The sequence below is a fragment of the Marmota monax genome, unplaced genomic scaffold (assembly GCF_021218885.2).
Source record: "Marmota monax isolate L192 unplaced genomic scaffold, Marmota_monax_Labrador192_F-V1.1 WCK01_AAM20220418_F8-fsc00237, whole genome shotgun sequence".
NCBI classification, from domain to species: Eukaryota; Metazoa; Chordata; class Mammalia; order Rodentia; family Sciuridae; genus Marmota; species Marmota monax.
The window spans coordinates 239,862-350,237 of NW_026694627.1; the positions used below are offsets into that span (position 1 = coordinate 239,862).

General features: G+C 60.9%; 1 protein-coding gene across 8 annotated transcripts; it reads right to left on the reverse strand.

Annotated features, from left to right (window-relative positions):
• Positions 1-3,298: 3,298 nt before the first annotated feature.
• Positions 3,299-84,612, reverse strand: Gtf2ird1 (GTF2I repeat domain containing 1). 8 transcript variants are annotated; one of them, XM_046422805.2, is made up of 27 exons: positions 84,595-84,612; positions 52,308-52,436; positions 51,301-51,442; positions 48,883-49,038; positions 46,955-47,138; positions 46,023-46,333; positions 44,510-44,599; positions 42,682-42,765; positions 39,440-39,623; positions 34,867-34,892; positions 33,993-34,101; positions 33,353-33,390; positions 32,847-32,927; positions 32,276-32,365; positions 28,573-28,644; positions 27,773-27,838; positions 27,329-27,512; positions 25,017-25,066; positions 24,783-24,839; positions 23,466-23,549; positions 20,523-20,706; positions 20,084-20,112; positions 7,751-7,828; positions 7,371-7,563; positions 6,518-6,555; positions 4,592-4,725; positions 3,299-3,528 (listed from the first exon to the last, which is right to left on the reverse strand). In XM_046422805.2, exons 2-27 carry the CDS (start codon positions 52,428-52,430, stop codon positions 3,460-3,462), a joined length of 2,856 nt encoding a protein of 951 aa, XP_046278761.1. In that variant the 5' UTR covers positions 52,431-52,436; positions 84,595-84,612; the 3' UTR covers positions 3,299-3,459. The 8 variants fall into 8 exon arrangements, with proteins under 8 accessions (XP_046278761.1, XP_046278760.1, XP_058428201.1 ...); XM_046422804.2 differs by lacking the exon at positions 84,595-84,612 and adding an exon at positions 83,498-83,624; XM_058572218.1 differs by lacking the exon at positions 84,595-84,612 and adding an exon at positions 83,278-83,294.
• Positions 84,613-110,376: the final 25,764 nt, after the last annotated feature.

Sequence of the window (110,376 nt, forward strand, 5' to 3'; positions counted from 1 at the left end):
CTCCCCTTCTCCACCTGAGACCTGCCCCCTAGCCCTATACCATTAATCAGCTTTTGGAGGGGAGAAGGGAGTATTGGGGATTGAACCTGGGAGCACTCAACCACCGAGCTACATCCCCACCCCTTTTAATATTTTTATTTAGGGACAGGATCTTGCTGAGTTGCTTAGGTCCCCGCTAAATTGCTGAGTCTGGCCTTGAACCCTTGGTACTCCTGCCTCAGCCTCCCGAGCCACTGGGATTCCAGGTGTGTGCCCCTCACCCAGCACCATTAATAAAGCTTTAATTCCCTAAAGGATGAGACCTGGCAGGGTTGTTGGGAAGCTCACCTTCCTGGCTGAGCCCCCAGGGAGCCACCTGGGCCAGGAGGGAGGTGCCTGAGGGAGGGGGTGAGGCTGAGCCCAGATCCCCTTCTTCCCTCCCCTGCCTCCGCCTTTGTCTCTGGGCTGATGATTGCTTTATTACTGTTTTCAGTCTGATATAATTCCAGCATTTTCTATAATCTTGATCTTTTCATTGATACCAGATTTTTATACAAAGAATCTGTATATAAAATGATTGCGCGCCCCGCAGACTGCGTCCCGGCAATTAGGCCGTTGCAGATGCAGCTCGTCTATTACTTTTGAAAGTGTTTTGTGGGTTTTCTTTTTTGTCGGGGGGATGTGTTTACAAATCCAATAACAATTCTCATTCAGAGTTGCAAAACACGGAGCCATTTTGAGCGGCGACAGATGGCGGTAAATGAAGTTTAATTAAAGACTGAGAGCTCGGAATCAAGTCCCTGCGAAGAGCCCGGTGCGGGGCGCGGGGGGCTGCAGCGGCAGCAGCTGCGCGCGGGCCGGGGACCGGGCTGTGCCGCCCGCCGATGCCCGCGCCGCCTCGGCCGGGTCCACCTCCCAGCGCGCAGGGCCGGGGACCGAGAAGGCCCCGCGGGTGGCCTCGGCGGGCGGGGAGGGTGGTCTTCGCGGCTTCCCCGTCCCTGGATCCCGCGCTGTTGGCCGCTCCGACCCGCTTCATCGGCGGAGCCTGCCCGGGGGCGCGACCCGGAGCCCAGCGAGGCCTTGCCGCCTGCGGCCCGCGCACCGCGCTGCCCAGCTGGGGCCGCACCGCCGCGCCCTCCGCCCAGGCCCGGCAGGAGCCGTTTCTGGCGCGGGCTGCAAATCTGAGCGCGCCGGGCTGGGCGGGCGGTGTAGACGGCCCAGCGGCGCCAGCGGTGGCGGGGGCGCCAAGTGGCCGCCCGGGCTCCAGCCTGGGGGTGGCGCAAGAGACCGGGAGGGGCCGCCCGGGAAGGGGAGGCCCCGGCGGCTCGTCTTTGTCCCTGGCGGTGCTGGGAAGCCGCCGCAGTGGGTTTGGTTTCTTGAATCCGGAGTCCCGGGAACTGTCGCAGGGGAGGGGCGGAGGCCAGGTGGCTGGGGCCAGCCTGTCTGCGGGGTTTCACAGGCAGGGAGAGTGCGGCCCGGAGGGAGGCCACCAGCATCCTGGAGAGGAAAGGAGGCCAGGCGCGGGCAGGAGTGGAGGTCCGGGGCTCCTCCGCCCTGTCTGGAGAGGAGGAGGCCTGCTGGCAGCTGACTGGCTGGGGTGGCACCAGCAGAGAGGGACAGTCTGGCCCGGCTGGGCCCCGGGCGGTGTTTCAAGTCTTTCCAGGAGGAATCCCAGGCCAGAAGCTGGGCCCAGGAGACCCACAGGGTGGCAGGGGCGCCTGGGCCAACTTGAGCCGAGGGCCACTCGGCCCACTGTTGGAGCCAGACCCCAGGGTCACCTTGAGCCCTGCTCTCCAGTCGCCCCACCCCACGCCTCCCTAAAGGCTGCTGCCCCCCCCCCCCCTTCTTAAGTCTCTCCCTGAGAGGACCAGTGTGGGGCCTCCCAGTGCCCTTCGCCTCACACCCCACCACTGCTGCTTTCTCCAGACACACGCTCCCAAACGGCAGCCCCCCCCCCCATCTTCTCTCTGGAAGTCGCCTTGCACAGGCACACTGGGGCTGCAGGGAGAGGGCCTGCAGTGCACTGCCCAAGAGGTACCCAGTTCAGCCCGTGCAGGCGACCCTAGTCCCCACCCAGCCCTTCATGCCACCTCCAGCCACAGCGTCTTGCTCCTGCAGCCCCTCCTTATTCCTGGACAGTGCAGATGTCCCCACCTGTGCACTGGGCCTCCTCCCAAGCCTCAGCTTGGAGTGTCCTGACTTCGCTCAAGATGAGGTCACCCTGCTTTGTGCCCCAGGGCCCTCTGCCCCAGGGCCTGTCCTCTCCACCTGTGATGGGAGTGGAGGATCCTGTGCTACAGGCTCTGTGACCCCTCTTCCTGCCCCCAGTCCTGTCCTCTCCCTAACTTTTCACCTTCTACCAAAATGCTGTGAGAGGCAGCTGAGACCCTAGAGATCTCCCAGTCGGGCTGGGGATGGAGCTCAGTTGGTGGAGCACCCGCCTCAGGCACAAGGCCCTGGGCTCAATCCCCAGCACACCCCCCAAAAATAAAAAAGATCCCCCCCTGCCTCATGGTCCACCCAAAAGCCTTGCCCAAGAGGTCTCCATCCCGCCAGGGTGACCTACTGGACGTGTACTTAACACAAGGATCATCTAATCAGCACCTTTCCCCCCTGAGCTTGTGCTCTACCTGAGCCACTTCCCCAGCACCTTTTTCCCCAGAGACAGGTTTTTTTTTTTTTTTTTTTGTACCAGGGATTGAACTCAGGGGCACTCAACCACTGAGCCACCTCCCCAGCCCTATTTTGTATTTTAGAGACAGGGTCTCACTGAGTTGCTTAGCGCCTCGCTTTTTGCTGAGGCTGGCTTTGAACTTGCAGTCCTCCTGTCTCAGCCTCCAGAGCCCCATCACACCAGGCCTCCGAGACAGGGTCTTGCTGTGTCGTCCAGGCTGGCCTTGAACCTCTGAGTAGCTGGGATTATGGGCTCATGCCTCGACACCCAGACTTCACCTAGGTCCTGGGCCCAGGGGGTCCCTGCTGTCACTCCTGCCTGTGCCAGCTCAGCCCCAAGCAGGAAGGATGAGGGACCCCCCCCAGGTCCCAGCTCACAGGCAGGCTGTAGGGTGGGGAGGTGGCTTCATGTAACTGGCAGAAGACCCAAGACTTGTGGCTCAGGCCACTGCCTGGTGGAGTCCTGTCGGTGGCTCTTCTGTCTCCTGTGGCTTCTTGTCCTCAGGTCCCATGCCCCTGGTGGCAAAGAAACGAATGATGTCTGTCCCTAGACAGTGGGGCCTGAACTGGGCCTCCTCTGCCTGTCCCCAGCGGCAGTCACAATCAGAAGAGAACACACACAGTGAAGAGCAAAGCCAACTTTTTTTTTTTTTTTTTACTTATTTAAAAAGGCCTTCGCGGCAGGAATATAGTGTAAAAATCATTGGAAAAACTAAAAGGCATCGATACATATCCGAATATACACTTTGTACATAAATTACATTTCCTTTAGTCTTTCTGAGTGAGGTCCTGGGTCAGCTCTGAGGTCTAGTAATTAAGAGGTCCCGGAAGCTGCGTGTTGAGGCCGGCATAGTCCACCATGTACATTGGCCATTGCTAGAGAGAGGGGACAAATGTACCGGGTTAGGACTCCAGGTGATGCAGAGAGGACACCAGACGCTGAGCTCTGCTCCGTCAAGGGCTTCCTATGCCCAATTTATTTTGGGGCCATTGAAGCCCAGAGAGGGGATGTGACCTCTCCAAGGTCACACAGTTCAGCAGTAGCTGAGAAGGTGGGCTGGGGGTCTATGACTTCCCACCTGTGTCCCAGAGACTCCTTGTGTGGACAGTCAGGGGCACGGTGGCAGGGGGCTGAGGAAGCTGTCCTGTCCCTGGGCTGTGTGTGGAGGTGGGAATCCTCTATGGGCATCCAGACATTCAGGCAGGGACAAGGTCAAAGTCTGGACTTCAGGGGCTCCAGTGAAGGGTTGGGGGAGACAGTGTGGTCACGGAACCAAGAAGCCCTAAGGTCATTTTCAAATGTGCTCAAATATCCCCCCCATTAGGACTCAAGATTTATTTTTTCCCCCTGGAACTGGGGATTGAACCCAGGGTGCTCTACCCCTGAGCTGCATCCCAGCCCTTTTGATTTTGTGTTTTGAGGGTCTTGCCAAGTTGAAGAGGCTGGCCTCAAACTTGTGATCCTCCTGCCTCAGCCTCCTGAGTCTCTGGGACTACAGGCCTTCGCCACCGTGCCTGGCTGGACTCAGGGTTGCTAAGCCAGGTGTGTCCCTAATGGGGTTTTCCCTTGGACAGGAGAGACAGATGCGCGTAACACAGTGGCACTGATGGAATTCTGGAGCTGGGCTCTCCATCCAGCATGGGTTGGTCCACCCTTGAATCCTGTTGTCTTCTTCTACACAGCGGGGTGACACCCCCACCTCGAGGAGCCTGCTGAGGCTCGGACAGACCCTGGGTCCTGTCTGTGAGCACTGGCAGGAGGGGCTGTCTCATGGGGGGACAGGCTGAGGCAGCTGCACCGGGAGGCAGGAGGGCCTGCTCAGAGCCCAGAGCCTCCCCGAGGAGCCCCCACCCCACCTCCTGGAGCAGGCAGCCCCGCCCGAGCGAGGGGCAGAGGCCAGAGAGAAGCTTGGCGGAGTCCAGGTCTGTGCAACTTTACCACGAGTGAGATCTGGTTGGTGGGGGCCACAGACTCCGGGTTGGAGGACGAGGAGGAGGACGAGGAGGAGGAGGAGACGGAGTTGCCTTCGGAGACCCGCTTTCTCTTGCGCTTGGGGACGTTGCTGTCTTTGGCTGGGGGGAGAAAGGCTGCTGAGGGGGGATGGTGCGGGTAGGGGGCTTCTCTCAGCCTGGGAGCTCCCTGCAGGAGGCCGGGCTTTCAGGGTCAGGGTCAGCACTGCAGACATCAGCCCGCCCCGTGGTCAAGACTATGCTCCTCTGCAGACCCACCCAGGGCCACTGGCTCCCGCTCTGGCTCCGGCTCCCACCACCTGCCTGCCTGGCTCACCCTGCATCAGCGGCTTCCAGGTCGACCTCCCCAGAGGCTCAGTGCGGGCCCTGGTTCCCCCTCCGGCTCCCCAGAATGCCCAGCTCCCTTCCTGGGGCCAGTACCCGTCCTGCCCGCAGCCTTGGGAGTGCGGTATGAATAGGTCTTGCAGGCAGCTGGGCCTGGTGGCACATGCCTAGAGTCCCAGCTGTTTGGGAGGCTGAGGCAGGAGGATTGCTTGAGCCCAGGAGTTCAGGGCCAGTCTGCATCTTGCGGCGAGACCCATGAGATACTGCACAAAGCTCTCCCCCACCGCCTGTTTTTTGTTGTTGTTGTTGTTATTATTGGGGACTGAACCCAGGGCACTCTCTCCCACTGAGCCACATCCCATCTTTTTTCTTTTTATTTTTTTGGTACCAGGGATTGAATTCAGGGACACTTGACCTCTGAGCCCTATCCCCAGCTCTTTTCTGTATTTTATTAGACAGGGTCTCAATGAGTTGCTTAGCGCCTTGCTAAGTTGCTGAGGCTGGCTTTGAACTCGTGATCCTCTTGCCTCAGCCTCCTGAGCAGCTGTGATCACAGGTGTGTGCCATGGTGCCTGGCTTGTGCACGGCTCTTGGCACAGTGTCTGGCACCCAGCCAATGCTCAGAGACTGGGGACAGGTCCTAATTGTGTGACTACTGAGCTGAAAGCTCCTCTGCACAACAGGTGCACCCCAGTAGAAAGAATCTCTGGGGCACAGAAGCCTAATGTATCAACTTCTCTGAGTCAAAATGGGGGACTTAGCACACAAGGCTAGCACACAGTAGGACTCTAGGTATTTCGTTGCTGCTGGGTAAGTGGATATGCACGTATGAGACTCACAGCAAAGCTTTGTACCTATGTGCTATTGGAGTCTTTTATCTTCCTTTCTTTCTTTTCTTTTCTTTTTTTTTTTTTTAAAGAGAGAGAATTTTTTTAATGTTTATTTTTTAGTTTTCGGCGGACACAACATCTTTGTTTGTATGTGGTGCTGAGGATCGAACCCGGGCCGCACGCATGCCAGGCGAGCGCGCTACCGCTTGAGCCACATCCCCAGCCCTTATCTTCCTTTCTTTTATTGCCAGGCTGAGGATTGAGGCTGGCCTTGAGCGGTGGGACAGGGCTGTACCCCTGAGCACGGTCCTGTGCGCTACAGAATTCGTGTTTGGGGCTTAACCGCATGGGAACCTAAAGGCTGCAGGGGGGATGGGACCCAGGTGCTCTTAATCACCGAGCCACGTCCTCAGCCCTTTTTATGTTTTGAGACAGGGCCTGGCTGAACCGCTGAGGACGGCTTTGAATTTGTGATCCGCCTGCCTCAGCCTCAGGATACAGTCACTGGGATTATGGAGATGGAAAAATATCAGGTGCCACCATGGGTCTCTCGGTGTAGTGGCACCGGTGGCCTAAAGATCCCTCCCCAGGCCACCACATCCTCCTGAGGCACTGCCTCTGCCTGAGAGCAGCTCCCCTATCACTAGATACTGCCACCTGTGTCTGCTGGCAGACAACTAAGTTCTCTGGACTCTGGTCCCCCTGAGGCAGAAGGGTGGCCGCCTCAGCCTCCAACTCACCTGGCACCTTGGCATCGTTGCAGAGTTCTGCAAAAGGCCTGGAAAAGAAAGGGATGAGGTGGGGTCAGAAATGAGGCGCCCCCTCCTCACCTGCTCCCTGAACATGAGCTACAGCCTCTGCGGTCCTCACACTCGAGCCTGCTGGGATGTCATGTGCTGCCACAGGCCCAAAGCAACAGGACCAAGTGACCAGGCACCGCAATCTCTAAAACCCTGAGCCAGCTGGGTGCACTGGCGCATGCCTGTCATCCCAGAGGTCTTGGGAGGCAGGAGGATCCCAAGTTCAAGGCCAGCCTCAGCAACTTAGCAAGGCTGTGTCTCAAAATTATAAAAACAACAATAAAAAACAGCTGGGATGTAGCTCAGCAGCAGAACACCCCAACATTCAATCCTCAGTACCACAAAAACACCAAAACCCAAATATGCTCACCCCAAAAATGTACCACAGTGTTGCCCGTGCTAGGAAAACTGTAGGTCTCTGTTTCCTTGTTCTAATTCTCAACTTGGCCACCTGTGCGGGCAGGTATTTATTTTTGGCACTGGGGATCTACCCTTGAGCCATGCCCCCAGCCTCTTACATTTCTAATTTTGAGACAGGGTCTCACTAAGTTTCTTAGGCCTCGCTAAGTTGCTGAGGCTGGCCTTGAACTTGCGATCCTCCTGCCTCAGCCTCTGGGGTCACTGGCATTACAGGTGTGCGCCACTGTACCTGGTGGCATGTACTGCTTTTAAATCTGAAAACTGTCAAATAAATGATTTTTGGCTTCTGGCCTTTTGATCAGGGACCCCCAACCCTGGTGGGGCTGGTCTCCACGAGTCCCCTCTCCCACGGCCCCTGGTGCCGATCACTCACTGGAGCTGGTTGATGATGACCATGCGCACATGTTCCCGGGCCTTCAGGATCTTCTCCAGCCGGTGGATGTCATAGGTGTTGGGGTTCCGGAAAGGGATGTCATCGGGCAGGCCCGTGACCTCCACAGCGTCTGGGCTGTCTCGGATCAGCTTGTAAGGAACCAGCACCGGGCGGTTCAGGCCCAGGGCCTCCCCTGGAGGGTGAGGGGGACAGTGGTCTCTGGTCACATCTCTAGGGGGAGGGCTCAGCTGCCATCTCACCCCAGGAAGGTGTCACAGTCAATAAACTCGCAGGGCCAATGAGGGCAGATCTGTCTGGGTGGGCTGTAGGGGGTGCCCAGGGCTGGCCTGCAGACCCGCATGGCCGCAGGGGACACTGACCGTACTTTTCGTTGAAGAGCTCCTTCACCTGCTCCCGGAGGATCACCTTCTCCCCGAGCCTGTTGGCGTCATCCTCATCTGCCGAGGAAGACGGGGGGCTTGAGGGTCCCCACAGGCCTCTCCTGCGAGGGGCCCCTGGCCTGTGTCTCTGGGCTCCCCCCGTGCACCCCACACTTCCCAAGCAGCACCCTCAGATCAGAGGAGGCACAGCCCAGGGTGACGCCAGGGGTGTCACTAGTCACAGCCTCTCCAGGTGCAACAGAGACTCTTAGGATGTGACATAGGAAGGGAATTGGGGTGACCGCCCCTTCTGCAGGTCTGAGGTGGCCCCCAGGACTATCAGGATGGGTGGGGAGAGGCTGAAGGGTGACCCTGACCTGGAGTGGCCCACGGGGAGGTGCCCGATAGCCCAGCCTGGGCCAGCGCCTGGTGACACCTGTGAACGTCCTGGAGGAGACGGGCATGGGCACCCCGGCCACCTTGCCCAGGCCTGAGTGGGAGCCACCTCTGGGGTCTCCACAAGGTCCTTGCGCAGCCCCTCCTGGCTGCCTGGACGTGCCCTTCCTGTGCTCCTTGACCTAGAGGAGTCCCTGGTGTTGGGCCAGGGCCCTGGCCATGGGGACAGAGGGACAGGCGGGCCTCTGCAGGGAGACAACTCCTGCTCTGACCTTGGGGACCCAGTTCTGTTGAGGAGCTGACCCAGGCTGCGGGTCCCAGGCCGGGCTCCACCTGCCCGTCAGACCCGCCTGGGGGCCTGGTCTGTCCACATGCACTCCCCCATGGGGGGCTTAACGCATGGCGCTGGGCATTGGCTCGGCCTGACCCCCCTTCCCAGAGTCCCCTCAACGGCTGCTGAGTCCCCGACGCCTACTGTAAGTGTCAGTTGTCCCAGACAACCCCTCCCCATGTCCCCACCTCAGAGGACTATGTCCTCCTCAGATGCACCAAGACCCCTGGCTCAGCACCCCAGGCCCCCCTCCCAATGGCCTTCAGGACCCCGATATGGTAAGAACCAGCCTGATCCTTCCCCAGACCCAGGCAGGGACCAGATGGGCTCTGGGTGAAGGGCCTGCAGCAGAGTCTTTCCTCCTGTCCCCTGCCACCGAGGATCCCTGTGGTGGCAGACATGGCAGCACCCACACAGGACAGGGAAAGATGGCCGGGACTGCAAACCCATGTGTGCCAAGCCTATCACAGCCGAGGAAACGGGCTCAGTGAGGTTGACTGGCCCAAGGTCACCCAGCTACAAAGTGACAGTGCCAGTCCATCTGCCTGACCTCGGAGCCCTGGTCTTTCCACTCCCTCACAAGCCTTGGGTCCCAGGAGTCTGCTCCCCCATGGAGAGGCGTGGTCTGTGGGGTGTCCTGTGACCCCTGCCCACCACCCACAGCTCGACCTCGAAAGGAAATGGGCGGGACCCCCAAGACAGGGCCCTCTGAGCCGAGGCCTCTGTGGTCACCAAGCAAGGACAGGGGTGGCTGCCTTGTGCACACAGGGTGCAGCAGACCTGACCTGGCCCTGTGGCCCGAGGGCGGTGTGGACAGAGAGGCTAAGATGGAGTCCTGAGATGGAGACCTGAGCCGCACTGTCCTGGGCTGGACACCCAGCTGTGGAGGGCCAGGACTCAGTCAGAGCTGGCCCATGTCATTCCCCAGGGATGTTTCTACAGCGCCATTCAAGCTGGACAGGGTGCTGTCCCTGGGGACCTAGCAGGGGACGTGGTGTGAGGTGACCCCAAAGCTTCTGTGTGAGACAGTACAAGAAAGTTCAGAGGCGAGCCACTGGGTGGTGACATCCTTGGCCCCTCAGCGTGTCAAGCCTGTGGGGGATTAGCTGGGTGGTGACTGCAGACGGGGGTGTGGCCAGAGGAGCCCTGTCCCTCTGCTTCCTGATGCCACGTCCCCAGCTGCTCCCCTCTGCCACCCTCTTCTGCCACAATGTTCCTTCTGACCTCGAGGCCAGTGCGCTGGGGCCAGTGCTGTGTGCGGACGGAGTATTCTGTCCAGCACCAGTGAATCCGATCGTACCCATTTGGAAGATATTTCCGTACCGTACATTCCCCTGCTTGTTCCCAAAGTGCTCAGAAATAAAGCTTTTTCTTTGCTCTTTAGCTTAGGGCAACTTCAACATCGGACACCGTGAGCCCCGAGTGAACTTTTCCTCCTCCAAAATTGTCCTCGTCAGGCCTTTTGGTCCTGGCGATAGAAAAGCTGACCCCAACTGCCCACACCCAGCCCTGCCCTTGCGTGCTGTGGGACACCTAGTTGCCTTAGGAGATGGCAGTCGGGTCTGCCAACTGCCACTAGGTGGCCGACAGGAGCAAGTGGCAGGGGCCTGACCCAGCTGGGGGCCAGAGATGGGTTCTCAGAGGTGACAGCCACAAGGGACCCGAGGAACTGGGCTGCAGCCTCACCGCACGCTGAGACTCCTCACTGGGACTTCGGAAGCGGGTGTGAGGCATAAGAGGCACCAGGAGCCCTGGGGTCCTGTGGATGCTTGGCTCAAGATGCCCCAGAGGAAGCCTCCCCTGCTTCCTGGGGGGCCTGGCCCTGGGCTGGGATGAGCACTTGCTCAGCACGCAGGGGCCCCCGCTGGCCGTGAACCTGGGAGCCTCCTGTCTCAGCCTCCCAAGGAGCTGGGATCACAGGTGGGGCCACTGAGCCCAGCAAGATTTTTCTTAAGGGGTGAGTTTTGGAGCGAAATGGGGCAGGGAAGGCTGGAGAGGGGGAGGAGACCCTGCCCTCTGGGAACTCGAGGCCACTCCTTGGGCAGTGCGGGCAAAGGAGGGAGCAGCTCTGGGAGGAACCCTGACCACAGATGGGCACCCTCTCCAGCCCCGGGACCCGCCCTCCCTGCTGAACAGGGGGAAGGGCAACTTGGGGAAGGGAGGTGCCCAGCAGCGTGGCCTTTCCTGATGTGAACTGTGGCCACTGCCTGTGACGGAGGTGGCTTGCCCCCATGCCTTGGTCAGCCTGCGGGAGGAGCCGAGATCCCTGCAGATCCAGATGGCCCAGCCAGTGGGTTCTGTGGCCGGGAGTGGCCCTTCCCCACAACCAGGCCGTGGCACACCCATTGTCTGGACTGTGGCTATCACCAGGAAGCCTGGGGCTGTTGTGGGCAGCAGTAGCCAGGACTGGGCAGGCTGTGCCTCTGGGTCTGCTCACAGGCAAGACAAAGATCAGGGAACCCAGGACCTGCCGGGGACACCGCAGGGTGGCCACAGCCCGAGGACCTCCGAGACTCTGGCTGCCCAGGTTCAAATCCCGCCTCTGTCCTCAGCTGTGACCCTGGGCAAGTCCCTCTCACAGTCTTGTCTGTAGCAGTGACAGCAGCAGGGCCTGTGAGCAGGCACAGAAACGCCCAGCCGGCAGGTCAGGGCAGCGGTGGCCGCTCTTCCAGGCACGTTAGCAGGCCTAGGCCACAGGGGAGGTGAAGGGTGTGTCCTGCCTGAAGGGGGTCTTCAGGGCCAGCGATGAGGAGGGTCCCTGGCCCAGGACAGACAGCAAGACGACCCTGAGTCTAACCCTAATGTTGAGTGGGACTTGGAAGGTCACTCAACCTCTCTGGGCCTCAGTGTCCATATCTTCCAGGGGGAATCCTGGCCCGTTGCAGGATCTAGTATCACATGCAGAAGAGCACTACGAAAGTTTCAGATCCCTGCCACCAGTCAGGATGTCCCTGCTGTCCTTAGTTCCAGGCCTCAATCCTCCTATAGTCCCAGGAAGGTAAATTTCACAAATGAAAATTTTCTAGGCCTCTGAAGTTCGCTCTCAAGCTCCCTGGGGCTGTAAGGAAAGACGTCAAGATGCACCGCACGCCCCCTGCTCACGGTGCACTGGTGTGGAGGGGTTCTCAGACCTGCTCCTGAGAGCCTTCACCAAGTCCCTTGAAACTGTCCCTTCTCTGGGTCCCCAGGGCTCTTCTCAACCCCTCAGGGCCCAGACACACCAGAGCTATCAAGTCCCCGAGTCCAAGACTGTAGTGGGGGGCTGCTGGGGTGGCACTCATGCCGCCCTTTCACAGAGCACTTAGAAGCCTGTGGGTGGGACGGGCTCAGAGCCAGGACAGGCAGGAGCGGGCCCTGGTGCCCCCCATGCCCACGTGCAGCCCACACTCTCCCGGGGCCTTCCTGCCTGGGGCTGGGGTGCCAGTTAGATGAGGCACCAGAGGGTGGCTCAGCCCTGGGCCCCACCTCTCCTCGGGTGGGGCTCAGGACAATCGGAGGCCACATGGGAGACATCTGCCCCCCACCTCCGTCATGGTCGCCTGGTGGTGCCCACCGCCAAACAGCAACCTGGGGAAGCTGCAAGCGCCCTGTCACCTGGCCTGCAGCCTCTGCCCACAGGAGTGAGGCCAGCCAGCCTGGGAGGACCGGGGTCTGCTCTGGTTTTCTGAGCTGTTGCTTCATGTGCGGTGGGGACAGGAGAGGGCACAGATCCCAGGACAGGGGCTGCTGCACACTGGCCCTGGCACTTGGGATGTGGCTCACGACCACCCGCTGGGCCTCGCTGTCCTTTGGACACCAGGGGATCTGCCAGTTCTGACTCCACGCTGGGTGGTGCAGACAGGATCAGGAGCACCACCAGGGGGTGCTGTTGTCCCCAGCCCCTGGGGAGTCCAGGGCCTGAAGACCCCATTATGGTCCCCATGCCCAAGTGACCTGGTCATGATAGCAAATCAGGGTTACACAACACGCCTTCAGACTCCTGACCACCCATAAGGATGGGCCACCTGCCCCAATGGACAGATGGTGACAGGCGTGCACCGCGGTCCCGGCTTATTCAGCCTTAGAGAACCTTCTACGTGTGAGGCCTCTGCTAAGTCCAAAGGGAACTTGGGGTGTGGTGTCCAGCTGGGAGACGGGTCAGCAGACTGACACTCACCCTTCAGCAGGACACAGGCACTGAGGTGGAGCCTGGGCAGGCTTTGGGGGGTGACGGGTGAGGTCCTGGGCTCGGGTGGACTGGAAGCCAGCATCGCGGCTATTCTGCTGGGACCCCGGGCCCAGGGAGCAGGTGTGTGCACAGGGTGGCCGTCTAGGTGTGCGCTGGGCACCCACAAGCAGGTGCACTGGTGAGCCCCGCGCGGAGCGTGAGTGATGGGTAGCCCTGCTCGGGCTAAGCGTCTCTGTGCACACGCACACAGCCAGCCTGTGACAGGACCCTGCACACCTCCTTCCTCCCTGCGCCTCTCCTGGGTCCCTGCTCCTGCTCTCACCGGTCACTCCAGAGACCTCAGCTGGAAGAGTTTGGAGGGAGCTACTTCTAAGATGGAGGCCAGAAGGAGGAGGTCTCTAAAGCTGGACAAGGAAAGGACATGGACCCCCAGCCCCATCCACCAGGAGGAGGCAGCCCAGCCTGACTTCAGCCTCCTGAGACTAGCGCTGGACTTCTGGCCTCTGAACCAGAAGGTAGCACACAGATGTCTTAAGCCACTAAGTCCAGTTGGCCACCACAATGGGCCACTTTCACAGAGAAACGTCCTGAAGGTCCAGCCTACAGCCCAGCCTCCCTGTGCCTACCACCTGCCAAACAGCTCTCGGTGCATCCACCCGGCTCGGCGTCCCCTTGCTGAAGTCCACTGAGGGCCCCGATATTTAGGGGACAAAGCTCACTGCCCCCCGCCAAACAGGGCCTCGCTGAGGGACCAGTTTCCCACTCTCCTCCCTGAAGCGGGGTCTCCCTGTGCTGCCCAGGCCGGCCCTGATGCCCGGCTCAAGCCACCCCCCTGCCTCAGCCTCCTGAAGAACTGGGCTCGAAGGCGCGGAGCCCCACACCTGGCCAAGGCGTCCCCATGCTGCCTGCCAAATTCCTTCTGGCCTTCCCTGTCCCATCCCAGGTCCCCGCAGAAAGGTCACGGAAAACTCAGCTTCACGGGGCCAATAACAGGGACTTGGGGTGCCCTGACTTCACGGGTCACAGCGGGTATCTCTGTTCCCTCTCCACTCTGTGTGGCAGCGGCAGCCCTAGGCAGGGGACTGTGTCTTCTGTCACCAAGGAGCAGCACCCACCGACCTGTAGGACACTAACCAGCCTCTGGGTGCCGGGCCCTACATACTCCATCACGGTTTAGATGTGCGGTGGCCCCAGAAGCTCCTGTGGGACAGTGGAGTCATAACTGGGTGGTGACTGGAGCAGGTGGGGTGTGGCTGGAAGAGGTGGCCCCTAGGGGTGGCCTTGCCCTGCCTCACCCTGGGCCCAGACAATGGACCTGGCTGTACATGGACTGAGCCCCCCCAAAACGTCCTTTCCTCTAATTGTTCTTGTTGTGTCTTTCAGTCACAGTGTGAAAGAGCTGACTGGGACATTCCCGGGTGACCTCACTGTCCCAGGGCTTTAAACACCAGGTCCGAGCTCGGGAATCTAGTTACGCCTCTGGCTGTGGCTGCTCCCCTGGACCCCAGCTTCTGCCCTGAGAGCTCCTCCTCCGGCCAGAAGCGTGCTGGCCCTGGCTGCCCCCACAGCCCGCATCAGCAAATTCTTTGGGCTTTAGCTACAAAAGACACCCAGAGTCAGGGACTGCCCGACAGCAACTGCTCTTAGCCCTGCCTGTCCTGGGCCCCACAGCCAGGGGGCTCCTCTCAACCCTGAGTGGGGGAGCCTGCCCGCGCCCCCTGCCCAGAGCTGCACTGGCTCGCAAGTCGCAAGTCCCAAGCCGGCCCTTCCTCGGCTCACACACCATCTTCCCTCCTGTTCTTGCCTCATCTCTGGCAATTTCCCCTGATCTTTCTTCAACACTTGGCAGGTGACCCCAGGGCCTTTGCAGAGGGGCCTTCTCCGCCTGCAATGCTTTTCCCTGCTCCCTGGTCAGCGCTGCTTCCTTCAGGCTTCTACTCTGGGGCGACTCCTGGGCCACCACCTGCCTAGGCCTGGGGTTCAGCGCCGTGTAGAACACATGTGTGAGGCCCCGGGTTCGACCCAGCGCTGCCGGGAGACGGAGCGCCTCAAGCCCCGCCCTCACCAGAGCATGTCCACAGCACTTCCGGCTTTGCAGATTGTCCCTTTATGTCCCCATCAGGAGGTGAGCCCCATGACGCAGGTTTTTACTTTTGTTTCTTTCTTTCTTTTTTAAAATCAGTGTCAATCAAGAGGCCAGCCCCGGACACCAGGACCTGGCCCGGTGTCTCTGTTGCTCACAGACAGTGTGACTGTGCCTGTGCTGGCCCCCTGCTGGCCAGTCCCCATGGCACTTACAGAGATTGGGCTGTGTCCCCATCCCTACCTTCTGTTCTGCCACCTGAGTGTCCCCCACCCCACCCTGTGGGCTTCCACCATTTGACAAGACCTGCATGGGCCAGGTGCCTGGTGACCGCAGCACCACGCGCTGACCTCAGTACAGCCCAGCCCAGGTGGAAGGACCAGGCTGTTCCGGTGGCCTGGACCACCCTCACTGCCTGTCCTAGCTGAGCACCCTCCCCGCGTCCCTGGGATCCACCTACGGCGCCCACTCTATGCAGGGCAGGGCGTGTCTGCCCACAGAGGCCTCTCAGCCCCGCCCAGCAGATGCCAGCTTTCCCTGGGAAGGCAGAAGGGGATCATTACCGGGGCCTAATTAACAAAGCACAGCAGAGATAATTAAGTAGAGAAACAGGCTGGCGCTGGAGCCGGGTATCTTTAGAAACCCGAGGAAGGACATCTTTAGAAATCCGAGGAAGGACGGTTTTATTTTGAGCTCTCAAGATGACAGAGTTGCAAGGGTGGAGAGGGGTGGGGACGTCGGGGAAGGGAGGCAGGCCCTGAGGGGTGAGTGCCCGAGTGACTAGGGACATGGAAAGGACTCGGGTCTCCAACAACAGGAGAGAGGTGGGAGGAATCACAGAGGGTGTTCCTGTTCCAGGGGACCCTGAGGAAATGGAGGCCCAGTGGAATTAACTTATCCAAGATCAGAGACAGTAAGTTAACTTATCCAAGATCATAGCTAGAAAGTTAACTTATCCATATTCACAGGCAGTAAGTCAACTTATCCAAGATCATACAGGTCGGAAATGGTAGAAAAAAGTCCTGAGGGGGTAAAAGTGACCTGTTCCTGCTGCTGACACTGTCCAACCCCTCTCTATGCACACAGCACCTGCGGATGACAGGAGACCCCACAGAGAGAGGCCTAGCAGCAGCTCTGGGGCCCTGTCCACCTGGGTCCCAGGACCACAGCCCTCGCTGGGTAGGCCTTTCGCCACAGCTGAGCTGCTCCAGCCGGGCCCCAGAGCATGCTGGAGGCCTGAGCTGCGCAGAGTGAAGTGGCCATCTTAGCAGCTCGTGATCCGACCCTGCCTTCAACTGAAACTTAGTGGGACGTTCCGAGTGAACCACAGGGACATCCTCAATCAAGCTGGGGCCCGCGGGCTGCTCAGGCTCGGGGAGCTGCGGGGACGTCAGCGCAAGAGCTTGCCAAGGCCGGGTCTGCAGGGTCCAGTCCACGCTGCAAAGCCGGGCCTTCCAGGCCCTCCACGCTCAGCCTGGCCGCCTCTCGCCTCCCACCTGCTGAGCGCCACTGCCCCTCCCCCTCTGGCCGTGATGGGAGCCCAGGGAGGCCCTGGGGTGGGCACGGGGTTCCCGCAGTGTCCCCCACTGTCTGACGAGGTCGCAGAGGCTCAGGCAGGCAAACTGACTTGCCGGAGTCACACAGCAAGTCGGCAGCTCTGCTCTGCCTCTGAGGTCCCCGTGCTCTGGGAGGGGCTTCCCGAGACTGTCACTCAGGCTAGCAGGTTCCCAAACAGGGAGAGGAGCAGCCTGCCACTGCAGGGGGAGTGGGTCCCACCCCAGCCCTTCCCCCAGACTGGCCCCGAGGAGAGCCACCATGGGTAGGGACCTCAGGCTCAGACACAGGCAGGAAGAGCCCTTCTGTCCCCACCTGCAGGGAGCCCTGTCGGAAATGGCCTCCCTAGTGAGTGCCTGCCCCAGCTTGGCTTAAATGCCTCGAGTGACGGGGAGCTTACTATCTTTCATGGCTTTTAAAAAAGTTTTTTTTTTTTTAAATAAAAAAAAAAAATTGTTTTTGATACTGGTGATGAGACCCAGGGTGCTCTACCGCTGAGCCACATCCCAGGCCTCTCTGCATCTTCTTTAGCTGAGCTGCTGAGGCTGCCTTTGACCTCGCAGTCCTCCTGCCTTGGCTTCCCCAGCCGCAAGGATCACAGATGAGCGCCCCCTGCGCCTGGCTACCCCCATGTTCTTGGCTCGGTTCCCCTGACCCACAAACTCTGCGCTGGCTCTGTTCCTCAGGGTGGCCACTGCCCCCACCCCATGGCCACCCTGACTGCGTCAACCACCACTCGGACCCCACCAGCTGCACCCATGTCCCCAGGTGTCTCCCAGGCCTGCAGACCCTGCCTTGAGGACCAGTACCACCTTCACCCTTCTGGAAGTTTCCACCCTCCTCCCGTCTGGCTTCCCCTCACCAGAGACCTACTGCCCACTGCCGCTGCCCACCACCCTCCCTTGGCTCCAGTGCCCAGATCTTCCTTCTCTAGCCTACCACGGTAACCGCAAGACCATGAAAACCTCCTGATGTCATGTGGGTGGCTGAAAAACCCCTCAATGCCACAAAATCAAGCCTGTTGTCAGCCTGGCCGGCCTGGCCTTCCGGTCAAGGCCCCGTGTGATTCTGGCCGCAGCTCTGCTAACTCTGCCCCCTGCTGCCCCACGTCCCCAGCGCCCAGGCTCAGGCCACGGAGACTCTGCCTCGCTGTGGCTTGGTTTGCTCAGCTACAGATGGGACCCTTGACAGCACCTCCCCCCCTCCCAGGGGCAGCTGGAGTCTGGGGGAGGCTGGCAGCCCCAGGCCTGGCACCCAGGCACCCGGCAAGTGTGGGGCAGCCAGGGAGGGAGCTTTCCCTGCCAGGATGTGGGTGGCTGGCCCTGGGAGGTGACAGCCCAGACCCTTCCCTGGCCCCAGTGCAGGGGAGAGGGCTGGTCTCTGCAGCAGGCGGCCTCACCCTGGCGTGGAGACCAACCTGCTCCGGCCCCTTCCGGGGACTTCAGCTGCAGACAGACAGGCCTGGGCAGCCCAGACCCCTCCTTGCCTCTCGGTGACCAGCGGTCAAACTTCCCAGGCCCTTTTCTTCTTTCTAGCCCTCATTCCACGGTCTGGTGGCCCTTCCTGGGAAAGATGGCAGTCCCCCGCCCCCGCCCCCGCCCCTAGTGGGCGGCTCCTCCTGCCACCCCCAGCCTCCCCACTATCCCTAGGGGCCATCGCTCCCTCCCGGCCCTGGCTAAAGGCCCTCTGCAGCTCGGTGGCTCCTCTCCCACCCCCACCCGCAGGACACTGCCGCACAGTGACCCAGGCCTCCCCCACCTGTGAGCTGCCCCCTCCATGGTCCCAGGCGTCATGGCCTCCCCTGTGGCGGCATCCCCCTGGGCTTCAGGCCTATGAGGTCCCCTCTCTCCACACCCAGGCGCTGGAGGTCCCGGGGCGCAGGCTTGAACCATGGCTCACACACCCACCGTCAACCAGGTTCATGAGCCAAGTTCACTCGCTATGATGGCTGCCAGCCACGTGTCTCGGGCGGACGGTCCCTGGTTTGCAGGCCTCACTGCCTGCCACTCAGATCTGCTCCTCGTTGTCCCCACCACATGGGGACTTTGTTCCTCTAGTGCTCAGGATGTCTTTCTTCAGCACTGGGGACTGAACCCAGGGTCTCTACCACTGAGCCACACCCACCCTTTTTATTTTTTTATTTAGAGACACGGTCTCACTGAGGTGCTGAGGGCCTCTCTAAGTTGCTGGGGCTTTGAACTCAGGATCCTCCTGCCTCAGCCTCCTGAGTTGTCGGGATTATAGGGCCACTGCACCTGGCTCCTGGGCCATTCTTAATAGTGTCCTCCTACCACCCAAGGGGAAGTCCCCGTTCCCCACACCTCACCCTAGCACCCTGCCCAGCACACCCCCGGCCCCCTGGCTCCACCCTCCTGCCCTGCCCTGGACCTTCAGAGGGCTCCCTGGGCACAGAGGGACCTAGAGGCCAGACGAGGGGCTGTCAGGAGCCCTCCCCCGGCTACTCCCCAAAGCCTGCTGGTCACTCCAAGGGGCTTCTCTGAATGAGCTGCTGCCCACACTCCCGGTGCCTTCCCACAGGAAGGCAGGAGAGAGGCTTCAGGACATGCGTGCGGGGTGAGGGCTCTCAGGCTTCCTCTGCCCCATAGAACAGGGCCGAGGGCTGAACCTGCCCCCGGGGCGAGCATGACCCTTCCTTTCCTGTTGCCAAACCCACTTAAAAATGGGCATAGCCCAGGGCTCTCCTCCTGCAAAAGGGAGCAGACTGGCCGGTGGCGCCTCACTCCCCGCTCTCGCCTGCAGAGGGAGGCCTGGCCATCCTCCCAGGCTGCCCGCGCAGCAGGACCAACGCCAACGGGGCTGAGTCCCACAAGGCGACACCCTGCAGGGGCCGGCCAGCGCTGGGCCGCGATGCGAGCCCCAAGTTAGGAGGACAGAGAGCACAGAGATCTCGCGGTCCCCGGCAGGGCGGTCCCCGGGAAGCCCTGGGAGGCATGTCCAGGACCCTGGCTGGTGCACAGGAGGCTCTGCAAGTGCACCCCGTGATGCCGTCATGATCCTGTGACGGTCACTTCCCGGCCCTGTCCTGCTGTCCCCATCCTGCTTCCTGGGGAAACGCTCATTTCCGCTGTGGCGGCCTGACGGCCTCGGGCTCTGCTCTGGCCTGCCCAGGCCTCAGCAGGCTGGCGCAGGCACAGCCCCGCTGTGACAGGGGACTGGCTGCGACTGAGAGCCCAGTCTCCCCTCCGCAGTCTGAGGGGTCCTGGAGAGGCCTCCTCTCTGCCCGCCCTGGTCACTCCAATCCCAGAACATGGCCCGGCCCTCCAAGTCCTCCAAAGAGGTATAAAGGTGCCCATGGTAAATGTCCGGGTGGGCCAGCGCCAGGGAGCTCTGGACCTCAGGCACTCGGGCCACAGCTGCTACTCAAGCCGCCCATCCACTGCCACCTTCCTGAACCTCTCCATCCGAGGGCTCCGGAGACACAGCCGGGCTCTGGGGAGCCCCTGGAGCGGCTCAGCCTCCCCGTGCCCTCTCCGCCAGGACTCCCCTCTCCCTTGCCCCTCGTTGGGGTCCCTGCGCTGACAGGAGCTGTCACATCACTACCCGTCCACCTGCGGAGGGCATGGTGTACTGAAGGGGTCAGCAGGGGCCTCGTCATCCAGGCAGCTGGCTCCCCCATCTCACCACCAAGCTCGAGTCCCCATAGTCAGTTGAGGCAGGACTGCAGCCCGGCTCTGGTCCAGAGCCCAGAACCCATGTCCCACAGTGGACTCGGCTCCAACCTCTAGGCCCAGGACAGGGCCAGCCCCCCATGCCCAGCGCCCCTCCCGGCAGGCCTCTTACCAGGCTTGGGGATGAGTCCTTGAAAGGGCCTGGAAGAGAAAGAGAGGGGGCTCAGGGTGGGGGCGGGTGGACAGCAGGGAGCCACTGGGACACAGAGGCACTGGCCACGTCTGTGTGGGCTAGGAACTCTGGGGCCACCTCAGACCTCCTGTGGCACAGCCTGCATCTCATCAAGGACCCCAGGTGACTGTGTGCGTGGGATGAAGGCCTCTCTTGGAGCTAGGGAGCAAGGATGGGTGCCACTGGGCGGCGCTGAGCAGAAGGTGCTCAGAGGCCACCCCTGCTTTGGAGTGGTAGTGGGGTGGCCAGTTTAGGGAAAGCCAGTGGTCCATCTCCAGTGCCCCAGGATGGAGCGGGGAAGGCCCCCAACCAGCGGCGAGGCAGGATCCGGGGAAAGGCTCCACCCTGGCCAACCCTGCGTCCCCCCCTCCCCCGGCACCTGGTGACGGTGAACTTGATCTTGTCAGCCACAGCAAGGATCCTCTCCAGGTTCTGGGAACCGAAGGTGCAGGGTTTCCGGAACGGGATTCCCGGGGGCAGCCCCTCAATGATCACCGAGCCAGGGTTGCTCTTGATGCGCTTGTAGGGCACCTGGACGGGATACTTGATGCCCAGGGCCTCCCCTGTGGGCGAGAGGGACAGTCCTGACCATCAGGAAGGAGATGGTGCAGGTGTGCAGAGGGTGGAGAGGGCCCTTGGGTGACAGGAGGGGAGCCGGGGGCTTTCTCAGCCTCAGAGCCAAGATCTGTGAGCCCCACTGGGGGATGCGTGCCTATGGCCCGGCTGCCTATGACAGGGACACGGCTTGGCCTGCCCTGGTTCTAGCAGGCACATTCCATCTGGGGGCGGGAGCACCAGGCCCAGCCAGCCAGGGTGCTGCCAGCACTCGGGCTGTCCCTAGTTTTTCGTCACTAACACTCTGGGGAGGGCTGCAGCTCTCCACTCCAGCCAGCCTTTCCTCACAGCTGGACTGGTGCCTCCCAGGTTGGCGTGTCCCCAACCCACTGGGGGCCGTGGTGCTGGCTGCCGGGGGGCAGGTGTGGGTTCTCAGCCCTGGACACCCCACAGCTGACCTGAACATCCAGGGCTCAGCTGCACCTGGCCACCTCAGGAATCCCCTCCCCGAGGGCAGGAGCTAACTGAAAGTACCACCCCCAGCACTGCAGGACAGGGCTGGGCCGATGGGGCCAGGGACAATGGGGATGGGACAGATGAGATTTTTGGTGCGATGAGCTAATTTTCATCTCATGGACACTGGGAACTGCAGACCCTGTGTCCCTTTTTGCTCTGGCCTCCAAGAAGCTCAGAGCCCAAGGTGTGCGCTGCACCTGGCGAGCACGAATCCTGTCTTTGTGCATCCTGGGTACCTGCCACTTCCCAGCTGCAGGGTCCTGTGATTGGGGTGTAGCTGGTGAGCCACAAAATCCGCCATTTTAAGGTGGATCCTCCAGTGGTTTATCAGTCACCACGTTCGAGACTATTTCTACCATATCTCAATCTAGAACATTCTGTCTCCAAAGGGCAGGGCTGTGCCCCTCGGCAGCCCCTTCCCTTCCCCACAGCCTCCGTGGCCTCCAGCCTGTTCCGAGCTCCGTATCTGCCTGTGGCCGGCTGGTCCCTAGGCCATTACACACAGGCCCTTTTTGAGATGAAAATACACAACACGATAGATAAACAGATAAGTGTGATGGCCGATGGCCTCCACGTTGGCCGAGCCAGGGGACACTTGTGGTTCTTTGAGCAAGTGTGGCCATGCTCCCCCTCAAAGTCTCTCCCTGCTTCTACCCTCCTCCTCTTTCTTTTCTGCTGCTGGGGACGGAACCCAGGGGCTGGATGCAGCCTTTTTTATTTTTTAATTGAGACAGGGCCTTGCTAAGTTGCTGAGGCTGGCCTTGAACTTGCGACCCTCCTGCTTCAGACTCCCGAGCTGCTGGGGTTCCAGGTGTGCCTGTCTTCTTTTCTTGGTGATGGGGACTGAACCCACGTGAGCTAAGACGCGGCGCCCCACCCAGCCCCGCCTTCTCCTTCATCCTTTTTTTTAAACAAAGACTATTATTTTACAGCAGTTTTAGATTCACAGTAAAACGGAGAGCAGGGAACAGAGAGCCCCACTACCCTGACCCCATGCAGAGCATCCCCAAGGAAGGGCTTCTGTGTCACAGCGGCTCATCTGTGACGAATGATGGATGGACCTACATGGACACATCATGACCACTCGGGGCTGGCCCGGCCTGTGGGAGGCCCTGGGCTCCCCAGCACCACATTAAGTTAAAAAACAAACAAACAACAACAACAACAAAAAAGAAAAGTCCCCATATTTCTATCACCACAGGTCCTCAGTCCCCAGGTGCTGTTGGCATCACAGATTCCAAGGGTTGGAACGTGTGAGGTACCTACAGCAAATGTGAGCATGTGGCAGCACTGCAGTGTCACACAGAGGGCTTCACTGCCCATGGGTGGCTCCTAGGCCGTCCCAGAGGCCGATTTTCGACAGCAGACTCCTTCGTCACCTGCCCGAGCGCGCCTCGCCCTTCAATCTCCTCCCCTAAGGGGAGCCCGTCACCTGTGTCCCGACTTCCCTCCTTGGTGGGGCTCGGCCCCTTCTCCCTGGCTAACAGCTGGAGTGTCCACACCATCTGCCTTCCCCCTTGCCACAATGACAGGTCAGGTAACCTGTGCCTGAGCCAAGGGGCGCTGACCATGCCCCTGAAGCAGGGATTGGGTAAGGAACAGACATGTGACTCAAAAAGGACCAATGAGAAACAAGGAGAGGGCTTTCAGGGAATTCTAGGAAATAAATGAACTGGCTCCCTGAGAATCTCAAGGAAGACCCAGCCCTCTCCTTCCCAAGCATGCAGAAGAGATGCCTGGAGCTGCTGCAGCCATTCTGCCGGCCTGAGGCTATGTCCACACCACAGAAACAGACAGCTAGGGCATGCCTGAGCTGCTGAATCCAGCTGATCCTGAAGGCTACCCTCCCACTGTACTTCCTATGTCATGACCCATGGCCAGCTGTACTGTCCACAGACAGCTTCACCAATACTTCTCCCACGTCACAGGCTCCTCTTAATGTTGCACTGATACTTCTCCATGCAGAACTGGAGCCTGTGGCCTTCCACTTGAACTTGGGTGGGCCCGTGTGTGTGCGTGAATGCGTGAGTTTCCGCATGTGCGAGGTGCTGGGAGTCAAACCCAGGCCCAGGCCTTGTGCACATGGTGAGTGCTCGCCCCTGAGCTGCGCCCCTTTCACGAGCTGTACCCCAGCCTAAGGTGAGCGCCCGTTCTCTTGAGCAGCCTGCTTTTTCTGCAGAGCTCCTGAGGTCCCTCACTGTCTGCCCTCTCTTACACACAGCCCTGGTGGAGGCGGGGCTGGGGCGCTCACCATACTTCTTGTTGAACAGGTCCTGCACTTGCTCCCGCAGCGTGTTGGCGATGTCGATCCGCGAGAGCCTGGCGTCGAAATTTTCTGCAAAGTGAAGACAATTATGGATTGAGGCTGCTGGAGGGAAGGCACTTGGCGGCGTTTAAGGAATGCGATTTTCTAATTAGGGGCGCTGCTTCCAGGGCCATTAGCAGGTCCTCGGAGCGCCCGGGAGCCCTTGGCATTAGCGCCTTGGCGGCGACGCGAGTGCTTCGAGGACGCAGGCTGTTGGGGCAACAGCAGCGAAGCCGGAGATTAGCTAATTGTTGACATTTGAAAAACCAAACACATAAACATGCCAGAGGTGGGCTCCAGGGCGGGCAGCCGGGGTCTTCTCTCCCGGGCACAGACGGGAGGGGACACGAGCTTAGCTGACTCAAGACTCCTGAGTGGTGTGGGACGGGGCCCAAGAGGCAGGAGGCCGCCTGGTGACCCTGGTGACCCTGCACGCCCTGCAGTGTCCCTGGAGGACCTTCCTATGCCAGCAGGTGCAGTGTGGCGGGGTGTAGGGAGGACAAAGAAGGGACCTCTGTGCTTCGGGGGACCCTGGCTAGGTTCAGTGTGGGGCCAAGGGGTGAGGCAAGAACACGAGATCCCCTCGTCACAGAATGTCCCAGATGCCCTGGTAGGACAGTGACCAGGGCAATAAGCAGCATCCCTGTGATCTGGGCCTCCCTGGCTCCCCCACTCCCAGGACTGAACCCGCTGACCACTCGCTGCTCAGAGGCATGGAGACCACACAAAGTCATCTGGGGACACCCACCCCTGGGGACTCACAGCCACACTGCTAGTTCCTTGGAGTTGCCTGGACACAGGGATGTGGACAGTGATTTCCAGTCATTGCCACCATGGCACGGATGGGCCCCCCTCAGGCTGGGCCTCCCTGGGTCACGGCCTATCTCCCCAGGACCCTGGCCCCTTCCGGCTCCCATGGCCCTACCCGAGCCTTTGTGCCAGTGCCCCGGCCACCCTGGCCCTCCTTCCTCATGCCGAGGCCCAGCCCTCCTCCTCCAGGGGGGCCTCCCTGCCTTGGAACCTTTGCCTACTTCAAAGCCTGGAGGACATGGTGACTGCTGGGGACAGGGCAGTGGCTCGGGCCCAGCCAGGGGTGGACACCACGCACCCTGTGCCTGGCCTTCCCCAGACCTGCCTGCGGAATCTAGCTGGAGCTGGCAGGTGACAGTCTGGCCCAGAGGCCAGCCCGGCTGGCTTGGTCCCCCAGCCTAGCCCCCGACCTGGTCAAGGTCACGGTGCCTGGCCAGCTGACCTCAACCTTACCTTGAAAGCCCTGTCTCTTCAGGCTCTCGTCCACAAGGGGGTCCCCGGGGTCCCTCTCTGGGGGCGGGGGAGAGAAGCCAGGGTGAGAAGGCTCTGGGACCTGAGGTGGCACTGCCAGCAGGGCAAGCCCCATGGGGGGTCCCGGGAAGGAGGATGGGACAGAGGAAGCAGGAGGTGGCCTGGCAGAGGCCTGGCGCCCGCCCACACTGCCCGCGCCTCGCCCAGGACGGGTACCTTGGCTGTCCACCACGGGCTCCTTGACACCCTCCGTGAGCAGCTCAGGCCTGGAAGACACAAGCACAGCTGTCACCTGGGCCCCTCGCACCCAGGCCCTCCTCGCACTCAGGGCAGCCCACCCTCCCTGGGCCTCGGTCTCCACATCAGCACTGGGTCCTGCTGACCTACGGGTAATCTGGGGGCCACGCCAGGCACTGAGGAGCCAGTGGGGGACAAGACCCTCTAGGGTCCTGCCCTGGTGGGTGACACCCTCACCTGGGGGATCCAGGACGTCACTTAATTGCCACAGCCAAGGGCTGGAGCAAGCAGCTGGGGCGGGGGGTTCTGATGCCCAATGCGGGAGTCCAGCACAGCCTGGGTCCAGCCTGGCTGGCCTGCATGGAGGGTGGGCTTCGGGCACTGAGGAGTTGCGGGCAGGGCTGGGGACGGGGCCTGGTTGTGCAGGGATGTATCAGGATAGGACCTGCCTGCTCTCTGCCACAGGGGTGCCCAGGAGTGAGGATTTGGCACCCTCTGGCCGTGGGCACCTCCTGGGCACCAGCCAGTGTCCAGTGCACACCTGGGCTCTCGGGGCCAGGGCTGGTAGGAATGAGGACTGCAGCCTCGGGAGCTGGAGAGGGCCCTACACTTGGGCCTCTGCTCTTCAGGGGGAGACTGATGGCTCCGGGGGCCTCAGGGAGCTGGTAGCTGGCCAGGGCTCCCAGGCCAGGGCCACTTGGGTCCCCATTGAGCAGCTGAGCAACCTGCCAGAGGCCCCAAGGACTGAGGGCGGCCTTAACCCCAGAAGGCTACCTCTCCAGCCTGCACAGCCACCAGCTAAGCGGCCTCCCTTTCCAAACAGAGGGCGGGGAGGCCACGGGGATCTTTGTTTTCTAGTTTTTGCAGCGAGGGGGACCCCTAAGGCCTCAGGCAGGTTACTCAAGCTCCACCGCTGAGCTCCATCCCAGCCCTTGTATTCTGAGAGAGGCTGCTAAGCTGTTATCCTCCCGCCTCAGCCTCCTGAGCCACTGGAATCCAGGCTTGCGCCACCTCCCCAGTCAGGATTTTTCTTCTTAATTTTTTCCTGTTTATTTTTATTCTGTGTAGCACTGGGGACTGAAGCCAGGGCGCTGCACCACCGAGTGGCACCCACAACCTCTTCTGCCTGCCTCTGGCCTGCGAGTCCGTTCCCTAGCTGCCTTCCCTCCCCGAAGGCCCCCACCCCTCCAGCAACAAGTCAGGTCTCTGCCCCAGGGTGCCTCCCTGGACGGTTCCCAGGTCCCTCTGCCTCCCACCCTGAGCCACACACCCTTCCCAGCATTCAGCTCTGCCTGGCACTATGCTAGGGGTTTTTTGGGGTACTGGGGATTGAACCCAGGGTCACTCAGCCACTGAGAAACATATATTATATATTATATTTTATGCAGAGACAGGGCCTCACTGAGTTGCTTAGGGCCTCCTTTTGCTGAGGTTTTGCTTAGGCCTCAGCCTCCCGAGCTGCTGGGATTATAGGCGTGTGCTACTGCGCCAGGCTTAGGCCGTGGTTTGGCAGTGGATAGTCCACTGGCTGGCAGGAGTTGGTGGCTGTCCCTGCTGGGTTGTGGCCAGCACCTGTGGGTGCTCAGGACTTTGGCTGAAGGTCAGGACCCCGTGTCTACTGTTTGCATCTTCTGAAGCGCCCCGCTGGGTGGACCCCAGGTCCCGCAGGACCCTGCCCAGGGCCCCCAGCCTGCCACTTGGCGTGAATGAGGCCGAGGCTCCCGGCCAGGGCCCTGCTGCCCGCAAACTCGGCCTCCCCTTACCACTCTGCCAAACCAGCCTGAACAAAACCCAGGAGGGACAGGGACAAAACAGGAGACCCTGCCCCCCCCCCCACCACTCACTCTGTAGCAGCCACTGCCCCTTCCAGAGGGACACTGACCCCTGCAGGGACACAGGACGAATTGGTGGGTGCTGCAGGGATCTTTGCAGACAAAAATGGAGTGCCCAAGGCACAGGACCCAGAAGACACCGCCAGACTCTCCAACCCTGACACACAGCAATGCCCCCTTGTCCCAGAGGGCGGGTAAGCCAGCAGGCACATTCCCGTCCCCAGCTGGGCCACCTGGGACTGCCTGCCTGAGGCTGGGACAGGGGTCGGTCTGGCCGCAGCAACAGGATGGGCGGGGGGACCTGGTGCCTGCCCAACGATGGCTGGACCCCTTTAACACTTTTAATGACCACTTGTTTGAAAACGAAGGGGGGTCTTTGCCAATCTGTAGAGGGAGGTGCTTGGTACTGCTGCTGGGTGCTGGGTGCCGGGTGGTGTCCCTGGGCACAGGTGGCCTTACCTCTTGATGACGAACTGGATGCTGTTGCTGGCCTCCAGAATCTTGCGGAGCTTGGCGATCCCGAAGCAGTTGGGCCTGCGGAGGGAGATGCCTTCAGGCAGCCCCACCACAAACAGCTCCTCGGGGTGCATCAGGAACTTGGAGTAGGGCACCTTGACGGGCTCCGAGATGCCAATGGCTTTGGCTGCAGAGACACGGCTGCTGTAGGGGCACCCAGGGCTGCAGGGTCACGAGCCTCAGCCCATCCCCCATGCCTGTGCGGGGCGCCAGCGGCCAGAGCCCTTTAGTCCAGCGCTCAGTGACCCTGTGGACCTGCCCAGGGAAGGAGCAGGGGCCAGCCACCAGGCCAATGGGCAGCATGGCAGAGGGTGGGATACCTGGAGATGGGGACATGGCGGGTGGCCCCTCTCGGTGGCAGGTCCCAGCCTGGCCACCCTTGCTCACCATATCGAGAGTTGAAGAGCAGCTCCACCTGCTTCCGCAGCGGCCGGATGACGTCCCCGGGGCTGTCTGCAGGGGGGAGAGGAGCTTTGTGAGCCTCACTGCCTCTGCCCCAGCTCTGCAGTCACCAGGCGCCACCCTGCGGGGACCCCGGAGCGGGGAAGTGGGGGTGGGGCGGGCAATCTATGTGCTCAGAAGTGGTTGCTCCTGGGCAGGCGGGTCCACTCCTGAGCTTGCCCACCTGATGGCGAAATCAGCCCGAGTGGACTAGGAACAGCACTGGGCCTCTCTAGGGAGGCAGCGCTGTGTGGAGTAAGTGACCAGCTGGGCACTGTATGGAGTAAGCCTGCAATTTGAGCCCACCGCCACCAGGTGGCAGTGGGCCTCTGTGGCTACTTCAGGGCTCCCCGGCCAGGCTGGGTTTGCGGACTGAGGCTTCTGTCACTCACCCACTCCAGGGGCAGGCACCCCAGAGATAAAACAGATCCCTCTCCCTGCGGCCTCCCTCCTGTCCTGCCCCCTTCTCAGATGCCTTCCCTCAATGCCTACAGGCCTCAGAGCTAAGCCGGTGATTTCAGGCCTGAATCCCACTCCCTCTGCCCAGCCTCAGGGCAGTGTGTGGAGCAACTCAGGAAAGAACACCATGATCATGACCCTGACTGCCCTTATAGGGAGGAGCGGTGGGCTCTGAGCAGGTCTAAGAGCTCAGCCCACCAGCACCCCCAAAGGGGGATGTCTGAGAGACGGGGTGCAGAGCAGAGCCAGGGACAAGGGAAGGGGAGGGGTCGCGTGGGGACGGGTACCGTGGGAGGTGAACAGGGCCTCACCCTCCACGGGCCTCTCTTCTGGCCGTGGGTCCTCGCTGGGGCCTTTCTCTAGAAGAGAACAGAGAGACAAATAAAATAATAATACTAAAAAATCAGACAAAAGAGAAAAAAATATCAGAGAGGACATGGGGAGCCGTGCCTGTCACCTCCTGGTCCCTGCACGGCCAAAGGCAGGTCACGATACCCCCAGAGGGGACCAGTGCCCCGCTCCACTCAGGGAGCCTTAGAAGGGAGTCGGGGACTGCTGGACGTGCGTCCCCAGGGGCCACCCCTGAGCCACTGTGTCCCAGGGGCGAGCATATACAGGAAAAAACGTCCCATCCTCCTGGTGTGCCAGAGACAGCATGAGACAGGACAATGAGGGGCAGGTGGGGCCCAGGGGCCTGACAAGGCGGCCCTGCAGCTGCTGGGGCTCAGGAACTGACCCAGGAAGCCAGTGCCTGTCCCGCTGGGCACCCTGGACCCAAGGTCTCTGTCCCTGTCCCTCCAGTTCCTCTCTCCTGCAGTGCGGGGCAGGGCTTCCTCGGAACATCCCTGCTGACTCCTCAGAGGACCCTCTGGGGCCTCTCCCCATCTCACCCAACAGGACGGGTCAGCCCGCAGGAGAGGATGGCACAGGGAGCGGGAGGGCCGCAGGCTGTCCCTTGTGCCTTGGCCCACTCCCTTCTTCTCCAGACGCACAGCCCATCTCCCGGTCCCTCTGAAGAGGGCGGCTTTCTCCTGTTCCCCGTCTGTCATTTTGCTTTAGGACCTGCCATCGCCGCACCCTCAGGGCAGAAGGAAAGTCCCCTTTACCCCTATGCAGCAAGGGACCCACCTCGTCCCCAGACGCTGCCCATCATCAGTGAGGGCCGGAGGTGAGCGCCATGTTGGCATGGGTGAGGGTCCCCTGCTGGCCCTGGGGGGCTGGGAAGGGAGGTTTCCTGAGGGAGGGGACCTGGGTGGACCAGTGTGCAGAGGGGGAGCAGCCCAGAGGACAAGCTGGGAGACTGGGCTCCTGGCCTCCTCTCCAGGGCTGATCTGGGGGCCAGAGGGGCTGTCATCATGTGGGGGATGGCGTGGCCGGTGGTGCACAAGCTGCTCCCACCCTCAGGGGCCCGTGGCAGCCACCACTGCACCTGAGCTGGGGGGTGGGCCAGGCTGGGCCAGGCCGGGGAACTCGGGGATGCGCAGCCTCAGGACTCCTGGCCGGGAGGATGCCCCTTGGGAAGGAGGAGGAGGATCCCGGGAGAGCTGGCAGGTCAAGACCTGCTCCCCACTGACCAAGGGGGCTGAGCCGACTCTGGCTGCAGGAGACGACACCCTGGGAAGTGCTCTCAGGGACAGTGTCCTGGCTCCCACCTGCTCAGCTGCTCTCACCCTGAGGCCCATGACACCCACAGTCCCAAGTCTACCCAAGCTCGGCTGTGGCCCTGGGGCCCCCAGGACACACAAGTGACCCAGGGTCTTGGCGACTAAGCTAAATCCTCAGCTCCTTCATGATTTTTATTTTAAGACAGGGTCTCTATAAGTTGCCCAGGCTGGCCGTGAACTCACGATCCTCACGAGTAGCCGGGAGCCTGGGCGTGCACAACCACCCTGGCAATATCACATACTTGTTAATGGTGATGGAAAGTAGACCGTCACGGTCAGTTTTGAAGGGGCACCTTGGAATGAGCTCTGGAAATGGAGGGGCTGCAAACCTGGGTTCCAGTCCAGGGCTAAGGCTCGGGGATGTGGTGGGGGAGCTGATCAGCCTCGCTGACGCCGTGTCTGCCCTGCCAAGCTGAAGGGGGGTTTTGCCTTGGGAAAGGCACTGAGTGTTTTTATGGGGGCCGCAGGCATCGGGCTGTGCCCGACGGAGCTCCCATGGGCTTCTGTGGTCTCAGCCAGGTGTCCTGTGACCCCTCAGCGGCGAGGCCACCCTGGCAGCTTGCTCTGTCTCAGGGTCCACTGATGTCCCCACATGGCTCCACCTCGGGCAGCTGTCAAGTCTGGTCATGCCCAACCTGCACCTGGACAAGTCCTGTTGCCTCCATTCCCAAGGTACTCAAATGTCCCAGCGGTCAGGAGAGGTGCAGGGGAGCCCTGGACTCGGGGTGGTCTGGTTCCAGTACCTCTTGTTCCTTCCTGGGTGGGGATGCCTGAGCGACCCACGAGGAAAACCCACCGCGGCCCTTCCTCTCCCTCCACGGGCACTGAGTGGGCTCCCGGGGCTGCTCATAGTGGCCATGTCAGTGTCCACCAGGGGGATTGTTAATGGTCCTCTGACAGCTGGACAGGCTTTTCCTCATACGTCACTGTCACCATCAACACTGCCACTGTCACCTTTGTGTGAAAACACTACCCATGGCTGCAGATGTCACTTCCTGGACTGGATTCCTGGAGCCACTAGAGGGTGCTCATTTTTATGGCTCTTCAAGGTGATGAGTTTCCTCCAAAACCATCTTGCGGAATTCGCCTCCTCCCGTCCCCAGGTGCTCGGATGCCAGTGTCCCCACGAGCGCCCATCCCCCTGCGGTGCCTCCTCTCGGGTGCCCGTTTGTGGCGTCTCTCCTTTGCTGTGGCATCTTACTCTGGCCATGGTGGAACTTCAGAACCACCGTCCAGATCCCTGAGCAAGGAAGCGCTCGTCCCCAGCCACAGGGAGGGACCTCTGCAGAGGTCACGCCCTCCCAGAGCAGCCCTTCCCTGTGGACTGAGGTGGGACAGAACGGCCAGGACCCCTCAGTCCTCCTCAGCATGACTCCAGGGACCCAGAGCTCCTGAAGGGGACGGCCGCTGGGGCTGCTTCCTGGCTTGGCTTCTCCCGGGCCTCTGTGGCCACAGGGGTCAAGGTCAAGGGCAGCCCCTAATGTGTACCCACGGTAGAGCGGCTATCCCAGGACACGCCCAGACAGCTTGTTGCGTGTTCTGGAACAAGACCCTGGTGCACAACCAGGCCCTGGAGGAACCCGCACTGTGGGCCTCAGCACCCTCTCCAGGGAAGGCCAGGTCCCGGCCTCTGGGAGGCTGTGGGAGCCTCTCCGGGGAGCTGTGGTCCACCAGCCGCTGGCTTCCCTAGCTGTGCTGGAGTCCACTAACTCCCCTGGTGACACCACTTGACTCCTAATCCAAAAGCTCCAAATCCCCAAACCTTGCACCCCGCAGGATGCCACGGGGGAGACTCCACACTATGAAACTGCTTCATCCACAGAATTATTTAAAATATAAACACAGTGTTAACATACTTTATATACAACCAGAGATAATGGAAAATTGTGCTGCATACATGTAGTAAGAATTGTAATGCATTCTGCTGTCATTTATTTTTTAAAAAAATCAATAAAAAAATAAATAAAACAGTTTTGGGTGGCTAAAATATATATATAAAGATATGCTGTCCATCTACAACTACAAAAAAAAAAAAAAAAGTGCTCAGGGTGTAGTTCAGAGAGCAGCCCCGGGTCCCGTTCCCAGAACCACAGAAAACAAACAAATAAAGACAAAAACCGTCAAAACCGCCTCTGGCTTTGTGTAAGGTCAGCTCTGTCCTCAGGCTCAGGTTCAAGGTCTCACCATTATGTCAAATATTTCAAAATTGAACGTATACATCTGTCACGCCTGGTCTGAGCGTCTCAGCCTGACTGGGTGGCCTCTAAAGGCGCCCGGCACCGGGAGCGCCTCCCTCGGGTGCGCCCACTGGCCACCGTCCACTTACCGATCAGCATCTCCATCCCATAACCAGAGTCCTCCGAGGGCAGGTGCCCGGGCATGGAGTCCGTCATTTCTTCAGAGGTGGGTGAAGGGTCTGCAGAGAGAATCCCAAACAACAAGGGCGCTTTCCGCCTGCTCTGCCTGTCAGGGTTCCTCAGGGTCCCCGTGGGCCCAGCAGGCCCACAGACCAGGACACGTGGAGGAAGCCGTGCCCTAGAGTGCAAGGACCAGCGGTGCCGGGCTGGGCAGGTCCAGTGGCTGGCCCCATGCCACCCCTGGAGGCCACGCACACCCTGCCTCACAGAAAGGGGGTGAGGCTCAGACTGCCCCCACCTTCTTCCTCCTTGTCCAGCCTCCCAAGTGCCAGGAGCCAGGCCAGCCTGGCGAAGGTCAGGGTGACTTTCAGGAGAGTCCAAGGAGGGAGCAATAGCTCCCTCCATGGCCGGGGGCTGGCCAAGCTTCCCTGACACCCTGACGGCCATCAGGATGGACGCGGGAGAGTGGCCTGGGGACTGTGACGCCAGCAGCTTGGCTTGGCAGGTCCAGCAGGCACAGCACTGACCTCAGGGCCTCACCTGGGACAGTGACCTGAATGATGTCCAGATCCTCGGGCTCAATCTTGATGGGCCTCAGGATGCCTAGCTCCCCGGAGGTTCCTGAAAGGAGAAAATGGGGGACCGGTCAGGTCTGGGTATGAGCCCGGCAGGCAGGGAGGGTAGTTCCAGAACCTTCTTACATCTGACTTGCTAGTAAGCCCTGAGGAATGTTCTGCCCGTGCCCTGGCTCCTGCCCAAGACCAGGAATGGAGGGCGGGCAGGCCTCAGGCCTGACTGGCGTCCCCAGGTCTCAGACCTGGCAATGAGGTCCGGAGACGGAGCTGCCTGTCCATGGACACAGGGGGCAGGACCCCGGTCTCCAGCCCTCCCTGGACTTCCCAGCATGCCCTCTCCCTCAGGGTGGGCAAAGCGCATCCCAGCTGCCTGGGCTCATCTGGACTGCTCTCCCCAGGGCTGCCCGCTGGGGCTGTGCCACCCCCCATGCCCGCAGGCCCAGGACCCACCCGGGGCCCTGCCCTTCTCACCTGGCCCACAGTCTTCTGAGACGCTGCCTTTGTCTGACCTGGGGATAAAGCCAGGAAATGACCAGGTGTTGGCCTTGGACAGGACCCTCCTGCCTGTCAGGAGCCCACAGTGGACACCGCTTCAAAGCAGCCCCAGCCGCGTCACCGTGGCGCTCCCCACCCCATGACAGCCAGGCTCCCCGCATCGTGCTCCGGCCACAGTCCTGCTGAGCTCTGCTCCCCTCCCACCAGAGGAAGCTCCAGGTCCAGGGACCAGGACCGACCAGGCTGGAGGCCTCAGGCCCAGCTGTACAGGGCTGGAAGGCCGGCGGTGACCCGGGCTGGAGCTCAGGGCCGGGGCCTGGGGGTGAGGACCAGGCCGTGCAGAGTGCAGACTGGCCTTGGCATTCAGGACAGGTGGCCGCCCCAGGGTGGGTATTCAGGGGAGGTGGCTGAGACGGTGACACCCGGCTCGTCCTCAGGGATGTGCAGTCTCCAGTGGGGAGCAGGGGGTCCATCTCCTCGGCCCCCCATGGACCCTCCCTGGCCTGCGGAGGGTGTGTGCGGGGTCTGTGGCCTGAGGTGACCTGCAGGCCTGCTGGGGGACGTCGGCTGGTGGAGCCTCCCCGGGCCCAGCCCAGAGCTAGGGGGGGGGCCTCACCGAGCAGTCGCAGCCAGGTCGAGCATGGTGGCCCTGGGGACCTCTGCCGAGGTGTCCTCTGGTGGGCTGGCAGGCTCCAGCTTCGTGGGGTCTTTGGTAAACTTGTTCCCTGGAGGGAAAGGCTGGGGTCACCTGGCAGCCTCTGTTCGAAGGTCCTGAGGGAACCCCTGATGTGGGGGGGGTCTGGCCTCTGTCCCTCCTCGTGGTCTTTGTGTCCAGTCAACAGCCTACAAGGGGTCCTAGGGAGAGGAATCTCCCCTGGGAGCAGGAACAGTGGCCCAGTGCCAGGACAGGTCAGAGGGCAGAGGAGACAGAGGTCCAGCTCAGGTGCCCGTCCCTTTCTGGAGGCTCTATGACCCAGAGAACTTGTTCATCGGGAGCCCTGGAGAAGGGGGGGCTCCCCAGGCTGCGCCCAGGACCACGCCGTCCCTTCAGCTATGCCGGGAAGGAGGGAGGGGGTTCTCTCATCATCCCTCCGGGTAAAACGGAGGTCACAAGCTGGTTGGGGGGCTGCATCCCGACACCTGTGTGGCTGGGCAGAGGCTGTCCCTCTTCCCAAGAGGCGTCTGGGCTCTGAGCCGCTGAGCCGCATGAGAGCCAGGCCCCTCTACCTGGCTGGGCTCAGTCCCTTCCTCCATTCGTGGGACAACAGCGAGGCCACCTCCCGGGACGGCTGGCAGCTATTAGTGCCCAGCAAGCACCACCTGGCTCCACCGGGCCCCACCACAGGGGTTCCAGACGGTTGGCACCTGAGAGCCCGGGGCCCACGGTGGTCCCAGGACGCAGAAGCCACAGCCCAAGAGAACGGGATGCAGAATAAGCTCAGCTCGGGTCAACTCAGGGGCTCTAGAAGGGTCCAGAGAGTGTCCCTTACCTGTGAAGATTCGTTCATCAAACATCCTGGGGAGAGAGGAGAGATGGGTGAGGGGGATCGTCGAGGGCTCTCCGGGGCTCAGAGGGTGCCAGGGGATGGCCACTGGGTCCCACCTGCACCTCCCCAGACCTCAAACACCTTCCACTGTTTCTGCACGGCCAGGGACACCTGGGCCAGCCCCTGGTGCCCCTGGAGGGCTCATGGGTGCCAGGGCCTCCGCCAGCCCCCAGCTCTCCTTGGCCACAGTGAATGATTCCAAAGTCCCTTTCTTTCTTTCTTTTTTTGGTAGCAGGGATTGAACTCAGGGGCACTCAACCATGAGCCACACCCCAGCCCTGTTTTGTATTTTATTAGAGACAGGGTCTCACTGAGCTGCTTGGGGCCTCACTGTTGCTGAGGCTGGCTTTGAACTCGTGATCCTCCTGCCTCAGCCTCCTGAGCCACTGGGATGTGCCACTGTGCCTGGCTCCAAAGTCCCTTTCCCAGGGACCCTCCATTACAAACCCTTTGTTCGCTTATCCTACGAGCTTCTGACACCACCTGCCTCTCAGGGACCCCACCAGGCCTGGGGAGGGACCGTGGTAACGTGGAGTGACCTGCAGGGCCTCAGCTGTGTCTCAGAAGCCAAGGGGACCCAAGCAGGGGGCGGCTGACCGGTACCCGAGGAAGGGCCTGAGCTTGGGTGAGAGGGTGAGGCCGGAGGGCAGGGCAGGACGCAGGGTAGGACCCAGGCTAGGCCTCCCCCTTGGGGACACCGGACCCCAGGGCCCCACAGGGTCAGACACAAGTGGACGGGTTGCAGAGGACCAGCCAGGGGCGGCTCGGTCAGCAGATAAGACGCCCGAAGCTCAGCCAAGTGGAGTAAAGGCCGGCAGGGGTGGGGCTCGTCACCTGCGCACACCTGTGCTCCCACTGTCCTATCCTGGGCCCTCACTGGGGTGGTGGGGCTGGCGGGAGGGAGGCCTGCAGCAGAGCCTCCCTTGGTCACTCAGGCTCCAGGTGACACGCAACAAGTGAAGGATGTCCAAGCTCAGCACTGGTCTGTGTCCCCAGGAGGGCCCAGCAGGATATTAACAGAGGTGAAAATAAGTCAGCCCTGGAGGCCCAGCCAGGGAGGCCATGTGGAGTCCAGGTGCGGCCTCCTGCTTTCCTGAGAGGTGGAGGCCAGGCTGGCTCCCTGGGGCTCCTGGGACACACCCGTCTGCACCCACAGGCCCCATGGCAGTCACTCAGGGCCCCCTTCCTGAGGCCGCCTCAGCCCCACCTAGGGGGAGCGGCCACAGCACCCACCAGCAGGCCCAGGGGCTTCGTCATCTGAGGGGTTATTTATTAATCAGGGAGCGCAGGGCGGGGGCAGTGGGGCGGGGACGGCAGAGCAGGGCCCGCAGCTCCCTGGTCAGAGCCCTCCTGGGCGGCTGGACGGCCAGGCCCGCTCAGAGGACATGGGCTGAGGGGTGCTGCAGCCCTGAGTTCTGGAATCTTCTCCCACGTCTGCCTCGGGGAGCACGTCCGGCCCGATCTGGGTGCTCGCTCTGGGTCAGAAACACGGTCCTGGGCATCGGGCTGGGGTCCCGGCCCGAGCTGGGGTCCAGGGTGAGACTCGTAACCAGGCCAAGTTCAGGGGTCCCCTCAAGAGCGTCCGGACCTCACATGCCCAAAACAGGCCTGGGCCGGGTCGGGACTCCTGCCCGCTGCGTCCTGCGCCGCCCACTGCCCACTCACCTCTGCCAGGACCATCGACTGTTCACTGGCACGACGGGTGGGGGTAAGAGGACAGTGGGCGGGGCCCAGGACGCAGCAGCACCTCCTGTACCCTGTACCCTCCTGTACAGCGTCCCAGGCACCACCCCAAGGCACAGACAGTCACCAGGTGGTTTTTCTGCCACTTTGGGGGTTGAACCTGGGGGCTCTACCACTGAGCGGCACTCCCAGGTCTCCCTGAGCTGCCCAGGGTGGCCTCGAGCTCGGGCTCTTCCTGCCTCAGCCTCCCGAGTCGCTGGGACCACAGGTGCCGGCCTGCGGCCTGGCCCCCGCCCCTAGCTCTAGACAGGCCCTGCTTTGCCCCAGGGGCCCTGGTCTCCTCCTGGGGAGGCCTCACGGGCTTCCTGGGCAGGTGCCACCCAGGGCCTGTGGGGCTGATGCATCCTTGACTCAATCCCTGGGTGTCGGCCCCCGAGGGCCGCTGTGGGCAGGAGGGGACTGAGTCTGCTGCCCTGTGATGTCGCCGGCACTGCCCAGGGAAGGCCCGTGGCTTCAGTGGGGGCACATATCGGTGAAGGACTGAGTGGGCTACAGTTTGGATCAAAGAATAGGGCACTCGAGTCCAGTCACAGCCGGGGCCTAAGCCCATGGAGAGGTACATCAGGGAACACAGGACTCCCCTTGCTGCCTTCTCCTCCCTGAACCTCCCAGCAGGAGTCAACTGAGGGAAAAGGACTTGATGGCAGCAAGAGAAACTGAAGCTAGCCCTAAGGAAGCACTGCCTGACAGAAAGTCTACAGAATGCAATTCACCTCCAGAATCAATCTGCAATGGGGACCCAAGGTCCCGCTGAGAGGGCCCAAGAGATGGCCCAGACGCGCCCCAGCCCCGAGAGGAGTCTGCTAAGGTGGTGGTGGGGGCCACCTGCCGACAGAGGTCAGCTTCTTTCTGAATGAGGCCAGCGGGGGCTTTTAGAGGCAGAGGAGAGTGAGCCTTGAAGACAGACCGGTGGGACTCCGGCAGGGACAGAGAGGGAAGGCCCGAAGGCCTGAAGACCCGGGTGACCAGCTTGTGCCATGCTGCATCCAGGACTGGGAAGGAGGCGCGGGCAGGGGACTGCAGACCCACTGCCAGGCTGCACCCGGGGCTGGGGCAGGGCTGTACTGAAGCAGCCTGGACAGAGCTGGCCTCCTGGTGGCTGCCTTGTCCCCCAGCCTCACAGGACCCCAGGGGCTGTCCCTCTGACCGCTGCTCCCCTGGGTCTCTCCTAGGCCTCGCTGAGGGACGGGTTTCCTCACTAAGCTGGGCTTCTGCCCCGAGTCCCTGACAAGTGACCTTGACTTGGGAGCCCCGGCCCCTGAGCAGCTGGCCGCAGGCACTGCGGGGACGGCCCTGCTCGCTCCGATCATGGCCAGCGCCCTGAGCAGCAGCCCAGGTCCAGGACCCGGGTCAGTGCTTGTGAGAGCTGGGGCTGCGGGTGGGCGCTCGTCCACTATGTGGGGCGGGGCCGACCCGGTGCCCCAGGACAGGAGAGAGGAAGGTACGGGAAGGATGGCGCGCGCGCACACGCGCACACACACACACACACACACACACACACACACACACACACACGGCACCCGGCTCCCCCTGCCCTGAACGCCCGTCGTCCTTGTCCCCACAGCTGAGCAAAGCCGCTGACACGGGCCTGTTCACACCAGCTCCTCCCGAGTCGGAGGCCGGACACACAGAAGTGGGGAGCAGGATGCTGGGCAGGCCGCATGGCAAACCGGCCACCTCTGGCTCACCCTCATGGGCCCGGGCAGCCCCCCCATCGCTGGCCATGGCCCCCTGGGGACCCCGGGCCCCTGCAGCCCAGGACCTGCCTTTGCCCAGCAGCCAGAGGGCGGGTCAGACCCCAGCCCCCGCCATGGCCCTTCCCGCGGGTGGGGGCGTCAGAGCTGACCCCAGCGGTGCTCTCCCTGCTCCCTGTGGCCCGCACACCACCCCTCGGCCTGGACCCTGCCCAGCTCTGGGGGGCAGCCCCTCCCCCACTCAGCTCCGGCCGACACAGGGACCTTCTCACAGGTGCCCGGCCACCCTGTGCAGTGCCCCGGTGCCCGTCCTTCGCGCATTACTACCCTGTTGATTTCTGCTCTTTCTCCCCTGCTCGGATGGAACCCGCCTCGCCCACGCTGGGCAGGGAAGTGCCTGCGCTGACCGCACCCAGCCGGCCTGGCTCACTTCTGAAGCCCTGAGACCAGACTGTGGGAAGCCAGCACTCACTCACTCCCCCAGCGCCCACTGGGCACTGCGATGCCAGGGGCCACGCTGGGCACTGGGGATCAGCAAGGAGCACCACGGCCCGGCCCAGCTCCGTGGCGTGACCGGGCCACGTGGAGGTGCACGTGGAACAGACCCCGGGGCCACAGGACCTCCAAGACAGACGCCGGGAAGTGGCCAGGGGCAGGGGGCTGGACGCTGTGTCCAAGGCCGCCCTTCCATCCTTACCCACATAAGAGAGGTCGCAGGAGGACTGGCTCTCCCTGGGCAGGCGGCAGCTCTGGGAGGGGCAGCTGGGGGCTCCCAGGGGCTGCAGCTGAGTCCTCCCACCCACCTGGGCCCGGGGACATAGGCAAGCCAGGACGGCAGGCGGGGCAGCCCAATGGGAGGGTGTGAAGGGGCGGCTGGCCCAGCCAGGTGGAGCGCAGGCCGGCCAGTGAGGGCAAGGCCTCTGGTCTCCTTTAGGGGGAAGAGCACAGCTGCTCAGGTTGGGCACTGTGCCTCTACCTGATCCTCCAAGAGGCCCAGAAAGGGAGGCTACCCAGCAACGCTGCTTTCCAGACTTGCCCGATCCCTGCTCAGCAGAGGCCCACCCCAGGCCAGCCCATACCTCTTGATGATGAAGTGGATGCTGTGTCTCTCCTCCAGGATCCGCTTCAGCTTGGGGACCCCGTACGTGCAGGGGCGCTTGAAGGGGATCTTGTCGGGGATGCCCACGATTTCCACAGCCTCGGGGTCGCAGGCGATCTTCCTGTAGGGGACGGGGACCATGTGGTCCAGGCCCAGGGCTTCCGCTGCAAGGGCAATGGCAAGGCTGAGCGCAAGCAAGGCCGCGGGATGCACGGGGCAGGGCCAAGCTCATGGTCCCCCAGCATCCAGCACCCTCCAGGTCGGTGCGGCGGCAGGACGTCAAATCACGCCCCTTGCTCTTTAAGAGATGTCCAGGGGCTCCCATCCCAGTGACACGCGAAGTCCTGCCATGAACCCATGAGCCGCTGTCACCCCTGAGCTCGCCTGCCACTTTCTAGCCCTGGGCTTCCTCAGCCTGGTATCTCTGGAGCCTCGTGCCTCCCAGCCTCCAGCCACCTCAGGACCTTTGCATGGGGTCTTCCATCCGCCCTGGCCTCCCTCCCTCCTCTCAGCCTGGGATCCAGCCAGGGCTGGGCACGGAGTGTGCCTCCTGCACCACAGCTGAATGAAGGCCTGAAGAAAGCATGGGCTCCAGGTCGGCCCTGCGGGAGGAATGCACGCAGGTGTGTGCAGGTGTGTGCTGGTGTGCACAGGTGTGTCCTCTTCTCCTTTCACTCATCTTTCTAGAGGCTGGTGCTCAGCCACAGCAGGTGCTCAGGGTCTGGGCCTGGCGCGGCTCCCCTGCCCTGTCTCTCACAGCTGGGCCTGGCCGGTGCCCAGGGCCACTCCTGCCCGGTGCCCAGGGCCACTCCTACCTGCCGTCCTCACTCATTCACCCAAACACCTCCAGCACCCACACGTGCCAGGACCCGGGTTCCCCGGGCTGCGGAGGCCTCCGGGGACGAGCTGGCTGGGGCATGTGCCTTGGGACGGGCCCAGTCACACTGAGCTCTCACTGTCCCCGGGGCCGTGTCCTCACAGTGCTGTCTGCTTCCCAGAGTTGTCCCCAGCTCTGCGCCCATCCCCCTCCCTCCCTGTTGACGCTGTTTCTCTGTTGATGTGGCCCAGGTCCGCGGGGGTGGCTTCGGCAGCCAGTTCCCGCTGTGAAGTCACACTTAGCTCGTTGTCAAATTAAACCCTTGAAATCTCAACAGCTGTCATGTGTCTTCCCCGCCCCCCCCCCCCCCCCCCCCGTTTCCAGCTGGGCTCCTCTGCCTGGTGCGTGGACTCCTCGGGATGAGGGGATTCGGTAGACAAAGGAGCAACCCCACCAGCCCTCATCCTGCCCCTGGGAAGAGTCTGTGTGCAGGGCCCTATGCACGGCCCTAAGCACCCTCTGGTCTCAGCATCTTCCAGGTGACAATGTCCCTCTTGTCCTTGAGAGGCCCTGAAGGTTGGGGCGTACCTCATTCTTTTGCCCCACACCCCAATCTCGGGCCCACTCTGCCCAGATTTGCCAACACCAGGACAGCCCAAGGCAGATGCCAGCCCTCCAAATCTAAGCTGAGACGCTACCGCTGCAGGTCCTGGGGACCCCCGTCCTCCTCGGGTCTGGGGGACACACACCTCGGCTGCCAGACAGCACCCCCTCCACGGGCCCAGCATGGTGGGCGCTGCCTCCTCCCCAGGGGGCCCTGGGCCAGAGCCAGGCTCCACACCCCCTGGGATCCGGCCCCAGTGCCCCGCCTGGGAAGGCTCCACGTCCTAGAGTCCAGACCGCGGCAGGCCTGGTGGCGCCTGGGCCTGACCGCAGCCTCCAGGGCCAGCCTGGCGGGGCAGAGCCTGTCCGGGCAGACAGAGCCGACCCCGTCCCCGCCCACAGTCGGGCTCACACCTGCCTGGGTGCGGCTGACTCAGGTGCAGACTGGGCAGACGCGCCCTCCACGGCAGGAGCCTGAGGGCCCAGGAGGAGCCGGTGGGCCAGGGTACCCACATCAAAGGCACCAGGCCACCCACGCCCACGCTCGGCTCTGCCAGCCTCCCGGCCCAGGCCCAGCCTGCCTGGCGCAGCCCAGATCAAAGGGCATCGAGTCCACTCTGCGCCTGTGGCCTGTCCCACCTCAGCTTCCTCCAGCTTTTCTTCCCTACCAACCCCAGTCATTGTGCACTACCGAGCACCACTGCATACACTGAGCACCACTGTATACTACTGTAGCACCTCCAGCCACTTGCTGAAGCCCCTGAGACCACAGTCAGCCACATCACCCCGTCATGGTCCCTGGCTCAGGGTGGGGGCTCTGTGCAGGACTGGCCAGCGAGCAGGCCAGCGACCGTGTGGGAGGACTGGAGGGAGGGGACAGGCAGGAGAGGACAGGGAACAGGTAGATCAAAGACTCTCAAGGAAGAGGGCGGAGGCCGCGCAGGCTGGGGGCAAAGGGCCTGGCTGGAGGCCCCCGCCAGCGCCTGCGGAATCCCCGGCCTGTGGCCTCCTCCTGGGGGTCCTCTCCCTCTGCTCTCTTGGCACTGTCACACGAGGGACAAGCCTACAGTGCAGGTCAGCGTGAGGCAGGTGATCGTGACACCCTACCTGGTCACGGAGTGATCCCTGGGCCTGTGTCACCTCCTAGTGCCTGAAAGCCACTGGCTCAGGCAGGGGACACACAGCATGTGGCTTACGGATGGGACTCAAGAAAGGCTGAGTGAACAAGTGGGTGCGGTGGTGGGGACCTGAGGACCCGAGGAGGATGGGGGTCCCCAGGACCTGCTGCGGGAGTGTCTCAGCTTAGATTTGGAGGTCTGGCATCTGCCTTGGGCCTGTCCTGGTGTTGGGGACCGGCAGGGCAGGTGACAGGCAAGGCACGTCCCCTGCACAGCTCACGCAGGACGGGGACCCTCAGGGCTGGGCACCCAGGGACCTGGAGGGGGTCCCCCACGCTGAATCGTGAAAAGGATTTAGGTGTTTATGCCCCAAACGTGCAGGCCACGGGCAGGACAGGGCAGGCCAGGCTGTGGGCAGGATAGGGCAGGGCCAGGCGCCTGGGACCTGCCAGTAGGAGGCCACAAGTATCCCGGCCCCAGTGTCCCCCAGACTGGCACTGCCTGCCTCTCCCCAGGAGACCCGGTCCAGGGCTGCCATCCGCTCCGCCCCCAGGAGTCTGCAAGGGAAATATTGACACAGCCGCCCCCACCCAGCCGGCTGGCGCAGCGCGGCCGGTGGCGGGTGCTGGCATATGGCTCCCGCCACCGTGTTGGGGAACAGAGTGACGGCCGCCGCCCACTCACCGTATCTGCTGTTGAACAGGATCTGCACGCACTCCCGCAGCGTGTTGATGTCCTCCGTCTCCCTGATGAAGGCGTCCCACTTCTCTATCAGAACCCAGGGGGCACCGTCAGGGAGCGGCCCCCAGGAGCCCCGACTCCCTGCTGCCCGGGCCTCCCGGCTGGGCCTGCACCCAACAGCGGTGACCTGTCCATGGCCCAGGCGGGCTTCCTCCTCCAGAGCCACCTTCCCACACCATCCCGCGACACCCATCCAGGTGCTCAGAGGGCCTCCCACAGCACACGGGCTCCCCACGGGCTCCCTCCTGTCCCCATATGCCCTGCGTGCTGTGCAGCTCAGGCCTGGCCAGCCTGGCCTTTCCTGCCCTGGGCATGCGGGTGGTTGGGGGGGTCTCCCTGAGGAAACTTGTCTCCCCCAAGTGCTTGGGTTGAACCCGGGGCACTTGACCACTGAGCTACTCCCCAGCCTCTTGTTTTTCATTCTGAGACTAGGGTCTCGCTAAGTTGCTGAGGCTGGCCTCAAACTTGCGATTCTCCTGCCTTAGCCTCCCAAGTTGCTAGAATTACAGGTGTGCACTACCGTGTCTGGCTCCTGGCGAACTTTCAGACACTGACATCACTCCCATGTTGTACACGGGAAGACTGGAGCTGAGAACCCTGTGAGAGACCCTTGTGAGGTCCCCTGTGTGCCCCTGACTTGCCTCCCACCACGCTCCTCCACCTGGACAGCCAACCTCCTGCTCTTCCGGGCCTGAACCTTGTTTGGGGGTAGGGTGGTCCCAGGGGACTGGGTTTTCTTAAAGAGCCTCTCAGCAGAGCTGAAGACCCTCTGAGCAAACCTGCTGAGGTTGGTGTAACCACAGCTCTCCTGCTCTCGGTCCCTCTGTGTGGTTCTTACAAAGGAAGACAAGGGTACAGGTTCAAGGGGGTCATACCCAGCTCCAGCTGTGGCCTCGGGCCTGGGGTAACAGCCTCGCCTGACTAGGAGACCTCAGAACAGTGGTCTGTGACCACGAACCAAGGCCAGTCCAGGACCAGGGGTCCCACGTCATCCTGTACCAGAATCTACTATCCAAATGCCACAAGAGCAAATGTGGAAGGTCACCTAGAGATTTTCTGCTTTTGTTTATTTATCTTACAGAATGTAACCCAGGCTTGGAGCGTGCGCGGCGAGAGCTCTCCCTCTGAGCCACACACCCTGGCCCTGCATTTCTATTTTATTTTTCTTTCTAAATACTCCTTGCAAGAGGTGGAGTGTGACCCTTCTCTGAGTGTTGGCTGGACCAAATTTCAGGTTCTCATGATAGGATGTGGGGAAAGTGACAGCAATTTCTGAGGCAAGGCCATCAAGGACATGCCTTCCCCACTCTCTCGGGTCACTGACTTGGGGAACCGGCTGCCATGTGGGAAGGAAGCTCAAGCAGTCCTGGAGACCAGCCCACATGGGGAGGAGCCGAGGCCTGCTGTCCACAGCCATGGGAGCAGCCTGGGCAGGGAGCCTCCAACCCCAGTCAAGGCTTCGGATGAGACGGCAGCCCCGGCTGACATTGTAAATGCAGCATTGAAGACCCTGAGCCAGAACCACCTGTCAAACCCGCTGCTCCTGAACTCCTGACCCACAGAGACTGTGAGCAACCCGTGCTCCTTGAGCTACATCTTGGGGCACTTTGTTATGCAGCACAGGTTACTGTTACACCTGATGCCAACTCGGCCTCTAGGGCAGAGCTGTTCCTCCTTCTCCCACAGAGACCTAGTGGGCATGTTTCTATTTCGGCCATACCGTCCACCGAACGCCCGCTCTGCCCCGGTGCCACCACGGGCACTGCCCTACCTGACTTGTCATGGACGATGGAGAAGAGAATGCGCTTGGAGGCGTGGACGTTCTGGATGAGAGGCCCTCCAGGCCCCGGGGGCTTCTGTCCTGGACAAGGGAGAGAAGGTACAGGTTCAAGGGGGTCATACCCAGCTCCGGCTGTGGCCTCGGGCCTGGGGTAACAGCCTTGCCTGACTGGGAGACCCCAGAACAGTGGTCTGTGACCGCAAACCAAGGCCAATCCAGGACCAGGGGTCCCACATCATCCTGTACCAGAATGTACTATCCAAATGCCACAAGAGCAAATGTGGAAGGTCACCTTGTCCAGGCGGGGACGGTCAGGTGTGAGCCACCCTCTGTTCAGCCCACACGCCTGGGGCGGGCTCTGTCTTTTGCTCTCCTTCCCTTAATAGTAATATCACTAAAAGCTCCTACTATGTGCTTCACACTTGAGCACTGGCACCCCTCGCAGACTCAGTCGGCCAGCCCCTCCCAGAGCGGCAATTCGGCCCTGAGGACCATCCTGAGACCTGCCTTTTTCTTTTTGCAGTGCTAAGGATGGAGCCCAGGGCCTTGCCATGGCAGGGGGCTCGCGACCCAGCAGCACCCCAGCTCAGGAAGGCGGCACCCCAGCTCAGGAAGCCGCACTTCCAACCAGGTCTATGTAGAGCTGCTGGAGCCGCAGCCCTGTCACTCAACCATGGCAACCTCCCTGCCCAGCGCTGACACTAAGTTACAAGTGGAAAATTCCACACCTAGCCTCATGGCACAGGTCCAGCTCACAGAGCAGGTGAGCGGAGAGTGTTGTTTAAAGCCGGGCACATCTGGGATCCCAGCAATTTGGAGGCGGAGGCAGGAGGATTGCAAGTTAGAGGCCAGCCTCAGCAACTTAGAAAGGCCCTACAACTTAGTGAGGTCCTATCTCAAAATAAAAAGGGCTGGGGATGTGGCTCAGAGGAAGAGCACCCATGGGTTCGACCCCTGGTACCAAAAAACAAAGTACAAGATGACACTTGGACTATGCATAAGGTATGGATGGAAGAGAAAAGAATTTCATGTTTAGATAACCCCAAAATACCTCATTATGCATATGCAAATGTTCCAAAACCAGGGGGAAAATCTGAAACTTCTGCTTTGTTCTGGCCCTAAGAATTCTGGAGAAGGGCTACAATATGTACAAGCACCCCATTTTATAGGTGAGGAAACTGAGGCTCAGACCTACACAGCCACTGGGCAGAAGAGCCTGGGTAGGAACCCAAGTCTTCCTCCTGTTCTCCCCAGGGCCCTGACCAGGCTAGGTATGCACTAGGTGCTCATTAAATGTTCAGACTCCTCGAGGAGTCCCCTCAGTCATCACCTGGTGTCAGGGGGTTGAGCAGAGGCCCAGGTCCCGCTGGCTCTCAGCCCAGACACACCTCCTACCAGCCGTGGGCGGGGCCTGAGCTGGCCGCCTGAGACAATGACCCACTGTGTGACCCATGTGTGCGACCCGTGTCCCACCCCGACCTTCAGGTCCCAGCAGCAGTGTTACCACAGCAGTCGGAGAAGTCCTGGGCTCCGGGGGCCTTGGGCTCAGGCCCGGGCCGGCCCAGGCCCAGGTCGCCGGGGGCCAGCGGGCAGGAGGGCGGTTCCTGCTTGAGCTCGCGGAGGGTGTGCACTGGGAGCGCCGTGGTGTACAGGAAGCTGGCCACGGAGGAGGAGGTGGCCGTGGGGGGCATGTCCTGGGGGGCGGCCTTGGGGACCTGGCCGTGCAGGCTGCAGTCCCGAGACCCCCTGGGCAGCAGGGAGATGCCGTTCAGCTCCACCAGGGCCTTCGAGTCCCGCCCGCCATCCTCGAGGGGCCTGGGTGAGGCAGAGGATGCAGGGCATTCATACACTGTCCTTGTCCTGTTCTGTCCCTCGACAGCCCCCTGCACCCTGGACCCTGGGCAGCTAGGAGCAGCCCCTGTTCTGTGGGTAGGGCTGCAGGCCAGGGCTGGGGGGCGCCCAGAGCCACACCACTGGGCCCCAGGAGCCTGTGGCCGGCTCCAGGCCTCTGGGCTCCAGGCTCCTGGTCACGGCGGCAGCTGGCTGCTTCCTTCCTCTGCTTGGGAACGATGCGGGTGACGGCTCTCGGGTACAAGGTGAAGCCCCACCTGCCTCCCAGCCTGAGCCACCCCGTCTCCCAGGAGGTCCTAATGACCAACTCTGACCCCAGCCCATCCTCGCATATGAGGCCCCACCTCCACTGCTACGCACTCTGTCCCTGACGCCGGGACACCACCGGAGCAGCCCTTCTCCTGTCACTGCAACACAAGTCCCCTGGGAAGTCTCCCCCCGGCCCAGGCCCTGGCTGTGGTCCTGCTCTGAGCCTGGCCTTCAGCCTCAGCTCAGGGGGCTTTCACAACCGGGTCCTGGGCCTCTCCAGCCCCGCCCCTGGCGGTCAGTGGCCTCAGGTCTGCGCCCAGGCTGTGCCCTGCTCACCTCTTGAGCTTGAAGCGGATGCGGTGGCTGTGCTCCAGGATGGCCATCAGGGCCTCGGGGTCGTACTCTGCCGGCCTCCGGAAGGCCAGGCCCTCAGGCAGGCCCTGCACGGCCAGCAGCCCGGGCTCCCTGAGCAGCCTCTCGTAGGGCAAGGGCACCACACTGGCCCTGCCCAGGGCCTCACCTGTCAGGGAGAGAGCAGGAGGGTCAGCAGGGGGCCACCAGGCTGGGACCAGGAGATTCACAGGGGGCCGCCAGGCTGGGACCAGAAGATCTACAGGGGGCCACCAGGCTGGGACCAGGAAATACACAGGACCCCCACAGGCCCCCGGCTGCAGACCCAGCCTAGGAAACCCTAAGGGGCTGAGGCCAGGGCCCCGCTGTCTGCACCCAAGGGCGGGCGCCCTGGTGGGGAGCCACCTGTTCCCGGGACAGCTTCTCCCCTGCACTCAACCCTGGGATGGGGGCTATAGGCAGGACTTGGGGCAGGGCCAGGGCAAGAGGTGAGAGAGAAGGGAGGGCAGGGACGAAGAAGGGACTGGCACGCCAGAGGGCCCAGGATGAAGGGAGAGGATGAGAGAAAGCAAGACACAGAGAGGGAAAGAAGGGGGGACTAGGCCACATGTGGTGGGGCACGCCTGCATCCCAGCTACTCAGGAGGCTGAGGCAGGAGGATCGCAAGTTTTGAGGCCAGCCTCAGCAACTTAGCAAGATGCTATCTGAAAATGTAAAATAAAAGGGCTGGGATGTGGCTCACGGTAAAGGGCCCCGGGCTCTGTCCCTGGCACACACGCCCACAAGGAGGGGACCCAGGAAAAGGGAGGAGAGCAAGAAGAAACAGACTTGGAAGAGGGGCATGGGAAAGGAAGAGGGACTGAGAGGGAGGAAGGGCTGGGGACAGAGGGCCCAAGGCTTAGGGACACCTTTGGTCACCCCTATACCACTGTCCCTACCCAGAGCCAGAAAGAGGTCTGCACCCTTCAGCCACCTGACCCTCAAGGTGAGCAAGGGGGGCTGAGGCTGGACGGGCAGGGGTGCAGCAGGGCTTGGCATGTCCCTGTGGCTGGCAAAGGTGACCAGAGCGCCCCAGTCAGTGTGCGTGACAAGCCCTCCACCCAGGGCCTCTGGGGCCCTAGGTCCCCTGGCCTTCTCCTCATCTCAAACCAGCGGGTTTCCTCAGGTCTGTTCCAGAACCCAGAGCTGTCTACAGAACAGATAAAAAGGTTCCTAATGGACAAGGTGGGGTCCTCAGGGACAGGCCCAAGGTCATCCAGGGAGTGTAAAGATCACTGCTGGGGCTCAGAGACTTCCTGTAACCTGACACTCCCCAAGAGAGGCCAAGCCAGGCCTCCTCCCCACCTCCACAGGACAGGGTTCATTCAGTCATTCAACAAACGCTCTGAGCCCCTGCGGTGCTGGGCCCTGAACTCCCAGGCTGGGGACACTAGAAGGGCAAGCACCACCCTGGTGAGGGGACAGTGGGTGCCAGAGAGGCCCTATCCCAGGAGGAGAGGGCTTCCTGAGGCCAGGCCTCAGAGAGTGACACAGGAGTCCCCCAGACAGGGATGGGGAAGGCAGTGGCCCGTGACACAGTAGTGCCAGGGCGTGCTGGGGACAGGAGGGGCTCTGCAATGTGGCTCAGGACACTGGTGTAGCCGAGCATGGAGACAGGGCTGTGGGAGGGGATGGGAGAGCCGCGGTGGGCCCCTAGACGTCAGCCCCAAGCCAGGGAGCACTTCAGACCAGACTGTGCTGAGGACCCCCAACACCTGGGTCATTTCCAGGGTAGAGTGGCAGTGGCCTGAGTGACAGTGGAGACGGGTGGCAGTTCAGGAAACGGGCGGGCAGGACACCAAGCCCTGGGTGCGGAGCTGGGGTAGCCAGGGGCCCCCACCCCCCCAGGCCCAGGTGCGAGGAGAGGGTCTCACTATAGAGGACGTCGAACACCTCCTCCACCATCTTCCGCAGCAGGTACACGTCAGAGCCACGCTCCAAGGAGGACCGTGGGGTGCCCCGGCAGCCCCCCTCGCCCCGCTGCACCTTCTTGGGGTGCTCGCCTTCCGGGTCCTTCCACAGGGGTCCTCCTGTGGGACAGAGCATGAGGTCACGGTAAGCCCATGGCCCCAGATCAACCTCAGGCTGGGACCTGGCTCCGCACGGTGCCCCAGACCTGCCCGGCCACCTGGAGGGCCGGCCCAGCTGTGGCCTCCTCCCTGGCCACCCCCACCTCACCGTGTGACCTCAGCAAGTCCCTTCCCTCTGAGTCTGAGTGCTGAACACTCACGGAGGCTCCATGGCACCCATTCCGCCCACTCCACTGTCCTCTGACCCTAACACACTCCACCTTAGCAACCTGGCCCCCATTTCCTACTGGCCAGAGGTGGAGAGGACAGAGACCCGTCAGGGGGCCATCAGCCGGCAAAGAGGCAGGTTCCTGCCGGGCTGAGCCTGGGAGCGTGACCGGATCCTGGGGAATGTGCCAGAGCCACACCAGCAGGGGACAGGGAGGGTCCCGCAGCCCCCAGCTCACGCCTGCTCCCCTCAGGACCGAGTCCCCTGGGCTATAAATAATGGCTCCCCCGGCTCCGGGAGGTCAGGTGCACCCTCCCGGCCCCAGCCTGGGCCCCAGCCCCACGGGATGGCCACCTGGGGCCCTGGAGGCCCGCCGCACCTCAGCCCAGCACCCACCCTGACCTCGGGAAGGCCCGGGCTCTAGGCTGAGCAGGACAGAGGCGCTGGCAGGGGAAGCCCCCCAACGGTGTGCCCAGCCGGTGGTGCCCAGGGCCCACACGCTGGCCCCGGGAGCAGCCCTGGTGATCGGAAATGCTCAGGACAGTGGCCCCATAGCTGGAGCCACAGCAACCGCTCAGCCCCGGGCCCCCTCCCAGACGAGCAGCTCGAGGCCCACAGGGCCCCGGATGAGCATCCTTCACCATGGGGCAGCGGAGTCGTAAAGTTGGGGTTCACCCAGTTTGAAATCCATGCGAATACACGACACACTTGGGGGAGGGACCCGTGTCTGACCCAGGTTTCACCCTGCCCCATGCACGGCCTCCAGTGGGTGTCCTGGTCTTGGGCTTGTGACCCTGACCTGTCACCGGCAGGTGAGGAATTTCCCACCATGACACGTGATACTCAAAAGCTGCAGGTTTCGGAGCCTCTGGGGCGCGTTCTGAACCACAGGTGCTTTCCCTGCACCAGGCGGCTTGGGGCCAGTGGCCAGGCCACCCACTCAGGCCTGGGCGCCTGGACCTTCACCAGACCCTGGGGCTGAGCCGCGTGGCCCACGGCTGCTGGCCTCCTGGCTGGACTGGGCCCTCATCCTACAGGGTCCCTCCCTGCAGGTCCCAGGCCCGGGTCACCATCAAGGCGAAGCTGACCTCCTCAGGAGGAGGAGGCACCAGCACCTGGACAGGGAGTCAGGGCTCGGGGTGCAGGTGCAGGGCAGGACCACTGTGCAGGGTAGGAGGCGAGGGGCGCACGGGGTGCGGGTGTGGGCGCGGGCGCACGGGGAAGGAGGACGGAATGTGACTCTGAGGCTGGGACACGTCTGCCAGGCAGGGGGAGGCGCCAGGATCTTCCAGAGGGGCAGGAGCAGGGGCCAGGCCTGGGCCGAGGGGCATGGGAAGGCACGGGGGCTGCAGAAGCCCCCTCTGCTAGGGGCCCTCACTCACAGAAGGAGAGCTGGTCCTTTGGAGGGGACCTGGGCCCTGGGTGCCAGCTGTGCACGTGCCTGATTTTCAAGGTTGCATCAGGATGGGCGGGGCCCGGGGCCCACTGACCTGCAGACAGGGCCGCAGACGTGGCCGCAGACAGGGCCACACCGTCTCACCACACGTGGGGGGACAGGGGGCATGTGCTCTCCAGGCCTCGACCCTTCTCTGTGAGCTGAGGGGACGTTCTGGAGCCTGCTGGGCACCTAGCACACCCTGGCCACTGAGGGCCACCCCTGCCGAGCATGTCCCAGTGGGCAGCATGTGGCCCTGTCCCCATGAGCCCCCAGGAGGGAGCTGAGATGATTTCGGCTCTAATAGTGACAGTGCCCACCCCAGGGCAGAGGACGGGACAGACAGCTCACTGGGAGGGGCTAGTGGCACACGTGTCCACCCATCTCAGCTGGACAAGGGCCCTTGGCCCAGACTCAGGGACATGTGGCTGAGAGGACCTGGGTGAAAACACCAGGCTCGGTGTCCTCGCCTGAAAGTGGGCAGATGGCAGTGGCTCAGTCACGCTCACGCAGCCAGCCACTGGGGACAAGGGCCACTGGACAGGCTGCCGGATGTCAGGCCAACTCCACGCGGGGCGAGCAGACCCGGGGAGGGCTGGGGGGCGGATGCGGTACTCACGGCAGAACCTGAGGAAGTCGGCCTGCAGCTCCTTGCGGGCGCTGAGGAACACCCGGCCCTTCTCGGTGCCCACCACGAAGGCGCTCTCGTCGTGCACGGCCACACAGGCCACCTCGGCGTTCAGCTTGGACAGCGCTGAGCACTGCGGGTGGGGCGGGGGCACAGGAGTCCGCTCAGGCTGCAGGGACCCAGCGCAGGGGAGAGGCCGCCCCTCCACCATCCTCCGTCTTCAAATCCGCAGTGGGGACAAGTGACAGGCCCCCAGAGACTGGCCACAGGGCCGGGAGAAGAGATGCGCCTTCTGCTCCTCCCTCTGAAGTCCTCCTAGACCTAGAGGGGCCTCTTGCCTCAGCCCCAGGGGACCTGGGCTTCCATGTTGGCACACGGGAGGACACAGCCCACTGGGCTCTGCTGGCCCATGTACAGAGCTGGGGACAGAAGCCCACACCTAGAGCTTGAATGAAGACCAGGGGCGGGAAGGAAGCCATCTCTAGACTGGGCCACCTCTGCGGGTCCACCGGCCCCAGAGTTAAGCTGGTAGCTCCTTGGCACAGAGGGTCCCTACAGTCAGATACCAGCATCTCAACAGGAAAACCCTGTCTATAAACCTGTGGTATGCAGTTGGCGCCTGATAAATGCTGCTTTTTCTCTTCCTGTGACTCCAGGCTGTATTCTGCCCTCTCTGAGCTTCAACTTCATCATCCTAAGACCCAGGGGTACAGCTAAGAGATGCCAGAGAGACCTCTTTAACACTTGCCAGCTCCTGGCACAGAAGCTTCTCCCAGGAAAAGGACATTATTCCGTCCTAAACCTCCAGAAGAGACTGTGGCTCATCCCGGGGACGGGACATGAATGGCAAGAGGTGACCTAGGAGGACAAGGGCACGAGGCCCAGGCACCAGCATTCATTCCGAGGCTATGGACTTGATCTGGCTGGACCCTGTGCCCACGCTGAGGCAGGACGGCGCTGAGGGGCACAGGCGCCGGGTGGGCAGGGTGGGCGCTCACCATGGCGTCCAGGGCCGACACCAGGCTGGTGATGATCTCGTCTTTGCGGGCGAAGGCAGAGCTCCAGCGGTCAGGCCCGCAGCCGTTGGCGGGGAGGTCACAGCGCTTCCCCAGCAAGGCCATGGTCACCTGGAGGAGGAGGGGAGAGACGGGACGGTGGGCACCAGGCCCTGGGGGAGGGCATGCAGGGCGGCCACCACCCCAACCCCGGACCCCCAAGGCCGCCTCGACTTCCAGCTGCAGCAGACCAAGGCCTTGCGTGCCTCAGGAATCTGAGCCCTGGACAGCGGCTCACGCACAGGCCTGCACAGTGCAGGCCCAGGACATCACTGGGAGGGGCGTCTCATGGCACCACCAGCCCTGGGCCAAGCCCAGTACCATGCCTGCTCTGCCAGATAAGCCCAAATCCCACCGTTCCATGTGTACACAGCTCTGGCCACGGCCTTGCCCCTGCTCACACACCCTCCATGGCTCCCTACTGCCCCTGAGAGCTCAACTCCTGGTGTTCTGGCTTCCTGGCCAGCACCCCCCCACAGCTTAGGCTGCAGGTCTCTCTGTCCCTAAATACACCAGTGTCCTTCCAAGCTGCCTTCGCAGGTTTGGGTCCCCTGGCCTCAGTCTAACGAAGGCGGGGACAGCCCCACTGCCAGCCTATCTGGCTGGGTGCCCTCTCTGGCCTCTCTGTAGCAAGCCACATGCCCTCAGGGCAAGGCTACTGCCCCTGCCTCTGGGCCTCCATCTACTCCGGGTTGTGGGGCTCCGCCTCAGGGCGTAGGCAGGCAGGGCAGGGCAGAGGCCCCTCTACCAGCCGGGGGGCAGGACTTTGTCCTGTCATTACGGGGCTCCTGGAGGCAGAGGTGCGTGTCCCCATCCTGGTGCCTTCAGACCAGGGGAGGCCTCCCCCACCAGCTGGGTCTCCCCCGGCTCTGCTCTCCCTTTCCTGACCCCGGGAATCAGATGGAGGCCCCACCAGCTGCCCAGGGCAGCTCCTGCCCTGTCCCCAAGGCAAGTGGAAGAGAGCACAGCGGTGACCCAGGGTTTCCCTCCCTGGCCTCAGCCCAGGGCTATGCCTGCTCCCTGGCTGGGGGTCAGTGGCCAGTTCAGGGCAGTGGGCAGGGGACAGGCCTGGAAGGCCCAGGGGTGTGACTCCTGGATACAAGTGGGCAGGCAGGGCACAGCAGGCTGGAGGTCCTCACGTCCTGCTGCCTAGGGAAACAGGCCACCACGGTCCCTCTGGACGATAAGCTCGGCAAGGGCAAAACCAGGTCTGCCTACCCTAGGGCCACCTCAATGCCCCCGTATGTGACAGGCCAAGGTGAATGGTCCCAACCCAGACTGGGAAGCCAGACAGCAGCAGGTGTCAGAGGCCATCGCACACAAGGGGGTAAGAAGTGACACCCCAGTGACAGAAACATCCCGAGGATCTAACTGGGCTTGCAGTGGAGCCGGGCTCCGGCCTCAGCTCTGGTTCAGATCAGCCCTTTGGCTGGGGCTGAAGACTGACCTCGGCAACCGGCCAGCCTGGCATTTGGTCAAAACATGTATTGGAGCCGGATGTGGAGGTACACCCCTTAATCCCAGCAGCTCAGGAGGCCGAGGCAGGAGGATCACCAGTTCAAGGCCAGCCTCAGCAACTTAGCGAGGCCCTAAACAACTCAGTGAGACCCTGTCTCTAAATAAAATATAAAAAAGGGCTGGGGATGTGGCTCAGTGGTTAAGCACCCCTGGGTTGAAACCTCGGCACCAAAATAATAATAATAATTATTATTATAATTACTATTATTGGGGCTGGGGTTGTGGCTCAGTGGTAGAGCGCTCGCCTCGCACTTGTGAGACTCTGGGTTCGATCCTCAGCACCACATAAACATAAATAAGTGAAATAAAGGTATTGTGTCCAACTACAACTAAAAATTAATATTTTTTAAAAATCACTATTATTGTTATAACACACACGCATGCACGCACGCTCTGCTTCTGAATGTTTGCAGACGATGTTTCATCTTAGAACTTGGGGATCTGGGGAATGAAGGGGTGCTGACGGCTGACAGGCTGTAGGTGACAGAAGCCCACAGATGACTTGTGCTAATGGGCCAGGAGGCGGGCCCCAGTCATCTCCTGGGCCAATCTGTGGCATGATGTCCCCCCAGGGGTCTGCTGTGTAGACAGCCCCTGGGACCCTCATGGAGGCAGCGGGCACAGCTGGGAGCTGGCGGCCCTGCTGCTGTCCCCCGCCGCTCAGCGTTCCCTGCCCAGCCTCTGAGCGCCGCTTCCCGCTGCCAAGGCCCAAATCGAATCAGGCCGAGCAGCAGCCCAGACACTGGCCCTGGCCTCCCCCAGCCTCCGGTTGCCCAGACTGCACCGGCTCCTTCTGGCAAAGCCCTAATCCACTTAGAAAGGAACCGGGAGGGAGCAGGAAGGGGGCTGGGCTGGGGCCACCGAGTCCACACCCGCCAGCCGAGTCCACACCCGCCAGCCGGGCACTCGGAGCCCTGGGTGCAGCCGAGCGGGGGCAGTGGGGGGCCCACTCCAGACGCCTGGGCGGCTGGAGCTGGCAGGTAGGTGAGAGGGAGCCCAAGAGACCCGGGCCAGGCGCTGGACCACACCTTCTCCCTCTGCCATTCACCGTGCAGAGGACAGGGGACCATGGGGACAGCGAGCACCAGTCAACGGTGAGGCCAGAGGGAAGGTCCCCGGGAGATGGGGCAGTCACAGAAGGAGATCAGAGCAGAGTCAGAAGAGGCTCCAGAACACGCGGTGGCCACTGGCTCCTGACAGGGCACAAGTGGTCAGCGCACACTCAGGGCCCAGGGTCACCGCTCAGGCGGGACGCAGGGCAACATCCTGACCCCTTTCTTCCTGCCTCCTATCACGACCCTGCTAGCTCAGCCCCAAAAGTACCCCAGTATATCCACCTCCGGCCACGTCCAGTCCTGGCCACCAGCCCCGCGTGTGCAGTGGCCTCCCCTCTTGCTGGTGGGGTCTCCTCCCCAGCCAGGGAGCCTCGCTATAGGCCCCCCACGTTCCTCCCTTGCCCAGACGCTCCTTGTCCCTGCACAAAGACCCAACGCGACACTCCCCTGTGCACAGTGGGCCTGCGGGCACAGCCCTCTGCCTCTCCCTTCTGCCCAGGCCCAAGCCTGTCCAGGTCTAGGGCCTCCCCCGCCGTGGCCAGCTAGGCAGAGGCCGGCCCCTTACCACCCACCCCTCCTGGGACCCTCGACAGAACATGCTGCCATCTGAAGCCACAGCCCATGCGCTTCCTGCCCGGTGTCCCCACAGGAACGTGGGCTCCCCAAGGCCACAGACTGTGTCCGTCCTGCAGGCCGCAGCCTGGCCCGGGTGTCCCCAGGTGCTAAGATACACACGCCTCTAACAGGCGCTCAAGTCCACCATGCCAGGGGAGCCCGGCATCAGCCAGCTGCAGGCAGGGCCTGGCCACCCGTGGGAGCCTGCACCTCGGGAGGCGCGGCCTCTCTGGCGGAGCGGTTTGATGGAGAACGGAGGCTGCGGGGTGCCAGGGCTCTGGGTGGCCCCTCCAGCACACAGTGACCTGGCCATGCTCCAGGTGCTGCCCCAGGACCTGCAGCGCCTGCATCACCTGGCCGCTGGTCTGGGGAGCGTCCTTGCTACAGCACCCTGTTTTAGAGATGAGAGGGGACTCTCCCCAGGCCCCAGCAGCAGACAGTGGGGACACATCCTGTCTGCCTCAAAGTCTGAGGCAGGAGGCCTGTGCTCCCACAATGACCAGCAGAGACCAGAGGGCCACGTGCAGAGCTGACCAGGGTGACCAACTGGCCCTCGGTTGCCCAGGAACAGCCGGGACTTAGCAGAGAGTTCTGTGTCCTCAGTCTCTGGACAGTTGGTCACCAGGCCCCGGCCTTGACACAGGACCAACAGGGCCAGGCGCCCACACACCTCCCTCAGCGGCAAAGAACATGGACAGACAGGGACAGGGAGGACGTGTGTCCATCCTTTGGGTCCAAAACCATGAACTTGCTTCCTAAGGTGAGAGCCGGGCCTGGGCTGCGCAGGCAGGGGGACACGGAGCATGGGAGCAGGCAGGGCCCCTGCACCTGGGGAGATGGGGAGAGGACGCCGCAACTCGGGGCTCAGGCCTGAGTGCGAAGCCCCAAGGGCAGAGCCGGGCAGGTGGATGGAAGTCACCATAAGGTGCTAAGTCCCAGCTGAATCCCGGCTGTGGAGCGGCCCATGACCTGCCCCTCATTTGGCATCCCTACCCACTGTGCCCACCCGCAGGCCAGAGGCTGCCACCACCTGCCTGGTGACCCCCGGGGCCTGCACCACACCCCTGAGGCTCAGAGGTGACACCCCCAACAGCAGGCCCAGGAGGCTGCGTGGTAAGTCCCGGGGACTCTGATGGCAGCCAGGACCTGGATGGTCCTAGGTGCGGGCCTGCGACCCAGGTTCCAAGGCCTCTGCATCCTGCCTGCCCTGCAGGCCGCCAAGGGCTGGGGACCAGCAGGTCCCTGAGCCAAAGACTGGCCGAGAGCTGTGTCCCTGGGAGAGTAGGTGCTGCCCAGACCAAGGGCAGGCCTGTCACCAGGAGAGGGGACACCCACAGTACTGGGCCCCACAGCCCACTCCAGCTGGCCCTGGAGCCCGGCTGAGGGCTAGTAGACTCTCAGCCAAAGGCCCCACAGACAGGAGGTGCCCAATGGGGACCTGAGAGAACCAGGTCAGGTCCCTTTGACCCCACACAACGACACGGCCTCTGCACTGGCTCTGGAAGCCATGAGCAGGTCAGGGGGCTCCGTGCTGCCCGCCCGTCACCCCTGGTCACAGCAGGCGAGGAGGCCCCTGGCAGGGCCACTGCAGGAGGGAGGACTGCCCAGGAGCCCAAGCCCCTCCAGGCACCAGCCCACCCAGCGTCAGGGGTGCCCGGGAGGCCTGGCAGGGCACCTGGGCCGTTGGCCCCACGGGGACAAAGCTCCCTCATTGCTCCCGCCACACTCTTGAACTCTGGCAGTCACCAAGTCCCTATCTTATCAGCTACCAGCCAGGGGACAGAACCCAGTGGTCACCCCGCCTGATCATCAACTGGGTCAGTCTAAGCAGTGAGCTGTAGGGGGGCCAGCAGCAGTGGCTCTGCCCAGCTGGAAGGTGGTGGCCCATGGGAAGCAGCCGGGGCGCCTCCCCTGGCCAGGCCACACCACAATCAGTCACTCAGCACCTGCTGGAGCCTGTACTGGGCCAGGCCCCTTCTGCCCGCTGGAGATCACAGGGTCAGTGTGTTCACAAAGAGTCACAGGGCCTTGGAGAGAGGACGCGGGGAAGCCGCCTGGCACAAAGCTTCGTGTGGAGGACAGAAAGGGGTCACCCACGGATTGAACCCAGGGGCACTGACCACTGGGCCCACCCCCAGCCCTATTCTGTGTTTTATTTAGAGACAGCGTCTCGCTGAGTTGCTTAGGGCCTCACTAAGTAAGTTTCTGAGGCTGGCTTTGAACTTGTGATGCTCCTGCCTCAAGCAACCAAGTCGCTGGGACGACAGGGGCACCCCTGGGCCTGGCAGGTGGCCCGTGTTTTACTCCCACCTTCCATTTACCTACTTTGGGTACTCTGGGTACGTGAAAGGAAGCCCGGGGTCGTCTGCACAGAGCAAAGGAAGAAGCATGACTTGGCCATCCGGGGATAAAGGGGAGGACGTCTGGGGCGATGTCGACAGAAGAAAAGGCGACTCGCGGATGGGGAAAATACTTGCCGATTTTGTATCTGATGAGGATCAACATAAACAGAACCCTAGACGCAACAGCACCACAGCCCACAGCCCACGAAAACCCGGACAGGCAGGTCTCCTGACCTTCAAATGGCCAGCAGACACATGAAAACTGGACATCACTGGCCATTAGCAAAATGCCAATCAAAACTGCAGTGCGACATCGCCTCTCACCGGGTAGGACGGCTCCTATAAAAAAATCACCACACGTGAACGAGAGCTGGAGATGCCATGGAGGGGCCGGAGGCCCAGGCACCGTGGCAGGAGTGGACATGGGCATGGCCACCATGGAGACAGCATCACTGCTCGACACCTCTAAGACAGTCACAGGGACCAGCAGCTCCACATCCACAGTCCACCCAGGACCCAGGATAGGGTTGAGGCCTGCGGCTCAGCGCACAGTGCCAGATGCGGGGCAGCCAGGGTGCCACCGACAGGTGAGCACGTGACAAAACACGCCGGACAGCGGGTGGGGACACTGACTCAGGAAGGGAACCCTGATGCCCGCCACGAGGAACCCCGAGGACACCACCCCGCGAAGTGAACTGGGCCGCATAGGCCACCAGACCCGGGACAGGCCCATAGGACAAGCTCCCGCTGGACCCGGCCCTTGGCTCCAGAACCCGGCTGTGCTTCTGCGGGCCACGCTCAGGGTCCTCCGCGAGGAGCAGCCCGCTAGCCTGAGGGGACACACCCACCGGAGCCTGCACTCGCTCTGGGCCATCCAGAGGCCCCATGAGACTCTACACTAGCCTGTCATCCTGAAGTGGCTTTAGGGGTTCTCTGGCCCTTGGCCCACTGAGTGGTGAGAATTGACTCCCCACTCTTGATGTCGGGCCTCACTGCTCACCCTGAAGCAGCCAAGGAGCTGGGAATGCTCGAGGGTCCCCACTTCCCACCTGCTCAGAGACAGTGGCCACGAGACCCCGGCTGTCCTGACGGAACCGTCCTGGAAATGCCAAAAAAGGGAGAGATGCCCAAGAGGCTCTGGCCGTCTCCCCAGCCCAGGCACCAGGCTAGCGCCTGACGATGTCTCTAACATGACCCCAACCCTGGCCACCCTCCAATGCAGCCACAGGACAGGACTTGGGCAAGACCCACCTGGCCCAGCCCAGTCAACCCCCAGCAGGGAGAGGTTAAGATAGGAGGGGACTGTCATATGCTGTAGCCAGGTCCGGGTGACTTGTCTCGGGGGTCACTGGCACACCCAGTGCAGGCCCGGCAGAGGCCGGGCCCGAGGGGCAGTGCTGGGAGCATGGACAAGCTTGGTGGATGGTCTAGGTGCACGCACACGTGTCCAAGGTGACCAGTGGGGACAGGGCTGAGGTGGGAAGAGAGGACAGGGTCAGCAGGAATCCCCAGCTGCCCTCCTCTCCCAGGCCTTGTCCATCACAGCACAAAGGGTGGCAAATCTGCCCCTAGGAGCGCCTGGTAGATTCAAAAGTGACCTCCGACAAGACACCCCTGTCCTCATCCCTGGGGCCTATAAATGTCACCTTCTAAGGTAAAACTACTTCGGGGGTGACACACTGAAGGACCTTGAGAAGGGAGACACGCGGAAGCCCTGGAGGCCATCACATCTCCCTATGATGGAGAGTGGGGGTGGGGACTGGCAGAAGCGAAGGCCAAGGGCAGACAGACACTTGAAGATGCTGGCCTTGAACCTGCAGGGACGTGGCCACAAGCCCAGAGGCTGGGAAAGCAAAGGGCTGAGTCTCTGCTCAATGGCGGCCCCGCCCACACCCTGATCTGAGCCCGCAGGTGACGCACTGGACTCCAGAACTGTGAAAATACACACGCTGCTCTTGCAAGGCACCACATGCGTGGAATAGGTGGACTGTCCCGACCTGAAAATCCCAAATCTGAAATGCTCCAAGACCAAAAAATGCTCCAAACAAACACACTATGTTTTTTGAGCAGGGACCCTAACGCCACAGCAGAAAATTCCACCCCAGCCCTACGTGATGGGTGGACGCCAACACAGGCATCTGGAGACACCACCTTGGGGCCAGGCACCATGGCACACACCTGTGATCCCACCGGTGGAGGCAGGAGAATCGTGGGTTCAAAGCCAGCCTCAGCAACTAAGCAAGGCCCTAACTCTGAATAAAATATAAGAAGGGCGGTGATGTGGCTTCAGGTTACTTGCCCTGGGTTCAATTCCTGGTACAAATGACAGCAACAAATCACCTTCAGGCCACGTGCATGAGGTGTCCATGAAGCAGAAGCGTAGACTCGGGTCCCCAAGACATGTATATCATGACATTCTGACAAATACCGCAAAATCCATCGAGATGTGAAATCCACGACGTCTGGCCCTAAGCTTTGTGGATAAGGGACACCAGCCTGCACCTGCTACAGCAGCCTCCTGAGGCTCGGAGGGGCCCTCGCTGCCCACGCCCTCCGCCCTGGACATGCAGTCCTCAGCTCAGACCTCTCTCTGCAAGGCTCAGGCCTGGTCTGCTGGAGAACTCCCCAAGCCCTTCGCCACTGGACACTCCAGAAGGGCCTCTGGAGAAGCGGACGTTTCCAGACACCCAGGAAGCACCTCTGACTCGCGTCTCTGCCCTGTGGGCCAGCTGGGGTCGGGGAAGGCAGCAGCCAGCGGAAAAACTAAACCCAGCCCTGCAAAAGGCAAAGCCGCTCACACGCCACCCAAGCACGCCCCCGCCAGCGCTGCCATATGCCTGTTTCTCCTAAAAGCAGCTCGAGAGAACAAACAAAATGACATTTCTCCCCTCCCAGCTGGGGGACATCCTTCCTCCCTGGCAGACCCACCCTCCCCCTGGATACTCATCTCCTGCCCCAGGGGCTCCCCAGTGGGGAAGGTGTCACCCATGGCCCTGAATTCTGGCCACCCCGCATCGTCCACCCACCACTGTAGCTAAGGGAGGACACAGGAGGCCAGGCTCTGTGGACTGACAGCCAGAGGGGGTCTCACACCTGGCTGCAGTGCGGTACGAGGGGATCTGGAGTGTGGTCAAGACACCTGTGTCCCAACCCAGGCCCAGACCCCAAAGGCTGCCCTCCCAGGCCCTTCTCCTCCTGCTAAGCCAGGTCGCCCACTGTGCCTTGGCATATAAAGGCAGGTGCTTGGGGCCTATCCCAGTGCCCAAATTTAACCACTTCCCAAAGCCCACCCGAAACACCCTAGTTGGTTAGTTACCACACTCTTAAAGCCACTAACGCAAGATTTGGGGACTGAACTCTTGCACGAGTGGAGACAAGAACACACTTTCCAACTGTGGTCCGAGGCCCGAGGGTAAAGCCGGGTCTCCAGACTGGATCAGGGCCCTCCAGTTCCCATGGGGGGACTTGGGGAAGGAGAAGCACTGGTCCAGTCCTGGCCACAGAGACAGAGAGCTCCTGGGGAGCTTGTGCCTGGAGAGGGTCTTGGGGTGGCCTCCTCCTGCAGGGACACCCCAACCTGAGAAGAGCCACTGGGGGGGAGGGGTCACCTGCAGAGCAGCAGACCCTGGAGGGACCTGGTCTCTGTGACTCCAGACCAGCCACCTCCAGGCCTCACGCTGCACAGTAGAAGCCCACGTTGCTGAGGCCACGTCCCATGTGGGCTTCCTCCACCTGCAGCCAGAGGCGTCCCACTGAGGCCGCCTGGAGCAACCCCTGCTGGGCTGTGGCTTCGGCTGACTTCACAACAGAAGATCTCCTTCCCAGCCGGTGGCCACAGAGCGACATCCTGTGCGGTGACCGCCCACAGCAAGAATCTAGGGCCCTGAGTGTGCATGGACCCCAGGTGGGCATGGAGCCCCCGGGTAACCTTGTCTCCTCTACAACTGTGCTGGCCGGGTCATTTGGTCACAACTGCCAACCCGTGGATCCCCGGTGTGCGTGGCCCTGAGGCAAACCCTGTGGACACTCAGGCCTCACATAGCCACCTTCTCCCCTTCCCCAACTCCTCGAGGGGCTGGAACACACACAGCCAGGCCCCACATCCACAGATTTTTACCAACTGTGGGTTGAATATTTGAGAAATAAAACCTGCAGCTGAACTGAACAGATTCTTTTCTTGCCATAATTCCCTCAACTATGAGGCATAGCAGCTACTACCATGCCAGTCACATTAAGTCATCCAGAGATACTTAAAGCACACGGGCCATGTGCCTGGGGCCTGGGCAAATCCTGTGCCATTTTACCCACAGGGCTTGAGCCTCCTTGGATTGGGGTGCCTGCCTTGGGGGTGCTGGAACCGAGTCCCCTGGATACCAAAGACTCCTTGCAACCTAGGCATGGCCATGGGACAGCTTCTGGCCAGTGAGACATTCCCAAAGACACGGGCAGAACTTCTCAGAGAGCAGGTGTTGGCGGCTAACCCCTCCGTCTCCTGTCTGGAGGCTGTAGTCCCTTAGATCAGGATGATCAAAGCCACTGCCTGTGACAGAGGGGATGGATGGAAGTGGGGGACTGGTGAGCGCTAGGCAAGTGTCTGTCCCTGAGCTATGTCCCCAGACCCCTCTTGCCATGTTCCTTGGTGAGTCTTTCAAATAACTTCTGCAATAGGATGGGACACAAACACCCTGGAACCGACCAATCCCATAACTCTCAAAGCTCCGACTCCAGGCACGTTTCAAGAATGAGAGAAAGGCCCTGCCTTCCCGGGGCCTCATCCAATGCGCAAGTGCTTTCCTTCCCCCAAACCTTGCCCTGACCGCCTGTGGAATGGGCACCAGCCGGCACCCTCAGGAAGGTCAGACAGCAGTGATGGGTGGATGGGACCCACTTTTATAAGGCCTCAGCTCCGTGCTGCCCAATGAGCTGCCCTGTCCATCAACCTCGCCATTGTGGGAGGTCAGCCCGGGGCCTCATGTTCAGCCGCACCTGCTTCCTCCCACTGAGGTGTCTGCAGAAGGGTGTCCTTCCCTCTGCCACAACCCCACCCACAAAGCCTTGTCCCCTCCAGCCAAGGTGGCCAGCCTCCCACCTGGCACACGTCTAAGGCTGGGAAAGAGGTGACGGTGGGGAGCACTCCAGGATGCAGGATTCCCACAGGCCTCTGGACACCTGCACTCTTCACCACCACGCAGCGTCCACTGCCCAGTTACCAGGTAAGTAGACGCCCTCTACCCACACCTGCCCCAGGCCACACCATGGAGGGACCCTGAAGACATGCTGCGTGGATCGAGCCACTCCCAAAGGCCAAGCAGTGAGACTGCACCAAGAGGAACCCAGACCCCCAGATGGCCCAGGCAGCAACACCCAGGGCTGTCCACGCCCCCTTGGGGGAGAACGGGACTTTGGTCACCTCCCCCAACTTCACCCTCTCTCGACAGGAAGCGGCCTGGAGAGACTGTCGCCCACTTTTCCACAGGAATGGAAGGCGCACTCCGAGAGCGGGGAGCGTGGCAGGCTCTACCTCAGGCCTGGACCAGGGCTGCGCCTGGGGCTCACGTCGTAAATGGACACCATTTTCTCCTTCCACCCCCACTCCCTGCACTCCTCTCCCCCAAAATCACTCCTCACCCCCCACCCCAGGCAGACTTCTCCGTCCTGGGTACCACCCAGCCCAGGAATGAGGTGACCCAGACTTGGAGATGGCACCGGAAGATCTCAGAAATCTCCTGAATTAACAAGTGAGTTACAACTCCAACCAACAACACCCGGAGTGTGGCCTATGAATCACCTCTTTAGAAATACCCGGCCCCTCTGGTGGGCAGAATCCCAGCCTCTGGGACAGGAGTCCCCTGTGCTTCTTCTTTAAAAAAAAAGTGTCTGGAAACTGGGCCCAGAACAAGGTGCCTGCAACTAGTGACCACGGAGATGAGCACCAGCAATGGCTACTGAGCACAGTCACTCGCCTGTTTGCTGATGCCGGCTGCGGCTCACCTCCTCCCCCAGGCCCCCCATTTCATGACGCTGGCTCCCGAGGCCCCATATGAAGGCCAGATTCACTCATGTCAACCTCAAAGAAGTCTGAGGTCAAAGGGCGCGGTGGAGCACACCTGTGATCCCAGCCACTAGAGAGGCTGAGGCAGGAGGATCGCGAGTTCAAAGCCAGCCTCAGCAACAGCAAGCCCTAAGCAACTCAGTGAGACTCTGTGTCTAAATAAAATACAAAATAGGGCTGGGGATGGGGCTCAGCGCCCAAGTTCGCGAGTTCACTTCCCAGTACCCCACCTCAATAAAAGGGCTGGGGATGTGCCTTAGTGGTGAAGCACCCCTGGGTCCAATCCCCAGTACTAAAAAAAAAAAACAGTTTGAAGGCCCAAATGATGCAAAGAAGCAGCGCCCACTGGGATGATCGTCCCAGGATGAACAGATGCTCCCTCCCTGGGGCTGGATGTTGCCCACTTGTCCTCTGCACCTGGAGACACGCACCTGCAGGGTCAAGCAGGCGGAGGTCGGTCAGCTGACTTCTGTCCACCTGGGGAGCTGAGCTTGGGATTTGCGGGGAAGGGAGAGGGAGAGGGTGCTGGGGACCCCATGGGGGCTCACGTGCCCTAGCGCAGCCTCCACCACTGAGCTGCACCCCCATGGCTCCTCTCCTGCTCCCCAGGGGGCTTTCAGGGAAGCAAACTTTATTTCTTGGAAAACGAGCAACAATCCAGACGGGATCCCAACTTTGGCAGCCGCCTGTGTGTCTGCCCCCAACGCATCCCCTCCTACCCTGGCGCCTGGTCAGCTGGAAAAGACATCAGAGGGAGGACCAGCCTCTTGCTCACGCAATAGCACGGCTGAGTGTCGAAACCATGACGAAACACTCCGGGTACGAGGGCACACAGCGCAGAGTTCAAAGACGTCAGAGGCCCTGGCAGCCAGCCCAGCAGGGCGGGGACAGGGGCTTTGGGGAGCTGGGGGTGTTCTTGGTCTGCATGTGACCTGGGGGAGGGGCTGCCCAGTTGTCATAAATGACTTTTTTCTTCTCAACAAAAGTTTGTAGAAGACTCAGGTCCTGAGACACCTCGCCAGGCACCCGAACACAGCACGCTGTCCCTTTCCAACTGTTTGCACACCGGAGGGCCTTGCCTGGAGGCTGCGGGATCTGCTCCAGGACTCCTCAGGCCAGAGTCGAGGGAACGTCTCTCAACACCAGACCCTCACCTATGGCTAAGCACTTGACAGCAGCTCAACCCCAGCCACGCTGCCTAGGCCCTGGGCCAACGCGGTCCACTGTGCAAAGGAATTTGGTGACCTGCTGACATTTGTCAAAAAAGAAAAAAAAATTGTGGGGTTGTTTTTTTTCCCCCAGCACTGGGAATTGAACCTGGGGGGCTCTACTGAGCCACATCCCCAGCCCTTTCTGTATTCTGAGTCAGGGTTTTGCAAAGTTGTCCAGACTGGCCTGTGTCGCTGGGACAACTCAATCCTTGAGTTGCTGGGATTATGCGTCACTCTCACAGGGTTTACATTCAACCACGTCGCCACCCTTGAACCCAAGACTCTCATTCTATGAATTTATCCTGAGAAATGTATCCAAGACGCAAAGACGCAGCACACGGTGAGTCACAGAAGCACTCAGGACACATACAGGCCAGGCCAGAGCAGGCTCCTGATGCCCTGCCCCTGCAGATGGCCTCAGGGACATGCAGAGGGGCCCGGGAGGGAGGGAAGCTGCAGACAGCCTCTCTATGGCCAGATCCGCGCCTGATTGCCATTCCTTTTGCTTTTATGCATTTTATAAAGTCAGTGGTTTGTCCATCACCATTTGGAAAGACGGGACAGGAATCTCGTGCTTTTAAAAACAAATGACGCAACTGGGCTCCCCACCCGGCACAGGAAAAGGGTCCCAAGGCTTGGTCCCGGGCTGGGCGGCAGGCGGGCCCAGGAGCTTCCCAGGGAACCGAGTGGGCAGCAGGGTGGCAGGCCTGGGCCTAGCTGCAGGTCTGGGCCTCCCAGAGGGCCAGCCAGTCAGTCACCCCTCCCAGCTCAGGGCAGCAGGCTGAGCAGGGGACCCAGCTCCCACAGGGGACCTCCTACCCTGCCCAGGCACAGCTGGAGAGCCCTGGGCCATCAGGAGGGGTGTAGCTCCCTGGGCCTGCCCCCCAGGTGGGGAGGCCACCCCTGGGCAGACAGCCCTCCCGGGTCAGGTTTCCCCCCGTTATTTAAAGCCGGCTCCTGGCAGGCAGGGGCAGCCGCCTGGTGACCAGGATGAGCCCTGGCGGCCCTGCCTGGGCCCGCGTGCCCATGGCAACCAGCGTCCTGGCCTTGGAGACAGGCTCCAGGCTGCCTGCGCAGGGCCTCCCGGGCGGGCGGGTGCAGCTCCTGGCAGGGGCCCTGGCTGGGGAACAGGACAAGCCCATGTCCCGGCTAAGGGGTCCTCAGGTCAGGCCCACGGACAGACAAGTCCCCACGGCCACCGCCTCTGCCACACAGGGGATCGCCATGCAGGTGGTAATGTGCCACCAGCTCATGTGGACCAGGACACCTGGTCCTACACAGCTCTGGGACCAACGGTGGGTGCTCCCACCCTCGAGGGACCCCAGGCTGGGAGGGAACAGAACAACAGATGACTGGAATTTAAAAACATGAGGTTAACAGACAGCAGGGTGATGTGCCCGGCCAGCGGTGGTGGCCCAGGGGCCCTCCATGCACTTCACCCCCAGGAGGACGCCTCCTCCAGGGACAGTCCGTGGTGACGCTCCCAGGGCGGGGAAGGGCAGCCAGGCAGGCTGCGCTAGTGGACGTCCCAGCAGGATGCCACCACCTCGGGGGATGCCTCCAAGCCCTGCAGCACCCACCTCTCCTGGACGCCAATGCTGAGCAAGGCTCTGAAGGGGTGCCAAGTGCCTGGCTGCCCAGGAAACCCGACCGCCAGCCTGGGCCGCCCACATGTTGCGGTCGGGCAGAGCAGGGCAGCGGCCTCGGCTAGAGGCTCAGGAGTGGGCGAGGTGGGGACAGGCCCAGCTGAGTGGCTGCAACGTCCAGGGCCGGGAAGGGCAGGCAGGAAGCAGTGGGTGCGGACGGGCCTGGCTGCAGAAGTCAGGCAAAGACCCCAGGAGGCGCTTCGGCAAGGAGCCTCTGAGGGCCTCTGGGCGGGGCGGCCCAGGACCGGTCGGTGGGCGAGGGCAAGCGAGCTTTAGGGCACAAGTGGGGCCGGCCTGCACTCACAGGCAGTGGGCTGGGAAGGAAGAGTGGAGACCTGGTGGGTGGGGGGACCCCAGGCCTCTGGCTTAGATGATCCAGGGGACCCTGGTGCCCGCTGAAGGAGGAGGCTGAGTCTCGGACCACAGGATTCCCGGGACCCTCTGTGACCTGTGCACAAAAGGGCTGGAGGCTTGCGGGGGTCTGGGCTGGAGGGACAAGCTCTGAGACGTGGGGTACAGCAGAGGCCCTGATGTGGATGACCCTGCCCGGGAGGCTGGAGATGGAGAACTCAGGGAACTGAGGCCAAGAAGACACAGGAGACCACAGGGAGGTGGGACTGGGGGTGGCAGGGAGGCAGATCAGAGGGCATCAGGATGGGCGGGGGACAGAGCTCAGCTGGGAGAGCGCTGGCCTCGCGTGCACAAGGCCCTGGTTCAATCCCCAGCACCAAAACAGCGGAGGGCATTAGGAGAGTGGCGGGGGCCAGGCAGCGGCCGGGGGCGGTGGAGGTGGAGCTGCGGGGTCTGGGGAGCAGGGAAAGAGCACAGAGCAACCTCCCAGAGGCCCCTGAGAGCGGGGCTGCATGGGGACAACTGGCCCTGGGCTGCGGGCCGGGCTCCCGGGTCCTGCAGAGGGTCCCCCACCCAAGGCCAGGACTCCCGGTCTCCCCACCTTCTCAAAGGCCCAGACGCTGCGCCACAGAGCCCCTAGGCCACCCCAGGAGGGTCACCAAGGGTCCTCAGCCACAGAGAGCTCTGCATTCGTCCCGTCTGCTGGGGAGGTGCTATGGTCAGATCTGCAATGTCCCCTCAGGCTCATGGGCTGAAGGCTCAGTCCCCAATATGACCATGTTCAGAGATGGGGCGTTGGGAAGTGCCCGATCAGGAGGGCTCCGACAGTCAGTGGATTGACCCATTAGAAGGGCTAACACTCTGCCCTGCAGGAGGGGCAGAGCTGCAGGCAGATAGGGCCAGGGGACAAAGTGCGTCACTGGAGGCGTGTCCTGGGGACTGTATCCATCCCCACTCCCTCCTTGGATTCTTCCCAGCTGCCACCAGCTGCCCACCTTCCTCCACCTGGGCCTCCTGCCGTGATGGTCTGGTCACCTCAGGCCACACAGCCGTGGAGCTGGCCGACCTTGGACCGGACCCTCAACCTGTGCGCCTACACAATCTTGCCCTCTCTGAGCTGTTCACCACGGGCCCTGTCACAGAGGGGAGGCTGGTACAGAAGGTGGCTTGGAGGTCAGACACAAAGGGCCAGTCAGGGCGGTGACCTCGCCTCCCTACCCGGGAGCAGTGTCCACGGCCCTGGGAGCTCCCGGAAGTGCCTGGTCTGCAGTAGGCCCTCTGTCACGCACCTTCAGGAAGAGGCCACAGTGGGAGTAAGGCCACCGCAGTGATTCTGGGTGCTGCCAACATCATGAACCAACTGAGACGGCCAACATCATGAACAAACTGTGACATCCCTGGACAGTGCGACTTCATGGGGCCACCACCATATATTCAGCCGGTCAACTAGAATATCACGTGGCGCACAGCTGAGCACGTGAGCGGGTCCAAGAGCGGACACAGGAGGAAGCGGGCCAAGCCCCAGCACCCCTGGTCCCCACCCTGAAGGCAGGACAAGGGAGACACAGGCTCAAGTGCACCTGCTCTCAGGAGCTGGTCACCCGGGGAGACACTCAGCCCCTCCCTGCCTTGCAGCCCTGGGGCCCAAAGGTGCCAGTGGCTGAGGTGATCCCTGCACGGGGAGGGCCCAGGGCCTCGGAGGACAAGCGCCCCTTATGGAAGTGGCAGTTACAACTGCGTCACCTGGCGTCACCTGCTAAGCTGCACCTCCCCAGGGACTGCCTGGACATGGGCTCTCTTTTCCCCGCCAACAACACATCTGTCCCCAGATGTGGCAGGCTGGCAATGGGCCAGCAGCGAGCCCTGGCCCTGTGCTGTAGGGACACATATTTGCTTTTAGCTTCTGTGGAGCTGGGGACAGAAGGAGGGCCTCAAGGGTGCTGGGCCAACTGGGCCACCGAGCTGGTGCTGTGGCACAGGCCGGGGCCAGGTGGGCAGTGGGGAGGGGCCAGGGGGGCAGCAGCCGGTGGAGGCAGCCCAGAGCCAGGCGAGGCCCCGGGGGTCTCCCGGGACCCCACGCACACGCCAGACGTCAACACTCCTCCTCAGAAGACCCAGGCTGAGCAGCGCCAGGCCCCTCTTGTCGGGGAATGCTGGGCTGTGCGAGCCAGAGCAGGGGTGATCTAATCCCGGGGCGCTGGCTCCCGCCCCACCCACCCAGCTGGCCTCTGCCCAAGCCTCCCAGCAGACGCGGTGGGGGGAGCGGTGCCAGGAGGGGCCGGGCCGGGCCTGGGCTGAGGCAGGCCTGGCTTCCAGCTCCAGACGCCCCCTCAGGCACAGCCAGATGCTGGCCCCCGCTGGCCTCAGTTTCCCCATGTGTGAAATGAGAACTTGGGCTGGGAGTCGTCCAAAGGCCTCCGCAGCCTCTGCCCCAGCTGGGAGGACCACCGGACACCCACACTGCATCCAGCCTCCTGCCCGTCCCCACCCCCCAGATTCTACGGTCACTCTGGGCCTCCAGCCATCCTCTCTCTGCAGTCAATAGGTCCAGCCTCAGCCAAGAACACTGGTGCACACCTGTAATCCCTCCAACTTGGGAGGCTGAGGCAGGAGTGTCGTGAGTTCAAAGCCAGCCTCAGAAACTAAGGAGGCCCTGAGCAACTCGGGGAGAACCTGTCTCAAAATATAAAAAAGGGCGGGGGTGGGTCAATCCCCGGTACCAAAAAATGACAGGTTCAGCCTCTCCTCAAATGCCCTCCTGCACCCCGTCCTCTTCCTTTCCACCAGGCACTCCCCTCCCCGAGCCTGCCCTGAGCCCCTGCCCCTGCGCCCCGCACCCTATGGGATGCCGGGGACCCTAACTAAGTGCAAGCCCTTTCTCTGCCTCTGCTTCACCTGCACCTAGAACCGGGGCATATCAGGCTGGGACCCTGACCTGGGGGAGGAGGAGCTGAATGACACCTGGTCACCCACAGCGTCATCCACTGCTCACGGGGACCAGAGCTCGGGACAGGATGGAGGACTGGATTCAAAGGCCAGATGGAGGTTCAGGAGGGAAACCAGGAGCCGGGCACAGGGCAGGGTTCCCAGGGCCAGGCCAGGTTGGGCGCTGACTGGTGACAAGTCACTGCTACTGTCTGCATGGGGTGTGGCCCGAATCACCTGTGCTAGATGGAGGCCTGGTCCCAAAAGAGTGGCGGTGGGACCCTTAGGAGGTGGGGCCTGGCAGGAGGTCCCTGGGTCCCCTGGGGACAAGCCCTGGGTGGGATTTATGCTGAGTTAGCTCTCAGGAGGGCAGGTTGTCATGGAAGGAGCAAGGCTGGCCCCTCCTTGCTCCCACAGGATCTCTCCTGCCATGACTTCAGCCACCACACTGTGACACAACCAAGGGGCTCTCACCAAACACCAGCATTATGCTCTTGAACCTCCCAAACCGTGACCTCAGTGAACCTCTTTTCTTTATATACCACCCAGTCTCAGATACTTTGTTATAGCAACAGAAAATACAACCGTCTCCCATCATCCACCCCCTTCTCTGGGGCCGGGCAGGACTCTCACCAGCCCACACATTCACACACACTTACAGGCGGGCACACCAAAGCCCAGAGATTCGGCGACCTGCATCTGTGCTGCCCGGCTCCCGAGCAGGCTCTCCTCCCACACACTGGGGTGGAGACAGGTTTGGGCAGATGTCCATCCCCTGGGTACCCGCCCATCTCGCCTGCACACAAACACCGCGGCCCGTTCCCAACAGGCCCCGAGCCCAGGCGTTCCCTTCACACACTCAGTACCCACTGCAGACCCACTGAGGGCCACCAGGCCAGGGAGCCCCCAGGTGAAGTGCATGGAGGGCAGCTCACACCGTCTGGCTTTACAGGGGGACATGAGTGCCCACACAGGCTCCGCACATCCCTCTGCTGGCGCATCTCTCACACCTGAGGCACCCGGGAGGGGACAGATATGGGTCCTGCAAGCTAGCCCACAGCTGGACGGCTGAGGCCCAGCAGGCAGGCGGCCAGCCCACAGGAACACTGGGAGCTGTCCCTGACACCAATGTCAGGCAGCCGCTCACCAACTGTCACCTGGAGAACCCCCAGGGGCCAGGCCCCCGGGCCCTGGGGTAAAGCTACTCTCCCCTTTCCAGGGCTGTGTGAGGCCAGGCCACCTGCTTGCCCTCTCTGGACCCCAGGCTTCAACTCTGGGAAAGACACTGACGAGGCTCTGCCACTCCCTCACAGAGCAGAGGGGAGGGGAGCCAGGCCCTGGTGCAGGGGGCTGACCACCGCCTGTCTGTGCACCCCCTCACTGAAGGACAGGCCCAGCAGGGCCTGGGACCACTTCCTGGACACTACGGTCACATCGAGCCAGTAGGGTCAGTCAGCATCAGCAGGTGCTGTGCTCAGGCAACAGGCATAAATGGAGGTGTGGAAGCTCAGAATCGCTGAGTGGCTTGCCCAAGGTCACACAGCAGGAAGAGTTGGGGCAGCTTCAAACCAAGTCTGCTAGGACCCAGAGTAGGCATATTCCTGGTCCCCGGTGTCCCCTAAACAGAGCCTCAGCACAGTGCCCCATCAGCCCCTCTGTCCGGCCCACTGCCCACGCTGGCCTGGCCCACAGGAGACCGAGCGGCCCCACCTTGGGCTGCTCCGAGCACGCCGTCCCGCCTCCCGGGCTGGAGGGTGAGGGCCTGGCCCCAGGTTGTGGGGAAACCCTGAGGAGACTTCTGGAGGCCCGGTGGGCCCTGGACACCAGCAGGGACCCCAGAGGTATGGAGGTGACACCCAGTCTGAAGCGGGCCACGCGGCAGAAGTGTCCCGCGCTGCCAAGGTCACGGGCTTTCCTGGATCTCGGGTGGGTGGAGGAGGCAGGAGAGGTCCTGGAATGGGCTGGCCATGACCGAGACCCCAGGCTCTGGGTCACTCAGGGCACCCCTGCTTCACCAGCCCCGGGCACAGAAGGGAGTGAGCAGTCACTGCCCCCACCCAACAGGGATCCCTGAGCTGAGCCATGCACACCTGCCACCCCACACCCAGTGCCCCAGAAATCCCCAGCGCCCTCGGCAGCCCCTCCAGGGGGGACGTGACCCTGGGGTGCATGGAGATGCAGGACCCTGAGGGGACAGCACCAAGACTCGCACTGCCCAGGCCAGCGCCTGGGGTCCCTCCCCTGGGAAGCCCTTCCCAGTGGTCAGCCTCACCCAGCAGACCCTGAGGACCTTGCCTGCTGGGCTCCACTGGACAAGAGACAGGGCTGGAGGGACCTGGGGCTCTAAGGAGCAGAATCAGGAACCAGGCGCGATGGCCCAGACCTGGCTCGGGAGGCTGAGGCAGGAGGATCACGAGTTCAAAGCCAGCCTCAGCAACAGCGAGGGGCTAAGCGACTCAGTGAGACCCTGTCTCTAAATAAAATACAAAATAGGGCTGGGGACGTGGCTCAGTGGTTGAGGGCCCCTGAGGTCAATCTCTGGTACCAAAAAAAAAAACAGAGCAGAAGCAGTGCCACGTTCCCAAGCCTGTCCCTGGGGACGAGAACTGGCCACACTCCACAGTGGTGTCATCACACTCTCGTCCTCTCCTCCCTCAGGGCATCTCGGAAGCTCTGTCACTGACTGCACCCCTGTCCCTGTCCAGTCACCACAGTCTGCTCCAGAACCTGCCAGGAGCTGTTCCGCTGCCATGGGCCCCTCCCGCCTCCCGAGGACCAGGCGGCACCTGCAGGAGCACAAGGAGCCCATGCCTGAGCCCCCGCAGGGCTCTGCGAGTCGAGCATCCCAGCCCTGGGCCTTGGTTTCCCCATCGGAAAAAGACAAGAGGCCAACATGTCCTGGGGTCCCTTCCATCTCGACCACTCCTGGCTCAAAAGCACAGAGCAGGCAGGGCGTGGTGGCCTGCCTGAGGATCCCAGCTATTCAGGAGGCTGAGGAGGAGGATGCTGAGCCCAGGAGATGGAGGCCAGCCTGCGCAACACAGTGAGACCCTGTCTCTAAATAAATAATGTTTTAATGTGATTATATTTTAATTAAGAATACTAGTAAATAGGCAAGGTGGGTATGGTGGTACACACCTGCAATTCCAGCAGCTCAGGAGGCTGAGGCAGGAGGACTGCAAGTTTGAGGCCAACCTCAGCAACTCAGGCCCTAAACAACTTAGCAAGGCCCTGTCTTAAAAAATAAAATAGGCTAGCTATGTGGCTCAATGGTTCAATTCCCTGTACCAAAACAGAAAGAAAAAAAGTTGAAAATAGAATAGCCTAATTTGAGGCCAGGCATGGTGGTGCATGCCTGTGATCCCAGTGGCTTGGGAGGCTAAGGCAGGAGGATCACGAGCTCAAAGCCAGCCTCAGCAAAAGAGAGGTGCTAAGCAATTCAGTGAGAACCTGTCTCTAAACAAATACAAAATAGGGCTGGGGATGTGGCTCAGTGGTTACGTGCCCCTGAGTTCAATCCCCAGTGCCCCCCTGCCAAAAAGAAAAGAATACACTAATTTGAAAATGCATTTAGTCAGGTGTGGTGGTGCACGCGCCTGTAATCCCAAAGACTCAGGAGGCTGAGGCAGGAGGATCCAGGTTCCAGGCCAGCCTGGGCAACTTAACAAGATCTTGTCTCAAAAAAACATTTTAGGGGATACCAGGGATAGAACCCAGGGACATTCAACCACTAAACCACACCCCCAGCCCTTTTTATTTTAAGATAGAGTCTCACTAAGTTGCTAGGGCCTTGCTAAATAGCTGAGGCTGGACTTCAACTTGTGATCCTCCTGCCTTAGCCTCCTTAGTTGCTGGGATTACAGGCGAGCACCACCACACCCAGTGACCCTGTCTCAAACTAAAAGTCTTTTAAAAAAAAAGGAAGCTGTAGCTCAGTGGTAGGCGCCCCCAGGTTCAAGTCCCAGTACTAGACATGCGCACACACAATGTGACAGGGCAGGGACTCAAGTCCCTGAAGACACTGCTGAGCCCCATCCCAGCTGCCCACCCCTGGGCTTTTCTTGCAATGAGTAAGCTCCTCTGCCCCAACCTCTGCATAGGCCTGCTATCACCTATGGCAAGGCACCCCCCACTGACCGTGAACCGTCCCCAGGGCCACCCGCGGGGCTGGAAGGGGCTCTGAAAACCAGGGGACTCAGCTGAAGGCCAAGTTTCGCCGGTGGCCCCTGGCCCCTCACCCAGCTGCGCACATCAGGTGTGGGGCTCAGGCCGCGGCTCTGCTTCCCACAGGCCACTCACCAGCTGCTCCTCAAGGAGGGGACCTGAGCTGGGCTGTACCCGGCTCAGGGAGTCACAGAGCCACTGCCACCATCTGATGCCCTGAGTGCCACAGCCAGGCTGGCCAGGCAGCCCGGGGGACGGGGTGAGATGGCAAGGATTGGAATGGAGGGACCCCCACCAAAATCCCTTGTGACCTTGCTTCTGACTCCTGGACGTTCCTCCAGGGCCAGGAGGGGATGCAGGGGGGACAGTGCTGGGGACCTGACCCACGGGGGGGCCACAGCTCTGCCCGTAAAGGTGGCAGGACAAGCATGGCCGAGGGTGCCTGCAACTGGGGCAGCTGGGGGCGCAGCCTGGAGCAGGGACGGGCTGGGGACACTTTCCAGCACTCAGGGACATCCAAGCTGAGGTCTGCAGCAGGAATCAGCCCAGCTGATGGCACAGGACGTCACACAGGGAAAAGCCACGGGGCCGGGATGTGGCCGGCAGAGTGGCCCGTCACGCGGGGAACCCAGGAGAGGTCGCAGCAGGGTCCACGCTGGCTGCACAGAGGGACGGTGCGAGGCCACCCCACGAGACCACCTGGGAAGCTTCTCCCAGAGCTGGGGGAGCTGGTGCTGCCTGGCAGGGAGGCCCCCACCCGGCTAGCGCCACCCCCCAGCTGGTCCCAGGGAACCTCCCATCACTCCTGAGCATGGTGCTCGCAGCACACGCTCCCTGTCCCCACTGTCACCCCCCAGGTGCCCACCCCACCTACTTCCGCTCCCTAAGCCACCCCCATTGCTCCTTGGAAAGCCAGCTCTCAGGGACATCTACAGGGAGATGGAGTCGCAGGCCCCCAACACCAGTCCAGGGGGACGTGGCTCATGGTAGAGCCTGCGCCACACCCGGGTGCCAGCCCTGCACCAAGGACCAAAGCAAAACAAAAACAAAACCAGCCTCGTCCCACTGCCTGGCAGTGCCAGCCCTGGACAGACACTGGCACCCAGTCCAGCACCGGGGCGCAGGGCAGACAGCTCTCCCTGCAAACAGGACCAAGCCCAGCCCCGCCACGGCTCGCAGGTGACGGGCAAGCGCAGAACGGGGACCAGGTGCCCAGCTTCCTTCTCGGGAGTGGAGGCTCCTGAAGGGCTGGTCTCTGAGGTCATCATGTGACAAGTTGAGAAAATGCGCTTAGCTGGGATGGTGGCCAGCTTCTCCCAGCAGAACACGGCGAGCTTCCCAAGTCCCGTGCCACACAGCAGAGCTAACTTAGATGGCTCCCTGAGGCTCAGAGAGGTGAAGTCACTTGCCCGAGGCCACAGTGCAGGCCAGTGGTCAGGCTGGGACTTGAAGTCCCATCTGCCTGCCTTCAAAGGCACTGGTGTCTCCACCCCCCCCCCACTGTGAAGTGGGGAGCCCTGCGGCACTGCCGGGGAGAGCCCTGGCCTAACCCAGGGCAGCCAAGACCTCTCAGAGCATCTCCCACACAGCCACCCAGCGCCTGGACTGAGATCCGACGGGGAGGATGTGGTCTGCCCACCTGCCCGCGCCACACCCCGCTGGCAGCCAGGATGCTCTGGGGAACCGGGGCCGCCCCCTCCTTCCCAGAGGCCCTGCCTCCCTCCCAGCTGGGCCTCACCCCAGAGCCACCACACCTGAAAAACCAGCTCCTGGGTAAACAGAGCCCCAGCAGGCGCCACACAGGACCCCCGGGGGCTGCCAGGACCACCCTGGAGCTGGGTGGGTGGGCAGGCAGGGTCCCACCTGCTCTAGGCCGCCACCCAGGAGCACCCAGGCCCCACGGCACCGGCTGGCAGACCAGAGTCTCTCCAAGCCTCCCGCCGAGTGCCAGTGCCTGGGTGGGTCCCAGGAGGCCAGGCTCTGGGGAGACACGGGGGCAGGGGCAACGTGGGGCGCAGGGCTGAAGTGCCCCTGGGGCCGCCCTGACTCATCGGGAAAGGCCAGGTCCACCTCCTCAGGCCCCAAGTTCAAGCCCCCAAGTCTCGGGGCTGGTGCAACTCAGGGCAGAGCACCCGCCTGCCCACCCCAGCTCCAACCCCAGGACCCCGAAAGCCTACACTCTAGGACACCACGCCAGCCACGCTGTCACCCAGGGGACGGTCTTATGAAGCCAGACACCTGTGGTTTGCCAGAGGGAGATGGACAGCTCTGGTTGGGTCCCCACTGGTGACGCGTACCCAGCAACCCCGCACAGACCCACAACCAGCTGCCACGTCACATGCAGCCAACCCGTGCAGGCTTGAAGTGGCCCTATGAGGGGCTTCTGGGAGCTGCCCACACAGAGGTTCATGGGGACAGCCACTGTTCCTACAGGGCCACCACGGGCAGCAGCTGATCCCAAATGTTTTGTTAACCAAAATTTCACCTGGAGTGCTCTCAGGCGGCTCCTGCGAACACGGTCCTAATTGGCACAAAGGGACCCGGGAAACTGGAGCCCCACGAGGCTTTCTGGTCACCCACGGGCTTAAATTCTCCCAGCTGGGGTTCACGGTTGCCCCACGAACCAAGAGTTCTCTTCCCCGTCTAAAGATGCACAAACCGGGGGCCACGCCTGTAATCCCAATGGCTGGGGACACTGAGGCTGGAGAATCGCGAGTTCAAAGCCAGCCTCAGAACCTATGGAGGCCCTAAGCAACTCACCCTGGGGATGTGGGGGTAAGCGCCCCTGGGTTCCATCCCTGGCACACACATAAAACATGAATGGGGGGGTGAGGACTTAGCCCACCCAAGGTGACCATGCTCCTGCCGCGGGGCAGCCTCCCATCTCCCCAGCCTCCGCCCCACCCTGGAAGCAGCACAGAATCCCCAGCTGCACAGCTGCAGGTGCAGGGACCAGACGCAGGCCAGGGACCCCTGCCCGGGGCAGGGCACAGAGGTGGGCAAGACATCACAGGGCCCTGCCAGGTCCCCACCTGGCACCGCCCCTGCCATCCATTGTTCCAGAGCCCACCTGGACTTCGGAGGCTCCGGGGCGAGGAGGCAGCAGGAAGCTGTAATTTCATCGCGGGGCTCATGGTATGAGTCACCAGAGACGCCGGATGAAATTCCAGCTCTGAGGACCGAGGTGTGCAGCCCTCCCGGTGCAGGGTCAGCTCCCGACAGGGGCTAAGGGTGGGTGCAGGCCGAGGGCCGCCCCCCAGATGGCCCGGCGGTGGAAATGAGGAAGGGGCACCCCTCCTCCTGGGTAGTCCCAGGGGCACAGGGCACAGTCGGCCCGTCTGCTGGGTTTCCACCTAGAGGACAGCGGAGCTGCCTCGCCCCAGACTGGAACAGAACCAGGACCCCATAGAGCCACTGCCAGGGAAGGCGTCGGCCAGGGAGAAGCCAGTCTCCGGGGCCACGTCTGTGATCCCACGTCTATGACACTGGAAATGCAAAACTAGAGGCAGAAGCCACAGAGGAGCAGCGGCAGGGCCTGGGCCAGTGAGGGGACTGACTGCAAAGGGGTCGCCAGGCACAGGGGGCGGGGCAGCTGGCAGGCTGTCCCTCAGACCCAACCACAACCGAATGAGGACACACTCCCAGCGAGACCCAGACCTGGTGCCCTGCAGGTGCCTCACCGGCTGGAGGAGTGACAGGCAGGTGACGGACAGACAGACTCCCTTTTCCTGTGGTTCTGTCCATAGCAAGAAAATACAGCCTGACCCCGCCCCCAGCAAATAGGCCTAACCTCATGCTGCCCTCTAGAAGTTTCCAGAAGGGGTTCCGGCAGGAGAATGTGGGAGGGGAAAGGCCCACGCTGCCCCCAGCTGCTGGCTCCCCTCCCTGCTGAGCACTCGGCATGGCCACTCAGCACCCTGGAGCTACCCAGTACCCAGCACCCAGCCACGACCTGCCACCTGTGGTCTCCCACCCTGACTGCACTCCAGCCCTGCTCTGAGGTGACCCACACACCCAGGCTGCCTGAGCCGGGCAAGTCGGGAAGCACCATCTTCACTTTTAATCCAAGCAAACTGCCCAGACTGGGGTAGGGGTGACAAGTGACATGGACATGGAGGGATGCTGCCAATTCCCGGTGACCACCTGCCACAATGTGGAAGTCCCACCAAACTCACGCTGAAATGTGACCCCACTCTGACCCTCTAAGAGGTGAGCAGCAGATGAGGGCATGAGGGTAGGCCGTGGGTCAGCATTAGTGACTTCATAAGAAGAGGAACAGACCTGGGGAGCACGCTTGCTGTCACCACATGACCTGCCGGGCCACCTCTGGACTCTGTAGAGTCCCCAGCAGATGCAACCCTCTGTCCTGGACCTCAATGCCCTGGACCTGGGTAAACCTTCATTCTTTAACAAGGCCTGGCCTGCAGCATCCAGTTACAGCAACAGCAAAGGTACTAAGACACCTCAATCCACCCAAGGGGACAGGCCCCAAATGCACACCACCCCAGAGGCAGGATCTCCCCACCTTTGAATGGTGGGTGTCAGAGAAACCATCTGCTAGTACTCGGACCTCGGCTTTTGCAAATTTTGATGGAAAAATCATAGTTTGGATTCTAACAGGGTATTTCTGGATACTTCCCTCCTCCCGGCATCTCTCTCTCTTTTTTTGGTACTAGCAGTTGAACCCAGGAGGGCACTACCACTGAGCTATAGCCCCAGTCCTTCTAATTTTTTTAACTTTGAGACAGGCTCTAAATGGCTGAGGCTGGTCTTGAACCTGTGATCCTCCTGCCTCAGCCTCCTAAATCGCTGGGATTACAGGTGAGCACCACTGTGCCCAGCCCACCATTTCTTAATATGCTATTAGGACCACATTGGCACAGAAACCCCTGAAACAAGGGATTCCCAGGTTGGGGATCCCCAAGAGCACCAGAGACTATCCACACTTCACCCTCCAGGTCACCCAGGCCTAATGTTGGGCCCTTGGGTCACAGACTGGAGAAAACCCCAGGAAGTTAGGTGGACCACGGATCAGGCAGCTTGTGGCAGAATGTCCCCAGAGCCTCAGGCGGAGCCCAGACCCCAACTCCAGGCCCAGCTACACCCCAGGGCAGAGGACTTCCGGCCCAGTAAGAACCAGATGACGAGTTCTGGGTATAAGTCCGCCCCCAGTGCTGCATTATCTGTTGCTTACGGAAATCCAAATTTAACCGAGCGTCCTGGACTTTGTCTGCTAAACCAGGCAACGTGAAGCAGGTGGTCCTGAAGGAGGGCAACAGGTGGGCACACAAATAGCTCCAGGTCAGTGGGCCCAGGCCAGGGTCAAGAGGAGGGTGTTGGGAAGGAGGCTCTGCTCAAGACAGCCCTGAGTTGCCCCAGGCCTGCGTGGGGACCCAGCGCAACCTCGCCGCTAACTCACCTCCACGTGGAACTGTGTCCACTTGACACTCTGAACACAGCCCCTGCTGCTCGGCCACTGCGACTTACTTTTCAAGTGGACATGTTTCTCCTCCTCTCCCTGCTCCTCCCTCCCCTCCCCCTCCCCAGTCTCAGGGGAGACAGGTCACCTTCCTCCCATCCTAGGCAGAGCTCTCTGTCCTGAGCACCACCCACCATGGGGACAAAGCCATCCAGACTTGGAGATGGCACCAGAAGGTCTCAGAAATGACCAACTCCCAAACTAACAAGTGAATTACGACTCAGAGGACACAGGGAGTGTAGCCTTTGAGTCACCTCTTTAAAAACTGTTCCCGGTGATGGGCAGAATCCCAGCCTTTGGGACAGGAGTCCCCTGTGCCCCTCCTCTGCCAGCAAAGCAATAAGCCTTGTTTTTCTTTTTCTCAAAACCGTGTCCTCGTTATTGGTTTGCATGGGGGACAAGGACCCAGCTTTCAGCAACACATGGAGCCAGTGCTGAGCCCCTCACTGTTCTCAGCCAGGTCTGACATAACTGAGTGGCCACCCCCGTCAGATGTCCCTGAGATGGAGGACCTGGGCACCTGGTGGGGGGCAAGGCAGGCCAAGGTCCCCCCACCCCGCTCAGGCCTGGACCATCCTCCACATCCTCGAAGCCAGGGAACCTAAGAGCCCATCAGGTCAGAGGGAAGGGAAGGGGACTGAGGCCAGGTCAGTCCTGCAGGAGGGGCAGGATCCAAAGAGCAGGCCAGGGAGGGAGACACAGGACACCCTCCCTCCCCCCCACTCACTGCAGCACCCTCCACCCACCTAGCCCGCCCTCTGCCACACCCTGTGCTGCGCAGGCAACCAGGCTGGGAATCGCCCCAAGAAAGCAGTGGGGTCCAGACCACTCCAGGCCCGGCCAGGGCGCGACCTGCTCCCCCAGACCACTGGAGGGATTCCGGGAGGCTGGCCCTCCTGCTCCACCAGGAACCTTGACACCTACACCCAGAAGCCTCCAACGTCCCCTGTGGCCGACCCCAGGCCCCATCCCACTTTCTCCTGGCCAGCTGTGTTCATGTCCCCCCACCTCAGCTCCAAGGTCCTGCTGGGAATTTCCTTCCAGTTCCCGGAAGTTCCCCTGTCCCACGGGTCCCACTCCCTCCCAGAAGCCCCTCGGTAAACTGAACCCGGCTAGGCATGGGGCCCACACCCCCGCCGGGGGCCAGCTCTGCTCCCAGGTGTTTGTGAATGAACCCGGCAGGTCCTGCTCCCCGGGTGGCCCTGTGGCCTCTGCAGGGCCCATGGAGCTGCCTAGTCCCCAAGAACCTGGCTGTGTCCCTGGCTGCCCAAGGACAGCAGAGTAAGAACAGAGAGGGGCAGGATGGAGGAGGTGCGGGGGGCACAGCCTCAGGCTAAGGTTGTGGGCGAACAGTGGGAAAGAGAAAGTGGCCCCCAGTCCCCGGGAGCGGAAGCTCCTGTTGTGGGGACCCTGCCGCAGAGATGAGAACCCAGGAAGGCAGCAGAGTCCAGGCAGCAGGACATCATCCATTCCTTTCTGCCGTCCAACAGGTGGCTGAGGACCAGACCTCCACCACTGCCCGCACCCGGCGCCACCAGGACAGACGTGAGATCTGAGTGAGATCCATGTTGGGACAGCCTTACTTACGCCTCCACCTGAGCCAGGGGGACCATTTAAGGAAGCCTCCAGCCCCTTCGAAGGGTTGGAGAGCCCCGGAGGTTGAGGACACCGGGCGAGGGCGGCAGTGTGTGTGGAGGCCAGGCTGGGAGGGCGAGGCCGGCAGGGTCCAACGGGCAGGCCAAAGATGGAGCCGGTGGGCAGAGAGAGCCACGCAGGACAAGGGTGACTGTGAGACCAATGAGGGGCTCCAAGGTCACGCTCCAGACACGAATCCCCCCAAGCTGTCACCCACCACATCATGGAGACACAGCTGGGGCCAGACAACCGAGCTGTCACCAAACCTGTTACCCACCCAGCCCTGCAGGCCCTGGCCCCTGCAGAGACTGCAGGATGGCCACCCCCTAGACCCCAGCCTGTGTCCCTGCACCTCCCAGGCAGCTTTCAGGCGCCAAAGCTGTGTCAGAGGCTCCAGGGCTCCCAGGAGACCGCCCCACAGGAACAGATGAAATAATTTGTGATGAACACACTGCAAATACGCAGCCTTCTCCGCACCCAGACGACAGTCTATTAAGTAGGTTAAGCTCACCCAGGAACACGCTGCTTGGGCAGGACCATTCTGCCATCTCCATCCCTAAGTTCTCCCATATTTCAAGTGAGGTGGAAGGAGGAAGGCTGAGTCCCAACCCTTCCTCATTTCCTCCAGCGGGTCCTCTGGGACCCTCGGAGTTGGAACTGATCATTTCTAGGTCATCCTCAGGGCAGATACAAAATGGGGTACGGGCGCAAGGTTCCCACAGCCCGGAAGCAGTTTGGGGATTCTGGTACTCTGTCACCTCTGGGCCAGGCTGGTACCTGCTCAGAAGAGGCCAAAGTCAATCTCACACCCGGGGCCCAAACAGGTGATTCATGATGGCCCCCGCCTGATGGCCTCCATCGTGGCTGCCCTGGTGACCAGCCCCTCCCCACCACCAGCCACCAGCCTCCCACCACTTCCTCCTGCTCCGAATAAATAATCGATGCCTGTGCCCTTTCCCGGTGGGAATGACGCTGCTGAAATAAATGGGCTGCTGTGAGGCACCTCCCAAGCCCCGAGGCCCCAGGCCACTGCCAAGGTCCCAGCAGCCCAGGCTACAGGGCAGCCAAACACACCGGGTAAGCGATGGCCGGAGGGGGCCAGGGTGGCAACGGCCGCCCTTCCCCTCTGCTCTGAGCAGTAAGAGAAGCCCCCACAAATCGCCCGCTCCTCTGGAAGCTGCCCTCCAGGCTCAGGGCATCCCCACACCATCTATCACACTCCCGCTGAGAGCCACGCTGCCCACATGCCCACAGGAAGACCCCCGCATGGCAAGCTCCAGTGCCTCAGCTGTGAGAGGGGCACTGGGCCAACAGGAGAAGTCTAGTCCTGGGAGCCGGGGTCACTGGGCCAGCCCACAGAGCCTCAGTCCCCTCCAGCTCTGCAGGAGGGCAGAAGTCTCAACTGCGGGACCCCCACTTGCCCTGGGCCCAGGGCAGGGCCCGGTCCTTGTCCCTGGCTACTGGTGGCTATCAGGCCACCATTCCCAGGCGCTCAGGGTGGGGGTGGAGGGGCATCAGGCACCCTGGCGCCCCTCCTCCCCCTCCCCGCCCGTGTGCAAGAACTCAGAGACCACCCACAGACCCACTCCCCCAACTTGCAGCACTGGGCCCTTTGTGCCCCCCCCACCGCACGGAGCCCTTTGTGCCCCCCCACACTGTCCTCTAAGTCTCCCCCACCCCCACCGGGTTCGGTGCCGCCACTCGGAAGGCCCCCTCCCCGGGACCCCCGAGGCCCCGCCGAGGCCCCGCCGCCCGCGGCAGCGCGTGCAGGGCGGGCCTGGCCGCGCGGGTGGGGGGCGCGGGCGCGGGGCGCAGGACGGGGGACGGGGGGGGGGGGGCGGACCGCGGCCTTCCCAGCCCCCCATCCCGGCCGCCGCCCCCGCCCCCGCCCCGCGCCCCAGCCGCGGGCAGCCCACTGACCTCATTCGCCAACTGCGGCAGCCTGCGGGCGCCGGCCGGGCACCCCGCGCCGGAGGGCCGGGGGTGGCAGCGGGGCCCCGGCAGGTGGGGGCGGCCGGCCTCGCCTCCCCCGCCGAGGATGACCCGGTCACGTGCCCGCGCCCCCCGCGGACCCCGGCCCGCAGCACCTGGCGGGCGGAGGCCGATCGGGGCGCCCGCCCCCCGCCAAACTTTCTCCTACCTTGGAGGATCCCCAAGCGCTCGGCCCGCGGCGCCCCGGGCCCGGCCCGCGGCCAGGACTCAGCTCCCGCCGCCGAGAGCTCGGAGCGCGGAGGGCGCGGGCGGCCGGCCGGGGGCTGCGGGCCCCCACCCCCGGCGGCTGCGGCGGAGGGCGGGGCGCGGAGCCGAGAGCGGGCGCGGGAGGCTCTTTGTTCTGTAATCCCAGTAAGATTGCCAGCCATTCGCCCCGGCCCTAATCCCAGCCCCGCGCAACACCACCCTCCATTGGCTGCCATTTACATACGGGATTAGCCCGCCCGCCGCCGCCGCCCGCCCGCCGGGCACCGCGGGCAGCTCGGCTGCGCCCGCCCGCGCGGATTAGGACGACGCCGCCGGCCCGGTCGGCGGGTCAAGGTCACCGGCGGCGCCCGAAGCCCCCGGGACCGACCCCAGACCCCCGGGGCCGCCCCGCTGCCCCCTCTGGCCTCGCCCCTGCTATATTCCCATGGCTGGGCCCTGGGCCCTCGGTCAGGCTTTGTCCCCCGGGATGTGCAGGAAGGCAGTAACATGCCCAAGGTCGCAGCAGATCCTAGTGGACCCCGGGTCTCACCTTGACCTTCGGATCCCCCATCCAGGCTTTCCCTTCCCCACCCACACCGGGGGCTACTGAACACGCCTCCCATCACCCCAAAACCTGTGTCCTAACTCATGGCCAGTGACCACGCAGCTCGACACAGCGCCCCGGGGCCTGGCCATGCCTTTGCCGCGATAGGCCACTGTGGGGTCCCCAGCCCCAGAGTGCTCCTGGCCTAGGTGGAGTGGGCCACAGGTAGATGAGAAGCCACCAGGTCCTGTCAGAGCCCGCAGGTTTGCCCGCAGGTGTCCCTGCAGCGCCAAGGGCAGGGTGCTCCGGAACCCAGGTAGCTTAACCTGGGCTCAGCAGGCCTCCCCTGGCCAACCCACAGCCCACCACACTAACAGCTCCTGCAGGAGCCCCAGGCCCAGCCCAGAGGGGCCCTTGGGCCCACACAGAGCACCTGGGATGGGGAGTAAGACCACAGGTGCCAGGGACCCTGGGACAATTCCATGCAGCTCCCTGTGCAGCCCCTTCTGACCCACCTCACGCACTCCGCATGGCCCTCGTTTGGCAGTGAGTGAATTCAAACCCTGGCTCTTCCTCTCACCACCCCTGTGGCCTTGGCCAAGTGAGTTCCCTTCTCTGGGTCTCCACTTCCCTTTCCCACAGCCTCGGGGTCAACCCCAGCGTGAACCCCACAGTAGATAACGCTGATGACAGTCACCGGTGTCAAAAGTTCTGCCAGGTCCTGGACCCTTAAGAGTCTTCACTCTGCAGGGTGGGTACCAGTGGCCTTGCTTTATAATGTAGTCCTCAGCACACAAGGAGCACGAGGGCCACTGCCAGGACTTGTTTCATAGCCCTCCTTTTGCCCCTTGACCTATGGTGTCCCCATTACATCTGTACTGACCCATGAGAAGTCGTAGCCAGGGCGTGGCCTCAGTGGGCCCTACTGGAGGAAGCTGGTCCTGGGAAAGGCTGAGTGGGCCCTTCTGAGCTCCAAGTCCTGGAACCCAGGGCCTGGAGGAGATGAGGCCTAGGAGGGGTGCAGCACCATGGTGGCTCAGTACTGCCCTCTGCAGGCAGAATCCAGAGCCGCAGCTGTGAGCTTGGAGGGAGTGGGTGTCACGTCCTCCAGCCTCTGGACTACCCCAGCCTTCCAGAAGGGCCAAACAGCCACCTGTGCCTGGACATGCTCAAGTAGAGACCAGGGGGCAGTTGGCATAACAGAAGCCCCAGCCTGTCATGTCCAGGCCCTCTCAGCCACCTGCGATCTGGGCATCCCCTCTGGTTGCACTGGGTCTGTGTGCCCGGGGCCAAGCCAGCTGGCCTTTTGGGGCCTCCGCTTCCTCTCATCATTCCTGTAAAGCAGAGCTAAGTAAATTTGCTTTGTGAATTTTCTGTGCAGATTAAATGACACAATACAGGGCGCACACTGGTAATCCCAGCCACCCAGGAGGCTGAGGCAGAAGGATTACAAATTTGAGGCCAGGCTCAGTAGTTTAGTGAGACCCTGTATCAGAATCAAAAATCAGGCAGGCACGGTGGCCCATGCCAGTAATCCCAGCAACCGGCAACTCGGGGAGCTGAGACAGGAGGATGACAAGTGTGAGAGCAGCCTCAGCAACTTAGTGAGACCCTGTCTCAAAAATAAAAAGGCCCGGGGGTGTAGCTCAGTGGTAAAGCACCCCTGGGGTCCACCTCTAGTAGCAAATAATAGTCATAATACAGGAGAAATGTTTAGCATAGGGCACAGTAGCACATAGTAGATGCTCAGAAATTGTTGATTTGTTTTTTTTGGTACAGGGATTAGATTGAACTCCCGGGGTGCTTAACCACGGAGCAACATCCCCAGCCCTTTTTGCTTTTTATTCTGAGACAGGGTGTTGAGAGCCACAGTTGAGTCTGGCATTTTGCCAGAGGGTGTGGTTGAAAGGTGACCCTGCTCCGGGAATAGGGCGGCTCCCTGGGATTAGGGCGGATCCTGCTGGGAATAGGGCGGCTCCGGGATTAAGGCGGATCCTGCTGCCTGCTACTTTGGAGTTCCGGGAGAATTGGCACGCGGAGCCCGGTGGAGGGAGTGTGTTCCCGGGAAGTGTGGGTAGAGTGCCGGTGAGAGTTTGGGAATAAAGAGTTGCTGTTTGAACCTACAAGGCTTTGTGGTGGCTCGGTTATTTGTGCCCAGGCAGACTGTGGCAACAGGGTCTCACTAAATTGCTTAGGGCCTCACTAAATTGCTGAGGCTGGCGTTGAACTTGTGGTCCTCCAGCCTCGGCCTCCCCAGTCACTGGAATCACAGACTTTCCACCTTCCTCTTTCATTCCTTGGTTTCATCTAGAGAGTGAGTCTTGGGTGAAATGGCTCTTGCTAAAGAGGAGGGAATTTAAAGTTCAAGGTCGGGAACATTCACATTTTTATCAAATTCAAGTTCTCCTGAGAAGGGTGGCAACTGCTCACTCAGTTGAAGGGAGTTTGGATGAGAAGTCCGCCCCAGTGACCTCTCCACGCCTACAGGAGCTTTTCCCCAAGCCCCCTGAGCCGAAGAACCCTAATCCCTAGGTTCCAATCACCTGTCCCCTCACGGGCCTGGGGCTCCCTGCAGGTCCTGCCTCATCACCCCCAGGCCTGTCCCTCCCCGGCCACGTGGACGTGGACACTGAGGCTCCTCTCCCTGCCCTCCTGTTCACTATGCCCGCCACAGGCCCCCGTGCCCTGGTTCACCTAAGAGGCACCTAAGCTTCCCGAGGACCCTCCCAGCACTTGGGCCTGGGGGGCCCCAATCACAGATGGAGGTGCAGGACGCTGGTCCTGTGAGAAGATGAGCCTGCACCTGCGCGTCCTGCTGCCCCTCAAGCCAGGACCTCCCAGTCCCCTCCCCTGGCCCTGTATAGAACTGGTCATCAGGCAGAGCTGCCTGAGGGGACTCAGCTCTAGGTCCCCTGGGGTTCGGGTCCCTGACTTCCTGCAAACATCACTTCCTTTCTTGTGATGCTGGACACCCTCTCCTGACTCCTTAGAGGTAAGATCCCAAGGGGAAATGGAGACAGGCAGAGGGACAGCCCCTCATCCCTGACCACGTAGCCCTTCTCTGAACCTCGGGGCCACCCCAGGAAGAGCCGGGGCTGTGCTGCCTTGGATGTGATTAGAAGAGCCGCGGGCAGGGCAGTGACCCTCAGCCTCCGTCCTGCAGGTGGGAAGCTCCAGGTCCAGGGCCAGCAACCCCGGGGAGCAGCGGGGACTCACCTGCCTCTTTTTCCCAACTCCATGGCTCTCTTGTGTTTTCAGGCTTATGATTTTATCTGATAATTACTATTTACCCTTCAAAATGAGACTTGAAAGCTCCGGGTGTAGCTCAATGGTAGCGCTTAGCGTGTGTGACGCTGGGTTCAGTCCCCAGCACCAAAAAGACAAGCCCTTGAAGGCCCCTGGAATCCACAACCGTGTCCCCATTGCTGAGGCCAAGGGGAGGAGGAGGCTCAGGACACAGGAAAATGTCTCAGCAGGATGCAGAAGCACAAGGCTAAGCCACCCAGGGGCTCGGGGCTCCAGGGGCTCCTGCCATCCAGGACGGGCCACCAGCTCAGGTGCGGGTGTGCTGGTGGAGAAGGCCACCTCCGGTTTTGAACCAGGCCTTGCCGCTCGGCCTGGGGACTTGTTTTTGAAAGGGACCTGTTTACTTCTGCTCCCCTCCGCCTTCCTAACTTGGGGAAACAGGATCAGGATCCTTCCCACCCCAGGCAGAGCTCCGTCCTGAGCACCACCCACCACAGGAATGCGGTGATCCAGGCTTGGGGACAGGCACCGCAGGATCTCAGAAATGACCATCTCCAGCTCCCACTGAGAACACCTGCCACCTGCCACATGGCCTTGGAATCCCCTCTTTGAAAGTCCCCTGTTCCCCCTGAGGGGCAGGACCTCTGCCTCTGGGACAGGAGCTCCCTGTGTCTCTCCTTGACTAGCAAAGTAAGAAAAACTTTTTTTTTCCCCAAAAAAACCTTGTCTTGGTTATTGGATTGGCACTGAGGACCAAGACCGAGGTTTGTAACACTGGGAGCCCCGTGTCTGTGCCCCAAATGACCAACCCCAGGAGTGCCATCCCCGGGGCTCAGGGCAGCTTCTCTCACCTCATGCCGGGCCACATCCTCCGAGCTCTTGGTCTCCAGGGCTCCTCCAGGCTGCTCAAATAGCGAAAAGAGCATCCGAAGTGGAGCAGGGGCGCGTGATTGTAAACCCAGCTACTCAGGAGGCTGAGGTAGGAGGAGCTCAAATTTGAGGCCAGCCTCGGCAACTTAGCAAGGCCCTGTCTCTAAATAAAAATACAGAAAAAGGCTGGGGATGTGGCTCAGTAGTTAACCACCCCTGGGTTCAATACCTGGTACCAAAAATAATAATAATAATAATAATAATAATAATAATAATAATAATAATGGAGATATTTTACTTTTTGGGGGAGAGTGGGGGGACTACTGGGATTGAACTCAGGGGCACTGACCACTGAGCCCCACCCCCAGCCCTATTTTGTGTTTTATTTAGAGACAGGGTCTCACTGAGCTGCTTAGCACTTTGCTTTTGCTGAGGCTGGCTTTGAACTTGCAATCCTCCTGCCTCAGCCTCACCAGCCACCGGGATAACGGATGTGCACCACCACGCACAGCTTTACATTATTTTTCTTGCACTTAGTCTTTGAAATCCGCGTCTATGTGACACTCAGGGCGCGTCTCATTTCGACTGGGCAGACTTTAAAGCGCTCATGAGCCACTGATGACCAGAGGCTGCATTTTGGTCAGTGTTAAGTCAGGGCATCATTCCATGACCCTTTTAAACCACATTTTATTTTTCCCAGGAAATTCTCAGATGGAAGCCCAGTGGATTCAAGAGGGAAGCCGTGCACTGCTCTGTGGGGAAGCCAGAGTAAAGCCAACCCCCATGGCTCTTCACCCTCTAGTTCCTCTGAGGGGCCCTATGGACACACACACACACACACACACACACGCACACACATGCGCCCTCAAATTCCCACCATCTCTCATTCCTATCTCAGCGGAGAAACCACGGAAAATACTGAAGCAAATGCTCCCAGAGCTGTGCTCCCTGTAGTCCCAGCTACTTGGGAGGCTGAGGCAGGAGGATCTCTGGAGCCCAGGGGTTTGAGGCCAGCCTGGGCAACATAGCAAGACTCTGTCCCAAATACGACAACGAGCCCGGCGCAGTGGCGCACATCTGTAATCCCAGTGGCTTGGGAGGCTGAGGCAGGAGGATTGTAAATCCAAGTTCAGCCTCAGCAAAGCGAGGCGCTAAGTAACTCAGTGAGACCCTGTCTGTAATTAGAGTCCAAGATGGGGCCTGGGAGGTGGCAGTCCCTCTGAAGACAAACCGGCTGGAGAGGGCTGAGCTTTCTCTTTCTTTTGGGGTGCTGGGGATGGAACCAGGGCCTCAAGCATGTTCTCCACCAACCACCAGGATGCTCCCCAGCCTCTTAGGGTTCTGAGGGGCACCTTCCTGGGAAGAAGGCCCCGTGGCCCCCCGCTGGGAGGGCTCAGGACAAGTGGGTAACCCGGTCAGTGCCCGCACATCCCCACCAGTCACAGGAGGGACCCGTTTGCTGAATCCTGGCACCCGGCTTCTCCTTGGGGTGCAGCAAGCCACATGCCCCTAACACTAGCGGGAACCAGCAGGACTCCATTTTCTAGCAAATACCAGCAGCTGCTCTGCTAAGGGAATCTAGTTAGAAACCAATGAAGATCCAGAACAATATCTGGGCTCCTAAGGAAAAGCAGGCGAGAAAACATCTCAAAGCAGCGTCGTCCCCAGACACGAGGGGGAAAACCCAGGTTGACCCTGGAGTTTGGGGGGGGGCTTTCTGCCCCGTGCCTCTGTCCCTTTGCACGGCCTAGAGAAGAACCTCTCCCCCAGCTCCTCAGGCAATGGGAGGTGCTGGGGGAGAGAGGACGCCTGGCAGCCGCGCTGTGAAGCGTAGCACGGCAAGAAGGGCGTCAGAGTGAGGTCACCCCTTGCCCAGGGCTTGGCACAGGGCAGGGCCAGGCGTGGCATGTGGAAGAGCCCACACCGGAGTCATCTGAGGCCTCCTCCATCTGCATCATTGATGCGGGGAGGTTGGGCCCCCGACCCCTTCACCTGGTGCCTGTGAAGAGCCGGGTCCAGATGCTCCTGAGGGACGTGGTGGCTCAGACATAGGGTGGGGAGAGGCCTGGGGACCAGTTCACTTTAGAACACATCCCCTGATTTTGGATGCACAATCAGATTTGGGGTGCACTGGTTTTCTCGTCCCGGGAGGAACGTTTAAACTGTCACCTCTGTGGTCTCACCACATGCAGCCACACTGGACCAGCCCATGCCGTGTCGATTAGGGCCATGTCCCCTGTGCCGCCAGGCTCCAGGTGCCAGCTCCTCTGTCACAGGCAGCCAGGCCTGGCATCTGGCGGGGCCAGGCGACCTGGGACGTGATCCACGGACGTGCCCCTGTGTCGGGCATCAGGTGGCCCGTCCTGTCCTGGGAGCTCTGGGCCAGCTGTTGGGCTGCGGGGAGGGACCCTGAGCTCTGAAGGCACACAGGGGACCACACTCTGCCCGGGGACGGAGGGGCCTGCCAAGGCCACATGCCTCCAGCCCCTCAGGGATGCGAGCCACTGGGCCACGAGTTCCCCTTCACACTGAAGATCCAGGGCTGGGAGGCCCCGCACCTGCTAAACTGTTTCTGTGTTGCTTTGGAATTTTCTGGAAGTGCAGGACCTCCTGCACGTCCAGCCCCGGGGAGGCGTCCAGCCTTCCAGACCTCTAGTGCCCCGGGAGGGGTCTGGCCCGGCTCAGCCAGGTCTGCCTTTCCATCTGCGGGCTCAGGTGGCCCCCCCACGCAGCGCCCCCACCCGCAATGTCCCAGGTCCCCCGCCAGGTCAGCCCCTGGTCTTCCCGGTCTCAGCCCTCCTGATGGCCCAACCAGCCACCCACACCCGCCCAGGCTCTCAGCCCCGAGGAATTTGATGTTGCCTGAGTTCTTATTTGATCCCTGTGTGACTCACCCATTGCTGTGGCTTGTTGTGGTCTGAGTATGTCCCCAAGGGCTCCTGTGTTGACACGGGGTCCCAGCTGGATGTTTTAGGAGGGTGGAAACTCAATCCAACTGTGGTGTTGAGAAAGGGGACTTTGATAAGTCACAGAGCCAAGTCCCTTCGAGTGAATCCTGATGGCTTTAGGAGAAGAGGGTGGGAGATCTGTAGGTGCACTCCTGGGGGCTCTGGCCAGGAGAAGCTCTGCACTGCCTTGGGACATGAAGGCCATCACCAGATGCAGGCCCCCAAGCCTCCAGAATGGTGAGCTCGATAAACCTTTTTCCTTTATCACATACTAGCCTCAGGTATTTTGTTATAGCAACACAAGGGGGACTGAATCACCCAGGAACTCTAAACCCCATGCGAGGGGAGGGGTGAGTGCTCACAAACCCCTGGATGTTGCCAGTGTCTAGCTCTGAGCCTGGCACACAGCAGGACTCCACCTGGATGGATGGATGGATGGATGGATGGATAAAACAGGCCTTCTCTGTCCACCGTCAGGCTGTGCAGTAGCCTCTTATTTCTGTCTGCCTGTTGCTCTCCAGCAAAGCGTGTGTGGGCCCTGCCTGGGCTGGCCCCTCTCTGTCCCTCTGTGCCCTCTGGGTTCTCTCTATTCTGTCTCTAAGCCAGTGGTCTTCATCCCTGTGTCCACCTCTGGGCTCTCCCCTCTCATCTCTGTTCCCGCGTCTCGTCTCTGGCTCTGTGGGCTTGTCTGAGCCTCTGTGTCTCTCCGTGTTGGTCACTCCGTCCCTCTCCTCGCCCCTCCGTCCCTGTCATCTCTGCCCCCACCCTTGGCTCCCCCGATCCTCCTCCACTGGAATCTCGGGAGCAAGGCTTGGAATGGAGCCGGGGGTCTCTGGGGCTGCAGCTGGGGAGAAACCGTAGATGGATTTGGAACGAGGATCTTGAGGATCTCGAGGATCTCGGTGATAACTGCCCCTTAACAGTTAGTGGGAGGCGGGGTGAGGCTCCTCGAGAGGTGGCCAAGACAGCCCAGGGCCCCGGCAGGGATGCCACTTGGAGTCACAGTAGCCCCTGGCCAGGCTTAGGAGGAGACAAGTGGGAGGTGGTGGGAGGGGAGAGGCGGACCAGGCAGGAGGCTGGCCTCAACCATCGCCCGCCCAGAGCAGTCTCTGCCTCCCGCTCTCCCCGCTGTGCCCGCTCCTGTCTATAATTTATGCTTATGATCAGAATTATCAGCAATAATGGTGACGTGATTGTAATTGCTGGGCTGCCTGGCTCAGTCGGGGCCCTGTTGGTAAATATTATGATAGAGAGAAGCCTGAGGCCACTGCCTCCCAGAGCTCGGGCAGGGTGGGCATGGGAGCACCTTACGTGGGGGGAAGGGGCTGTCCCCTCTCTGATCCCAGCCAGGGCCCCTCACCCCGCTGAGACTTGCTGTCCACAGTTGGGGCATTTCTTTTAACACCCAATAGTCCTCCCTATGTCTAACCTAAGTCATTCCTGCTTTAAGCTCAGGAGGGGCATTCACAAGCCCAACGGCACCTGTCACCCCCATGACAGAGGGCACCCTAAGTTGCATTAGGTGGAGGACTCAGAGACCTTCTGAGGGGCCTGGGAAGGGGCCTAGGGGCAGGACAGGCCACTGCCCCTGGCGCAGCTCTAGGGGCTGGGGGACATCTCCAATATCCAGAGGCTCCCCTTTCTGCCCAGGAGGAGTAGGTTGGGGGCTCGGGTAGGAGCGGCCTAAAAGTGGCCCCTCAAGAGAGCCCCACCAAGGCAAGGGGATCTGGGACAACCTGGGGACCCTCTGGGAGCTGGTCAGGCCCAGAGGAACTGTGCGCGGAGCGGACGAGCTCTTGGCTGCTGACTTGGTGACCTGGAGGGTCCCACACTCCCCTCCCTGTCCCCTTGGGAGAAACATGTGACGCCGAGGAGGAGCTTGAATGGGCGTGTGGCCCAGGACACTGGGGTTGGCGGACACATGAGAAGGAAAAGAAGTCCTTGTGTGGAGGTGTCTCGGGGACACACACAAGGTCAGGAGACCCCAGGGCCCTTCCAGGACGTGTCCAAGTGGAGATGCTGGCTTCGTGGAGCCCTTGTCAACCTGATCTGAGGTTGGTGTTCTGGGGCTCCAAGGTCACGGGCAACAGCAAGAGGCCAGTGGAGACCCAGCAGCTAGACCTGGGGAGAGAGGCCGGGGGAGGGGAGGCTGGGGGTCGGGAGGGGCTGGGTGGGCGCTGCCCTGCAGGGCTGGGCTGTGCCCAGAGGGAGGCATCCACCAGGGCACCCAGCTGGGCACCCACACAGGACACGTGTGTGCTTGCGGCCCAGGGGACAGGGAGGCGCCTTGGGACCCAGGAAGCCAGGATCCTGCCCTCCCCATGAGTCCCACCCCAGACCCCACCTGGCACAGTGAGTTGAGTGTGGGCTGCTGTCAGTTCTCCCCACCACACGGCACAAACTGTGTGGTCACTGGGGCGTCCTCTGCAGTCCCCGAGGCTGAAGGCGGGACCCTTTTAGAGATCTCCGGAGGAAAATACCCAGATAGAACTGGGCGCAGTGGCCCGGCACAGTGTAATCCCAGGGAGGCTGAGGCAGGAGGATCGCAAATTCTAAGCCAGCCTCAGCAATTTAGCAAGGCCCTAAGCAGCTCAGCAAGACCCTGCCTCAAAAGAAAATATTAAAAAGGGCTGGGGACGCGGGTCAGTGGATAAGCACCCCTGGGTTCAATCCCTGGTATCCAAAAGAAGAGAAAATCCCCAGGGTGACAGATTGAGACAGTTCACTCCACTCCAGAGAAGAAGTCAGAGTTGCTGGGCAATTGCTGGCAAATCTTTCCTTCTCTGAACCTCGGTGTTTTTCATTTGTAAAAATGGAAGGTGGCGTTATCCACGATCCTGAGTGAATCCCAGGGAATTTTCCCTTGCTTCATCCTCCATGATGACTGAAAGGGTCACTTATGTCAGACCACAGGAAACCAAGAGATCAAGAGAAACGTGCGTTAACATAGTGGTCAGCGGGGGATCTCAGCTCTGCCCCTGTTGCTGTGTGTCTTTGGGTAAATACCCCCACCCTTCTGTGCAGGTGGCCTGATGATCGGATGGAGGCGGAGAGACTGCCCATTGATAGAAGCTATTGGGAAGGTGAGTGAGTCCCCACAGGCCCTGAGAAATGGTTTGTCCAGGCCACACTGTCCCAAGCCCCGCTAGGCCTGGGCCTCGCTAGGGCCTCTGAGAGCTCAGACCAGGTCTCCCCATACTCTCCATCCTGTCCCCACCAGTGCAGGGGCACCTGACCACTGGGCCACATCCCCAGTCCCCTCCTCCCCCATTTTGTCCTTTAATATTTCCAGCTGTAGATGGACACAGTATCTTTATTTATTGTTTTATGTGGTGCTGAGGATTGAACCCAGTGCCTCACACGTGCCAGGTGAGCCCCCTGTCACTGAGCCCCAGCCCCAGCCCCTTTTTACATTTTATTTAGGGACAGAATCTCCCTGAGGCGCTTAGGGCCTCACTGTTGCTGAGGCTGGCTTTGAACTCGTCATCCTCCTGCCTCAGCCTCCAGAGCTGCTGGGATCACAGTCGAGCACCACAGTGCACCTGGGGGTCCCCGCCTCGTGTTACCTCAGGAACCTGCCCCAGGGAGCCATGGGATGTGCAGGGTGGGCTGGGGCATCTCTGGGGGCCTACCTGAGGTTTGGACGCTGGTGCCCCTTCCACGATTCACACTGAAACTGCGCCCCCCTGTGGTGACACGGAGAGGCACGGCCTTCCTGGAATGTGATTTAAGTCACCAGCGCTCTGCTGTGCCAGGCCAGGACGGGCTGGGTCTGAGGCAGGAGGTTCTGCTCCACCGCCCTGCCAAGAACTGGATGAAGAAGAGGAGGAAGCCCAGGGACGACTTTGCATGCCACCCTGGGTGGGCCGGACCTGGGGCCAGGGCCACCACATCACTGCCGATCAATGTGTGGGGCAAATTGTTCAAATATCAGGAAATCCCCGCAGCTCAGGAGTCTGAGGCAGGAGGATCGCAAGTTCAAAGCCAGCCTCAGCAAAAGGGAGGCCCTAAGCAGCTCAGTGAGCCCCTGTCTCTAAATAAAATACAAAATAGGGCTGGGAGTGTGGCTCAGTGGCCTAGTGCCCCTGGGTACAGTCCCTGGTACTAAAAATTAAAAACAAAAAACAAAAAACCATGAACACGAAGGTGTTTCCTGTTTCCCTTTTTGATGGGGCTGGGCTTAGACGGAGGCCAGCCGCGCTCCACCCACTGAGCTGCACCCCAGCCCGGGCTTTCCCTCTCTGATCTGTCTCTCAACTTGATAGACTGATTTTTGTTTGTTTGTTTGTTTTTCTTCCCCGTTTCGTGTGATTCTTATTCAAGAGACATTTTTGAGATTTTAAATTAGCAGCTTTTTATCACCTCACTCCTAGCGCTTCATCTTTGTGTTGTTCGAGGCCAGTTTCATTTCTTTCTTTGTTTTGCAGCATTGGGGGTTAAAGCCAGGGGCACTGTACACTGACCCGCGTCCCCAGCCCTTTGTAATATCTCATTTTGAGACGAAGTCTCGCTAAGTTACTGAGGCTGACCTTGAACTCCCGATCCTCCCGCCTCAGCCTCCCGAGTTGGTGGGAGTCCAGGTGTCGCCACGGCTCCCGGCTGTGCCTCCTTTCTGCCTCTGAAGCAAGTTCTGTCTGAACAGGGAGCGGGTTGTCAACGGCCCCCTGATATGCGACGTTGGCCGGCCACCGTGGTCCCTGTGCCTCCACAGGGGATGGTTCCAGGAACCCGGGGATGCCACACCTGGGGATGCCCAGTCCCACATAAGTGGCGCCGTGTCTGTGTGGAACCCACGGATACCCCAAATCCTCTCCAGAGGACTCCTCGTACCTGATCCGATGTCAAAGCCACGTCGTCATTGTCCTGTGCTGCTCAGGGGACCATGACAAGGAGAGAGCTCCTGTCCGTCCACAACAGCTGCGACTCCTTTACCACGTATTCTCAGTCCTCGCCTGGCTGCGTCACAGAGGTGGGACCCAGGGACACGGAGGGCCCCCAGCGCTGGCTTTGCATCCCAGCCCCACCCATCAGGAGACTGGGGGACTCTGCCCACCAGGCGGGGCCATCACTCTGAGGGGACGCGGTGTGAGGACGAGGACCTGCAATCTGCTCACACTCCTGTCCTCCTGGACACACACTTGAAGGCCACCATTAACACTTGCATGGTGGCACCAGCGTCTCACACGCGCAGGGTCCTTCTGGGCAGAGCCGCAGGTGGCCCAAGGAGCTGGCCTGCCACAGGGCGCACCTGGCTCACCTCCCTGCATGCCCATCCTGGGCTCAGCCGCAGGCCAGGGGTCAGTCTGAACCTGGGGCCTGGCCCAGACCCCCCCCCCGGGCCCCCAGCCCAAGGCCATCAAGATGACCGGCCCCAGCACCGACTCGCCAGCTCGGGAGTCCACTCAGAGCCTCTTCACTGGCCCGCAGCTCTCTTCTCACCCAGAAGCCAGAGACTCCCCTGCCCTGGTGCCCGCTGCCCAGGAGCTGTGCCAGCCTCCGCGGGCCCTGCCCTGCGTCTCGGCTCCCGGGGTGGTGGCAGGGTGCTGGGGGCTGCCATCAGCAGGCCACAGACACAGTATCCTTCCTCTCCAGCTGCTGCCCCGCCTGGGGACACTGGGGGGAACCTCTAGCATTCCTAGCCTGGCTGTCGCCCTGGCCCTGGCCCTGGTCCGCCTGCCGCCCGTCCTGGGGGGGACATTTTCCTCCCACCCAGTCGGAGCTGTGCCGACACCCTGTCCTCAGGGCCAGCTCTGTGCTCTATTTAGGTCAGGCCTATTTTCATTCTGCTGGGGACGTTGTGGGCTGGGGCCGCCTCCTGGCTGACACAGGGAAGGGCCGGGTGGGTGCTGTCCAGCGGGAGATGGCGCTGCCCAGGGCTATGGGGGTGGATGGCGGAGGCCGGAAGGGGCCTGGCCCCCAAGTCCTGGCCCATCCGGGACCCTTTGCCCTCTCTCTGTCTGGAGAGGACCCCACCCAGCTTAGTCCGGTGAGGAGACGAACTTGGGCTGGATGTCAGGGGACACGGGTGACACGTGGATGAGGCTGGCCCTGCACACCTGGGTCCCTGTGCCTCCCTCCCGGTTAGGAATGCAGGCTGGCCTCCTGGCACTGCCATCTGCTAGCTGCCTTGTTACCAAAAGCTCAGTCCTTGTCCCCAATACCATCCAATAACCAAGACACGGTTTTGAGGGAAAAGAGGTTTTATAGCTTTGCTGGCAAAGAAGAAGCACAGGGGCCTCCTGTCCCAGAGGCTGGGATTCTGCCCCTCGGGGACAGGGGGCTTTTAAAGAGGTGACTCAAAGGCCACACTCCACATGTTCTAGGTCTGAGTCGTAAGTCACTTGTTAGTTTGGGAGATGGTCATTTCTGAGACCTTCTGGTGCCGTCCCCAAGTCTGGATGGCTTTGTCCCCATGGTGGGTGATGCTCAGGACAGAGAGCTCTGCCTAGGATGGGGAGGAAGGTGACCTGTCTCCCCTGAGACGGGGCGGGGGGGTGTGAGGAAGAGGAAGAAACATGTCCGGTTTATGTTTCTTTTGGTACCAGGGATTGAACCCAGGGGCCATCGACCACTGAGCCCCAGCCCCAGCCCTTATTTATTTACTTTTTATTTAGAGACACGGTCTCGGTCTCGCTGAGTTGCTTAGAGCCTCACTAAATTGCTGAGGCTGGCTTTGAACTGGCGATCCTCCTGCCTCAGCCTCCCCCCTGAGTCTCAGGAATTGCGTTGCAATCCACGGCGCCCGGCTAATGTGTCTGTTTTAAAAACAAGTCTCAGTGGCAGATCAGCGAGGGCTGTGTTTGCAGTGTGGAGTGGGCCCTGTTACAGTGTGACTCTCTCCAGCTGCACAACCACTCTGTGCCCACATGTTCCCAGCTGCAAACTGGGCTTGAAAACCGGCCGGTCCCAGGAGGCGGTTGGGAGTGAGCCGAGGTTCAGCGTCTGAGTGGGGTGCACCCCTGCCGGGTCTCCTCCGTGGGGACGAGTGGCCTCCAGTGAGGCTATGGCATGCCGTGGCTAGCTGTCCTTCAGGGTGCCCCACGCTCCCAGCCCCCTCCGCCAGGGCCTCCGCAGAGGCCGGCCTCATTGATATTCTGACCACCGTCACCCTTACCGGACCTGCGCAGCCCGACCCGCGTCTATCTCCAGATCTGGTAATTAATACCCTGGACGGTTTTTATTGGAATCAAGCAGGACCCGCACATGACCGGCGTTTTAATTAATAACCAGCCTGGCTCCTGCTCCCCTCCCACCCCCAACCGACCTTGAGGACAGGCTGGGGGGACAGGGCCCCATCACCCATGCCCGGTGCAGCCCTCTCTGAAGGCCAGTGCCTGGCAGGGACACAGGCAGCCAGCGGTCATGGGCCGTCAAACACCCGGAACATTCTCTGTTGGCCAGGCCCCGGGGGGAAGGCATGTGGCCCCTGCCCTCGGCAGCGGGCAGTCAGGCTGGCCGGACCCAGGGACACATCAGTGCAAGAGCAGGTGCTGCTGAAGTCTCCGGGGACATCGGGGAGGCTGAGGCCGGAGGCACCGGGGTGCTCTGAGCTGGGGCCTGAGTGTCTCATGTCGCCCCCCGGAAGGGTGCAGGGGAGCCTCAGCAGGCTGCATACAGGGGAGCCACCTGGTCTTGCGAGCGGCCTCTAGGTGTCCCCTGTGTGACGGGGTTACACTCCCGGGACTGGAGGGAGCCGGGCTGGGTGCTCCCAGGCTGTCCGAGCCAGGGTTCAGGTCACTCACAGGCCTGGACCCCGGCTCCGCCCTGCCCCAGGGCCCCGGAGCCTGGCACCCCCTCAACACCCAACGCTCTCCTTCCTCTCACCCCACCCCGGGCGCCTTTGCCTTTCCTCATTTCCAAGGTGCCAAAGAACACAGCCCCCCCCCACCAGCTGCCATGGGCAGGGACTTCCAGGAGGCCCGTGGCCTCTCCACCCTCAGTTCCCCTCTGAGTCAAGGTCAGGTGCAACCTCTAAGGAGCCTTGCTCACCTCTGACCCAGAGGCCCTGCAGGGTCCCCTCCCCTCTTTCGTGAGGGTGATGAGGGTGCCGAGCCCATTCCCCAGAAGAGGAAACCGAGGCCCGAGTAAGGCCGGGATTTGGCTTCTGTGGGGAAATGGGACCTGACGCCCACGTCTCTTTCACAGGCGGGGTCTCCTGTGCTCCCTGGGCTCCGGGGACATTTGTGGGGCTACAGGATGAGGGAAGAGGAGGGAGCCCTGCCCCAGGAGGCCCCTCCCTCTGCCCAGGCTCGGCCCACCCTGTGAGACCCGCCTGCTCCTGGACCTGCCCCTCCCTGTTCCTGTTGCCCATTGTGCCTGGACACTGCAGGCCGTCTGTCCGCACAGACACGGGTCTCCTCTGCTGGACTGTGGCTTCCTGAGGGCAGGGGTGGCCACCGGTCAGTGTCAGCCTTGCATTTCCCAGTCCTTCATGGTGCCCACCAGGACCCAGGCAGCAGGACTGTCCCCCAGGGCCCCACGATTGTCCCCCAGGGCCCCACGATTGCAGCATGTGGCAGAACGATACTAAGTCCACGTGCACTGGACACAAAACGGATGCTGACACCAGACACTGATGCTGGCCACCCTTTCTCTGGCTGTGCTGGACACTGATGGGCAGGGCCCTGCTGTTTCCCCAGAGGAGCCCCCAGCCCCCAGCCCAGCCCCCACTGGGCTTCAACCAGGGCTTCTTGGTCCCTGAGCCACACCCTCAGCCCTTTTTATTTGGAAACAGTCTCGCTAAGTTATCCAGACTGGCCTCCTTCTTGAGATCCTCCTGCCTCAGCCTCCAGAACAGCTGGGGTTACGGGTTGCACCTCTGTGCCGGGTCCTGCTCCAGGATTCCCCTGGGTGGTGTGGAGGGGGCAGCTGGTGGACCCATGCTTCCTGGATCCATGTCCCCTGGAGCATCTGCCCCATGTTCAGGGCACAGTGGGACCTGGAGAGAGCAAACCTGAGGGTCCCTCTGGAGTCCAGGTCCCTCGGGGGACAGACACGCCCCGGAATAAACATGGGGTCAGGAAATAGATGCTGAGGACGGCAAGGGACAGGACGTGGAGGGCAAAGACCCAGGGGGGGGGAGGAGGCGTGAGGCCAGGGAGGGGAGGCTGCCCGCGTCTGAGCTGTGTCCAGGAAGAAGCCACCAGGACAGACTCCAGTTCCCAGGAGACAGGAGGTGCCCGGGAGGGGTGGGGACAGCACGCTGTCCAGTTTGACCCTGTGTGGTTATTGGCACGGCCCGAGCTGGAGCCCCTCATGAGGTCTGAAGGGGGGCCGTGGCATTGGGCCCACACAGCCCAGGTGGTTAGGGCCCCGCTCTTGGTCCCCCGAGTCACCTTCAGATAATGGTCTTGCAACTCTGGCTCAGGCCCGAGGCTGAATGCCCAAGGGGACCCTGAACCTGGACAGGGAGCCGGTGACGGAACACCCCACTACCCACCCTCTGACCACCCAGGGATGTCGCTGAGGCACGAGGTCCCCAACCTCTCTGAGGGCCCCTAGCAAGACCCATCCCCAGCCGACCCCAAAATTCAGCTGCTCAGGAACACACTTCTGCCGGCCGTCGTCCCTGCACCCTTCCTTACAGGGGTCCTGGGGACACCTCCCAAGTCACTTGCACCCAAATCCTCAGCCCCTGGTTTGGGGGCCTCCACACAAAGCAGAGTGGTCAGTTCCAAAAGCAACGGGTTTTGTAGGGAGCTGGGGCCCAGGGGGGTCTGGGGTGAGTCAGCCCTGGGGACCCGGGTGGCACCCTCTAGTTCACCTGTGAAGGTCCCCCTGGCTGCTGGCCTGGGACTTGTTTTTAGAAGGGACATGTTTACCTCCCCCTACCTAATCTTGGGGAGATGGGGCACCTGCCCCCCATCCCTCCCCATCCCAGGCAGAGCCGTCCCTCCTGAGTACCCCCACACATAGATCTCAGAAATGTCCCAAGCTAACAGGTGATGACAACTCCAGCCGGGGACACCTGGAAGGCAGCCCTTGAGTCACCTCTTTAGAAGTCCCTGTCCCCTGGCTGGGCCGAATCCCAGTCTCAGGGACAGGAGTCCCCTGTGCTTCTCAAAGCCGTGTCCTCGTGTTGGATTGGCTCAGGGACAAGGACTGAGATCTGGTAACATTAGGAAGGGATCGAGTGAGGCTGGGGACCCCCAGCACCCCCTAGGCCCTGCTCTCGGCCGTCCTCCAGCTCAGGAGCCCTCTGTCCCCCCAAGGGCAAGAAGCAGCCTCCCTTTTCTCCTCCGTCTCTCAAGCCCTGGAGGCCGCCTCTAGAGTTTTCTGCCCGGAACCTGCCCGTGTCCACCGGGCTGCTCGCGAAACAAAGCCTCCCGCTTCCTCTGCAGGATCTCCCTCCTGGCCTCCAGAGTGGCCATGTGACCCAAGGTAGCCAATGATAGCTCTCTCGTACCTGCCCGATCAGGATGATGGATGCAGAGACAAGCCAATCAGAGTCCAAGGCTGCTGTACCTGTCCCCCACCTCCTGGAGAAGGCGTTCTGTGGCTTCAGAGGGTGGCGGAAGAGAAACAGAGGGGTGCAGGCTTGGGGGTCCCTAAAGGCTGCTGCCTCTGTCCAACCCACTTACTGGGGCCGCACTTCCCTGCTTGCCTGCAGTTCTTATTGGGGTGAGTCCCACTTAAGTCAAAGTGAGACTCCACCTCAGCCCATTCCAACTTCCACTTCAGCCTCCCATTGGATACACTGATGTTCAAAGTTAACTCTAGTGGCATATCTGGAACCCCCTTCCTGGGTCCCCTAGTCATGCCCTCTGGTCTGTTGGGTGCATGAAGTTGGGCTTCATATGTTGGATTTTTAACTTTTCTTATTGATTTGTATGAGTTCTTTATATATGATAGACTCCCCCATCCTTTGTTAGTTGTAGGCACTGCAGATATTTTTTTTCCAAAGCAAGATCTATCTTTCACCTTGTTTTAAAATTTTACTAAAGCAATAAAATTTCTTTATTACATGATTCAGATTTTAATTTAATCACATTTGTCCATTTTTCCTCCCCTTTTATATTCATGCTTTCTGCGTCTTAAGAATGACTTTCTTGGGGCTGGGGCTGGGGCTCAGTGGTAGAGCACTTGCCTCACACAGGTGAAGCCCTGGGTTCAGTCCTCAGCACCACATAAAAATAAAAAATAAATAGTATAAAAAGTTATTTTAAAAAGTGCAAAAGAGCAGATGCATTAAAGAAAAATGACTTCCTTCTTTTCAGTCCTGAAGATCAAACTTCTACCACCGAGCTACGTCCTCAGGGATTTTTAGTTTATCTTTGGGGACAGGGTTTTGTGAAGTTGCTGAGGCTGGCCTCAAACTTGTAATCCTCCTGCCTCAGCCCCCGAAAGTCACTGGGATTACAAGCATGTGCCACTGTGCCCAGTTCAATAACAACTTTATATGGTGGACTCTGTTGGTGGCCCAACGTCCATTCTATTCTTCTTCCTTAGTAACACAATGCTGGGTTTTAGTTGGATAGAGTGTCACTAGCCAAAAAATTGTGTTTCAGCCTCTTTTGCAACTCGGTATGGTCTGTAGACTGCCATCTATCTGATGAAATATGAGTCAAAGTATTTGGGGGGTCTGCTGGGGCATTTCTCTCCTTTGTCTTCCTTATTTTGCCAGCTGGAATCTAGATGGGATGGGTGGAGCTCCAGTAGTTGCTTTGGACTTTGAGGTGACCTTACCTGGTAATGATATAATTAGTATGTTAGCGAAGGTTAGGAGCCTAATTCTGGACCTCACTGGGAATCAGTCTTAACAGGTTTCCTGGTTTGGTTTGTTCTTCTCCTACCTCCAGAGCAATGATACCTGAAACAGAAATAGTTTTTTTATTTTTTTTATTTTTTTTAGTTGTAGGTGGACACAGTACCTTTATTTTTATTTATTTATTTTTATGTGGTGCTGAGAATCAAACCACGCTAGGCGAGCGATCTACCACTGAGCCACAACTCCAGCCCCAGAAATAGTTTTAAATAAGAGAAAAGTTGATCTAAACCACTTGTTTGGGGTTTTTCCAATCAGATAGACTTCCCTGTTCTACATTTTCTTTTGCAAGTTTTACAACTTTACTTTTCACACGTAGCCACTTAATTCATCTGGAGTTGGTTTCTGCGTATGTGGGAGGTGGGAATCTATTTTTATTTTTTTCCCATATGGACAGCTAATTGTCCTAGCACCATACATTGAATAGTCCAAAACAAATATAAGGTATTTTGGAATAAATTTACTAAAAGTTGCTGAAGACCTTTATGGTGAGTATTATAAAATTAACTTAGGTGCATTAAATTTTTTAAGAATATTTTTAGTTGTAGATGGACACAATACCTTTATTTTGTTTACTTAGTATTTTTTATGTGGCCCTTGGGATCAAACCCAGTGCCTCGTGCATGCTAGGCAGGTGCTCCACCACTGAGCCACAACCGCAGCCCAGGTGCATTGAATCTTAAGCGTTTAGTAGACCTATAATCCCAGCATCTAGGGAGGCTGAGGCGGGAGGAACCTGAGTTCAAAGCCAGCCTCAGCAACTTAGTGAGGCCCTAAGCAACTCAGCAAGACCCTGTCTCTAAACAAAATATAAAAAAGGGGTTGGGTGGGGCTGGGGATGTGGCTCAGAGGTTAAGTGCCTTTGGGTTCAATTCCCTGCCCCCCGCAAAATAAAATAAAATAAAATGGTCCAGAATAAGAGCACAGGGTGAGGCATCTGTGACCAAAAGCTCTGTCCCTGTCCCCAATGCCAATCAAGGCCAATTAAATAATAAGGACACGGTTTTGAGAACAAGGAAAAAGAAGGTTTATTGCTTTGCTAGCAGAGGAGAAACACAGGGGACTCCTGTCCCAAAGCCTGTGACTCTCCCAATCAGGAGGGACAGGGGCGTTAAGGAATTCTTCAGGGGTCCCATTCCTGTAGGGGCTCCTGGGTCGCCCCATGGGGGTTAGGACTCACTTGTTAATTTGGGAGCCACTCACTTCCCAGGTCCTCAGCAGGCTCTCCTTCCTGTCGTGGGGGTGTTGGGGCAGTTAACTGGGGGGGAGAAGGTGACACGGCTCCCCAGTCTTGTTAGGGAGGGGGAGAGGGGGAGAAGAGCGGAAAAGCATTAAAATAATAATAATAAAAATGAGCCTTAGAGCAATGAGGGGTCTGCTCAGGAGGAGAAGGGACCCCCGTTCCCCTCCACAGGATGTGGCTCCCACAGGCTCTCTAGGATCAAGGGCTCCAAGAGGGGCCTGGGACATCCCACAGGACAGCTTGATGACACGGTCCCCACCTAAAACCCAGAAGCACTTCCCAGAAGAGGGACCTGGGTGTCGTGGGTCTGAGCCTTCTCCCTAGACCTGGTGAGCGGAGAGGCCACCTCATCCAGGCCCCACCCAGGTTCCATCTGCACCCTCCGCAGAAGGCTCACAGGTTTGTTTGACTTTGTTGACAATCGTAAGTGCACCGCCCGCGGGGCCTGCCATCCAGCCAGCCGCTGGACCACAAGTAGAATGTGTTACTGGGCTGGTGGCGCAGCCTGTGATCCCAGGGGCTCAGGAGGCTGATGCAGGAGGATCGCAAGTTCAAGGCCAGCCTCAGCGACTTAGCGAGGCCCTAAGCAACTCAGCAAGACCCTGTCTCAAAATAAAATACAAAAAAAATAGGGCTGGGGATGTGGCTCGGTGGCTGAGTGTCCCTGGGTTCAGTCTCCCCCCCCCACCCCACCCCCGTACCAAACACAAAACAAAAACCAACACAACAGCATATGTCAGGTCCCCAGAGATCTTCTCACGATTACGCAATCACACAAAGAACAGAAAGACTTACCCACTTTTTCAGAGAAGATTCTAGAACTTTCTAGTTTCTTCCGGCCCCCAGGAGGGAAACTACTCGGATCCCCTGGGCATAGATTGTCTCCTACGTTCTGAATGTAAATGGAGATTTCCAGTGCGAATGGCCCTGCCTGGATCTCACTCACAGACCGACGACTTAAAAAAAGAGAAAGTGCCACTTCTTGGCTCCTTACAGCTGGGGTGAGGGGTGGGAGGGGGTGAGACAGGACGGAGAGATGAGCCTTGGGGGTCCTGGTGACAATGCTGCTGACAGTGAGGTGCTGGGGAGGGGCTGGCTGGCTGGAGGCCTGCCGGAGCCCCTCTGGGAGTGACTCTGGTGACCCAAGATGACTCTGCCAGAGCTAGCTGTCGATGGCCTTCTGCCCCATCGGGAGGATCCCTGTGCGTGGGGTTGGTGGCCCTGCGTCCCTGGTAGTCGTGGGACGTGGCAGACCCAGGGTCACAGGCCTGGCCACCCAGCAGCTGGTAGGTCACAACCTGGTGGAGAGCTGGGTGGGGCCTGGCATTTGCCCTCCTGTCCTCCCTCTCCCCCAGGGGACCAGGGGCCTCACCAGGGGCAGGGGCACAGGTGGGGCCTGGGCACAGGTGAAGCCTCCTGCAGGGTCCCCTCTGGGGCCTGCTCCAGCGTAATCTGCCCCATTCCAGTGGCCGAGGGCATCAGAAGAGCAGTCCACAGAGGCCGGGGGGGGGGGGCATGAGCCTGCTTTGCACAGATGCTGGTGGCAGCCCGGGGAAGGTGGCATTGTGGTGGCCTCTGTGTCACTTGGAATGGGGTTCTTGGGGAAAATTGTTGTCAAATTGCAAGGAGCCCCCAGGGCAGCCCGAAGGGTACCTGCAAGGACATCCCGCAGGGGAGGCACCGAGCCCACAGGAGGGTCCCTGGGTTCCCGGAGGCTGTGGAGGAGCCACGGGAGGCAGGAGAGGCAGCAGCGGGTGGGCACTAGCCTGGTGGCCTTGGCCAAGCTGCGTCCATCTGCGCAGCAACCTGGAGGCCTGGCCATAGGGTTGGGGTGGGGATGGGTGAGAAGGGAGGGCTCGGCAAGTGAGGTCGTCACAGGGGAAAGGAAGTAAAAAATGAGGATTCTAAGCTGAGCAGGAAGACAGCCAGCAAGGATTTAAAACCCAGGATTTTCTTTACATTATAAAACAGTTGAGATGAAAGAAAGGAAAGAAAGAAAGGCCTGAGACGTAGGCGAGGCCCAGGCGTAATGAGGCAGGGTCAAGGTCGGCAGAGAAAACGGAAAACCAGGTGGACGGGCTCAAAAGTCACCGTAAGAGATGGAAGCACCAAGCTTTACGATAATGACAAAATAGAGCGAGGAGACGAACGTGAGTCAGGAAGACTGAGATCAAAGCTCCAGCCTGGGACTAAAAGATTAAAAACAGGAGGGTGGGGTCCAGCTGGGTGCAGACGGGCACCCGCTAGACAGTGGGGACCAGACCTTGAGCTGACGTGGAGGCTGAAGATCCTCAGGTCCCTTTTCTTTCTTTTTTTTTGGTTCTGAGGATTGAACCCAGGGGCGCATGACCACTGAGCCACATCCCCAGCCGCTGTATTTTTTGAGACAGGGCCTCACTAAGTTGCTTAGGGCCTCACTAAGTTCTGGCTTTGAACTTGAGATCCTCCTGCCTTAGCCTCCTGAGTCGATGGGATTACAGGAGTGTGACAGAGCCTAGCACATGTGTGTTTATGTGTATGTGTGTGTGCACGTCTGCATGGAGCTGTGTGTGCGCGCACGGGTTGTTTATGTGTACATGTGATGTGTGTCTGTGTGTGCATGTGTTTTATAGGTGTGTAGTTATAAGAGTGTACAGTGTAGGCGTGTGTGTGTGCATGTGTGCATATGCATGTGTGTGTGGTGACGTGGGAAGGCTCTTCTGAGGAGTGAGTGGGGTTGGAGCTGGATCTGAGGAGGGAGCCCAGGTGGCCGGCCAATGCCCAAGGCTGTCAGGAGGGGATTCAGGACAGGAAGTGAGGGGCTGGGTGTGGCTCAGTGGTGGAGACTCTGCCTAGCGACAGTCCCTGGGTTCACAGCCCAGCGGCGCTAACTAAGTGCATAAGTAAGTACATCATGGAAAATCGGTGTGCACGAGCCGCAGGGACGCGGACTTGAAAGGGGGCAGGTGAAGCGGCTGATGGCACATTTCCGGTTCCGGGCTTCTGGGAGAGGCCGTGCCAAGTCGTGGGGGTGCGGGGCTCAGGGGCCGCGGCTGCCCAGAGCCCAGGGTGCTGGCGGCTGGAGAGGCAGTGCTGCCCTCTGCTGGTCACCTCGCACCCCGCGCCCGCGGCGTCCGGAGGAGATTCTGGAAGGCTCCGGGGCTCTGCTCCCCACGGTGCCGCGTCCCGAATTCACTCCGGCTCCCGAGACTCAGGCTTAGGACATTTTCCTGCCACCCCGGAGCGGGAGAGGGGGACGGGGCAGCCCCGCAGTGGTGGGCCAGGCCTGGGACGCGGCCCGGTGGACGGTGGACGCGGGCAGAGTCGGCGACAGGAGCGTCCTCGGGCAGGGGGCTACCGCACGGGGTGACCGGCTGAGCAGGAGTGGGGAGGGGTCAGGTCCTGGCCGCGGTGGCCCTGGACAGGGAACAAATAGCCCCTTTCCAGCTGGCCTCTGCCCCAGGGGTGGGTGGTGGACACAGATGCTCCCACACGCCGAGCCGAGGCCGAGAGGTCCCTGGGGCAGGAGGCTCTGGGGCAGGAGGGGCCATTGGGGTCCCGACTGTGCTCCAGGCCACCTGCCTGGCCCGCCCTCGGCATCCGTGGAGGCCCCGGGACCAGCCGGTGACCGCGCGGAGCGAGGGCCGAGGGCGACACCTGGTGGCCAGACGGGCGCATCACAGGCAGGACCGGCCCCCGGGTGCCAGGGCCCCACCTGCGGCTTCCAGGGCGCGTCCCTCCCAAGGTCCCCCGAGACCTGGACTGGGACGCGAGTGAGAGGCCCGAGCCAGTTCCCGAGCCCCCGCCCTGCTCCATGGGACTGTCACTGCGTCCCAGCAGTCCCGTGCAGTGGCTCTCATTGTCACCTGTACTGAGATGGAGAACAGCCACGTGGCCAAATTCTGGGATTCGGTGAAGCCCCAGGTGAGAGGCTGACTGGATGCCCTGATGGCAGTCTCAGGCTGAGACCTGTCCAGCTCTCCAAGGGCACTGTTGCCATCGCTGGTGGCCATGTCACGGGGACACCCCTCCTCTTGCTTCAGTCCATGTAGCTGCCACCACTGGGCTCTGATTTTAGTTCCATTGATTGATTGATTGATTGACAGTACTGGGGACTTTTCCCGCCCATGTGCCCAAGTGGGTGGCAGCCCTGTAGCTTGGCTTTGGTAGGAGTCTGGGTTCCAATTTGCCACCTGGCCAAGGCCACACTCTCTGAGCCCCAGGGTAGCCTTGAAGTCCTAACCCTTCGGACATCTGACACTAGCAGATACCCCAGGGCAGTGGCTTGAGGGCACGTTGCCACTCTACACCCCAGATTTCCCTCCCTTCTGCTGGTTGAGGTATCTCCTCTACTTTCCTTCAAACTCTGCTGTGTGCTTAAAACCTGCTCAGTTGTCCCTCTGTATTAGAGGGGACTGGTTCCAGGACTCCCTGCTCCTGTCGTGGATCCCCAAACTGAAAGATGCGAGTTCCTTATATAAAATGAGCGAGTTCCTTATATAAAATGATCCTCTCTCTCTAATATTTTTAGTTGTAGGTGATCCAGGCACCATGGTGTATGCTTGTAATCCCTGCAGCTGGGGAGGCTGAGGCAGGAGGATCATGAGTTCAAAGCCAGCCTCAGCAATAGTGAGGTGCTAAGCAGCTCCGTGAGACCCTGTCTCTAAATAAAATACAAAATAGGGCTGGGGATGTGGCTCAGTGGTCGAATGCCCCTGAGTTCAATCCCCAATACCCCCCAAAAATAAAATAAGGTAAATATTTTTAGTTGTAGATGGACACAATACATTTCTTTATTTATTTACTTACGTGGTGCTGAGGATAGAACCCAAGGCCTCGCACGTGCTAGGGAGGGGCTCTACCACCCAGGCACAACCCCAACCCTCTTTCTTTCTTCCCCATTCCTTTTTATTTATTTATTTATTTAGTGGTGCTGGGGATTGAACCCAGGGCCTTGGGCATGTGAGGCAAGCACTCAACCGAGCTATATTCCCAGCCCATCTTTTTTATTTTTTTGAGACAGGGTCTCACTGAGTTGCTTAGGACCTTGCTAAGTTCCTGAGGTTGGCCTTGAACTTGCGATCCTCCTGCTTCGGCCTCTCCAGTTTCTGGGATCACAGGCGTGTACCCCGGCGCCCAGCCATATGGGTACTTAATGGACGCCCAGTAGCACAGTGAACTACAGCACTGAACTCCTGGGTTCCCACATCTGCAGTAGCTGGACCTACAGGCACATGTCCCTGTGTCCACTTGTATGAGTCTTCATTGATATATGTTACTGAATAAATAAACAAATGGGTGAGGAGAGAGAAATCTTCCTTACAGAAGAGCTCTAGTTAATGCGTGTCAGTGAGGCATGGTGGGGCATACCCACAACCCGGAGACTCAGGAAGCTGACGCAGGAGGATGGAAACTTTGAGACCGGCCTGGGAGACTTAGTAGGACCCTGTCTCAAAATAAAAAAATAAAAGGGACTGGGGTGCACACCTGTAATCCCAGCTCGGGAGGCTGAGGCAGGAGGATGGAAAGTTCAAAGCCAGCCTCAGTAACTTAGGGAGGCCATGTCTCTAAATAAAAATGAAAAATGGTCTGGGGATGTGGCTAAGGGGTTAAGCGCCCCTGGACTCAATCCCCAGTACCAGTAAGTAAATAGGGCTGGGGCGTGGCTCAGTGGTAGAGTATGTGGTAGCATACTTGCCTAGCATAAGAGAGGCCCTGGGTTCCATCCCCAGCATGGGGGCGGGAAACAGAGCCAGATAAAGAAATCACTATTAGTACCGTATTAATTGCTGCTGGACTGTTGCATTATGGATATTTAAGTCAGTGTGAAAATTTAAAGGAAAAGCTGGATATCTGCCTGACCTCAAAGTATCAGCTCCAGGATTTGTATGAATTATGAAGTAGCAAAGAGTACTCTCTTTTATTTGGATTTTTTTGCGGTACTGGGGATTGGGCTCAGGGCTCCCACATGTGGGCAGGTGCTCGGCCCCAGAGCCGCACCCCAGGTCCTGGAAAGTGTGATCTGATGGTGGAGGGCCCCAGCACACATCGCCTTGAGCCGGGGCCATCTGAGAGCGCCACCAGCCATGACAAGTCCTGCACTGCCCCAGGGGCCCATCATCTCTGCAGGGTCCTCCGATGACGCACAACCTCAGGTAATCAGGAGAAAATGCCAGGCAACCCCAAAGGGAGGGACATTTGTCCAAAGAGCTCTTCAGTGGTCACCGGATGTGTCAAGGCAGGAAAG

Excerpts from the sequence above, each read along its gene's own strand:
- Gtf2ird1 (XM_046422802.2), bottom strand. The coding sequence starts at position 58,164 with ATGTCCAGTTTTCATGTGTCTGCTGGCCATTTGAAG. Across the intron at positions 47,139-48,882 it reads GGTGTTCGACGTCCTCTATA|GTGAGGCCCTGGGCAGGGCC; the intron begins GTGAGACCCTCT and ends TCTCCCTGACAG. Across the intron at positions 25,067-27,328 it reads ATCCAGTTCGTCATCAAGAG|GCCTGAGCTGCTCACGGAGG; the intron begins GTAAGGCCACCT and ends TGTGTCTTCCAG.